The following is a 144,179-nucleotide window of genomic DNA, read 5'->3' on the forward strand; positions in this document are numbered from 1 at the left end:
GAGTTCAGAAGATGGGTCAATCTACGAAAATCTTATATATAATATCTTACATATTATTTTTTATTTTCCTAAAATAATCAACATGCACATGTGTGTTTATCAATCGCCTTACTAACACCAAATTGTATTCAATAAGTATTTAAAGTATTAATAATAATATAATACTATTATAAGTATAATGTAATGATATTAATAATGATGTATTGTATAATTATTCTGGTTTTGGACACAATAAATATTGGGACATGGTAGGGAAAGGGTTAATAGTAACAGGTTTGAAAGTACACTGAAAAAGGATAACCTTGCTCAAATAAAAAAAAAAAATGATGTCCAGATATCACATCTAAAATATTTGACTTCCCAGAATCTAAATTGTGTTACTTCTGATGACCTGATAATTTTATGTTGATGTAAACAATAATACTGCGCTTGACCCAACCTTAATTCTTTGCCTTGATCCAAATGATTTTCTTAACATTTTAGTTATTGAACTAAACTAATTAATTGAAATTGAACCAACCTAATGTTTTCACTTTTAACTAAATCAACATGAATTAATGTTTGCTTTGACACCACATAATTCACTTACATATAACCAAAATATTCTTCACATATTTGTGTTAACTTCAAAGATGAGCTATATTTTCTATCTCATAAACTCTATAGAAAAAGACTAGCAATTAAGCAACAGGAAATTTGCAAGGTAAAATTTAGTAAACTCTCATCCAAGGTTCACCAATGATTTTAATGCACATCAATGCTTTGACAGTATGGACCTCCCTCCAGGCAAACACCCCTTCACTCACGGTACCAACATTTTATCATCTTTGTTAACTCGACACAATTTAACCACAGAACAAGGATGTGAATTAACCCGCAACCGTCTTACACATCATCTTATTCACAAACACATTCACGAACCATAATTATACGAACTACAGCAGAATACCCAAGAGTCTTTGCGCCACAGTCCACAAGGGGTGTTACAAGACACTTGGGCAACAGATTACTTTAAATGTATTTATTCATCTTAAACATATGAACCATATGCAACATATTTAACATTAAAACAAATGAAGGCCGACTGCCTCATCTAAAAGAGGGCAGATATTGTCTGAACCCTGGATTAGAACACTAAAACTTTAAAGGGATAGTTCAACATTTTTGAAAATTGGCCCATTGCCATGATCCCTCTAGTTATAGCAGTAGGTTCATTACCTTTAGATAGATAGATAGATAGAATTACTTTAATGATCCCAGACTTGGAAATTATTTGACTTTAATTGTCGGTCCAAGGAGCCAAATACGGAGGCTAATGGAATTTCTTGGTTTCCCTCATCAAACTCAGAAAATACACAACCAAAAAACTCCAAAACGCTGTGGTGGACAGGTTGTGACCTGCACATTCACCACGCTATGAGATAATAACGGAACGTTACGAGATGGAGTTGTTTTAGAGGTAAAGTCGGACTTTACACTCCAGACATGGCTGCTCGGCCATTTACTGCAGATACTTCCGTCATCAACACTTGTGAAGAAGCGAAGTGTGATCATGGCAGACTTTGTGATGGATAATGAGGACGACTTTTTAATCAACCACAACCCACACCCGTATTTATTTGAGCCAGAACACACAGAAGAAGAGCTGCAGGTTTTGGAAGAAGAGAGAGCGAGAAGAGAGGCTGAGGCTGCTGAACAGCCAGGAGCTGAGGAGAGACTCAGAGCCGGCATGAACTGGTGGTGTAGTTGTGGGGCATGTGAACCTATGCCTACAGCAGAGAGACTGGTGAGTGAAAAACGCAGCAGTCACTTACCACGTCTGCTTTCTCTGTAATACGTCCCGCGATGATAATCCAGTCGAGCCCAGGTAACTACGGCACTGCCTGAGGTGCGCACACTGTGTCGCTCTGACCAGTGGTTTACTGAAGAAAGTAGTTCCGAGTATTTGCTTCACGTCTCGTAACATTCTGTTATTATCTCATAGCGTGGTGAATGTGCAGGCAGGTCACAACTTGTCCACCACAGCGTTTTGGAGTTTTTTGGTTGTGTATTTGCTGAGTTTGATGAGGGAAACCAAGAAATTCCATTAGCCTCTGTAGCGTAGCTGCGCCGCTCGGTACTCGGCTCCGCCGATCTAAATGCAGCTTGGACCGACAACTAAAGGTAACGAACCTACTGCTATGACTAGAGGGTCATGGCAATGGGCCAATTTTCAAAAATGTTGAACTATCCCTTTAATTATCAGCAACTGCTTTGCTACTTAGGTAAACGATATCTGCGATGTCAAATAGTGCATCTTGGCCAGAATGCCGAAAGAGAGCTATGGGACTTGACATGTGCTCTGACTGTGCAGTGTGCAATGTGCATGCGCAATTCACGTTCGACTCAAACTAAAAATACCACCTGCAGGTCATGAAGAAAAAAAAACAAATTGAGAGCAATCAAAAACTTTGTTTTGGGTCCTTTGGACGTATATTTAGTTCAGTATAAACCACACTTGATGTCTCTAAATGCAAAAATAATGAGTTTCACACTCAAATCAATAATTTTATCCTGTTTTAAATGGCAGTTATTAGTTTGAATGAACAACTGCATGTTACACTTTTTTCAGTGTAACAGGTTTGACGAAATACGTTTTTGGCAGCCATTACTAGCCATGTGGTCCACACCATGACACCACATGGTGTGCATTCTAGAGAGGCTAAAATGCTTGTTTATATGTTCATTTTAATTTAAAATGTTTAACTTTTTAATACATGATATTATGGTAACGTGGGTTGACACACTATGATCGTCCCCTTCAGTCAAACTAAACACAACTCAATGAAAATTCATTAAAAGAGAGGAGCATTGACTTATTGGTGGTGATGGTGTCACTTCCTGAAAATTATGTCACTTCTAGGATGCTCATTGTCCCTGAGGGGGGCATGTTTATCCAAAGTAACGCAATTGACGTAAAATGTAGGGACAGTACTAAAATGTTATTTTTTTTCAATATTCCAACAAGGTCAAGAATAAAATACATGTGTCATAGGTTAACTAACAAATGAGGCTTTTCATAAGTTAAAGTTTTTTTCAGATAGTTTAGTTTTAACCTCTTTAAAAGCCTGTTGTGATAGAAAAACATTACAGAGGGACAAGCCATTTTTACCATGTTTAGAAGATATACAATACAAAAATCTTTAAAATAAAAAAAATATATATCAATGTATGAATTTTTAAAATTAAGATGGTTTGTTTACCATATCATACCAACTACATCTTAAAATATTCTGATTTTAATACAGCTTAATGGGGTAGATTTTGTGTCAGGGACACAAAATGGCACGTTTTTCGTAGAATTATCCTGATATGATTTAAGAAATACTGAGGTCAGCTGTCCTCGTCCCCTCTGTTTCCTGGAAGGCACAACAATTTAAGCCTTTAAAATAATTTATTCAGTCAATCTGTCAGTGATTTTGTCTGTATCAATCAGTGTCAACAAGGTCAAAGTCCTCTATACAATGACAGGAAATAAAGAAATCGGGTGGCCTAAAAATTTCCAAAATTCAATATATTCCATTTTTATTATAGTTAGATACAATATCAAATCGAAACTGGTCACCATATGACATGTTCTGCAACTTCAGATATGACTTCATGTTTCTTTGTGTTCAACTGTCAATGTTATGTTGTGACACATAAACCACTGGGTTATGGTTTGGAAAGGAACATGTTTTGGCTCACCTTGTCCTGTTGCCTCAGTCACAGCTGAAAATGGTCCCAGTATGTCCTTAAAAATATCCGGTGCATCAGCGCTGACAAATGTTGAAATACCATCTCATACAGTGGTCTCTCACTTTGCAGCAGTCTGGCCCGAGTTTTACTCCATATAATATGAAATAATATGAAATCAATTTTTAAAAAAAAGGTTTAATACTTGTTATACTATCACAATTGCTGATGAGAATCTATGTACCTTCTGGGCAGGAATGTTGACAGATGAGGTTCTGCTTTAAAGTCTTATACAGAGGCAAAAAAATGTAACGCACCATTTCTTAAAAGTGTATTGAGGACATAACATCAGTGTACTCAGTGACAGATACAGTATGACCTCCAGACTAGATCAAAACATGCCATGTATATTATTTCACATCAGAATCTTCATTCTGGTTAAATAACATTGGGCGTCATGTAGGGACCAGGTTTCAACAATCAAGAATAATGTAAAGAGGAAACCATCTTTTCTAACCATTGTCTTGTTTGTTTGTTAAACTGACCGTCATGAGTCCAATGATGCTTACTTGCTGGAATACTCTTTTACGGGTGTGGATTACCAACTGCGACCCTCCCGGCCAATGAAAGTTCCAGGTTTGCTATTTGGCAGATTGTAGTTAATGTGATTAAATTCTAACATAGCTGGAAATACTGATGGAAAATATTAAAGTTTCAGCAGTACCTGCATCACCACTAGTCTACAGGCTTCACAGTTTAGAGGTGCCACAAGATAAAACCTAGTTTTATGGTCTTTATTATTTCACTTTATACTGTACATATTCCTTACTCTGTGATGCATGAATTAATAAATGTAAAAGAAATATGTTTTTTTAATGTTTGTTATCTACTTATAATATAAGTATTTACTTGTGTAAAGAGCCATTCTTAAATTGCTTTCTACTGTGACTGAAAATACATCTATTCACCACAGTTGACCTCATGCACGGAGGGGTATACTCTGCCTATTGGGCCTAAATTTGGAGAAAAAAACATCTGAAGACTGTTTAATATTGATGTTTAATTAAACTATTTGTGTGGAAATTACATCATAATTATGAATAAAACATACAAAATAAGGTGGAATCACATTAGGCAGAATATAGCCTTTGGCGCAAAACATCCACTAGAGTGGACAGATGAATTTTCCGTCACAGAAAAAAAAAAAAAAACATTTACAGGAAAAATTGTATTGAAATCTGAATAAAATTATTTCTATCACATTTAGTTGATTTGTTTTTCTTTGACTCCCTGTCTGCTTTTTCTAAAAATAAGAGGGAATAAGAATCATTCCAGAATTACTTGTTATGTCTACCCTTTTCCCATTTCCCATTCCAGAGACATGAATATAATACTCAAATGGAAGTATGGATAGAGCTTTGAGGGTCCACCACCTGGTGGCTGGGACAAAGTGTTCCAGAGCTGAAAGTTGTGTATGTACAGGGAGTACAGCAGAGCGTCCAAAACGCAGCCCTTAAGGTGCTCCGGTGTTGAGGTAAAGAGTTGTGTCTACTCACCCTCACCACCCAGGCTCTGGAAGTCAAAGATCCACATGTATGGCAAGGTGTGTAATCGCAGTTATACAACAAGTAGTTCTGACCAGGCAATCTGATTGGTCAACAAGAAATTTAGAATATGCTCAAATCAGCATGACAGCACGCCTGACTCATTACTCAAAATATTACTCCACCAAGTCTGTGGCAACATTGTAACTGTCAGAGCTGGAGTAGGAAACGGCAGAAAAATAGGATACAAAATGGATCGGTTTGTTGTTAATTTTAATTTATCTGGCGGTCTCAATTTGGATTAATGGTTGGAGGAGGATGAGAGGATGATGCCTCCGACTTTGTTAAAACTACCAGGTCCTCCTCAGTGAAATCGCGGCATGATGTTGAGTTTTGTCGCGGCCCGCTCTCCTGAGAGACTTTATGAGTCCACTAAACACATTTGACGATGTGAACTCAGTGTCTTGCATTAGACACCATGCGCGACTGAGAGGAGGTTTGTTGATATAACAGTTGATGCCAGCCCTCAATCTGATGTAGCTACTGATGGAGTAGTGCTGACCTTGGCTGTTCCTTGCTGACTTATAAAATTCACGAAGAATCCTGTTTAGCTCTTCTTTTGTTATAGTTAGAAAATCTACATCCTATTTAGTGCTTTTCAGATACTCCTGAAAACATCTGACGACCCAAGGCGTTCATCGGAGATAAAAATAAGCATTTTCTGTTTATCAGTGTAGTATTGATTTAGTTCGGGAAATTCCGAGACTGCGATAAAACGTTAACGTCAGCTCAGAGTTCACTCATCTGGGACTAGAGAATCCTTTCTGTTGATAGGTCGTTACTAAGGGTTGGATTATTTGCTTTAGTGGTAAACTAAGTTCCATTACACATATGAGTCTACTGACGTGACTGATTTTGTTTCAGTTATTAGTCAGACCCCATGTGTTTCCATAGAAACGCGACGCACACTCGCAAAAACCTTTAAAGTTTGAGAGCACATTGTCCATCAACATGGATATATTTTGATTATACATTTTATTTTTGTTGGTATTAGTTGTATAATCACAATATTACCCTTGGGGGTGTGCTTTAACGTCATTTGAGCACTTCAGTGCTGCTCGCGACCACATAACTGTCATGCTCAAATGACGTTAAAGCACACCCTCGAGTGTAATATTGCTTAATTCCTCGGGCTTTGTGATGAGCCTGGAGGGAACTATGGTGTGAGCTGTAGACAATCAACAACCATCTCACATAGCTCCCTTTCTTGTCTAGTTGGTTCAAGGTTCAAGGTTATCTATTTGTCACATAGACAGAGTGCACATCATAGAGGCTCTCCAGAAAAGAGATACTGTGGTGTGCTATGCTGTCCTCTGTTGATTGGTTTGGACTTAAGGCAAACTGTAAGCGGGTCAACTGCGGATAGGGAGGAGCGGATGTAATCCTTGACCAGCTGTTCAAATCACTTCATCACTACAGAGGTGAGTGCCACTGGATGGTCGTCCTTTAGGCAGGCTGGTCTTGTTTTCTCAGATGCAGGAATGATGATGGACTTCCTGAAGCGTGTGGATATGACACACTGAGCCAAGGGCAGGCTGAATGCGTTATCTCGAACACGGTGGCTCTGGTGTTATGGTTTGTTTGCTCATAACCCAACACTGAGTCAATCCTTTAATCAAACGTCATGCTGTGTCAGAGTACCGGAATACAAATTCTGATATCATGTGATGGTCTAGGAGAGGCTCTCTTGTTTTCACAGTGGGGCTCCCAGATTCTTCTCTCTCAAGCATTCCTTAGATCGTTGTTAGATCATGACATGTTTTTATTTTGTATCATTTTCCTAGAGGAGACTGACAGCTAAAAAAAAGTGTCACACTGTGTGCCAAGAGGTGCACAGAATGATATAAAAGCTTCTTTTTTTAATAAAGAAATTAAGAAATTTCAAAAACATCATGCATAATATCAACACAATATTTCAGCTACTGATAACAATACAACACAGTTGCAATCCACAACATAATTTTGCATAAAATGTGATATTGGTGTTAAAAAAAATACCTTCACATATTACACGCCACTCTCTTCAAACTTTTTTTTTCTTCTATATTTTGTGTCTGAACTTTTCAAACTTTTTCTCATCCCCACTGCAACAAAGCAGACTCCATTTACTGATCATGGCACATCGGTGTTCTCTCATTATATGAAGAAGATGTTATTCTTTGGTGCAAGACTACTGCACCATTCTGACACAAACTTATTAACTTCTCACTACGAATCAAACATTCAGTTTTATGTTGAATTTTATATGTGATCCCCATTTTCCAATATCTTTGTTGAATCTCCTGTGAGTCACTGAATTTATAATACTTATTGACATGAACAGCAGAGCTATAACTCGTTTTCAAGCGGAATTCATTAAAGACAAATAAAACTGTTCAAAAAAATTTGCTTACGAAATATCTCTTGAAGTAAATAGGTGAATAACCAAATCAGCTACATTATCAATGAGTCACAAACTGTGGGGAAGTGCAGGAATATTATGTGCTATGCTGTTTCTTCATTGCAACATGGCCTGGCATATCAACATGTTGAATATTGTTACAGTCCAAACACACAGCAGATTTTAGATGAACATGACGGACTTCATCTTGAGTGTGTACAGTGCATTTTCTGCCTGGTCACCTGATGCCAAGGGTGACTCTCAGAGTGCCCTCATGACATTGTTATATGCCAGGCCTCTGAGCAGGAGGAACCACTGGCTGTCAGATTTCAACATCTGGTTTCTCTGCTCAGATGACTTTGACATGACAAGAAGCAGAAGCTGACCACGGCGTGGCCTCACCGACACAAACAACTCATGACCTGACTGAGATTTTTAAGTGGAAAATGAATTGAAAAACTGATACCTTGTGATGTATTGTTACGTTTTGTTTTAATGGATGATCTGCTGGGTTTAAGAGGTTTTCAAAAATCTAGACATTTAGACATTGATACTGATTAATGGCATTAAATTACAACTAATTTATTACCAATTACATTTGTCATTAATCTGTATTTATGTGTAATGAGTAGAAGTACATTCTTCTCTGGTTCAATGCTCTAATAGAAAATAACAGTCACTGTAGATTGTAGAATATGTTAATTTGCACCGAGAACATTCCGTTGCAGGACTTTCTCTTTTAGATTGTTGACTTTTAGAATTGAATCTGAATCAAACTGAAAATAACATTCTGTAGCACGTTGCTCATTTGGAATAGGATCTATATATTATATCCTATTTCTATGATCTAGGAAAGAACCAATAATAACAAGAAGTAATTTGAGATGAATTACTCCATTTTGAGTTAGAAAAATCTATTGGGGAACATTACTTTCTAGGGTGTTGTTTGGAATAGAATCTAGATGTTCTATTGTAGGTCTGTCCTCTAGAACAGAATGCCCTTTGAGAAACCTGAAATAATTATAGATTCGAATAGACCAGGGTTCGAGTTATAATCTGAGTTTTGTGGGAGTCTTTAAATTAACTAGCCTTGGCCCTAACCAACGTATAAGGCGGAGACAGATAAACAGGCTAACAGCAGAACAGGTGCGTCCTGAGAGGGCAAGACCGTTCCCGTTTGGTTTTACTGTCAATCTCGAGTGATCCGACCGTAAGTGGACAGCTTCGAGCCCGTTAATTCACACTTGACCTTTAAGGCCTCTCGACATGTGTCTTGTGACCACTTAAGATCTGATCTCACTTCCCTGCTCTATATGTAAATATACACCTACATCACCGGGAGACACTGAAACGTTTCTTACACAAAGAAAGAAATGTATTCATGTGAAACGCTTGCTGAATGAACAAATAGGCCCAGATTGTAATGAACGTGGTGTATGCAGGGTTTCACAAAGTTCACACAGTTTCTCCTAACGCAACAAGTCTCACAATTGTTCTTTTTAAAGGAATCTAGTGACTTTCGCCAAAGAAGTAGCATATATTCCAGGAATTGAAGGGTGCGTTGGAAACCGGGGGGACATGAGAGTTCATAGGAATGTCCTCAGTGGAGTACTTGAGACTTGGCAGCGTCAGGAACAACCAGCTGAACCTCTACCAGGGTCGGGTTGTGCGCGCTGAGCCTCCCTAACGATCTCAATCTCCCAGTAGGCGTCGCCGACAACATGGGGTGGTTGCAGAATTGTTTCAGGATTGGGGGTGGAGGAATCAGGGGAGAAGAGGCAAGATAGAGCATCTGGTTTAATATTGCGGAAGGGGGGCACAGGCTGAAAGGCAGTCCGATGGGAGGGTAAAATCGAGGCAGCTGTAGCCACTCCACATAAGAGTTCAGGAGCATCCCGCAACCAGGGCTTTAAAGCCAGCTTCATCTCAAATCTAGCAATGGCAATGTACTCAACCAACGCTTTGTGATGGCGGCCGACCCATCCTACAATCCCACAGTGTCAGTTTTTGATGCGTTGGGAAACCAAGAGCATCACTATCTGACAAGTCAGGAATGACACTCAAAAATCAACATTTCTTAGCAGTATGACCTTTTAGGTGTTTCCAGTTGGTCTTATTTATCTTTTCAATTCAGTTTTCATGTTCATCTATTGCTTTTTGTGTTTTCAGGGATAAGAAATGGAATAATGGATTGATGGAAATGCTTAATAAAATTAATATATTATCCTGTTTCTATGAAAATACTCATTGAGGAGTTTTCTGCATCGCTTTTGGTCACAGTAAACAAACAGCGCCTATGGTAAACATGGTTTATGGTTCGGGGCATTCATTGTCTCACACCTGTGCACCAAATGTGGAGCAGTGTTTGGGAAAGCGTCAGTGTTTGTGTCACTGCTTCTGAAGGTGACAACTCCAACGCCCCCACAAAACAGGCCTGCTGCAACACAGATGGGAGGAAACGCTGTTCAGCCAAACACGTGCGGCCAACCTACACACAGCCTCCAGGTGCGAAGGCAAAGGGAGCTCGCTAATCAAGTGTATTCCAAACCGAAGGTGTGCTGCAGTGATGATTTATTCTTTCAATATCACAATCACATTGTCTCAGGGATCTACAATATGTACAGTGAACGGCAACCTCTGTTCTTAGACCCTTGATGCGAGTGAGGAAACACTTGGCATGTTGAGGAAAGAGAGGGTGGAATCCCTCTCCCAGGACCGACCAGAAATGCAGTAGATGTCGCTTGTACAGAAGAGAACAACACAATCACAGTTTACAAGCTGCATTGACAAAATATCTGATACAAATGATAATATATAGAGATGGAGACAATGACATCTCAGTCAACATCGCCAAGCGATGCCCCAGCCCCCGACCTCCTCTCCACCGTGGTGACCTGGAAGATTAGCAGTAAAACAGAGAAGATCAGAGCGAAGAGGCCTCCCATTTTTACAGGAACACAGATATAAGGAAAAAGGTGAAACAGAGGAGAGCGGTGATCCAGAGGAGCCCATGGTGTGACAATCCATAAGCATCAATGTGTGAGGCAGCAGAAGCCGGGAGAGGAAGATGGTCCCAGGGGCCGGTGGTCCATCAGCAGGGAGCCAGAATGAAAAGAGAGGAGGAGGCAGAGGAGGACGAGGAAGCTATAGAGAGTTAGTGATATGTTAATCAGAATAAGCAGACTGTTTCTCGTCAGCAGGACCACGTGAATTCTAATACAACAGGTCACTCATTGAGACTGAGACCGACCCACTGAAGAAAGTAGCAATCAAACTCAATGACTAATATAAGGCTAAGTCAAAGAGGTAAGTTTTGAGTTTAGATTTAAAGGCGTCAGTAGAGCCAGATTGTCTGATGTCTGCTGGTAGGTTATTCCAGAGGAAGGGGGCAAGATAGGAAAAACTTCCACTAAAGGGGAAGGCCGTGTATGGGGAAAGGCCATGTACGGTTTTATATGTCGTCAGCAGCACCGTAAAGTTTGATCTTATATGCATTGGGACTTAATGCAATGAGGCTAGGATTGGTGTAATATGATCAAATGTTCTCGTACGTGTTAAGCCTCCATCTGAGGATTTTTAGTGCTGTCACGTGGCAGACCTGGCAACTTGGACATTTGTTTATTTGAAGGATCCCCATAGCTGGTGCCATGGCAATCAGCCAATCATACTGCTGTCCCTCATGCATATCACATACAGTACATGACGACCATTGGTTCATTAATATATGTACAATTTCTTTAATACAGGTTTATAAAATAAAATAAAAAAAGTACATAAATGTGACAAATAATACATCCATATACAATTCAAAGCTGCTCAGCAGTGTACATACATTACGGTAGAACACTAAATTCAAAAGTCAGCGTATTGTTGATGTTTTAAAGGAAAGTGGATTTCACATTACATATGACACGCAATTATTGTAAACTCACACAATTATACATCCTTCTACTCTTCAATCCGTTATCTACATGCCAATGAACACCGTTTAATTAGACTGATATTAGAGGGTAACCGTCAGTTTGGCCTTTTGTGGCTCCAGAGGAAGCTGCACGTCATCTCACAAACCGCCTCCAGTGATATCACTCAGTGGCTAAGTTGCATTGTGGGTAATGTGTGTGGCCGGTGTTGAGAAGACAGAGGAATGTGCGGCTTGAAAAGGGTGGTACCTCACGTTCTGCTGTATTGTATTATAGGATTGCAATGCCAGACCACTGCTTCTAAAAACCTGGCGCCGACATTACCCACAAGGCAACTTAACTACTAAATGACATCACCGGAGACAATTGATGAGATTGCATCCTCCTCCCTCTTCCAGTTTGTTATGGCTCTGTTAACAAGAGTTTTCAATCTCACAACCTTTATAAATATGTTTTTTAAATGAATTAAAAAGCTGTGTGTGCGATGATGTCGCATTGTGTTATTGGTGCAGTTGGCAATACAAATATTGTGTTGTACATCCTGTGTCCCTCCCATCAGTGCTGCCATTGTTGTGGGGCATCAGACAGCTGGTCCCTCATGAGGTCAGGGTTGGCCCTCCTTGACTTCAAATGTAGGAATTATCACTTGAGTGGTATTCTGGTGTAACTCCAGGTAAAAGGTCAGAATTGATTAAATTCCAAGTACCACAGCATAAGACTCAGGCTGCGATCCGTAGTCCTTTGTTGCCTCTGAAGGTTCCTAACTGAGTGAAATGACCCGGTAGTATCTAAGTGGCAGCCATGATGAGAGCTGTTTGGATTCTCTAAACGCTAAGAGACGGTGCATCAGTGCTTCCTTTCTTATCCCCTGTAGGACACACGGGAGCATCCTTTATGAAGGGAAAAGAAATGATTCCTTCCTTTAGTGTAAGTGCGATCGGACAGCGCTGCAGCTGTGTTCCTTCACTCCTTTTGAAGCCTCCGTCACATCTCTCCTCTGCCTCGCAACGTTTTCCATCGAGGTCAAGGAAGTGTGCATAGGGAAAAGGCCGCAGCCGAACGCTTAATTACGGAACCAGCCTTGTTTTTCTGCCGTATAGCTGGAAGGTCAAACTACTGATTGAAAATTAAGGGATAGATTTACATTTTGTCAAGTGTACCTTACAATAGTATTGACATGCCCATAACTACATTTATAGGTTATTGGTTGCTGTAATTGATCCTCCTGTCCACACTGGCCGCGGTGAGAGCCCTTCCCATCATGATTGAAATATTAATGAGCGACAGAATACACTGACCTTATAATTCAGGTGAAACATATATGGTTGAGGTAAAGCAAACGTGGTGACTCTTTGTGACCAATCCTCCATGTCAGGCCGGCAAGAAAACACTTTCCAAGGAAGCACAAAGAGGGAATTTCACACTAAAAAGACCATAACTTGATTTGTCTAACTAAAAACTGTGGAAGCATCACTTGACCTGTAAATCAAAAACTTTGATACGGAAACCGCTACAGTACGTCTGCGAATATGAACACACATGTCTTATAATATCATTTTAAGCCTGTCTCTTGGATGGTTCGACTGTAAAGACAGTTCGATTGCTATAAAACTATCTTCTTAAAACATGTGCAACAAGTGCTACACTGTAAAAAAAAAAAAAAAGAAATCTCATGAATAAACAGTATTATTCTGGCAGCAGGGGGGTGCCAATGATACTGTAAAATACCAGAACACAGGTGTCTTGTAAAAAAAAAAAAAAAAAAAAAGAAGCAATTTTTTATAAATAGAATCCATCTTTTTAGTAGAATTTGACATGATTCTCTTGTTTCAGGTGTGCTTAATGTTTAAACAAGGGTATGCATGTATATATGTATATATATACAATGGAAATACTTGTGAATACAATCAAACACTGTTATATTATAAATAACCATGGTTAGAATCACGGAACAGTGCTGATTTGAATTGGATTTTAATAAATAATTTAACATGAATAAGCATGTCATTTGATTACAATAAAGTCTGCTAATAATATTTGTCTGTTATTTGGAATCGCGTTAACGATTGGCTAACTTCGCAGTCATCTGTATCATCCAGCAGAGCACACCGGCATTATAAGAAGCAGTGGAAGTTTGTCAAGGGGACAGGAACTCGACCATTACTTGAATCTAACCTACACGATTAAGAAGAAAGCCTTACAAAAAGCACTGCTATGCAGAAAAGTACAGTCTGTACAATAGCGGAAATGTTATGGTTATTCACAATTACAGATTTGTCCTGTTATGACATTACATTACAAACACTATAGATAAATGCTACATTCACAGTTAATTAAACTTTACTTGTCACCATGCTGCTAATAATGATGAAATGCTTCAAAAACAATTTATTAAGAAACTGTAAAACTTTATAAATACGTGTTGCTACTTTATAATGGACCTCCAAATAATGCATTCGTGTAGTTAACCATTTACACATGATTATAATGATCTGTTCCAACTTGCGATTGTATTTACTTAAGTTTGGTTAACTAAAAATGTATGGATGATATGTGATGATATGTGTGCGGTGCAGCAGCGGACAGCAGGGACCGGTGATTATCCACATGACTTTGGACCAGTCCCTTTAATGCCTCAGCCCACGGACACTTGAGTTGATGGAAGAGAAAAGTGCTCGTCCCATAAGGCTGATCCCTGATCGGCCTCTGAATCAATTAAGAGCAAATATTAGGAGTGGCACAATTTGTGCCCGTTGCAACAAAAGGGCAGAGTGTTCTCGGTCCGCCCGGGAGACTCATAACACTCCAGCAGGATGTCTTCTATCTTAATGACTCGGGACAGGCTGTGCTCGCCCGGCACTTGTCGGGTCGCTTGGTCCACCTCCGTCCCCCATCTCCATCTCCATCTCCATCTCAATCCCTCTTTGCTCCCATCTGATGCTACATAGTTGTTTAATGGCCTCTGAGACGGGCTGTCAGAGTGTCTCCTGGCTGCATTAGTATCAAGATGGTTGGACACACCCACACTAAATACGCACGCTTATTCATTACTGTAAAACATAACGGCTCCGAGGTGGCAACTTTTCCTATCCTTCTTCTTTAAAACAGCCCTGGTGGTGGGAGGCCTCTTAAAACATCTGTCATAAAAAAAAGGGGAAAAAAAAGAAAGAAAGAAAAAAGAAAAGTACGGCATCAGAAAACAAACTCCGCATCATCTGGCGCTTAGCATACAGACGTTTCAGAATACAAATCTCTCAGGAAAAAAAACAACAAAAAAAAACAACAAAAAAAACCAAACGTGCGCTTATTTTGCTTTCGGACGCAGAAAAAAAAAAAAAAATGCGCGGCGCGTTTTCAAATCAAGCGGTCAAGGTGACAGCAAGGGACCGGATGAGGACTAGATTTGCAGAGGTGTGGAGTGTGTGGATGCCACAGTGATCCACTAGACTGACGTCTCTCCGGCAGCGCACACGCGAACACCGCAGCCCCGGTTATTCCACAGACTTCAGCACAGCCAAGCAGTCGACAGTGTCTCCTGCAGAGAGGACGGAGAAGGGGGAATAATAACACAACTTCGGCAGCGACAAAGCTGTAGTCTTTTTTTTTTCTTTCTTTCTTTCGTTCTTTCTCTCTGTGCAGCATGTTACACCTTCGGCAATCTCCGTTTCAACACACTCGCCCAGCAACTGTTTGATTTTTTGCTGGTTGTGTTAGGGCTCTTCTCGTTTTGTGGACGGATTCGTCTTTTCGGCTGATGTAAAAGAAAAAAAGGGAAAACAAAATCGACCCCTCTTACATTGGAATGATGTGGACCTCTCACGATACTGTTGGATTTGTTTTCTTAGCCGGATTTTGCGTGCAATTGGGATTCTCCTTCGAAGGTAAGAACTGCATTTATTTGTTTTTCATATATATTTTTTTATTTTTTTCACAAAGAGTCGTTCTCAGCGCATCGTGTCGGGCTCCGGTGCCCCTGCGCGGCGGAAGGCTGCTCGGTCGGACAAAGTGTTAAAAGTGCGCAGCCTTTTTTTTTTCTGGAAAAAGAGAAGGAGGCTTGTCGGAAGGGGAAAAGATGAGATGTTTAAGTGCATAACGGAGCAAAGGAAGGAAGGAAGCGGGGGGGAGGACAAGCAGGAAAGGCTTGAAAGATGAGGATGGAGAAGGTTGTGTGTTTTTTAACCCCGTGATGACACACACACACACACACACACACAAATGCAACTGGTGATTGTTTAGCGTGCGGGAGGAGAGCGGGCGCTTTTGTTTTTCTCTCTCCTCCGATTTGATTTCACGCCAGAGAATGTAGTGATGTCTGTTAAAAAAGGGAAAATCGAACTTCTTTGGAGAAGTGGCCGAGCGGCTGCGGGGGGCGTTCAGCGCCGCGGACAGCCGCTGCTGCTGCATGCGGCTGTCCGCGGTGCTGAAAACGTTGAGCCTCCCCTGCTTCCATCCTCCATCCTCCATCCGCCTGAGCGCAACACTTTCAAACTGCCTCCTCCTCCTCCTCACGGATGCGTCCCCCCCCCCCCCCAAACCCCCCGAAAATTACTGAGGAACGATCAGTGTGAACACGGCTGTTGTGATGGAAATGATGATCAAAGTTTGAATATTCTCACTCTTTCCTCCTCTACCGTCGCCGCCACTCTCCTCTCCTCTCCTCTCCTCTCGGCTGCCGCCCCCCCCCCCCTTTTTTTTAGCCTCTCTCTCTCAAACCAAACTCATTTATTATTGCGTGTGCTTTCTCCGCGCTTCGCCCTCCTTCTGGCGCAGTCAAGTTTATTTAGTATTTAATCGCGGTCACGAAGAGTCCGAGGAGGGGCCACGGAGCGGCACCAAAACAATGGGGATGAGAGGAAAAGGGGAAAAAAAAAAAAACCAACAACCTGCGATTAAAGATATAGATATAAGTGAATAATGTAGCCCCGGTGCGTTATGTAAATTCCCAATGAAGACGCGTCAGGATCTGTGACGGGGGAGAGACGGAGAGAGGGAAGAGGGGAGGTGGGGGCTCTCTCCTTCAATTAAAAACAAGAACGCACCTTTATCAAGCGCCTGCTCTCACCAACACAGCTGCCGTCCCCACGAGCACACTCCATTCGGAGTGATTAATTCATGGGCATTTCTTTTTGCGTGCAGAAATCACATAACTGTCTCCATCATATCCCTCCCCCCTCCTCCTCCTCCTCCCCCTCCTCCCTCCTTCCACTTCCTCCCCATCTCTCATCTGCAGGTCGCTTCACGGATCTGCCCTCCAACATGACGGTTAAAGAGGGACAAAACATAGAAATGGCGTGCGCGTTCCAGAGCGGAACCGCGTCCGTCTACTTGGAGATCCAGTGGTGGTTCGTGAAAGCGCCGGAACCCACTGACAGCGAGGAGGACGTCGATCCCGAAGAGGTACAAGGGGCCCCTTTTTTCTCCCTTTCATTCTTTCTTTCTTTCTTTTTTTTTTTTTTCCTTCTCTCTTCTCCCCCATCAAAAAAAAGCTGTGGGAGGTATGTCTCTAAGCACAACCCACTCCAACAAGTATCCGCGTTATTACGCACAAGCTCCTTTATGTCGCCGGGCGTCGTGCCCGTGTGGCAGCTCTGGAGACATCACGGGCTCTCACGGTGCAACTTTTCACACTGACCCGGTTTCCTTTCAAGGTGCGATGACCTTCAAAATCTCCAGCTGTTGCCTTGAAGTGATCCCAAAGACGCGCTGCTAGCTGCAGAATCCCCTCATCCATCAGGAAACACCAATAGACGTCCATCCGCAGTGCGGGGGACACACTGTAGTGACAACACATCAACACAGCGTTTAATATCCAACAGATAAATCTAAAAAAGACCTTGCAGAAAATCATCATTTTTACGTTTTACAGTGAACTCAGCGACTAAAGCTCAGGAAATGTAGTTTTCTTTTTATTCTTATTATTCAAAAAAGATATTCTCCGATGTTTTAGACCTCGGTATGAATTAGTTTCTCCATCTGACCATCTGAAGCAAGACACAGCCACTGTTATCACCTGTTGTGGAGTGAACAACAGGTGTAATCCCTTATTGAGTAAATAGAAAATAAAACAGATGAGACAAACAGGACGTTCCTTATAGAAATTCATTTTGTATATAGAACAGCACGAGTAGTTTGGCTATGGAGAGGAAACTGTGTGGGTTGTCTTGGTGAACCACATGGTGGCATGACCGTGTTCACTACGGTGCCCCTGAATGCCCAAACAGGACGTGTGTCGTGTGTGTGTGTGAGCACTGAAAAGCTGATAAAACTCAGTGAGTATATAGAGCACGTGGATTGGAATATCGGTTCACAGGTCGATGTCTTGGAGGGTTCATGAATGGTTTATGAAGCATTTCATTGTAGTGAAGTACTGAAGTCTGAAGGTGCACTGTGGGGTTCTGAGAAAGAAATGAAAATAAACCACCAGGTCCCAAGAACGCTGTTTGGCACGTGAAAGACGGCCACAGCACCTAGATGGTCCGGCCAGTAAGACGATGGGACATTGTGCCGTCCTCTTTGTTCATTTAGTTACATAAAGACCCGTCAAGATTTGATCGATTTTTTTCTCCCCCCCCAAACTACATACTGCACCTTTAATGAACCGTGAAGCCACCTTGAATTTTCGACGGTTATTTGCGAGCGTTAAGTTTTCACAGCGGAATCCTTTTTGATGAGACACTGTCACTGATCCATCACGTCTCTCTGATGTTATCTGTTTCCATATCTGACTCGGTAAGTGTCACTTCAGCGTCCCTGCCTCCCCTCAAACGGTTAAAACGATCCGTCCGCACTCTGAGCAGACAGCAGACACGTCAAGAGAAAATACAAACATTAATCAAGGCCTCCTTGTTGGATAAAAAAAAAAAAAAAAAAACGAAAAAAAAAGAGCGAGCTCGTTCTGGATATTAATTGCATAATAAATGAGGTAAATGAGCCCGACTATTCATGAAAGGATAAAATGTGGCTGAATCAATACAGCCGTATTCTGGTATATTGCCTAATTAAACAGTGCATTGGAAGTGCTGTGGCATTTTGTTATGTATTGCTGTTGCGTTACTGCCGGCTGTGGCAGCTTCCCTCGCCCCGAATAATGACTGGCTTCTTTAGAGGATGAGAGCGTCTGGATGTGTTTACCGCATTCAAATGGAATGAAAATGACTTGCTTACATATTGTATGGCAGGTAGCTGCTCGTCAAGGTTCGGAAGGGTTGGTGTATTGTCATGGCAGACATCAAACGGTGCTCTGTCTATTTCTGTGACAAAGAGGAGGAGACATGAGTGAGTGAGTGTGTGTGTGTGTGTGTGTGTGTGAGTGACAGGGGGTGGCTGGATATCCATGTGGCTTTAATTATTGTTCCATTGTTAACCCGGCTCTCGTCGTGGCGTCGGCCAGGCTTTGATGTGGGTTTGATCCCACGTGACTCTTGGATGTTGGGCTGAAGTGGCCTATTGATGCAGACATCGCATTGTTACCCACATTTCTTATCAGGGAGGGCTGTTTGAAAATGAAAGCCGCTGTGTATGCGTATATGTGTGTGGGTGTGTGTGTGTGTTTGTCCTGCAGTTTGAATGGGAACAGTGTCAAGGCTGTGCGAGACACGCTGCTTGGGAAGCAGCTGGTCTCCTGGAAATTTAGAGGAAATGAGCGCGACGTCTTCGAATGCAAATACGTATGCAAATGCGAGCTGGGTGCGCGAGAAGCGAGAGTCGTCGGATCTTTGAAACGGTGACATGAGAAGAGGGGGAGCGTGGAGAAAACAGACAGCAGTTTCACGTGGAAACGGTGCAGCGGAAGGGAAGGGGCGCCGGATGTGGATGGGTGGGCGGATTCTTCAGCTCCAGACACAACCCCCGGATCACTTTTCAACTTTACAAATGGAATTTTACGTAATGAGACTGTGTTGTTTTGTTGTGACGGTTTTATTGAAAGCTTTTCAGTCACATCACAAAGAAAGAACCCACGTACCTCGATATCGTGTCATTTTTTCTCGACGTCTCGACAGACCCCAACCCGACAGAAGTCAGGGGTCACCGGTGTCGTCTCAGTCGTCCCCGGGGTAGAAAGCAGACCGGACAGTACAAACAGTACTGACCGTGCAGACAAATCTAATATGCACCCATACATTAATACTAAACAGTCTACTCTTCTTCTCATGAAAGAAACATAAACGAGGCCTATTGATCACTCAGGTCTTTTGAAGTTTTGCTCTGGTCCGCTCAAGTAGCTGAGAAGTAGTAGAAAAAAACGTGTTTGATTTTCCCGCTACATCTTGTCTAATCTCTTTTTTTCCACATGCTGTTTGGTTCAGTCACCCAAGGTGTAGTCCTTTTTTTTTAAAAAAAAGGAAAGAAAAGGAGAAATGAATTATTGCTTAGCTCAAACCAACAGGAAGATAGAGTGAGCCCGAGTGTGTATGTGTCTGAAGCACTGAAACGCTGCTTTTTGTAGTCCTAGCCGGGGATCTGACGAGACCGTCAGCTGTACATTTCTGCTAACCGACGCGGACATGTTGAGACTTCATGCTTCTTTGTGTTTGAACTCGACCTTTCTTCTGGTTCAGTTTTCTTTTTTATTTTTTATGTCATGGCAATGGATTGATTATTCTCTGGCTAGGTTGAGGCACAAAACCCAATTGGTTTGGAAAAAAACATCACGTCTTGGCTAAAAAAAATATCTACTTCGGTCGTCAGCAAACCCAGCTGGAAATTGTCCTGATGTCTCCTTGTAATTGTCGAAACACTTGAATGTTGTTCTCTTCATTTGGCGGCAGTCTCACCCATCTGTTGCGCCACTGCGATGAACACAATATGATTTGTGCTGTGCTGATGTGATAAAAATGAAACTCAGTGGATTGAATGGTGGCTTGAAGTGGTTTGCAGAACATGTGAAAACTGGGCTGAAAATATACACGGACAAATACGTTCAGTGTAGAATTTAATGGAACTGTTACACTAAGATGGTTAGATATGGAGCGAAAGTGGGAACACTTTCGCGGAGGACATGACCTGTCAGAGGACATGTCCTCACATTAGCAGTCGCTGGTTACACCAGGAATACACCAGAATCTTGAATCTGATTGAGTTGCATCGTGGGTAATGTAGGTGTTTTTGACCGCTAACCAAAATCCATGGAAATGTAAAGACGATCAGTCTGGTTCTCTGGTTGAAATTTGCAGTCTTGAACTGCGCTCACTGTCTCGGCGAGCCTGTAACTCCGTTGCCGTCCCCTCCACCTCCCGATGCGGAGGCCAGGTGGTGAACGCGATATGACGCGTATTGTAGAAAGCTCAATATGGTCCGAAACCTGTGACAGGTACAAATGTGAACGTATCGGCGGGTCCACAGAATCGCTAATTGCCAACATGTCATCCTGGCAACTGAACCGTGCATAAAGGAGTTTTATCTGATTATAATGAAGCCAGTAAATCACCTTTTATTGAATTTTATTGAATTTACACTTGGCTGATGGACCAGATTCATCTGAAAACAAACCAGGTTTAAACATTTTAAGTCGGGAACATCCATTTTATTGTATTTCTAATATGAGAAAAAAGTGGCCGGCTGGTAAAGTTCATGTGGATGTGGTGGAGATGTTAATATTATATAAATCGTCTGTGGTTACATTCCCTCTTCTCTTTCATTATAAGATAGCCATGAACTTTTAAAGATTTAATTCCTCTATGTTGACGTATGGGTTAAAAAAAATAATCTTTTTCCCGTTCGGCCTGACGGTATCACATACATATTCTGTTGAACAGTCGCAACGACACCAACGCCGACTATCTTCTGGACTGATTCTGAAACATTTACATATTGTATCCATATACACACATATATTTAAACACACGCTCTCACACCTTTATGTCAATCCAGACAGGCACACAGACGCAAATGTACACATCTGAATCTGCTGTATCCATTTGTCTGTTTGAGTTTCAACCACAATTGAGCAAACTGAGATAAAGGCCTTCGTAGATTACATTAGTTGCGTTGCTTCCCGTTATGGAGCAGTGTTGATCTGTAACGTATGGCTGCACCATTTCATCAAAAACAAACTTCATAGGCATCTCGCGCATCATTTTACAAACATTTCATTGAGAAGCCTAACCCTAACCCCACCATAAACAAAGATTAGGGGGCATTTATCTGCCGGTCCGTAAATGTGTCGGCGTTGGAAAGCTGGAAAACTGCAGTCAAATGACACGACAAATGACGACTAATGGAATTACCCTCCAGACAATATGTGTTATCTAAACTGATGCTCCTAAGGGTAAACATGACATCATTTGCAATCACAGAACTCAACGTGTTGAATTCATGTAACGACTTGGTCATGGTTAGTGTAAAAGCGGCTATGGGTTGATAGTAAAAACTATTCTGACTGCCAGAACAAAACAGGGAGCAGAGAAGGGTGGCGTAGTTTTTAGCTAACGTGGCACACGGAGAAAATGTGCATTTCTTAGGGACTGTTTTAAGATGCGCTTTAATCCACATTTGCTGCAGCCAGTGTGGGATTGAGAATTCAATTCAATTCAATTCAGTTCAATTCAATTCAATTCAATAGGCTTTATCGGCATGGCGTTGGCCGAAGCACAATTACAAGGAAATAAGCAAAAAAAAGTGTGAATGACAGTATTAGTTAATAGAATAAACCAGACAATGGAACAGATGATAGGCAAAATGACACACACATATACACACACACACATACAACACTGAAACATGTCGGCTTTTGACGCGATGACAAACATCAGCACACTGTTGATGTTTCAAATTTGTTTTGGGGGAAAATGATGCTGTAGCGTTGACGTTGCAGTGTTTGCGCCCGTTTAATGAAACGCCACGAGACCGGACCGGACACGGATTAGGGAAAAAAGAAAGCAACAAAACAAACATGTCAATAGAGGAAAAGCTGCTGTTTTGGCTCCGGCTCCCACAAGTGGTGAGCGATCCTCCTCTCAGATTATAAATGACACGCTGCCAAGTCATAATTATGCACAAATACAGAGAGGCAGAAAACAAAATATTCACACCTCCATGACAAAGAGAATTCACGCTGCTGACGGGATTTGCTGCACTTGTGATGTTGTTGATTCAAGTCAAAGAGTAAAGATGCACAGAGAGGCGGAGAGTAATGGCGGGGCCCGGGTGTGAGCTAAACATTTGCTGTTACAGAACACGAGCAGATTGCCGCGGCGGCGACGGGTCATCACTCTGTATGGCACTTTTGGCTTCAGACATTTTACAGCAAATTGTGGCAGTGTGGGGCGTGATTACACATGATTGTGTCGAGCTGTTTGATTTATTTATTTTTTTCCTTTTGCAGGCTCAGGGACTGCTTTTGGTAATTTGCGATTGTAATCCACGGAGGCTGAAAAAGCTCTCAAAAGATACAAAGAATATCATTTTGGGAGAGAATAACATGTTGAATTATGAGCAGGGGGAGATAGTTTTTATTTTTTTTTTTGAATATACCACTTCTCTTATTTTAAAAGCACAGCGAGTACCCCTGGTGCTTTTTTTTAATATTAAAAGAGTAAAAGCAAAGCCATCTTTGTTCCATTTTTACATTGCAGGTTTCATTTTTAGATTCAACTGTCCAGGATGACAGTAATGAGATGGATGAGGACTGTAGTCAGACGTGCAGTGTGCCATACTGATCAAGCCTTCTGTCTCTGCTGATCAGCTGGGCAGTCCACTTCTTTCGGATGCTCTAGGTCTTTTGGTAACCTCGCCAACAACAGAGATCTAGGTTCAGTCATGAGCTAAAACCTTCAGTAACTTCATCAGCCTCGTGTCTGAGGTTGTTTCTGCCTTCCCCTGTATGCTCCATTAGTCAAGTCATCCGACCTGCTACTCACAACCCTTTTCCTTTGTGACCCTTTTTAAAGTGAAACAGCGTGTACTGGCGACCCCAATCAAAGAAGTCACAGTTGTAGATGTAGTAGTTGGCGAGTAGGTTGAACTCCATGGAAGCGCTGGAAAATGTTTTTTCAATCAAGCAATGTGCGACACCCTTGTACCGGCTGGGGACGAACCACGAAAAGCGGGTCAGGGTTTGGTTCATGTCCTGGTGTAGCTGGATTGAGAAAAAAAAGATCCAGATTTTGTTCAAATATCGATACAATGAACACTTCCTCTGTTTTATGACGAATTCGATCCCCTACAATATTTCTGTGACCTTACCAAGTGCTGCGAGTGCCTGTATATTATAGTTACACATTAACTGTGCCGTTCTAGGCACTACAAGTGCAGATTTTGGGGGGGAAAACTTGTTGTTATACACCTTTGCAGGTTAGATAATGATGACGGTGATTGTGAGTTATATGTATAACAACAAAGTTTAGGTGGCGTTTGTGTGATTGCGTAATGTTGCTGCTGCACATTCGATGAATGGACTTCGGGTTGGATAAGGGCATTGATAAACTAGCCCGTACTAAAAAAAATATGTATATATATTACTGAGTTATAAATCACCATGGATGCAGTTAGTGAATGAGGAAGTGAGGAATGAGGAAGTGATGCCAAAGTGATGACAAACCGCATCATGACAAAGGTTTTAGGAATTTATGCATTGTATTCATTGGAATCAAAGTCACTTTACGAGATGCAAAGATGATATACATTTCATTTCCAATGACTTGAAGGCGCAAACAAAATTATTTAGGCGACTATTTCGGTCGTCCTTAGTCTCCAGTGTTTGATTGGCTGTCATGTGAGTGTAATCCTGTTTAGCAGCCGGCTTGAAGCCTACAATGACAAACTGACTACAAAGAAATTATGAATCATCTATCGCTGGACATCGTACATCCATAACCCATCCACACATTCAGCTGGTCCTCAGGCCGCCGCCCCATCTAGCCACGTATCTGTCACGTCTGTAGTTACTCTTGTGATGTCATAAATAAAAGTCAGGGGTGAAAGCGCGGTGGAGGTAATAAATACGCCAACACTAAATAACTACACCCTGAGGCTGTGGGCTCCTGCTTTGCTGCTTTGACCTCCATCATGGAGTCAGAAAGCATAGACAGCAGAACACAGCCTCCTGGGTAATGGTATTAGCTGGAGGCTGTGTCACACATGGCGGACAAAGAGCCTCATTTCCATGTATTTCAATTTAAAAATACATTAGCCAATTCCCCTTTTGGTTTCAAACCCCTAAATCCCTCTTATTCTGAAGAGGTGGATTCGATTCTTCTTGGGGTTTGATCTCTCTTTTTTATCCATCTAATCCAGCGGGCTATTGTTTGCTATGAGATCAATTTATTGAGTAAATCTTTACAACCCTGCCCACTGGTAATTCTATTTGGTGTGGGATTAGGTTTGGATATAAGGGAGAAAAAAAAAAAAAAAAAAAAAAAAACAAGGGAGGAAATCTGAGTTCTATCTGTGAAGGTAACTCCTCTGATCCTTTCAGCCAGTGCTCTGTGAGTTTTGCAGTGGCGTATTTATATTCCTACTCAGGTGAGGAATAAATACATGAAAAATAAAAACAGCTTAGAATCAATTTAATGCTGTCTGCGAGGGAGGGGAGGGGGGGGGGATCGCTGCGTATCTGGAATATCAGAAAAGCTACACCTTGGCAGGGTGAATTTTTCGAAGCTGGATCAAGCGAAGGCACAAAGAGTCGGGGGGGATGATGATGCTGCCGGAGACTCGACGCAGATGTGTGCTGTTTAAAAATTCATACCGCATTCCGTTCCTCAAATACCGCTCCGAGTGCATGAGTGGCTAGACTGCTGCTGGATTCAGACCTGGATTTATCTGACCTGGGAAATGTTAAAAGGCGGCATGATGCGTCTGATGTGAGATGAATTAAAAAAAAAAGCAAAAAGGAGAAAAAAAAAAAAAAAAAAAAGGCGAGCGGACATGATGTGAGGCCGCCCTCGCCCAGGCCCGCCAGCGGAAAACAGGGATCAGCTGCGTCCTGCGGTCAGAATACAAATGCCCATTACATAAAACATCCACTGGTGCTCTTTGACCAAAAAAGCACTCGAGCCACAGCGAGCTTTACCTCTCTTAACAAGTGAGTTTATAAATCCAGTGGGTGTAACAGCAAGGAAGCATAAAATCCATCGTCTGCTGTACTCTCTGAGTGACCTTACTGTCTTCCTCCCCGCCCCTCCATCACCGCTTGACTGCAGCCCCCCCCCGACACCCGTGCTGTGATAACTGCACCGGGAGTCAATATGATGCACCAGGCGGAGCCCCGCTAACTGCTCTCATCAGGCCCCGACGCCCGCCTATGCACACACACGTCGGTAATGATCGTAATGGTTTCCAAATGGTACGAGATGAATATGAGTTCTTCGCGGGAGGTTGTGTGTGAGCATGCACCGACACATGAAAGCAGCCCGCTGCTTTTCATTTTCGACCAGTGGACTGTGGACCGCTCGCTGCCAGGCTCCGCCACAGTCATCAGTCATAGGAGGAAGGCTTCTTTTTTTTAAAACTCACTAAAAAGCTGCTGCGTCACTGCATCGTGCCGCTGCATACCTGGCCTTGTGTCGGACTTCACCGGAGTCACGTTCTCCCCATTTTCTGTCCAAAAAATAACACGTCTAACGTTTAAGATTAATGAACGTGAACACGCATTTGTTTCCTTCAGTTTTACGCTTCCAGCCGAGCCAATTAGTACCCTTTGAACTCAGCGATAGAAATGGTTCGTTGGTGCCTACGTTGGTGTTTTTGCCTATTGTCATGTCATTTTTTTTGGAGTATCTTCACATACTTCATATCCCTGGAGTCGGTACAACCTCAGTTAAGAGGTTATTTAACTCACATAACAATAATACATGATAAAGATAATAAGATTATGTCTGAGACTTGAAAAAAAGGCATTTTCCCCATCAAATAGATTGGTACTTTTGCTTGTATTGATGCTACTGTATGACGATCATCAAAGGAACGATATGCTCACAATTGCAAAAAACACTAAAACATAAATGAGATCATATGCAGTACCAATTTATTTATGTATTTATTCACAAGTATTGATTAGATAAGGACGCGTATACTGAATTATTAGCTAAAGATAAATGAAGAGGGGGCGGGATTAGATTAGTTCAAACTTCTTCCTACTCCTTTTGGAACATGTCATTAGAATCGCCTGTTTTCATACGAGCTGTTTTTGTTTTTGTTTCTTTTTGAGAAAAAAAAATGTGGGGAAAAATAAATAAAGATTTCAATCAATCAATCAATCAATCAATCAATCAATCACTTTGTTCAAAACTACAAAATACAAGCTTTGATTGAAAACTGCACATCATCACATTTTTGCATCATTCGCAACATTTTTCCATTGCAAAAACAAAGACTGCTCAAGCTATTAGTTTTCTTTTAGTCTATCTTATTATTTGAGATCAATGGCCTCCAGCAGCCAGGTGAGGGCCCCCACGGGAAGTCCGACTTGATAAATACACCTGTTTGACACTGTAAAAACAGTTTTTATGCAACTGTGGATGATCTTACATCACTCTCCATTTATATTTATATCATCAAAATGGCATGAAGAAAAAACAAAAAACTAAACAGAAATAGCAGAAGCCTCGAGCCCATTTGTTAGTGCTGAAGACATATAAATCCTTAACATCCAACCAAAACCAAATTAGTCTTCAAATGCCATGTCGGAGAGCCTTCTAAATTATTAAGCATTTTTTTATTATTATTTAAGGGAAGAAAAATGCCCTGAAATGGGAGATGAATCAGAAAATGTTCCATTAGCCTACCAACCTCTGAGTAGGCGTACATGTTTGATTAAAGGCTGACAAGGATGTGGAGAGACACTGTAGACAGCAGCACGCTAAAGACAGACAGTGTTTTATTAGCAACAGCGCTGTAGAAGAACACAAAACTGCCCTAACTGGGGAATTATGTATTCAATTTGAAGTAGTTTGACTTTTCTAGGTAATACAACTGACTGGCTAACTAGTCATATAGCCTTAAAACTGAATGGCAGGCTGATAGGTGGCTGACGGAACACAACAAGATGGTGACATGTGTGACTGCGCTACACAAATACAGTTGAAAATAAACTGATTTCACTGTCTACATGACAAAGAAGCGCTTACGTATGAGTAACGAGCAGGATCCAGGTCCATAGAGGGGCACGGCGCATATCATAAAATAAACAGTTCCCCTTTTAGCAGCGAGCACAGGACATGCAGTTTAAGTGGCAGATCTATATGCTGTGGTTTGAGAGCACACAAAGAAAAAGAAAATAACTGGTTAACAAAAAAGAAACAGTTCATATTTAACAAAAGGCTCAGTAGTTTTAGGCAAACAGGAGGAAATAGTGCACTTGCTAGGGACTATTTTCAGCAGCGGATTAAGCCACACTTTGTTCTCTAGTGAGTTTTTCAATTGGACGGCAACATTCCTTGTTGGTTTGTGTCTTTTTAGTCAATAAGTGACGTAAAATATGATGTACGACCAGACTTACACCAGGATGTTAGAATGTGTCGAATAACTGGATTGTTAAAAGCGCATTATTGTCTTTGTGATGTTAACGAACATTCGCATGCAAAAATGTTTTGCTTTTTTTTACTTTGGACGTTTTCACTCAAACGTACATGAATCCGTTGTGAAAATGCTCATTTTGCTTTTGAGTTGTTATCTCACTTTCACACGTTAAAAAGGCAGTTCCCATATGAAAAGGGGGATGAACATTAAAATATTCAATTCCCATGCAAAAATGGACAGTTTCTGTTTAAAATTGGATTCACATGAAGCATCATTTTCTTTACACGTTGCAGGAAAACCCCAAAAGGGGGTTGTGAAAAATGGACAAAGGCAGCGTCGGATAAAGGTTATGCCAACGTTTTCTCCTCAGAGGGCATTTATCCTCTCATCATGTCACTGGATCGAGTGTTTTGGACTGTGATTGACTGTTGCGCTTTCGGAGAGAATGACGCACGGGGCTCCGTCAGACGACTCTGCAATGCTACGCTTCTCCATAATGATGAATCTGATTCAGATGCCTGTCTGCTTTTTCTGTTTCTTTGAAAATCAAAGCGGTGGGATGACTCATCGGACTGTCACGCAACACAAACATAATGCATTTTGAAATTTGAAGGTCACAGAGAAGATTTGTTTTACTCTTTTGAGGATTTTATTGTGGCTTGGATTTGCACATTTTTAATTTGGTCTCCCTTTTATGGTATTAAGACGATCCACTTGCAGCCTTCGCGAGTCCTGTGCCGCCTGGTCCGCAACGCGGCCTGATTTTTACAGGAAGATGTGATTTCCAGTAAAATGCATTTAGAAAAGCACGTCAGTAAATAAGGTTAATAGATAACACTGCTATTTCTGCAAACCAAACCAATCCTTCTCTCTGAACTCTGTCTGTAACCTGCCAAGAAAACCCTGATGTGGAACTTTAAATGGCTCTGTTGTTGGATCCGGGGCAGCCTCAGCTCCATGCGCCGCAGAGGAACGAGATGATGGAGGCAGGGATGAAGGGACAGGCAGATGGAAAAAACATATGGGAGGTGTGATGCAATAAGGATACAGGATGCCTCGGGGGAAATATCTGGAAAAGATTCATACATGCATGCAAAAAACCAATCCTCATTTACTGTCCCACGTGGATCTGCACAGCTCTGTGTACTGGCCAGACTGACTGACAAGAACACAGCAGACTTACAAAGCAGGGACTTTGTTTTGCCGAAGCAAGCTGTCCACACTCCTTATTCCTGATGAGTGACGGGGCAGGAGCTATTTAGTTAGTTAGTCGGTGACTCAATCAGACTAGTATTCAGAGCTCATATGAATGCGCACTAGTCTGTGTACTGGCATTATTCTATAACAGCAGTATAGTCAGAAAGCCCACGGGGCTTTTTATGCCTTGCACAGAGATTAGAGTTATTGGACCATATGATTGTAGTGTTCTTCTGTTTCTGTGTCGAGAACATCCTGTTTCCTCCGTCATTCATTTGAATTCCGATGCATTCGAACACGGAACTCTGCAATAAGAGACGCCGCGGTTTACTGCTCTTTACACTCCAACTGTGAGCACTGAGCTCCCTTTCATCAGCAGTGACTGAACTGTACGTGTTGCGCTCGTTGTCTTGTCCAAATTGACGTTATTAGTCCGCACTTATACCATGATACCTGTCCAAATGCCAAGACTGATTGTACTTTCTGCCACCCTACAGTTTAAGCCGCACTTTTTTTTTTCTTTTTTTCACCTATAAAAGCTTGTCAAAACTTTTGGGTGAGATGAACTGTTCAGAATTAAACCTGTCAGGATCCAGCAGCAGCAGCAGCAGCAGCAGCAGGCAGGTGCAACCCAATCACCAGAATGAATGTTTAGAATGCATGTTTCTGTTCAAACGTTACATTTAATTATACGTTACGTTTCTTTAGGTTTAATTTTCTTTTTTATGTTTTGGCAAGGCTGTGTTTATGTTCTGCTGAGGTTAAGGCACAGAAATCCCTTTCAGTGATTCCTGCAGCATCAGACTTCACGGACCTTGCTGACCTTGTCACCTCAACACCCCCTCCACCTCCAGACACAAAAATCAGGTCATAAACACGTAACGTCATGTTAATATGATACATATTATAGCAATGTGTATGACGCGCACAAATGGTGGTTTTGCAGAAAGGTTATCTGCTAACATTTTATCCGTGTGTGTTTGACACCCACAAAATCAAAGTACATTTTACCCTCAAGTGATTCTGCCCTCGGCCCGGTCTCATGTTGTTCAGTGCCGAGGGACGGATCTACTGTGAGAAGTGTTCCCTAAAGTAAGTCATTAAGTAAGTAAGCACTTTTGAAAACATGGATTACAAAGTTACAGAAAAAATGATCAAAGCATTCGAATGAATAAAAAGATCAAACACAAATCTGGGCGAGAGAGAACGACATCGACCTTTGAAAAGAGTTTGCTGATCAGACTATTCCGTGATCATAGAGTCAGGACAGAAGACGCTCTGTCAACACGAGTCTTGAAATCCGAGAACCAGGAGCACTTATTCTGATGACCTAAGAGACCCGGTGGCCCTGTAAGGGTTTTCTGTTTTGTGTGTGTTGTGCCTTGACAAAAATTAGAAGGAAGGAAGGAAGACACTGTGGACTCTCTCTTATCACGCAGCACAATTTGGAATTAATTGTGACCGTGCTATGGCGTCTTATCTCAAAGAAGAATACAGTGCATTAAAGAGATTAGTCAAGACACAGACAGACAAAACAAACCAATCGCAAGAGATGATTGGTTGGGGCTGTTGGAAAGACAGGAGGGGACAGAGTTTGGCAGTGTTTCTTAACTCAAGTGACTCAATAAACGACTACTTTCTACTGGGAGTCACACGTGACCCCTCGGTTTTTGGAAACCAACTAAATTAAGTGCTGTTAAGAAATTTCAAGCGTTTGGTGCAAAGACCAGAACGTCAATTCCAAGGAAACTGACCTGCTGTCAGCTCACCACATCAAATGTAAACGCAATCAGGAGTGACAAAAGCACCCAGGGCATTTATTTTGCTAATAACCTTAGCCCCACTTAAAAGCAACTGATTACCACGCACGATCAATTCTAACAAATCATACAAAAGCCTATAGAGAGCACATCAATCACTGCCGCTCTCACCCCTCCATATATTGACTGCAGCCGATATATTTACCAGCAGTTTTTCCATAATCCGCCATACTCCTTTTGGTGCTTTAATCAGCTGCAGATAATGACCAGTTGATGGCAGAAAAAGGGCTTATATACATCACAGTGAGGCAGGAAATTAAACATGGATTAGGGAGACGGTTTTATGCTTGCTGTTTGATGGCAGAGGCAGATTAAAATACATGCGTAATGATGGAGGTGTTAAGGTTGGCCGTGACTTTAACGCCATGCAAATCAGCTTACATACACAGACTGTTTTCTTCAGATTGGTCTGAAAGCACGAGCTCCGTTTTATATATTTTATTGCTGATATGGCCATGAGGATCGCATTGAGCACCGGAGCTGCCTGATGTGATGCCTAAACACCGCAAATATCAGCGTTTTACTTTTACAGCGGCCGATGGTTTGTCATAGGTTGTTTCAACCTTCACGTCCGCTCAAAAGCAATCCTTCAACCTCCATTGTGTTCATTATTAGAGACGCGTCTTTAAAATGATTTTTCTTCCTTGCCTCTGGGAAATTTGAACGTGCCAGACAACACGGACTCCAATTGGAAAGGAAGCATGGCATTATGTTTGTTTCTCCTCGTACACAGGCTCTGAGAGTCCACTGTCAAAGATACATGGTCGCAAACAGCAAAGTCGCTTTATTGCTTTTGATGTGAGCCCCGGTAACTGCCGTGCAGCCGATACAGCAGGAAACTAAAGGGGGAGGGGGGGCTGGATTTCATATCTGCCACTGCAGATAATTCAATCAATGGATCCTCCGCCGTCACTGTTCTTCTTGACCCCTCTGTTACACTATCACCGAAAGGAAACTGAATCCATTTGGTGTCACAAAAGCAGTTGTCAGACTAAGAGTAGTACTTTTCAAATTGAATTGAAGAGGCCTCTCCAAATGCCTACAGATGACGCCTTTGATGTCAGCTCTGTTGGAAAACTCCTCCATTGTTGGAAACACGGCCAAGTTGCTGCCATCCACTTGCCCTGGCCCTCAGTGCTGTGCCATGTGACAGGGATGAATTTGTGTGTTTATATGAACAGTCTTTGTTGACGGTGTATTGCTCTCGTACACACATACCTTTATTTGCACACATTTATGGTATTGATTACGAGTGCGTGTAAATACAACTAACATTTTGTGACCTGAAATGTAAATGTATCACTATAAAGTATGTATGTCGGTGTAGACGGAATAATTAGACATAGTATGGTGACAATGTCCTCATTCCTTCAATGTCAAAGGACAACAATGTGTCCTTTAGCATTCCATATTTGACATATGGGTCAATTTGACCCTGAAGAGAAGAGGTTTGTCATCTCTATCAGCATTACCTCATTAGAAAATAAATATATGATATAAATATATACCTGATCTGTAGAAGGTGACGAACACCATTGCACTAAATATTGATTCATTTTCAGAAGGTACGGTGCAAACCATTTTTATTTGGATATTGTGGGCCATTACACATGCGCTCAGTCACCTTGACCTGATGAAAATGTATAGAATGGTCACTTAAAAAAGATGTTGTCGCCCTGAAACATGGATTTTTTGACCAGCTTCAATGCCAAAGGGACGATCAACTAAAAGTCCAATAGATTCTATAAGAATACAGTGTTTTTACGGCTTCATATAGGGTTTGCATTATCGCCTCTTAGTCAATTCAATACATGCATTCATGATCTGACATAAATTTGACATAAATCCTGATTGGACATTATTTAATTATGTTTTAATACTGATTTAGCCTTTTTGAAAAAACCTGTATGGGTGTCAGTGTCCATAAACCAATCATACGTAACTGTCACTGTCACTGTCACCAGTAAGCATGGTTGGTAATATATGAAGTAATGTTTTAGTCTTTTCGTTGTTTTTTTTTGTTTTTTTTTTTTTCCTTCCTTCTTCCTTGGCTCAGAGGGTCAGTGTCATCTATTTAAATTAAATATTGGTAAATAAATCAACTTATGGCATCAATAACTGCCCTGAACTGCAAAGACATCCGGGCAAGTGTGCTTTGTTCATAACATTAGCTGCTAAAGTTAGCCTCGGGTGGCTCTACTGTCAAGCACGACTGCTCCATGTTTTGCAGACTGTGATTGCAACGATACCAGGCAGCATTAAAAGGGTTCAGTCGAACCTTACCCTCTGTGTTGAGATGTTTTTTAGGGAGCAGATTGCTTGAAGAGGGTACTGTGATTGCCGGTCAGGCTGCACCCAGACAGAGAAAAGAAGAATTACTTGGAAAGATTGTTTATGTATTTATTTTTGACAGCCATATGAGTTTTTTTCTCAAATGTCAAACAGAATTCCGGAAGGGTGTATCTGTGCGGGTGTCTGTTTGATCAATTTTCAGGTACCTCACCCACCATCTCCGCGCTTCTTCCTCCAGCTTAAGTTTGAATTATTGTATGATACCTGGTACAGCTTCAATGTAAAATACAAAGAAGCAGAGTTCATCCAACTGCGTCACGTTCAAGTTTTAATTCGGCAAAAAGCAAGCTGTCTGGGACAGCCCCAAAATCAAACTGTATGTGAGCTCTTTTAGTTGAAGTTATTTTGTCTGTTATTCCAGCAATCCATTAATATTCATTTCATTCATTCTTATCTTGAAAGGTCGTCTTTTAGATGTGCGCCTCCATCTTCATTGAATCATATCCATCAGGTCTTGCGGCGCCCTCATTAAGAGCATGATTAATCTTGGTTGCACATGTTGTAGCGGTGATGCTCTTAATTAATATATTGCTTGGAATAAACGAAGATGAGATCACACAATTCGGAGCTGGCATGCTGCACCTCATTCTTTGGAAGGGTACTTGAGGTTGGGTCTGGTTTCTTTCCATACAATTATGTGATGTGACACCCCATAATTGCATGAGTGAGGACAACACTATGAACATGATTGTTAATTGATATACAGGTTTTATCAAACAATATAAGTTCCCCCATGAAGATATATTTACTGTGTACTGTTACAACCGTGATTTACATCATTGCCATTCATCATCTGTTTAATACACCAGCTTCTTATTCTGTATGCTAAACATGTAGATTTACACTGTTGAAAAAGGTAAAAGGTATAAAAGGTTCTTAATGTATATTTGCTTACAACTACATTATAGTGTGTTCGAAAACCAAAAACCAAATTATTACATTTTTATATACAAATGCAAGGCATTATATGATAAGATAATTTTAACATTACATTATTTCTACCTTATGTTGAATGAAATTGAATATCAAAGTACGATTTCCATGGCTGCATGTCAGGACCACACCTTTTCATATATTCTATTGAGTTGCATATTTACAGCATCCGATTGTTTCCAAAAAAATGTTCCTCAATGTCACTTAGGATAACGTTGCGTTTCATTTGGTCACCTGTGGCTACTTTATGGAAAGGGGAGTTGGCAAACGAGACCAAAACGCCAGAATACTTTACTGTAACTTAGCTGCAAACTAGTGAGCAATGGTAGCTACTGAAGTACATTCCCCCTCTGACTCGAGTCAGCAGTCAACATTACAGAACATAAACACGGGTGGAGCTCACCTCTGCTGTAGTCAGGCTGCTAAACAGGAGTGAAGATAAATCCTCTTTTTAATTCCCAACTTTAACAAAGTGATCTCTGAGCTCTCCTCGCGTCTGTAAACATCTTGGGATCAGCAGAATCCACCCCTTGTGGCATAAATCATGTATTGTGTGTTCAGTTTCTCTACGTCCATACTTCCTGTTGCTGTCGGTAAAAACAAGAGCAAACCAAATTTCCCCATGCTTTCACTATTGTCATACATCTTATGGCTGTCTTCTGCATATGAAAATAAATAATTAACAAACCTACCAGACAGGGTACATTTTAACATGATTAGATCTGAGAATGAGGTGCAAATTAAAATAATAACGTGATGAATTTCTTCTGTGTAACACGACAGAGATCGTTTGTTCTTGAGGTTATGAAACTCCAACAGTAAGTTGGAGGGCAGGACGACCTAACTATATATATGGAGGCAGTATTTCTTTTGAGTTTTACTCGAGATCATAATGGTAGCCGGCTATAGCCAGAGAAAGAGTGGAGGATGATTTGTTTCAGCTTACAGGACTCATGGCCCATAATGCTTTCCCTGGGGAGCTTAGATCTAATGTAGTGGACTTTTATTGGCTATGATGATTAATTTCTCTAATTGCTTCCAGTCCCCTTATTCACCTATCTTCTCTGAGATATAGATAATTACATGCCCACTGCCAGATTTTAAATATGTACTGTATTGTTTCCTATTAGCAGGAAGAATTAGTTTTAACCCTTCCCACTCATCCAGCCTGAAATGATAAACTTAAAATGAAATGTTGCCGAGTCACAGCAAATGGAGGCATAAAGCTCAGCAGACAGCTCAATGTTAAAGGTTTCTGGGTTAGGATTTTAAATCTTTGCCCAACCCGAATAAATGTCATAGTCTACATAATCATCCTTAGCTTTGTCAGTTGGAGACACAGTGGAGCCACAGACACAATATCCAGCAATATGTGGAGAGAAACAGTAAGTGGGAGCTCTGTCTTTTTCCACAATGTCTGAATGACACATTGGACTCTTCAGAGAGTCCCTAACGTCAGTGATGAAGTCATCCGAAATCATTACCAGCAGAAGAGCTGCATTAACCCGCTAAGGGAGCTGGGGCAAAGAAATGAAGGGTCAGCTCCTCCTCAGGGTCCAGTTTCTTCTCTCTGTGCATTACGAGTGTAACTGAATACAAGTGCCTTAATCAGATATGAAGACATAATTGACACGATGTTAAAATCAGCACAACTCAACGTCTCCTGTGAATTAAGAATGTGCATTGTCAATCAGGAATACACGTCCATCAGTCTGCTTGGAAAAACAACTCTCAAAACATCTCCGCTGGCAGAGCAGATTTGTCCAAATAAAAAAACACTTTAAAGTCAACAAAAACGATAAAAAGATAATCAATAACAATTTACCTTCACCCACAATCCCATTTTTTGTGCAGAGGAGAACAAAACTTGACCGTTGCACATACATGATATATACCTGATGGTTAGATATTGAAGCCTGGCGGACTGATAAGCTGAATGTTCTGCAAACCATGGATATGTTGCAAGATTCCATTTCTTTAGGTTAAATATTTACCGATTGCATGTTGTGACTACACAGTGCCTGTGATCTGGTTAGGTTTAGGCGGAAAGAAATCGTAGATCGGGGGCTTTAAATACCTGTTTTGTCGCTGAAAACATGCCCGCAGATTATCCAAAGTCTCGTTAAAAAATTAAGTGGGATTGCTCTTACAAATGTTTGAACGCAGTCTTGAACCACAGTCACTGGCTTGGCAGCCTTCTTGCCCGTAACTGCACCACCATCCTTTACTCCTCCTGGTATGGCAGTCAGGTCATAAACATGTGATGTGAATGGGATACGACACATTTAGCAGAAATGTCAATATGATACATATAAAAATGTAGATTTATCAGCTGTTTGCAGAAAAAAAATGTTAAAATTCAACAACAAGAATCCAACATTGTATTCTTGCGACAGGGCTGAAATGTTTGTCAGTCTTACACACTCATACACAGAGACCATGAGTACACACAGAAACATACTGTCGGATGTGGTCAACAACATATATAGACCATCATAATGTCAGTGTGACTCTGTGCAATATTACCGGTGTTAAGCAGGACATGACCGGAGTCCAACGTAGGACTCCTTCCTGTCCAGCAACAGCACTTATACTGTATGTGTGGTAAATCAGGCAGGCTGCAGGACCTGCTGCACTTCATTAAGGCAACATATTGACAGTGAAGCGACAAAATAAAACGCGATGGGACTCTGCAGGAAGTGTGACTTCCTCAGGCAGCGTCCTCATCAGTCAGCCCCTGCCTGTCTACTGGAATTAAGCTTACTAACCGCCATGATGCTGACAGGCTGTTTACACAAAGCAGAGCAGGTGAACGGGGCAAATGTATCTGTTTTGTGTTCCTTTAGACTGAAATTTTACATTAGTTTTCCGTTTTTTTGGTGTGTGCGTATTTGAAATATCTGGTGTTTCATTGAGATATTCACTGTATGTTTATTCAGGGGATGTAGTGGATTTGTAAGGATTTTCCTACATTATTCGTGTAAAATACCTCATAAAATAGATATGACAAAAGATATTAAAGACTCAGTGGAGACTTAGCATGTCAAATGTGGCCGGTTCTATGAGATAATCAGGCGCTGTTGGACCACCGTTGAGCATCTGTGGCTGATTGCTGCTTTCTGCTTTGGCAGTGTGTTTGGCTTTGTGTGTTGGCTGTGGCGGGCCCTTGTCATTGGTTATTTAGGCAACTCTTCATGTTGAATCAGTATCAGAGGCGGTCTGTGAGAGACAGCTGTCCAACTGGCTGCTCAGACGGTGACAGAGCCATAGAGCAAACTTAATAAATGAGAATAGGACAACAAAGAAGGTCGATTTTTTTCCAAGTGATAAGTATGTGCAGTTGTGTTTGCCAGCTCTTCACCAACATCATCCTGTGAGGGAGATCCACACGCTTTGAAAAACCAGTGTCAAGGAGCACTGGAGCTGTTTTCGGAGGCTCGCAGGAACAACATCTTCAAGACAATCTATGTTGGTGATTGGTTTAATTTGTCATCCATCTGTGCAGCCATTCTGTGTCTCTTCTTATTTTTTTGATCTTTCACCAGCACATTCTCAGTTTGTTCCCCATATGCAAAACATTGCCAGTGAAAAGAATATTAAATACAGGATGTCTTATTAATAAGCAGGACAAAATTGCAAAAAGAGACCACATACAAACAAAAGAATCGCCAAATGCAAATGTATGTGGAATAAATATATGAATATAAACTTTATCACACGCCTGAGTCACTTGTTAATGTAAAAATCAAACTCAGCGTCTGTGGACGGTTAGCAAACATGTTTAGTTCAGCATCGGCTATCTAATGTTAGCATTAGCTTGCTACTATGTTTGTAGCTGAGGAGGGTGAACTTGATTCACAGAGCGCTGCTTGGCCATGTACTATAAAACTGGTCGGCAACTTCATCATCCACATTCCGCTGCCACCATAGCATGCTAACGATAAGCCGAGAGAAAGACCACGTTAACGATTAACGTCACACCAGGGGAATCTAACCAACAACCTTCCGATAGCAAGACGATGGCTCTACCCCTGAGCCACATGATAATACAGTACATGCTTTGAATTCTGTAGATTTAGGTTTGGAGTGGACAAGCGATACTGGTTCATTACACTGTATGTCAACAAGAACAAACTACCAAAACATTTCGAAAGATTGTTCATATGTCTGGCAACAAAAGGAGGCAATCCTCACTGATGTATCACAGCCTGTATGGTGAATATGAGCTGTTGGAGTTTGGAGGTTTCCAAGCATATTAGTTTAGAAATGTACTGCCCTCTACAATAAAGCAGTACTGTGGAGCAATATTTAATTTAGCAACATGAAATGCCAGGAATAGACCTGCACTTCAGGGGAAAAAATATGCAATTCTGTTGGAAGAATACTAGGTCGAAAATACTAAAGTTTTTAATTCAAGGTTATCTACGTCTTTGGTTGGTTGGCTTGGCGCATACTTTGCAGAATGTACTTTTGAGAGATTCCTATCACATAATTTTAGGCTTACTATAGCTTTAGTGGCCAGTGGAGCAAAGTATTATGTGTCAAAATGAACAAATGCAGGCAAAAATCATTTACACCTGTGGTGCCTTCGAGGACTGGAAGCACCTGAGCACATTAAAGAGCGCGATTAGATGAAAGTGCTGTCAGTGCTGATGTGCAGCTGACAGTGATGGGGTGGATTTCAGTGGGAAAAGACTGATGCTGACAGACAGGGAGACAGAACGAAGAGAGGCAGGTAATGAAGGGAAAAAAGTAAGAAAATACCAGGAGGATTATTTCAGACTCAAAGACGGTAAGAAGGTTCTTGGGTAAAAAAAAAAAAAAAAAACGAAGGAAAATGGCTGAAAACGTGAAAGGTCGGTGTATTACGCGTGTGATAGTGCGGCGGTGTATCTACTCCACTGCAGATAGTTAGAGACGGATGAGAGAGAATGTGTGTGCCTGTGTGTGTATGTGCGCACCAGGCAACAGGAAGCAAGAGCAGGCGAGAAATGGGACTCCGCTAGGCCTCCTATATCCAGGGATAATAGAGCTGTCACAGTGTTTTGACTCAGGGCATTGATTCTGCCTTTAATTGCTTTAGGCCTCCGCCTGCTGGATAGCAGTCCAAGGATATTAAATGTAATGTATTGTTGCACTAGAACAGTTATGACACTGATCACACACTGATATGTACTCATGTGTTGTCAGTGCCAATAATCCTTTTATCGATTGGGGCCACCTCCAAACAATTACGGCAATTGTTTAGGGGCATAACTCAGACAGAGTCGCGCTTCGTCTCCATCAGGCATGGATATTTTATTGAGCCAAAGTAATGATTTCCTGCAGACCCGTCCTCCTTTGTTTTCAAAATGATTCCCTGACCAAAAAAGATTTCTTAAAGGAAAACGGACTAACATTTATCTTGAATCTTAAGTCACGGTCAAATGCCTGTGGTGCATGAACCCTGGGTCCTTCCCATTTGCCCAAAGAGCCTTTCTATTTTCTTTCATTTCCACTTTTATTTTCTCTGAGTCAGCTCCGCAATGACTCTGTTTACCAAGAAAAACCATTAGTTGGTAGGTGTGCTAAAACCATCTGACTGTCTGGTCATGATTGAAACAAACTAATTCCGTCAATCACGTCTAAACGGTGTAAAAGGTTATAACGTCACAGTGAGGTCTACACTTTTGGATTCACAGTGTTTCACCTGGTTGTACATGTGAAAGGCGATTGGAATTATCTGTAAACAGAATTGAAAAAAAGAGCAACTGTCAGTAGATTGGATTGGTAGAGTGAGTGTAGATTGTCCACTATAGATCATCAATTGTGGATGCTGTCGTTCTTACGGAAGCCCTGGGGACTCTTCTGACAAGAAACCCAGTGAAAACATTTTTTTTTTTTTTCAAGAAGAAAGTAAGGCTAGCATTTAGCATTTGCTTTAACAGGCTGCATACGGTCATTGACAGCAACACAGCGGTGGTACGTTGAAGCCAGATTTTGTAGAAATTAAACATGAGAGCATCATTTTACACTTCACTTCATATCAAGCGTTAATTATAACTCCACAAGGTCATAAACATTGAAACCAGTAGAGTTACTCACGCACTTGCACTTCTGTTGTTTTGTGAGTGTAGTGAAATGTAAAACTTATTCCAGAAGCACCTTTCAGTTGTAAAAATATCAAACAGCTGAAATCTTAAATCAATATTTCCTCAGTCATTGCTGCCTCACCATCACATTCCCATTCCTGGACTGCAGTAGACAGGTCCAGACTGTTTGGTAACAAACTGATCCAGTTATCAAGAAACCCAACATCAAATCAAACAGCATTAAAGAATAAATCTGCACGTATTTCACTGACTGTACGATTTTTGTTTCCATGTAGTTGTTGTGTGTGAAATCACTGCAGTGGACATCGCTGTGCTGTCAGGCTCCAGTTCAGTCTCCACACACACACGCACTCTGCCGTCTCCAGTCAGCTCTCCTGGTACATCCTCACCACCGGAACATATGGACTGCATCATTTATCAAAGCATGTAAATAAAGACAGTGACAGCTCACAGGATCGTTTCACTCCATATCCTCATTGTGAGTCCTGATCCAGGCCGAGCTCACCATAACTAGACAATAAATAAATAGTGTTCACGTATTGAACTTTTATTTTCAGGTGAGGGCACGTGAAGCAGTCAGTGTGATCAGACAGATAGAAATACTTCGGTGACATTCGTTGTGTTTAGAGTGCAGAGCGAAATGAAAACTCCCCGCCTCCTGTGGTCAAAAGGAGTATTGCAAAAGTGAACACTGAAAAAAGACAACTTTTTTTTCTTCACTCGGCTCAACACATGAAAAACATTTTTCCATTGGATGGAGACAGAAATAAAAGTCAAAATTGCTAAAATGGCTCACTAAATATACTCTGCCATCCATCTGGATGGCCCACTCGAGTAAAGGCTATGTGTGGGAAACACTTATCCACTGATTCAGTAAGCATTTTTTCACTTGTACATGTTCACATTTGATCATTCATAATTGATGATAGCCTTGATAGCAGCATCAATAAAAATTATTGTGCAGATTTTTTTTTAAATAAATGTTTCATCTTACTTTACATAATTGAAAAAAAATGGTTTTAGCTAATAGCTAATGAAGAAGACTGAATTATTCCAAAATCTTATTCAAATTTGAGGCACATAACCTTGTAATTAACAATTTCTACATAACTCTGCCTCTCACTTCAGGAGGTTGTGACAGTGGTCTGTGGGATCTTTTGAGACTCATAGTTGAATTTAACTTTAACATGTTGTCTAACTAGCTGGGGTGCTAACTAGATATCAGCGGTTGTCCCAAGAAAAACTACACTAATCAGTCAAACTGTTCAAATGCCTAAATATGACCCAGCTTTATGTGTAACTTAGTAGGACCTTTGGCTATCGTGGGAATTATCAAACAAAACCCTAACAACTGCCAAAGATTAAATTACAGATATCAATAAATATGTGAGGCACAAAAAAAACAGTTGTAGTGATATTTAAAGACATATATATATATATATATTTTTGTTTCTGATGCCGTTTCCCCCTTGCTTTCAGGCTCTGTGCAAAGCTAACTAAACATCTGAGTGCCGGATGCATGATGATGAAAATCATATTGATCTTCCCATCCGACTCTGGGTTAGACGGCAATCAATGAGAATTTCCCCAAATGTCAGCCTGTTTATTTCAAAGCTGCACTAGGCCATGTCTCACTTTAGCAGCCCCAATTGACAGCTGGAGACAGCAGCTGGTGTTTTAAAAATGTGATGGATTTTATTACTCAGAGCTGTGAGGTTATTATATGGCCTCCTCTCACATTGTGCGCAGTGCCAAGACGCAGCATCACAGTTTATTGTACAGAACCGGGGTGGATCAACTGTGTGCTCAGTAGTGGGCTTAGACACTTACTTGTCGCAGGACCACTTTATGATTTGTATTGGTTTCTGTTCTGTCACAGAAATGCAGCCCTGATAGCAACTTCAATGTCTAACAGTTTTAGCTAACAGGCAAGCATAGACATGGCAACACGACCCCATTGGGTCATGAAGCTGTCATGGTTGCATCCACTTGTGCTGAATGTTTTAAAGCCACCGGCCCTTCGCACTCTTGAAAAAGGTTGGTCTTAATGACTAAAATAAATAGGATTATTGTTCCTGCTCCTGCTTTTTATGATAAGTATTGTAATAAAACTTCTAAGAGCAATGACATCATCATCATGAGTATCTGTATTCATTTTTTGAGTTGCCCTTTTCTCACAGCTTCGTCCCCCCCCTTTCCCAACTTACAGGAACATGATGTAATTCGTTCTTTATCATTTAGATTCACATTTTTGGGCAATTAGCAGACTTTCATACAAACATTCATACACTGATGGCGGTGGCTGCCACGCAAGGTGCCGACCAACACATCAGCAGCAGTTTGGGGTTCAGTATACTGCCCAAGGACACTCCGACATGCAGACCAGCAGCATCGAACCAGCGACCTTCCGATAACAAGGCACTGGCTCTACCCCTGATCCACAGCTGTCCTCTGAATGTCATTTTAAAGGGAAATGTTTCATATTTACCAAAAGTTTTAGACGCCACTCAAAGTGTTTTTGTCTCTGACGTTGTCATTCTAAGGGTCCGACAACATTCCACAAACAATAGATGACAACATCCTTTTTGTAACCAGAAACACAATTCTCGTTCAAAGACAAGTCTTGCTCTGAAATCTCACGAGAGGTAAGTTGTTGCAGGAGGAAACAGTGGAAGTTTACCTAGAAGAACTCCAAGCGAGAATTTATATCATTTAAGTCACAGCTTAATATTTAACTGATTTTGACAGTGAAGGGTCAACAGCAGTGTGTGACGATTCACATCTCGCAAGATTTTAGAGCAAGACCTCTCCCTGAATGAGACAAAAAGGATCTTGTTATTTAACAGCCACGTCTCTCTCTGTAGGAATCATTCCCGTAATGTTATCATACACTTGAAAAACAACCTCAGCCTGTCAGTGACAGAAAGACCTTTGGTGGACGTACCTGTGACAGTCCGAGTTGCCCCAAAGGATTTCATAGCAGCTGTGCCGTGGCTGCCAGCTTGGGTGAACTACTGAACCATTGTTTACTGACCAAAAACATGTAATTATAGGGCCCATGTTTAAAAATGCTGGAATTTAATGACCTGTTACAGCTGTTTGTCTGAAACCAAGGTTAGACTGTGTGAACGGAGAGCTCCGCAGTGACTTTAGTTGTGTTTCATTAGCCTTGAACTCATAAAATGTACAAGGACATAGATCTATTCAGCCATCATGTGGATTTTGGCACATAAACACATATACCTATGTGTGGCTGTGTGTGTGTGTGCGTGTGTAATTGTTAAATGTATTAATATCATACCATGATAGGGATTTTTAAAGCAATCATGTTGCATTTTTAATTGCTCAATCCTTTACTTAACTGTCTGGTACTGTTTTCATCACTCCGTAATGGATATTGTGGAGGTCATAATTGCTCCATACTGTTATAGGCTAATTGTTGACTGTAGTTAGCTAAGGTTAATGTAGCCTTCTAAATGAAGCCTTATATCGGTTGTTGCACATTGCTTACAGTGACAGCGCCTTTTTTTAAAACAGGAGGCAGGCGTGAGCTGAGGGAGTTAGCAGTGGAGAACTGTCAAGGCTGAGGTTGAGGATGAGGATATGATTTTTTGGGCTGCAAGAAAGATATTTTGCAAGTGTTTAAATGTGTTTGCATAGCTGTTTCCTGTGTAACCAATGTGGGTAAAACTGAGACAATATTATATAAACAAATCAGCTTGTTTATCATAAAAGGATGCATGACACATTGTTAAGATTTGGCAGGTGTGACCAACGATGTCATTCTTCTCTATAAAGATCCATAGACACATTCATATGCATCTGTAAATAAGCATAATCCTGATATAGACCAGCTTTGGGAACATCTCAGTAAACTCATTAGAAACAGGCCCGAACCTTTGAAATGTTAGCATATGGATTAGGCAGGTTTGAAGTTTCCATCTACCATCACACAGACATTCCTTTATGTTCACTTTTCACTGTCATGTTGTGACAATACCGCTCCAATGGTCTGATTAGGTTTTGGCACTAAAACCACTAGGGAGTTGAAAAAATAATATGAAGTCTTGGCTTACCCGGTCCTGTCGTCACAAACATGGCTGGAAATGATTGCGACATATTGTCCAAAAATAGCCTTTTTAATGTCATTAGCATGTCTGGAAAATACCCTAATGTCTCCAGTATCTAGTGTCATATGTTGTTCTTACAAACAGCCCTTTAAACAGTGCCTTCTCACTTTGGAGCTGTCACTTTGTATTTTCCATATACATGAACATGATATGACACGTATTGCACAGATGTTGATATGATACATATCAAATGACAAATTGCACATGTACAATGTCAACATGTTATTCTGGTGTTGGGCTGAGCCAGGCAGAGCTGAGGCAAACTGCAGCGTGGGGGGACATTTGCCTGATGATGTACTGTATCACAGCCTCTGTACGGTGAGTTGTTACCTTTGTGGGCTTCTTTTGCCAAGAGATCCTTCATACCTTCTAGTATAGCTCTGTTGAACAAAACCTCGTGATATGAGGTGGGTGTCACTCGCACTTCTGTATATTCATATTTATATACTTTATTGTACTTGACTTTAACTGTTGTAATGTCGCGGTTGTTTTTGATGATGCAAACATGGAAAGAATTTCTGAAAGGATAATAAATGAAACTAACAAAGTAATTTGATCCACTTTTAAAATTCAAATATTGATTCATGCCCCTTTAAGTGATTTTAAGCCCATACAAGCACATCATTATGTGTGTGTGAGGGATTACGCCCGGGCTCTCCAGGCCTTATGTCCACCTTATGTTCACTGTTGACTGATTTATATTTGCACTTTTTTTGGAACTGACTCCAAATCCCGTCTGTGCATGTCTGTGCATGACCCTCCACACAGTGTTCATGGGCCACAAACCCCAAACACTCAGCTTAAATTGGCTAAAAGCTGCACAGAGCCGCAGAGTCGGCTGTTATTTCCCAGCGGGTTAGCAGCCGTAGCGGGGTTCTCATATTACAGCCCTTTGATTTAATGTTAATATCAAAAATATACCTTAAAGGGGTTTTAATGTGATGTGAATGAACCCTGACTCGGTGGGTCAAGGTCGCCTCAAACGCTGGCCGACACGCACCTCTTTTTAAACATCGCTGTAGTCATTATGTTTGCTTTTTCCATTCCAGTGAGCCGGGATGAGCTCGTCTAAGTGCTGCCTCATCCTGTGACACTTGCCTCATCACCTGAGTCCTCGCGTCCTCTCCACTCCGCCTCCTCGCGCCTAATTCAAATGACCACTTAAATCTTAACTCATCCTGCCGTTTTTTTGCTTGAATTTCTTTTTCGCGTCTGATTATTTTCATTCTTTCTGCTCTACCTCTGTCTGGAGCAATCACGTTACCATGGCGAATGGAGTGACTGTCGCGGGAAAAAAAAGCAGAGGGAGACAAAACCAAACGGAGAGGATTGCTGTTGGTGTGGAAGGGGAAGAGGAGTTGTCACGCGCTCGCACAACAGTCGCATTAACATTTAGGCAATTTTCCACGGGGTGCTTGAGGTGATGAAGCACCGCCACTCTTGCATTCGGGGCCTGGCATTATTCTCCCAGCGGTGCTTTATTTAAGTATTATCTGTGGTCTCCACTTGCATAACCCCAGATGAGATGCCACATCACTGGCACGTGCGCTGTCAAGGCGCTGCTGTGACGCGGGAATGTGACTGTAAATTATGGTGACCACATGACATTGCTTTCTGTGTCAAGGCAGAGAAAATTGAGGGAATAATTCAACACAGTGAGATAAGATAATACCACCATGTCCTCCAGACCTTGTTTATCTAAACCGCAATTGTGGCGAATGAGTCGGGGCTGGCTTATAGAAATTGAATACTCCCTCACTGCAGGGCACTATCAGTCTCCGGTCAATGATAGTCTGAAGGCCAAAATAAACTTTGAAGGAGGAGAGGAAGAAATTCTTTACATCGCAAAGTGCGTGTGTGTGTGTTTGTGTGTGTGCATCTGTGCGTGTGTGTGGTGTGTTGGGGAGGGGGGGTGCAGGAATGACTGATTCAATATCCTCAGGTGAAAGCAGACAGAAAGCACTTTAGGTGAGTAAAGAAAGTCATTTCAAGCTGTCAATCAAAGAGAATCGCTGACATCTGCTCGAAGATGGAGGCATCAATCACCCAGAGTGCAGTGCGTTTGTACTGGTAATGCGCTGACATTATACCCAAACTGAGGACTGGTTACAGGGGATCGCTCCGTCTGTGAGGGAATTACTATCTGTCTAGCTGTGCAGTCAGCCTCATTGGTTGCATTTAGTAAAGCTGTTCCTGCTCTCTATTATCTATATCATTATCTATATCATCATTTTTGCTCTTGTTTGATTCTACAACATACTGACTGAATATATTCTCATCAAAACATCTTACATGGTATTGTGAGAAACGCTGCATTTGTCTTTGCTCAGACAGTTTGCTCAACAGTCCGGCGCCCGTGCAGCTGCTCCAAACTACAGCAGCCTGTCACGTTTTACCAGAAGATTCATGTTTCAGTGCTTTTACCAGCACCTGACATGATTATTGTTTCTTGAACATCAAACTGCTAGACAGTGGAAACGAGACGTCTGCAGCCGTGCTAACAGCGCGTGTGAGGCTGTAGTAAGAACAGCATTTCTCTCAGTTTAATGCTAAAGTCAGCATGCGAACATAATTTAGCCCAGTCTCATACCACACACGTAATAGCCAATCCATTAGAGCTCAGCAGGTGAGTGTGATGATTTGCCTCATGTTGGTGTGAAAAGTGCACACGTTTATTAAGGCCCATTAGCAGCAGGGGGCAATAATGAGGAGACCAAAGGACAGAAAGACAGACATTTCTGTGACGGGAGGAGGTTGTGGTCGGTAGCGTGGTTCTTCTCTCAGGCAGGCTTTGTTGGAGTTCCTCGTGAAGCCAATAAAGTGTTCATTTCTTAAGGGAGAAGTTATCTGAGGCGAATTCTTTTTTTAAACAAAGTATTGGAAGCATTACATTGCATGTGATTTACTGCTAGCTTGACCATGGAGTGAGACTGTGTTGTTTTACACTGGTTGGCAATGTCAAATGCAACACTGAGTCTAGTACACAGTTTGATGTGATACCAGGTTGCATAATGACATTTGTACTACTGGCTGATGTTGAGCAAGAAAAATGTCGGGCTGGCTGGTATGACCTTAAAATAGTATTGCAATATGCTTAGGCTATATTGTGATACAGAATATATAATGCAATATTTTGAAATCTCTTCAAAAGCACTAAATAAGTGACCAGATTGAGGGACAAAATCAAATATGAATGTACTTAGAAGTTAAACACCAAAGACCTCAATATCGATATGTCACCAATGTTGTAGGGAGGACTGTTGGTACTTTCACAAAATACTAAAAAAGTCAGATTTTGGATAAAAAAATCATCAGTCATGTAGCTATAATGACAAAGTGTGTAAAGACAAGTATTAGAACAGTCTGGTATGTTCAGAAAATGACATCGTTTTGCTGTAAAGCAGCCTTTAAAAAACAGGAAAAGACAACACTTATGGCATGTCACCATACAATAGTATCCGAAATCTAATATATATAGTCTGATATTATGATAAACAATGTAGAAACATTATATTGCCCAGCCCTCGCAAAATGTTTACAACTTCCACCATTTTATTTAAGCATGTTTAAAAGCTAACACATGCTAATTAGCACAAAACACAAACTACAACTGAACCCGGATTGACACATAAAATTATCACCTGATTATAGTGCTTGGCAAAAATCAAAGTGACTTCAATTCATTTATCGGGAAATGCAGATATCTGTAGCATATCTCATGGCAATCTAATGTTGTTCAGAGATTCCAATCAAAACCACAAATATTAACCTGATGGCGGCACCATATAAGAACCACTGATATCTGTACAAAAATGTCATGGCACTCTGTCCAAGAGTTGTGAAGACATTACACTAAAAGTGGCAAATATCACCAGGGCAAACTACTGACCCTGGTGATATGGTAAAGATCAAACGGTAATTAAACTCCCAAAAAGCATTTGACGGGTAGAGAACCTGGGGCTTTTGGCTTGCCTGGGTGGCAATCCAGCCTCATTCCTGGTCTCCTATCAGCGATATAATCCCAAGGCCCTGCTCAGCCTCCATCTTGACTGGCTCCCTGACTGACATGTGTTGTCAGTTGGACTATTACACTGGGCGACATTGCGAGGTGCCAGGTACTTCTCTGGCTCCAGAGTAATTGAGTCAATCTCACGTGCTATCAGTGCCAAAGTGGCAGAAACAAGGGGCATCCATCCCCTATTTCCTTCTTTCTATTACAGTTAGGTTTTAGTAAGGTAGTAAGGTAGGAGACAAGATTTGAAATTAAACTCTTGCATGTGAAAATTAACTGTCTCTAGTGTGCTTAACTGTCCCTGTTATCCTCGTTATCCTCTGTTGGTCTGTGACAAAAACGTCAGATGGTCCAGCTAACAACAAAAGATTCAAGTAAATGCAGCCTGGTGAAATAAAAAAAAACAGCCCGAAAGTTGTGTTCAATTATATAACACAAATATGAGAGCATAAAAGCTCATAAAAACTCTCACGATCAGTGTTATGACATGAATATAATACCTACATACAACTCAGAGCATTTAAAGAATTCCACCAGCACTGTGGTGCCAACAGCCCACAGTTTATATCATTATATTTTTAATACGTTTTCAGCATTTGCTTAATGTTTCCGTACACCGCATCAACAGTTCAATCAGTAACAAACTGTGCTTGTCACTAGGAGAAGTACTGTAATTAGGTGGAAAAATATGTGTTTGCGCTTGAGTAGGCCAAAGAAATGGTCAATACAAATGTAAAAGTTGGATTTTATGATTTCCAAGGTGTCAATGACCAACCTGCTAACAGTCCTTTTTCTGAAAAGCTGTTACTATTGCAGCAAATATAGACATTGCTTTATATTTAGAAAGACACCATCAAAGATTCTATTTTCGGTCCACACTATTTTAAATTGATGTGTTCTTTTTATGCCTGTAAAACCAGAAATAGTATTTTGTAAGGGACAGCCACGTGACAGTCTGAAACGGACAGTGTCTTCAAAATTGAATAGAGCAAAGACAGGCTTCAGCAGGGAAGAATCAAATAAAAAATGTCAAAAGAAAATCAAGCTCGGTTTTATTATGATGGAGTAAACAAACAGGAACAGTTGGGAGATACAAAAGTACACCAAAGTCTTTTTTTTGTTACCTTTTGAAGGGAGTGTTAGCTAATAAGGCTGTTTCCTGTTGATGGACAGTCTTGAGATTAAGGTTCAGTTTTGTTGAGATAAGGGCAGAGCATCAGATGGCTGCTGACAAAATCACTGGGCTGTTTCCCAGGAGCAACAACCACAAGGCAATTCAACGGGGCGTTTTTAGTCCTACAACAAAATTGAATTTTTTTTTTTCTCACACCATGGTCAAACACAGTCTTTTATTATTTTGCCACGTTATCCTAATTTAATCCAGTAGCGGTGAAGAGTACGGAAGGTTATCAGCAACAATGCCCAGGTGGCAGCCAACAATGTTCCATGACAACACCGGGACTTCAGGCTCAGTTTGTCATTGTGGCAGTATAACTAAGCACAGCCAGTGCTATGACAGTTACCGAGTTTCTACATTACAGTAGTGTAAGTTGAATATTTGGCCAGTAATGAAACAGCCTCAGTGTTAAACCTGTCAAAAATGACTTAGTCGAAGGCGCCCTGACGTCCTCTATCGACCAGCCTTCATTGGTCCATCCTCTGGGGTGCGTGAGTGTTAGTTTCATGGCCCTCTTTCCGTTTAGATATAAAGTTTGTTTATGCACAAGATGAAATGTTGAGCCTCATGTTGGCAATGGAGGAAAGAGTCGCCGAAAACACAAGACGGATCGATCACTGCCAACAATTTTATTCTGGCGACTGGGCTGTCAGGCAAGTCCCTGTAGCCATTAAGACTCAGCCTCAAGAGAGCATTGAAATTAAGAGAAAAAATTAAACGGAGGTCTGGCCAGTAGTTATTGAGATGTCTTGCTCTGGACCGAGCCACTAGATGGACAGGCTGCGGCCACATAAAGATTTCTCCCTTGAAAATTCAAAGGTAAGCACACAACTGATTGATACCCTCGCCATCGTATCATTAAAGTTAAACCTTTCCTGCCATAACTTAAAACATCTGCAACACAGTTTATTTTCTAACAATCTATTTCCCTCCATCTGCCTCCCCGACGCCCACGCCTCCAACGTCTCCGCTGACTGCTGCGATCGCTCGCCTCGTAAAATTGATTAAGACACTAATGCCTGCTCGTGAGAGAGTTGAAGAAGTTGTCCAAGGTTGCTCCTCAGATTAAAACACTATCCATTATCCAGCAGCAACATGTAATTAAACTTTACAGATAGATGGCTGTCAGGTTGAAGGGTTCATACCGAAGAGGATCCTCCCCTCCGTTAGCTGAGCTGAGTGAAAGCTTTAATGCCGGCAGTATAAGAGTGCCCGCTTTGATTTATGAAAATGTTTTACAAATAATGTTTTAATGACGTAATGTAATCCGGGGAGTTAATTCTTGCGCGGGAATAAGCGAGCTCAGTTTTAGCAGCTTCGCAATCTTTTTTAACAGAAGGTGACATCTGAGTGCAATTTCTCCCGTTCTACGCTTTCATTTCTGCCTTTTAACTTTGGGAAATTTTGTGATAACTATTTCATTACCTTCTCAAGTCAGGCATCAGAACTTCAAAGCTGATATGGATTCCTGGCAAAGTATTCTGAAGAGACTCGGTGTGTGTGTGTGTGTGTGTGCGCGTGTGTGTGTTTGTGTGTGTGTCTCTCACTGTCTGTCTCTCGCAAACTTTATTTTTTTTTCATCTGCTTAAAAAGGACTGTTGCTTATAGAATCAAAGCACCGCTGGAGCACAGCTTCTCAATAATGCAGCGCACACACCTTTCCCCGGCTACGGTTCGCTGGAGGAAAAAGTGAAAAGGTTCGACTCCAAGCCCCAGAGCATTTGTTAAATAGCATTCGTCTGAAGCAGCTGTGGTATCATTGCGTTCATTTCCATGGCGATGACAACAAAACGCCGCTGTTTTGTTCACACCTCTGACACATCACCTCCATCTCCATAAGATCGAGCTTGTCGAGATATTAATATGTGACCCTAACCCTGTCACCATGTATTAATCCTGAGATAAAATTCACTCTGCTTTGAATCATAATTAAACCTGCGATTGAATAAAGTATCTATTAATACTCCTGACAGGGGAATGACAAGAATGGAGCCCCTGAATGCATGATTGATGTGCCAATTAATTTCCACCAAATAAGATAGAATCTTACACTGTTATTACACTGTGCATAAGTAATAGCTATCTCATAATTATAGCAATTATTCAGCATGGATGTGAAGGAATACAAGACCCTAGACACTACATTAGCGAAGAAGTGCAGGCTAATCTAAGTGTGCTTCTCACATTTCAGAGTCATTTTTAAGATTAAGGCTCAATCCCATTTCCATTTTTAACCCTTACTCCTCAGCACAGAGTTGTATTGGTTACAATCTCCCCCTATGAAATGGGACAAGCCTTCAAGTCCCTTTTGAAGGAGAACCCAGGCCATTTTCATCAAGTTGGGCCTGAAGAAATGTGATATTTCAACATATCAGCCATTTGAGGAAATGTACATTTCTGACATTTACTCAGGAAACTGCGTTGTCCATTGTTGATTTGTTTAGGAAGCGGGATTACATGGGACAGATTAGGGAGACATAATATGTGACAAATAGAATGTCTATCTTTTGTTGCTTGGAATTGAATCGCAAAGGCCGGTATTTTTTATTTTCATTTCAACTTTTTGATCTTCATTTTTGGTGAATATTATTTAGCTGTTGCTGTAAAATACTCTATTATATTGTTACATAGCAAGAGATGGACAGCAGAACATCAGAACATAAGAACAGCAGAACATCCTTCTTTCCATTTCCATTCCAACAGCGCTGACAGCCACAGTTAGCATCACTGATCTAAAGTTAACCCTAGAGCCCAAAATCAGCCTGAAAACCAAATAACAGGACAAGGTTTTCCGAATTACCACATTTGGGACCAATCTGTTGTGTACGCAAATCCAGACTGTGACGCAATCAGCCTCTGAACTACAACCAGTGTCTTTTCTGCAGGATACGTAACACATATCCATCCCAGCATGTACGGAAACAGGTTTAGTATTTTAGCACCATAGGGTTTGACACAATGAAAATGATGAAACACAGGCTCAGTGAGGTACCCTGCGATATTGGATCCTTTATGGCTAATCCATATTCAGTTTCCTGTATTGCATTTTTAATGAAATTGTTCATGTCAGATGAAATCATAGTCATAAAATTTGGCATATGCTAATTTACTCCTAATGAGCTCCGTGAACCTTAGCCTCACTGAGTATTCTAGAAAATCCCAGTCTGTTTTGCTCCAGTAATGCAACCTGCCTGTAGTTATTTTGCACCAGTGTTGTTATTTATTAACATACTGTGTACCTGACACTGCCATGGCAGCACATTAACAATGATGACCACTGTATGTTGACAGGGTCTACACTGCACCTCACTTGTGCTACTCTTGCTCAAAGCCGATCTGTAGTTGGATGCATTAGATGATTCTGCATCGGAAGAGTGTATGTAAGCACTTTATTTTCCTTAACGGTGGTGTGGCAGTGCTGTGGAAGAATTAGTCTGAGATTGCCTCATGGCTGTACAATAAATCACCAACAGTTCTGTCCTTCATTCACACACCAACTGCTCCCCATATACAACTGGATGCATGAATCTCTCTCTGTCATTGGTCTGACCTTTAAATTGGAAAAAACGCAGCAGCTGTACTAAATTTTTCAAATTCTTCTCATCAAAGTCTGTCTTTAAATAAATTGGAGGCTAAAAATAGGTCATGCAGCTGCTGAATCATGCTTGATCAGGCCTGTCAAGGCAAGGCCACTCCAATCAGCCCTGCATAGATGACAATGCATAAAACACTGAAAAGCAATGCTAGGAGTAAATGGAAATGCACTTACAGCACCTGGAAACCATGTCAGATTAACCTCGCTGTGTTTGGCAATCTTTGAAACCGCAGAGAGTCTGGGTACAGCTCGCAAAGACGGGCAAATTAGTCCCAACATTTGAGACCTAATTCAAAACAGACTCCTGTAAATAGAGACAGAGACCTGAACAAAAAGAGCTGTCTGCAATCAGACCTGATCCTGCAGATAATCAGGCCCAATTCAAGGTATTACTGATGAGAAACCATTCAGATGTCTGCAACAAAACAACAGAACCCCAACCAATCGGACTCAACATAATTCGATCCTGGTTTGACACTGCTCCTGGGTTGGGTGGACCATTGAAACACTGCAGAGTTAAAATCTTTAAAAACGCATCCGACTCTCTGTGAATGAGAAGTGATGCCCAGTCACCAAGATACAATGTTTGCAGTTAGAGTATCTGAAAACCACTGATGAAAAAAATTATATTTTCTGAAAATAAACTAGCACATCTCCTTGTGGCAACCAAAAAATGTATGTTCATTCAAAACATGATCTTTTCCTAACCTTTTCCAAGCAGCTTTTGTCCCTAAACCTAACCAGATCATCAGCACAGTGTTGTCACAACATTAAATAAAACTGAACCTAAAGAAATGTGTTGTGATTGAAAAATATATTAAGTTGCATTCAAGTACCATCCCCTTTTTCAGTGGGTGCGCCATTTTATTGGATCCCCCGTATGAAAAGGTTGTGTGTCCTGATGCAGGAGAATCTGCCAAACCACTGGCCACAGTATCCTGTAAAAACTGAACACCCATCAGTGATGCATCACATGAGAAATGGCACACGATAAAACACGAGACCTGGTTTTGTCCACACATACTCACGTTGTTGGAAATGACACCTGCCAGGAAACCCTCCTCAGAGAACAGGAAGGGACACATTTTATGAGCAGAACAGAAAAACCTTGACGTATGAAGCTACCTCAGAGGCAGATATTTTGAAATGATAGATGAATTGCTTCGCTCTCCCTTTCGGTATCTTTTTTGCTATGAAGCGCCACACATCAGCCTGGTTGGTAAACATGAGCTTGCAGAGTGCGGCAGACTGCAGATTTAAGCAATCAATAGCAAAAAAAGTTCACCCATTTTGCGTGTTGAAAGTACATCTCGCAACTTAAACTGTCGATTTGTAAGGCAATAAACCATGTCAGCTTTGTGTGAAAGCTAAAAGAGACAAAAAGACTGTGATGAAAATACGCCAAGCATTTCATCCTCACTTCTCTCCAGTGACTGTCGGATATCAAATGTTGTATCGGGGATGCTGCGATAGGTAAGGCTACAGGGCCCTGGAGGCACACTACTACCACTTCTGTGAATGGTGGCTTTGAAGGGCTGTACGAGGAGTTTTTCTTTTTTTTTTTTTTTTTTTTTTCCGAGACCAAATGGTTTTGTTATACCTTACAAAGTTAACACAGGAAATTAAGTTTGAAGACATCGGGAAATCCTCGCTAACTTTCATTGTCTTATTAAAGTGATGTGCCTAAGCAGCTTTTATAGACGTTAAAGCAACATCAGTTAAGTATTGAACTTAATCAGCTGTGATCTACACTCGATTGTGAAATCAACCACACCGGCCGACACGGAAGCACTCAATGTTTCCCTCTTTAGTCATTTGCCATTTCTTTCTTTCATCTCCTCTGTGTTTTTCTTGACATTTTATCTTTCTATTCTCTTTAGACATCAAATATACCATTCTGCCCTGCTAATGTGATATGAAGTGGTTTTTGCACTGAACTAATTTGGCATATAAAGCGTTTCAATATTTCACAGATTTATAAATGTCAATTATTATGATATACAGGAATAACTTTTTGTGACCATTCCTTATCAGTGAAACTAAAAAAGCTACAGCTCAATTGTGGCACAATTTTTAATGTTATCTTAATGTTCTTTCCAGTCATGGCCATTTCTTCAACTCCAGTCTGACATCCACATACAGTGTCTATTATAAAAACACCCAAAGGTTTTAAAGTCCTATAATTATCATGCTCATTTTCAGGTCTGTAATTTATATTGGGCGTTGACCAAAAAAAAAAAAAAAGATGTACTTTAGTGTTCAAACAACATGATGTTTGTCATACTGCCCACTGCAGCACCTCTAGTCACACTTTTGATGAACATTCCTCCTGAAAATCGAAAGTCTGCTCTGATTGGTCAGCTCTCACAGGCCCGAGTAGGCCCTGCCCGCTATGTTTCCACCTCATCGGCTCAAGGCTGTGCTTTGGGGTGTTGCTAGGGGCGGTATCTGTATAGTTGTGACATCACAACAATACAGGATTTGTCCCAGTGGTTTTGCAGACGAGGTTTCTGAATATAGACTTCTATAGAATATAGATTTCTCCGTGGATTGATTGTTTTGATACATTCACAGTTTTTATATAGCATAAAGACTTGCTTTATGATTTAAAAAAAAACAAAAAAAACATGGAAAACATAGTATCTAGAGTGTGGGACCTTTAAAGGATTAGATGGTAACTCGGCCAATGTTACACTTTAAAGTGTTTTTACCCACTATGCAACTAAACCACTGAGTGACATCACTGCAGGCAATGTATCAAATTACATTCAGCTTCAACTGGAGCCAAAAAAAAAGCTTTTTACTACTTATACACACAGTATTACTGCCTTAGACCTGTAAACACACTTCAATGTGTTTTTCTACCCTTTAGGGAAACTTGTTTGTGTTTTCTGGTTTTGAGATCAGGTATCTCACAGTTTGGGACAGTTTGTCATGTAGCTAACTATCCAGGCAACACATTCTGCACATTATAAAAAGTAGCGACTGCCAAACTTCCTGCCTCTGCGCTGACACATATACCGCTAATCGTCATTCATCCTGATACAACTCGCTTGTGTGGCTGCATTTGTAATTGTGATCTAGTTATTTCAAAGACCTTTTTCATGTGCTGTTCCCATTATAGTACCACCCCTGTGGGTCCTTGTCTTTTCTTTTTTTCTTTTTTAACAGTCTTGCACCATTACTGTACGCAGACTGCAGCCATCTGTAGTGCTTTGAAAAGAGACTATTCTTCGAGCAAAGTCTTGTGGGGTAAGCTTCGTAGTTTTTTTGTGAACTCATTAGGAATCTCTCCTTTGCACCTCAGTGTGTTTGGACCATATTGTGCTAAGATCATCAGTAAGTGGGCCTTTTTTGATCATGTGAGACTGCTGACACACTTTAATGTGTCTAAAGCAAACAGAAGAGCTGATTGGATTCCTCTCCAACAGAGAAGGGCATTAGGAAGTCGCACGACGTAAAGCTGTAACAGGCAAAACATTGACGTCAAAGTGACCTGCCTAAATCACAAAGTGGGCCTGAGCTTCCCAATAATTGAGCTGCTTTTGTCCAAATGAAATACTTTTCTCTGAGTTGTCACTGATGGAAAAGTATGTCGTCAGGAAGTGATAAATCCTCCCTAAATGGTCTAAAGGTTTTCTCCTACATAGCAGTGAGCAATGCAGGGTCCGGATAACAGTCGACAGACCACTGGCAATGTCATCTTTGAGGATTTCTGGACATTTCAGTTTGGGGTTTTTTTTCTTTTTTTTTTCAAACAGTTGTCAGCAGAAGCCGTCAATGTGCAAAATAGCCGGGTTGAGCTTTAAAAACTGGACTAAAGCTGTCACAATTCAGTGTCCCTCTCAAATGTCACCCCTCAGCTCTCATTAGGCATTCCCGTTGCGAGTAGCGAGTACTTTGTCATTCTGCTAGCCGTCGCCTTGAATTGACATTTTACTCAGTGTCCCTCATTTCATTCAGTATTCTTCAGAGACTGCCTTTGCTTCTGTCCCCCCCCATTTCCAGCCATGCCATTTCACCTTTTTGTCTCCCTGGAAATGGATAAGCCGGCCAGGACAAAAAATTAAACTGCCAAATCAATTAAGGCTCGAGAAAAGGTGCAGATTCATTTTCATGCCTGTTCATCATGCCCTTTTCTCTACACCTGTCTGTTTCCATCCTCGGATTATTGGTTGCTCTTTCGCTATGTGCCGACCTACAAAGGTAGACATTTGAAAGGAGACGCTGAATATAAAGTAACTACTCAAGTTAGTCACAACACAGTTTGGCTTTGTAACAAGCAAAAGTAGCTAATTTACAAACCACTCATGAAAAACCATTGTTCCAATTAAATCTTTGTTGTTTCGTACATAAATACAGATGCCTCTGCTCTCCTAATTGGAAAACATTATCACATCTGTGTGTCTTTTACTTTCCCTTCTACTGAGACAAGGATGGAGTGCAACAAAGCATGTGACTTGGATAAGAGGGACCGGTTTTCATTTGCATTGATTTCTCCTGACCATCACAGCGACCTCTACATAACCATGACCAACTTCGGATGCCTAAACCAAAACTTAAAGTTATTATCATGACATTGTTTTGCCATGCAATGGTCCCTCAGTACAGATAATGCTCCAATCCAATCGTCAGCGTAAATATTGGAGCTTATTACTTGTATTACTTTCATTTGCTGTTAAACAGTGACCTCTTGCAACTGTCGTAAATAGTTACAGCAGAAAAGGAGGAGGGGAGGAACAGTTGAAAGAGTGAACAGTTTGCATATGGAGGAGTTCGGGAAAGATTAAACACAATAGTTTAATTGGGAGACCACTGTTCATGTCCGGTGAGTTATTGTGAGTTATTTAAACTAGTTACGTAGAGTAGGTACGTCACTACCATTAGATACTTTTAGTGTAGGTATGTTTGAAATGGAAGTAGTGATTTAACCCAAACCGCAGTGTTGACCTCAAAGTTTTCTTGCCCAAACCTAACCACAGTGCGACTGGCCAAAGAAGCTCTGGTACTGCGCTGTCACACTGAGATGCTCATGACTCTCTGGGAGACGCTGACAATCGACCTATTGAGTAGTTTAGGTGTAAGGATGTTTTGACCACCTGATGTAAAAGTCTGATCGTTAAAAATGTGATCCGAGCTTGATATGACATATTAAATGTAAATTAGTAAAATTTGTGCCATTGTTGGTTTTTTTCATTAGGTCCGTCCCTCCACCACTGGTGTGTGTTCTGCTGAAGATTTTTTCGATTTTGTTTGACTGAGCTGTTCTCGGATCCACCTGGGGCTTCCCCTTTTTATTGCGTCTCTAATAGTGTAGCTGCTTACGACTGCTGCTGTTGCAAAGGCAGAAATATGGTGATGGGTGGGCCTTGTACATAAATCGGTGTCACGAGTATAAATTACACTTCAGGGCCTGCGATAAGCATCGTAGAGGTATGTCCTCCGGTTAAATCATGTGACTATTATGGCTTCATGGTGCAAGACGTCAAGGCTTGGTCTTCAGGGATGCAAGAACGTCATCATTGTGATCTCTCTTTGAAATGGAAGTACTAATATACAGTTCAGAGGACTTGTCAATATAGATGTCGTTTATGTTTTCATCCTATTCATGGTGGAGAACAAGGTTCAGCCTTCTCCTCCGCCTTTCTTATGTCGTGCATGCAAATAGTCAGCTCAGACGGTGCATTGAACAGCAGGAGCTGGTCACCTGGACCGGATCCCTCTTCAGATGCAAATGCATTGGGGACATATGAGACGAGCCGGAGCTCAGCGCGCTGCGAGTGGTTCCCCAGGGAGGCTTCTTCCACTGTTTAGCCTGCTTGACTGCATGGAGTCTGGGAACCGGTTGGCTGGTTTTGCTAGAGAGCTTTCTCAGAGACAGTCCTCTGTAAGCTCGATTCATAAAGAGACCTGCTGTTATCAGCTATGGCTGAGAACAGTGTCCCACAGCAAGAAGATCAAGAAGAACTGAAGGAAAAGGGAGGTTTGAAGGGCAGGACTTTTTCTCTGTGCAGTTAACATGTTCTCAGTGTGTTTGTGTGGGTTTCTTCTGGCTCATCCCCACCGTAAAACAACCTGAGCATTAGGCCATTGCTCCTGTCAGTGCCCGTCCCCGAGGCGCTGGCCTACAGCTGGAGGTGGTCCACTGGCAACGAACAATGGATGCCCACTACACTGCTCCTCTGAGATGACTTAAATGCAGAGTTCATATTTCACTGCGCTGTACTGAGTATGAGTGAATGTTACAAATAGATTATTCTTCTCCATCTCTCCTCCAGCGCCTTCTCCTGCATTCTCTACCTCTTATATTTTTCTTCTTCTCCATCCCCTCGCCCCCCTTTTCCTTCTTCTCTTCTTCTTTTTGCTCCCCCTACTTTTTTTATTTTCTACTTTTTCTATTTTCCAATATTTTTCATATTTTTGCAATACAAAAAATCTTCAATCTATAAAATCTGCAAGCGTTGGAATCAGACAGACAAAAGGATGCGTCTGTCGATTCATTCCCATTCTGGTTGCCCTCTGACTGGCCGATGAATCATTCCTTTTCAGTGCAGGAGAAGTTCTTTTCTGTTTGCTGTGGTTGTTGTGTGGGCACATTTTTCAGACTGTTTTAAAGCAGGACACATTATCGTCGGCGCGTCTCACAAACACGCAGTCTGAAGCTGCTTTGGGCTTAGCTGATTTCGCCGTCGCTACGATTGGAATGTCCGCGGTATCTGGCAACTGTCAATCACGCAAAATGGGAGGAATCAAAACAAAAGCCAATTGCAAAATGCAGCTCTTATCGACTCAGATGCTGATTAAGATTTCAAGCGGGAGACAAAAGACGAACACACACACACACACAAAAAAAAACTCTGCTTGATTACAGGACTGAGTAATTACAGCTGCAGGCAGCAACACAGTGACCAGGGTCCAGTCTTTTACAAGAGGGGTGTGTGTGGATCCTCATGTTGAGTAACACTGTTTTCATGTTAAAGGACAAAAGGATACAGTACTTATTTTTTTGGTTTTTACTGTATGGTAAGTACATGTACAGGTTCGCACTGTCCCGTGACTGTCTGGGCCGCTCGTTGTGATATATACTGAGGTGTCATTCTATATATAAAATTAAAATGTTGTTCCATAACTGAATATTTGATTGACTCCAGATGTCTATGTCCGCTATGTGAGCTTCATGAATATTAATGGGTTATGATAATGCATACTTCAGTTCCTTTCATGTTTTATAAGGAGCTCTGATTTCGAATAGAGAGTCAGCCATTTTGAATTATGATGGCTGCTGGCTTGTGCTTTTGTGCTGTAAGGAGCTAAAATTATGAGTACACATGTTTTCAAACAGGTTATTGTATGCTGTATAACTGGTGGACATATGTGGATTTGATGTTTGACCGGTGTCATCCCTGTGACCATCATTTGTAGAGCATTCGTGATTAAAGATTGTGTGAGTCTGAAGGAGACCATTAGCTATAAACATCACTTGTGGATGTGCATGCAGAGAAGCTTCAGTGTGAGGACCTCTATTATATGTTTTACATGTAAAGGCTGCAAAGTTATAAAACGTGAAGTTATCGTTATTACAATGGCTGATAATTGTGTGCATTTCTTAGAAGTGAATGTTGAAAAAAATTAAAAAGTTAAATAAATTAATCATTAATCAAGATTTTGATTTAAAAAAGTTGGAAAGTCTGCTTTTCTACATTTCTCTTAATTTAAATTCCCACACATTTTTTTTTATTTTTTTTTTGCCAAAATGTAAATGTATAAAGAGATAAAACACTTAAACAGTTGTCACTGGCTTAGAAGCCTTCTGGCATGTGTTGTAACCCCACCACCATTGTCCCCACACCCTCCAATATTATAGGCAGAATCAGAATCTGAATCAGTATTCCTTAATTGTCCCACAAACGTGGACATTTGTTTGCCACAGAAGACAAAGGACAGTAATATTACAAAAAAAACAACAATAGTAAATAATAAACAATATAATTAAAAGGTAAGAAATATAATAGACTATATACACATATAAACACAATATTGTACAACATGTAATGTAAACATGATGTGACACTTTTTCTGTAAATGCCCAAATACAGAAATGTTAACCGCCTACATTTCACCCTTGTGACTGGATTGGAAACGTCCTCTGTTGCACAAATAATTGAAATGTTCAAAAGAGTAGACTTTTAGAGAGGCTGCTCATGCAATTCTGATTCATGCATAAGACAGGAGAATTATTTGTCTAAGTGCAGCAGTTTTGATGAAACTTGAAGAGATGATTGAAGAGTTGAAAGCACTCGAGCAGCCCTTTGGACCCAGGCGACTAATTGTAATTCGTTGAAGCTAACGCCGTGGGATTCTGACGCTCCGACACAAAGACAGTCAAGTGTGTCTGAGGATGTCTGCACATCTATTTGCAAGAAGAGTGGCTGAAAAGAGGACAAACCTCTGATTTTTGACCTCAGTGTGCACAATGGGACTGCTGTGTCCCCATTCCAGCGCTAATGTAGCTGCCAATGCTTGTATGAGTGTCTATCGGTGGGTTGAGATGATACTTGTGATGCAGTGCATGTGACTTCATGGCTTTTAAGTGTCCCTTTATAGGACCATCTTGCACCTTTTGTTTCAGCTGGTGCTTTGGGACCATCTCACAGTTTAATAAGAGCACTACTTTGGTCTTTAATTCCTGTAACATTGGCTTGTCAAAGGATCATTTCCCCCTCACTGGATAAAGTAATGGAGTAATTGTACACAATTCAAGCACTTTCGTGTTTTCTACACGCACAATTGCAGGCTTTACATGTAATTAACATAGCTCTTGTCATAAACCAATGGGCTGTGAAGGGGATTAGTGTTTGCATGTGAATAGGACCCATGTCAGCTGTGGGATGTAATTAGGGTTAACAACTACGCTTAGACCCAAAACATCTTCAAGCACGAGTCAGAGTGTATTGTAATTAGGAGGCACTTCACAGGGTTCACTACTGTGCTTCATGTCCTCCAACTTTACACCCACTATGGCCTCAGTGTGTTCTTAAAGAGGGGGCACGCCGCCACCGAGGGCCTCAGCTGAGGACAGATTGAATCTGAAATGAATCAACATTCATGACTCATTATCAGATATGATTAAGTTGTCCTGGCTGTAATGGATGTGGATGTCGATGGCGATGAATGCCAAACACACCCATCATAATTGGAGATGTGTCACTGGGTATCAATACGCCATCAATTTGTATGTAGTGAACACATGTGGTGTGTGCTCCTCCGTTTAATTTCCCTGGAGGTTAGATGATGTGTGTCACACAATATAGATGATCTCGGATTAAACAAAGCATTGAGTCGGTCATAGGAGTTTAAGGAGTGTCACTGTGGTTTTGAGTTAAGGATAGAGTGCTTCAAATCCAACTTTATACAGCTCACCAGATTTTATACGGAGGATTTCCCAGTTATTTTGAGAAAGTAAGAGATGTTCAGACTTACAATACCAGAACAAGTGTAACAAACTTAAACCTTTACAGATTCATGAGCAGAAATTCTGAGGTTCCATATGGTGTGTATCTGATATGGCATGGCAAAAAAAAAAAGCTGTGGAACAGTTTCCTTGAGTTTTTCAAGGCTATCTTAATACAATAGTCATGCTATATCTTGATCTTGGCTGTGTGAGGTAGAGGTTTGCCATGTCACATCCTTTATGGTCATTCTAGTATGAACCTTACTGCGATACTTCCACATCTGTATGTGTCATATGTAACATATTGCGGTTTCTATGTCATATGACACCTCCAGCCGTGTTTGTGGCCACCAAAACAGGTATTTTAAGCCAAAACTTGGATCTTTTCCTAACCCTAACCATGTGTTTTTTGTACCTAAACCCATTGAGAGATTAGCACAGCTGGTGACAAGAGAAAAAATGGAATCTAAAGAAACGTTAAGTTACAACTTAAAGAAACGGAATGTTTTAACGTACTTGATTTTGCATTAAAGTGCTTTGCAAACTTTCTGTTCTGGTGATTTGGAGTGTGAATCTATAACATACTGACACAGAGTTACAGAGGTTGGAACACAGGTTTTGGTTTCCGTCCAAACACAAGGGTGTTCCTATGTTGGAACGGTGTTCCTTAAAGGTATAATAGAAATAAGAGAAATATTCTATTTTCTTTAGGGTGGCTCAACTACTTCCTTGACCTGGCTTCTGTCTTCTGCAGATGTTTTTCTTTCAAAGCATGAACACCAACAGAAGAGATACAAAAGAAAAAACCTCAACAGATACTCCTACATTTTTAAACAGCGTGAATTTATGATGTATGATGCGCCAGAGGTTGCCTCATCCACCTCGACTTCGGCTTATGGTGTCCTACATCCCTCGCCAACTTCCCTCAGTGAAAGGCCATGAACTCGCTCCTGATCAGAGTGGGCGTACGCACATATAATTGGATCCAAAGTGTGAACACAGTTGTTTGCTGCATTTGTCTTACGCAAAACATATCATCATATTGCCACATCAGATGCTGGTCTATTTTCTGCTGCTGTGGGTGTTTTCTCGGCCTCTTCCGTGATGGATTTCTCCTGGTATCATTAGTGAGCATCAGTGTAAATGGCGGCTCTTCAAAGAAATCCTCGCACTTTGATTATGAGAGACTGACACCAAGACATGGTTTTTCAGATCTCCGAGACATTTTTTCGCTATCAAACCCCATTGATGCTGCACTGGAAATATCCTGACACTGTGTCACATTGTGCATATTTTTGCCAGTCATCTGGTAAGAGGGAGAGATACTCCAGCTAATACAAAAATAAGGCCAGATGCACGGGGACACAGCCAACAGCTGTTTGAAAGGGTGTTAAAGTATTGAGGTGCTTTATTCTTACAAAAGTCGAATAACAGTCTTGAACGTCACTTGATTCTGTTTTGCCTAAAATACCTGTTTTGGATGTGACAACCATGGCTCTAAATGCCCCAGCATACCTGTAAAATGTAAAAACACTGTCTGAAACGGTGAAGGGCTTAGAAGCTGTTCTGCCTAGCTGTATTACCGCCGCCATGTCCTCCATTTCTCAGATTATAAACATGAAATGTATATGTGATACAACACATATTCTGTGTGTCAGCATGGAACGGTAGATATGGCAGCAAAAAATTTGAACATTTTTGTAGTATGAGGAAATGTAAAATTCCAACAGTTTATTGGATAACTTTACACTGAGAAACAAGTGCAGAACATCGGACTGACAGGCTATCCTTCAGATTAACATCAACACTTTGATGTCAAGACTCTGCTTTGTTCGACAAAAATCAGATGCAACATTTAGCTCAGTAAGCACCGACGATTCTCGCTATTGTTTGAGGCAGTTGAACCCTTAATCTTCTGAAAGGAAAATTCTACTGCGTATTTTCATCATGTCAACCCAGCAGTTTGTTTTTGCTCAAGGCTGATAGGAAATAAATATGCTATGTCTGAGGGTTGAGTCTAGACTGAAGGTTTATACCATGTCCACCAAAAAAAACAACTGCATGAATGACAAACCAAGGCCCGCATTTGTCTGTGCGAAAACGGAGTGGCATGTATTAATGAAACGAGGCAAACAAGCAGGTGTTTGCGTCGGTATGAAGAGAGTATCACAAGAACTTGCATGTTGTTGAGCTCATTTAGACTCTGTCAGTGCCTACTCAATTAATCTTCATTAACATAAATCTCTTTTTCTTTGTCACTTAAATTAAGCTTAATGAAAGTTTTATGTTGAAATATCAGCCGTATTTTTGTGTTTCACCTGTAACATTCTAACACTTCACAGAAGTCTGGAAGTCCTTGGCTGTCAACTCTAACTGGCCACAATAACAGTCAATGACAAAATCTGTAAACCCTAGAAAAAAAATGTACAAAAATTGGTAAAAGAATAACATCAATCAATTATCAGGTGCTGGCATTTTGTAAAAGCTGATGAAAGACAGCTGACACTACTGGGTCATCACCACATTTATTCCCGGTTCATGTTATAGGGTTAGGGTTAGGGTTAGAAACTTTTAGCAATAGTTTTAGAAACTTTTGCTAAATTCACAGGGCCTTGCAAAATCCTATAGCTGTACTCCAAATACTTTTTGATTTATGATTATCATATGATATTAAATGATCTATGATATTTCTATATTATCATTTAGAATGCAACAAACCGAACCATTAAGAACTATGACTTGTTGCTATTTCCAGAACCCTATGAAAAAGAAGGCTCAGTAGGTAGAAGTGGGGAAACCTTGAAATCAACACAGCACAAATATCTATTTCTACAAAAGTACGAACAATGATCTAATGAACATCTTTCAATGTAACATCTTTGATACATTTTGTATGGTTATGCAAAGAATATCAACACTTTCACACTATTCAGTTTCAAGGAAATAAAGATAATCCTTCTCTGGAAAATCTACAGACATAAAATGGGCTTTTCAGCTCTGAAGCTATATTCATAAGATCTTTAGCACTCACTTCTTTATCTGATAGATGTACATTAATACTACACAGAACCAACATTTAGTTACAAGGAAGTGCAAACTAGTGGACTTTAGAATTTAAAATATGAAAGCAAATAGATATTTATTTAAATAAAAACATCTCCTGGATGATCAGGACAAATTTGAACCCAATCCAGTGAAAAAAAAAAAAAAGCGATTGGTGAGGTTTTGAATCACAAAAACAAAACAAAAGAAGTCATAAAACCATCACATGACTTGTTTCTAGGAAATCCATGACATGAGCTGGGAGGCTTAGGTGAGCTGGTATGGAATGGCCCAGTTGTTTGTTAACAGAGGATTCTCTTTGAGTGTCCTGCGCCATTAAATGTTTCATCTCATGCTGAAATTAATTCTATAGGTTTTCCTCTGTGTGCACTTTCATTCTCAGTACACAGTACATTTGAATCCATTTGTCTTCGGACTGATCTCGATGCATCTCTCATAACAGATTTGTTTAAAACCATCGCTTCCTGTCACATTTAAAGAACAATTCAGAGGTCTTTTTAATGCATATTTCAATAGCACGGCTAAGCTGGCGTTGTATTATGCACACGCGTAAGATGATAAGCTTTCCGCTGCAGTATGTAATGACATATTTCCTGTGCTACCACAGCTTAAGATTACAGTGTTATATGAAGTCCATGACCTGAGTTTAACCTCCCCTGAGTATTTGTGTTTGTAGAGCCGATGATTGCTGGATAAACTTATTCAGATATTAATGTGCTTTCAATGGTTGTCCATGTCTCTCATGCGGGGGTCAGGGCCGTCTCGCCTGAGATCCCGTCACAGTAAAGAGCTGTGATACAATCACAGCGCCGGAGGGTGGTCCTGTCCACACTTCACTTTAAACGATGACCATTTGTTCCCTCATGTGATGTTAATTTAGTCTCAGCGACTGAATAAAGTTTTTTTTTTTTTTGATGCACAATAATTGCGGAGCACATTTTTACAAGGAGCCAATTTGAGATTTGCATGAAGGATGGTGTGTCATGGTGGAGGGGTTTGGCAATAACGAGACAAGCGATTGAAATTGAGATACTTGCCAGCGGTCGCAGCTTTGGCTCAGAGGGCACTCATGCGGTAGAAATGAAATATAAATGGGGAAATAATGGAGGTTTATTCCGATAGCGTCACCGAAAAACCTTTACATTGCTGTCGCGGGCCGGAAACGTACTTTCATGGAACAGGTACACATTTAGATAAGAAACGAGTTGTTCTTGACGAGTCAAAGCATGTACGAGAGTGATCACTCTGTATTAAAAGGTTTCATACTTAAACATTCTAATCTGTTCTTTTAAGGACACACAGCCGCCTCATTTTAGTGGCAGATTAATGCCTTTTACAGCGGATGATAAATGGCAGTTTTTCTGAATTGATATTGGACATTCATTATGTCACAATTACCTTAATTGCATTTGTACAGCGCCGGGTGACTAATGGGTTCACACTCATAAAATACTGCCTCGCCTTTTTTTTTTATTCCCTGTTTGAGTGCCTGCAAACGCACGGAGTCAATTTAGATAAAACATTTGAAAATGTTTGAAAGGCAGAGGTGAAGCCAGACATGAATTTATTCTCGATATGGGAACAGGGCGAGCTCGGGCAGCTGACCTGGAGCCCACAGAAGAGAGAAGCTGTTCCCAAAAAAACAAAAAAAAAAAAGGATTCATATTTTAGTTCCTTTTATCCCTCCCCCGCTGCACACACACAAACTCGCAGCTGCTGGCTCTGTGAAATATTGTTATTTCTCCATGTGACGGATCTGTGCATGCAGTTCTATAACTCTGATGAATAGTTCTGTTTTCACGAGTTAGCCAGACACCAGAGTAAATGCTGGGAGCTTGTGTTTCTGCAAACCACAGGTACGTTGCAAACTTCGCGTTTCTTTAGGTGGAATTTACAATCTTTTCTCGTGGCGACACCATGCTTATGATCAGGTTGGGTTCAGGCACAAAACCTACTCGGTCAGGGTCTGGAAAAGTTCACGTTTTGGCTTAAAATTACTGTTTTGTTCGCTACATGCATGGCTGGAAATTGTTTGAGGTCTCCTTAAAAGATATCCAGTGGTTTCACACTTACAAATGTCGAAATGCGTTCTGGGAACTGCGGTCACTGGCCTGGCATCCTTCAATCCAACACCATCTGCGTAAGGCAGCTACAGTTTGGCTGAGGAAACTATCCAAGAGACTTAGTTAGGGAGACATTTAATCATTAGAAAAGGTTAGCTCTTACTAGTGTGAGCTGGAGCAGGTTGGACTGAAGGCAGATGTTAATTTACCCATTCATCATGCGGACTCACACACCGTACCCTCCTTCACACTGCTACACCTGAGCACCGGTCCTATGAGTCTGATCTTACAGATTTACTTTGTGTTCAGGAACCCTGCGGCCCAGCACAGATCTCAGTGCTCCCTGCACAATTAGTGGGGGGCTGACAAAGGCATTTTTGGTATTCCTGTGGCCAGGTACCCCTCGGTGCATACTCGGGATGACATCAAACATGATTATCACGTGTTGTATAGTCACTATACGAAATATTTTGAGTGATCCAACCAATCGACAAGGAAGAACAGAGGTTCGGGGGTTATTTCTCAACAGCCTTGTGTATGTACGTGGCCAAAGAACTATAATGGCGCAAAGACTGTGCGTCGCTCCGCGTAGCTGATTTACTGCAGGCCTCTAACTGCTTGTGGTCGACTGATAACATGAAAACTGTGCATTAAAATCGATGGATGAGTTGCAATCAACCAAAGGACCTATAGGGCACAAAGATGGACTGAGAGGAGCTATAATGTACTCAATAAGTGCAAAGTACTGCCACATGATGTCACACAGAACACAAAGAGCAACTACTCTGGATCATATTCTCTGTTTGCATCAACAGGGTTCGCAATGAAAAGAGAAATCAAAGGTGGAGCCAGACGATGTTCAGCACTTCGTAATCTGCGAGTTAAAGAATGTATCACAGCGGGCCTTTGATCAGTCGCAGCGCTGCGGAGCAAAAGGCACGAGGCTGACTTATTTTCAAACTGTATTAAGTGTATTTTCATCCTCAACAACTTTATCAGGCTCACATAGAGGACTGTGAAATAAAGACATTGCAGAAATAAAAAGGGGGGGAAATGCAAAGGGGAGATAACGCAGAAACGAACAGCGAATTAAATAACTACTTTTTAATGAATGGGGAAGTAAATAAATATAGAATTGATACAAAAGGTCCAACATAAATACCAATTAATATTACATTTGTAACTTAATTAAAGTCTGATAGTAGGTTTGTTGGCTTTAATGGTATATTCATTAATTTACCTTACATTACTGAACACGATCCACAGCAGCTTTTAAACATGATGGAGACAGATGACTAAACGCTGCTGAGCTCAGGCCGCCTCAATGAGTTTCCAGAGTTTGTCCCAGTCTAACGGTTGACATGCTGTCTCAAACCCAGAATGGGCTGTGGTAAATAGTTATAAGTTATCCATCACTATTGACTGTAACCTGTACTGTACACATACTGCCACCAGACAGCTTCTCTGCTAAACGCTCCCTCTGCTCCGATCACTTTCTCAAAGTAAAGCAAGTAAAATTAAGTAACATGTCAATACATTTTGTGAACAGTGTGACTCATCAACGTACATCACACTGAAGTAGGGCTATAAAAAAAAAAAAAAACACCCAGATGAAACTGTTGACAGGAGCACTCCTTTGTGCAGTGTTGGTACCATCGAGTAATTCAAGCCTGAAATATCATCTACTTAATTAAGTTTTAATGTGTGTCTATTCATTTATTCACTCATTTACATGGAAATCTTTTTAAACGCTTCTAATATCGGTATGTGTGATTCTTGATGCCCTGTTTTTGTTTTTTTGTTTGTTTTTTTTCTTCTTTTTCATTTGTTTGTTATTTGCTTGTTTGGGCAGAAGGATAAAGCAAAAACTAAAAAAAAAGAACGGATTTCCGCCAAACCGGGAAGGATGATGGGTGTCGACCAGGAACAGACCCCATCAACTTTCGGTGTGGATCTGTATCAAGAGGTTAGGGTTAGGGTTTCATTATTATTTTGTTGAACATTTTTGTTAATTTCTCAGGGAACAAAGCGTTGATCTTTGCGAAAAACAGTCAGCCGTATCTTATCTAGAAGTGAGGACAAAAGGGCACTGTTGGGCCTTGGTGGAAGTATGCACTCTACTGAGAGACATTTTAGGTTGTTTCATTATTTATTTATGATTTGGGTCGTTTCAGTCGTAGGTAGGGTTAGAGTCCAATAACATTCTGCATCCCATAATGTCTTTTCTTCAGACCCCACCTGTCTTGTAAACACCTGACCTGTTTAACTGACCCGCTGACATCATCAGGGTTCTACTCTCTGACTTGATGAAGCTCATCCAGAGCCACAGCTGATTATACAGGCAGAGGTACCATTCAGAGTATGACAGTTGTACAGATGTGTAAACTTTAACTTATTTCAGATGATATTCCTGTTCGCCGATCATTACTAAATGGGAAATTCATAATTAATTCAACTTTAGCTGATGGTAATTTCACTGATAACAAACAATAAAATGCTGGATAAATCGTGGTTATTATAAAGTGTTGCCAAACATGGTGCTATTAGACACCAGGCACTGGGAAATTAAATCCGATCCATTTTAATAACCCCATAGGATTTCCGATAACAAAATGTTTGAGAAGCAATTAAACTGTTTTCCTGCATCTTATTTGTCACCGCGACCATGTTTTCCTGAACGCCGTGTGCAGACTGGACCGGAGCATCGGAGCATCAGTACCTCTGCTGGACCTCTAAGTTTATCCTCCTCAGGTGACATATATAGACTCGCACATCCAGCCCATATAACCGCTGTGAAGTTTGTAAAAAAGAGAAGGCTGAAATTGATGACTTGAAACAGTCCGACGCCAAGACCGGGGGACAATTAATCCTGCCTCGCCGTTAAAGACGTCTCCCTGCTACAATGGAGAATGCCAGGTCCATCTGTGGAGGGGAGATGTAAGAGTCATGCATACATGCAGACAGTGAAAGCTATGGCTCCTAATTCTGCTCATTAATCACCTGTCTGCCGAACACCCTCCAGAGAAAAGTGCACGGTTCCTCCGAGGTAATTACAGCACTTGAAGGAACGCTCTCTGCTGCAAATGCTCATAAGTAGCCATCTTATCCCTACTCCTGCCCTTCTTTTTTGTGTGTGTGTGTGTGTGTGTGTGTGTGTGTATAGATTCCACGTCCTCTGGAGGAACTGCCTTCTCCTCCTCCTCCTCCTCTTGAGTCTTTTTCTGCTGCAGCGCTCTTGCTCCTCTTCAGCTTTGTAGTCAGCAGACTTTTTTTTTTTTTTTTTTCCGGGCACACATCCATTTGGCATCCGATGTGGGATAAATAAATTATAGCCTCTAAAATCAATGCCCAGTCCATGATGTAGGCTGTAGGCTCAGTGCTTTGCCACCGTGCTAGAATTATGTCACCGGGGCTCGGACGAGGGGCATTTTTTGAGCCCCGGAGCTGCTGTTCAGTGTTTTGGGGTTTTGAACTTTCAATTTTTTTTATTTTTTATTTTTTATCTGAAAATCTATTCCAGGCCTTCTGACATTTATTATTTGTCATAAGTTTTCATGGGTAACATTACTTTTTTTTTTTACGGCAGAGACTGATGGAGGTTCTGAGGCACGATTTGTCTCAGAAGGCTGTTAGTTTGTCACACAGTATCCCGGTCCTGAACCGCCTTTTCACCTTGATACGCTGCGACGTCTCGAAGCTGTCTCTAATTTGTCTACAGAGCCACTCACAGAGCCTAAAAATGAATCAAAAACTGTTGCAAAAAAAAAAAAGAGAGACATCTTTGTGCATTTATTTTTTAAAGGCAGAACAGTAGGGACGCAGTCACTCAGTCGGCGAGTAAACCGTGGGTTGATGCCAGAATGAAAGATTCATAACCATCGGCAGATAGATGGTGCTTTTTTTAAAGTTGCTGTAGTAATTTCGTAACTGTTTTTTAAGGGGGGGGGGCTGAGACCAGACGTGCCAAAAATACATCTTTGACTGTATCCTCAGAGCAACTCCGAGAGCTCCAGTGTATCCTGCTCTCACTTTGCTAATGCTTTTCTTTCTCTCTCTGTTGCTTCCTGTCTTCCCAGATGGAGATGATAGCAGAGCCTGATCCTGACGACGAGGGGACAAAAATAAGTGTAAGTTGAAGAACACGCATCCCCTACAGTCACGGTCCCCGGCTTCTCGAATGCTCACCGTCACCCGAGGTTGGCGCCGTTTCATTCAGAGCAAACACAACAGCAGCTGATTTCCCTGAATAATACACCTTCAAGCAGAGAAAGGAGCTAATCAGTGAAATCAGCGGCACTGTATTATTACTGTCAAAGTGGTTCCCTTCCTGCGCTCATGCCCCGGCAAACTGCTCCGCCCCTTTTTATTCTCGCCACAGTGTATGTGCTTTGTGTGTCCGCTGCGCCACGCAATATGTGAACATAATGACCTCACTGGAGTCCTCAGATAATCAGAGAGTCGAGGCAAATGTCACATCATGTAATTTGAAGTGGCAGGCAGGTCCAGGATCAAGGTTACCCATGGCTAGACCTGTTTTTGTATGTATTAGGGTCGTCATTTCTCTGGGTGATGATAACCTGGAGTAACGAGCATCGACTGAGGAACATACGCTTCTTACCCTGTTTCACTTCTTCAGCAATGCAGCTACATTCCGGGTTTTCCCAGAGTAAAGAACATAGTACGTAAAGCAGGGCAAGATTTTCAGGCTGCTTGGCTACATCTCACATCTCACAAAACTACATCTACATTAGCAAAGTGGTCAGTGTTAAGCGGAAGGCACATCTGAGATGAAACGAGCACTTACAAAAAGTAAAATGAATGATAATAACATAGGGTCCGTGTACATGGCAGCCAACAGATTTTCATTTTGAAATGAGAAAACCAAAATTTTAAAAAACGAGCTGTTTCCCTACTGCCCTTTTGAAATAAGAAAACAAAAAAAAAACAACTCATTTTCTATGATGTGCTTATAAACAGGAGTTTAAAAAAATGTGTGTGTAAATCTTCTGCCTCAATTTCTCACAGATTTGTTTGTTGCCACCCGAAAGTAGTGGACGTGTTATTATACAATCTTGCAAAGACAAGCCCCTCCGGAGTATTCAAGCGCTAGGATTGGCCAGGCACCCGTGTGGGGTCATGGGATTATCAAACAAAGCTAGAGACCAGAACTTTAACAATTATGCAACCCAATTTATGATGTTTTTCTAATTTATGGTCAGGTAGCCAAGCTGCTGGACTCTACATGTTATTTTACTGAAACACTCTTGTCAAAATACACACTGCATATAGGTCCAGTAGCATTTCAAACATAGAAAGTCTCCAGGTCATATTTTGGAAAATTAAGTAACATCTAATTGAACATACAAACAACAAAACAAATAAAACTACTGAGGGATTGAAGAAAAGAAAATTAGTGCAAAGAAGAAAAAAAAAAAACTCTTCTTTTCGGTGACATATTCTACAGATACAGACATTAAAACTGTAGCGAAATGCTGCAGTGATGTCCATATGATTGTCTACAGGTCGTTTTCAGCGCTACTTTTGCTGTGAACCACGTGCCTGTCGCGGTGGAAGTAGGCTAGACTGTGAATCTCTACATGAAGCGCTGCTGCAGCCTCGCTCAATGCGCTTGTGAGCCCCGCGACTCACGCAGCCAAGGGTGTCGTAATGCCACGCACAGGTGTCAGTGTGGCCAGCCTGTTAGAATGACTCCACCACAGGCCACAAAACTGTAGTATTATTGTAAAAGTAACCAGTATACCAGTTGTAATAATGGACTTATCTTTAGGACTGAGTGAAGCCATTGTTTTCCTTTAAGAACATCAGCGACCACACGGACGGCAGGTATCCCATTCCCTAAACCAACCACTGAGGTCTCCTAGACAATACACAGACGGGCTGTTACTCTTTGAAATGTTGTGTCCCTGTAACAGAAGAGAAAGGTTTGCAGTTGTAAGGGGTCTACACGAGGCTGCCCTGGGACGCATTTGGCATTGCAGAGCTCCAGACTGTACTGATGTTACTTGCATATGAAACCCTCAGTCCCAAAATGACTCCAAACTTTGCTTAAGCAAACTCTGTATGTTTCGAGAGAGAGACATAACGCCAACAATGTTTTTTATCAGAAACAAGGAAATGTTTCCATTAAAAATCAATCTGCAACATCATCACATCCAACACATCTGCACATTGTTGAAGTTAAAAGAGTCGAAATGTGTCGCGGAGCACAAAACAAGACCATTTTTGCTGTTGTTGTTTCTGTCTACACTTAAGCACATGTGGGACTCGGATGCAAGCCCCGGTCTCCAGTGCCAAACTCCTGTGCTTTGTTTGCCTGCTGCTTACCCCAACCTTCCAATGACCTCTGTGGAGAACAACAATGGAGCTCTCTGTGGACGGGGGGGGGGGGGGGACATCGCCAGTAAACGGGATTCAGTTTATTATGTTTCCGTCAAAGGAATTTGGTTAAAAAAAAAACCCAAAGAAGTTGTGTACGGATGTGAATTCTAGTAGACAGGTTTGGCATATGTCAGCATAGATCTGCCATGTACCACTAAGTATTCACATATTTATCAGCCCCACCAGCACATCCAGTTAAGCTGCCCAGATTAATATGGATAGACAACGAAGAAGGTTGCACTGCTTTCAAGGCTGTACAGGCCAACGTGGGGCTCCCGTAGATGACGTCTTAACACCTCTGCATGAATAAACTAACCTTACCTTCCAAAATGCCAAGATAAGATATCCTTTCATTTGACACTGCCTCGGTTGGGTGATAGGATCATAAGTCAATATAGAAATGTGTCAACTCAGAGCTTTTTCTTTGCTGTATCTCACAAGGTATTAAATGCTCCCTAATGCACTGGGCGATTGTAGGCAACAGAATAAGCAGGACTGCTTTATGGAGATATTGGATTTACAAGACTGGTGCATCTTTGCGATTAAGTACCCTAATGCCTGTTTAAAGACATACATTACCGGCTGGCAGCCTAACGTTTATATCTATAACCATTTTCTCAGTAAGAAACCTACTTCATAATGTAATGTGTGGGTTGAAGTTGCCATATAAACACATGTGTGCGGTGACAGGAGATATTCAGTCCACCTCAAGAAACCAGCAGCACAGTTTTGTGCTCAGGCCAATAAAAAAATAAATCATATTAGCTCCAGTGCTGCTCGTATCCTATTCCCATTCCAGAGGTAGTCCAGAGGCCTCAAGGTTCATGACAGTATTTAAATGTCCTGCAGAGTTTTTGTTATGAAACGGCTTTAATGTAATAGTGCTCCCACTGTATGACCTCCATAAGCAAACAGGACCATCAGCAGGAGGACTGGCTATTTCTGTGTAATTATTATGGCTATTCTTAATGTCTGAAACCAGGTCAGATTCTGACTTATCTGGGTTGTATACGTCATTGAAATTAAAGCAGCGCACTAATGAAGATATATCGAGGTTTGAGTTCAAGAGGTAGAAGAGTGAGGAAAGAAGCTGCAAACAAACAAAGTTGACATTGTTTCACAATAATCTTAAGACTGTTTTTAATTGGTGTGTCCAAACTTTATTATATCACTCATGAATAACAACATATAACATAAAAACACAAGCAGAACAAATGGGCTTGATGATAAAATTTGGATGGCACGACTCACCTCTCACTACAACAATACGTTCAACATGGGTACAGGAAATAAGGTAAATGTAATGTACTGATAAAAACATAAATAAATGAGGACATTTATACAAAATAACAAATTAAAAAGGACAAGTATTCAAGCTTTCTTGTAGCCACCACATTTCAATTTGTATAAATTTGAAGATTGTATTCATTTCTTAGATACTTGGATCCGCAAGGGTTCAAATGATGAGAAATTTCCCTAGTAAAAATAATAAGTTATTAATCTTACATAGCCACAACTTTAAGAAACACTTTTATCTGCTTATCTCTCTCTCTCTCTCTCTCTCTCTCTCGCATATATATATATATATATATATATATATATATATATATATATATATATATATATGTATATATATATAGAGAGAGAGAGAGAGAGAGAGAGAGAGAGAGAGAGAGAGAGAGATAGATATATATACATATATATACATAGATATATATAGATATAGATAGATATATAGATATATAGATATATATATATATATATACATACTATATATGTATATACAGTGTAATAGTCATGCACTGTAGCAGGTTGTAGAATAAAGTGGCATGATGTGTAATGAAGCCCTGTTGTATCCCATCATATCTTCCACTGTTATGACACTGTGGTCTCTTTTAATTACTCTAACAGACTGTGAAGGTCCAGGGCAACGACATCTCACACAAGCTGCAGATCTCCAGAGTCGGCAAGAATGACGAAGGACTGTACGAGTGCCGGGTGACACGAGCTAACTACGGAGAGATTGTAGAGTACAAAGCCCAAGCCTGGCTGAAGGTCAACGCCACAGCAAGGCCACGAAGACCACTGCCGCCGCCCAAGAAAAGCTCCCCACTGCACCTGACAGACAAGAAGCCTAGAAAGTCCAGCTCATCTCTTGGCCAGGATAACATGAGTTCAGACCAGAGGTTGGCCTCCACCTCCACCTCTCACACATCCTCAGACACAGCTAAACACAACCCTGGCTCAGGTAAGGCCCCTGGGGAGGGTTACATAATAAGGGCACTGTGGAACACAAAAAAGACTTGTGTAGCCAGAGTTTTTACTCCCAGGATAAATTCTGGTCTGTAACCTTCCTGATGTGTTTGACGTATTCATGAGTCACTGACTGTGGTTAAAAAAGGTTGTTTGGTTGAGATTCAGAGCAACAAAGTCAAATGTAACATGGCACTTTAATAGAACAGACCTTAGAAGACCTTCTAAACCAAAGGTCTCCATGGTTCCTTGAGGCTCACTATCTACACACTGGATCCAGTGAGAGTGAAACCTTAAGTACGTTTTGGGTCTGAAGAGCTAATAAGACTTGACAAGGACATGACTGTGACAAGTACCTGGTCTCATTCATATACTTATAAAGTGTCACAGAACAAGAATACAAGCAGGCATTCCCTACCTCCTCCATGCTTATTTCTTCCTACCAAGACAATGTTGTTTTAAGGTGGCAACAGATGTGCCTGGGATCTTAGAAACCTAGAATACTGTTAGCTTTTCCTTAACACTGCAGTAAGCTGTCATCTGACTGGTTACACATTGAAAAGATTACAACAAATGTCAGAGGTCAAAAGGTGAATATGATTGACCTTAAGTGCAGCTGTGAGGCATCATATCTCAGCAGCAGGGAAGTCAAAGTCCCATCCATACTTGCACAAGTCTTTCTTGGCAGTAGTGTAGAGTTAACAGGGACATGCCAAGGGCTGTCCAAAATCAGCAAGTCTGTAGGGGTCCTCGAGCTGACTTTTATGCCAACACATCCTCGTACCTAAATGACTGGATGGGTCAATTGCCAGATCCCCAAAACAACATTAATACTGTTTCCAAAACAACATGATCATTGCAGGTGTACAGGTACCTGGTGCGATCACAGTCTGGTTAGGTTTAGGAATACATTGTGGATTGGCTTGAAATTACTGTTACTCACATTATTTACCAACGCATCTAAGTAGCTTCCATGACTTGAGTGACATATTGTCTTTGGCAAATGTGACCATCGATTTTGTTTTTCACAGTGGACAATAGCATTTGTGAGTGAAAAGTTCTGTGCTTGTTTGACCTTACCGTCCATCACGGAGCTCCTTGCACTGCTTACTGTGTTGTACATTGTACCTCTTCACCTGACTTCCTCTTTTGATGCTGTAATCATGACTCACTCATGTGGTCGTTTTTTCTGATAAGGACGAGCTGCTTGAGATACAGACTGTACCATACTTTGCATAGGAAATGATACACATAATAGCAGCCATGGAACTAAGGTCCAAGGTGCGTCATTCCTCACATAACCAGAGCAATCAACACGATGTAAAATAAAAATGAGGACACTACAGACCTGCAGAATATGGAAAAGGTAAATTACTTATGGTTTTGTCTGGTAAAGCTGAAAAGCATCATACCTCTCTGGAAGCTTGTCAGTTGTTTTTTTTTTTTTTTTTACATTTTCAAATGAGACCCCATCTACTTCAGTTACCGAGTGAGTAGGATGATGCAGAGTTGTTTACTGCAGTTTAGGAACATTTCCAAAATGTGTTGTTTTTTTGTCGAGTTACCACAGATATTGGAGAAGTTGGTTGTTATATTCTAGGCTTTTTGGAATGTTTCACTTTCCTTTCTAAAAGTCAATTGCCTGCCTCCAGCAAACCCAAAGTGTTGCTGCCCACCGCTCAACTAATTCCAGGAGATGAGAAGACATTCGGCCTTTCTTGCGTCTCTTCTCTGGCTTCCCTGGAGTTTTGAAATTGATTTTAAGCCTTTAATGTTAATGTTTAAAGAGCTACTACATGGCCATGCTCCCGGCTATATTTTAGAAATGTCCTTCCCCCATGAGAGGCTCGTTGGATCCTTAGGCAGGATGTGGTGCTTCTCAAACCTCACCTTATTACCGAGGGTCTTCTTGCTGCAGGCTCCTCAGCTCTGGGACTTCCTGTCTGAGAAGACTAGTCCAAATTACTAGCATTTATATATGTTTCTCTTTTTTTTTTTTTTTTACAATTATCTTGTTCAAATCTCACTGCTTCTTCATTCATGTCCATATTTACCTAGTTGTGACTATAATTCGAACATATCTTAATGTGTGCCCTTAAGATGTCTATAAATATCACCACGGGACAGTGACAATAAAGAGCTGAAAGCAAACGCCTCATTTTCCAAAAAATGCCCCTCTCTCTACACAGAACAACACAATTAGAATGACAGATCCTTTATTACACAGAAACACTACATGTGCTGACTTCAAGTCGTTATTGTATTTATTGAACTTTAACAAATGTTATTTATGCTGGTCACTCCAGTACGTCTCTATTCTAACACCCAGTCTGCAATTACACTCTACAAGATTGCAAAAGCATATCAATGTAACGCAGTCCTTTCAAAGATGTGTGCAGTCTAATACCGATTGAGTTGTCCTGGCGAGAGCAAACATCACAAGCCTTGGCAAGAAATGGAAAAACGTGCAGACCGAGCCTGCGGAGGATGATTTAACCCGCTCATTACCGTTGATGACGGCAGAGTTCCTCCTGGATTGAACAAAATTCCCCTTTTTTCCAAGGAGTAGGAGATCATACGCAGCAACCAATCTGACCGATACAGTCATCCTTCTCTTTTAATACGTTCAGTGTCTCATAGAATACATGATAATTAAGATACAGTCATTTCTACAATAGGATTTACAGAACAGAAATGTATTTGTGACCTTGACTGAAGGGGAAGACAGGATGAGGTCATTTTATAATGATTCAAAACAAATAACCTTTGGTAGATAGATAAACTTGACATGACAGTTACTTTAGTTTAAAGGACTTGCAATACACTTCCTATTAGAATTATCTAATTAAGTCAACACAGTCTTTCAGTGGCTTTCAACTGAAGCTTTCAATGAGAGGAGGTGGTGATATGCTGCCTTCCTGCCTGTTGTTAAGTTATTCTTCTCTGTTATCTATAACGACTTTTTCATTGATCATTTAAGGGTGTTTGTTAGCCTGTATGGAAAGGTGCAGACCATATGGATTCAACCAGTGTTTTTTCTGTTTATGTACAACCATGCAAGACTTCATTCCTTTATTTGTTTATCGTTAACCTTAATAAACAACCCTCACGATCATTGTCTGATCTGGTGATGCTAAATGTGGTCAATCAGTGACTATCCGAGACACACAGGAAAATCCTGAGCACCAATGCTAACCTGAACCGTTTGGACTACCCTGTGATGATAGTTGGGCTGAAACCGACAATGATTGAGCTGAATTATATTATCACAGGATAAGAAGTCAAAGCTTTTATATCAACGTACTCCTAATAAGTATTAATGGATAGAGAATAAGGCCTTCATAAGTCCCTATGCACTCTTGTTAATGCAATTAAGCATCTTATAAGTCTTAATAATTGCATAATAAATGATTATAGGACATTTATAAACACTTAAATAAGACATTTGTCAACATCTTATAAACTGCTTGTGAATGTTAATAAAACAGTTAAGATTTTCGTATAATTGTTTATATAATAGCATTACATATTGGGAGGGTTAAACTTACCTATAGTGTCATTGCTTTACATTCACAAAGCTTATTTCACGACTTAATTTAGATTAATGTGTACTTTATTATGTATTTATTAACAGTTAAGTTTTCTTAAACTATATATATATATATATATATATATATATATATATATATATATATATATATATATATATATATATATATCATATATATGACACTTCTAACAGATATAGACTCCTTTTTAACCTTAATAACAATTTGCTAGCTTTAAAAAGTTTAAGAAAACTTAACTATATACGTATATATATATATATATATATATATATATATACGTATATAGTTAAGTTTGTGAATATATATATATATATATATATATATATATACATACACACACATATATATATATATATATTGCGCTTTACCTCACACCTTTTCTCAAATCCACTCACTTCAGCTGACAGAGGAAATAAGCTTTGTATCTTCACAGTGTTCCACTTGTTTAAACAACATTGTAGGAGCCTAAGCAGCAATGTAATTCTTTCCCTTTGGAGGCCCAATTTGAATTTTCTCTCATTAACTCTGCATTATTTTTAATTCTCTGACTGTCAAATGAGGTTGTAATTGCGCGACTCCTCCTCATCTGTAAATGCCAAGTCATTTGCTACCTGGTCACGCGGTCCAAACGCAAGTCGGCCTTGCTCTGGGCTCAGATAGCCCTCTGCGCCCAGAAGCAAACATAGAAAGATATTACTTGCCACTGAAAAGAGGTAAAAGTTGAATAATCCCCGGGGCTGCAGAGTCGGAGATTATGAGGCAGCCAAATTATGCTGACAACTGTGTTGCAGTGAGTCCTCTGTGCGGTGTGTCTGACACTGATAAATGCCTCTCCGTGGCTGCTCAGGCAGCCTTAGCCACCTTCTCTGAGCGGCAGAGAGGTGTTACGGCTGAGGGCAACAGAGTTCTATTACTGCCGCGCTCAGGTTGGAGGCAGATGAGCTACAATAGGTAAATGGCCTGAGATGAAATTAAACCTGGGAGAGTGCAGATATTTTTCCTTTTCCGCATTGCTGCATCTGTAAACAATGAGGCACCTTCCAGATGGCTGAATGTGACTGTGGTTTCTGGTAGAGCGGCAGCAGCAGCAGCAGCAGCAGCAGCAGAGTGGTTTGTTCACAGCTACTCCCCACCAGTGTGTCAGCTGTTATTAGATCACGGCTCGGCCTCCATCGTTCCTGGCAGTGTTGTTCACTCAAAGCGCAAAGGTGACCACCACTGAATGCGGGGGAAAAAAAGCAAAGAAGGGTGTCCCCTAAGCCAGACCTGTACCCCCCCACCACCCCTGAGACCAGCCTGGTTCCCGCATGAAAGAAAAACAAATATGGACTCAGCTTGATTGCATAAGCATTCATCCAAAACGAAAAATCAATGACCTTGTTTTTAAGAAGCACCATATTTTTTTTTAAACTGCCTCGACTGCATATGTCTAAGGAAAGAACACAATGAGTCATCGCTCTAGTAGGGGCTTTGGAAGCCGCAAGACTGCCGTTCATGGCTGCATTCATATTGCTCAAGCGGTCACACGCAATGTCAGTGTGTCGTTTCAGGTTCGTGCGGAGGCCGTTGAGGGTCCTCACACTCTCTTCTTTTGGGTCCATGTAAACGTCTGTGAGTGCTCTGTGAGGGAAAAGCCCACTTCCAACATCCACATGGCAGTAGATGTGACTAAACGTCTTCATGTCAGATGAGACTGAAACAGCAGCAGGCAGTGTCCTACTGACTCAGGCATCACTGCGCCTGTTACTGTACAAAGAAGACAACACAGGAGCGGGCCTTAATGTCGAGTCACAGAGTAGAACCAACCTTTTTCTATCAGGAACACTGTACGTGTCCAACACTGACCTGAAAAACTCTTAATTGACTGACCACGGATCACTTTTATCTGATTCAACACGGTGTGGTACCATTTAGACCTCTTAGAAACGAGCACAGAAACACTTCATGTGCGAGAGACCATTTTAGATGACCCGTTTCCAGCTCATAAAACTTCAGTCATCAAAATACTGAGGAGCACCAGAGGTTTCAGGGATTTTTCTTTATTAATTTTTCATTAATCATGTGCATTATTTAATCATTCGTTCTCTGCTGTGCCATGAGCGGGGCTAGAAAATCTCACTACTCAGACAAGAGTACAGTTACAATTCTGAGATATTACTCAATTCCAAGTTAATATACTGGTATTAGAAAAATACTTAGGTAAAAGTACAATAGATTCTCAAACAATACTCTATTTATAATTACCGTTAGTGTTAATGTATTATCAATCGATCAGTTTCTCCAAATCTTCAGTCTAAATGAGCTCCGACTCTGTTCAGCAGCACAGGCTATTTTTATGCTGTCTGTATGTCAGGGTTTCCATTGGTCCGTTTGTGAGCGGACAGCCTAATTGGTGACAAAAATGCAGATGAAAGGTTGAGGTATTAATTTAAATTTTACTTAATTATCATTTTTAAAGTAACTAAATGACATGGTGTAGTGCATACTTAAGTATGAGTGAAATTACAGACTTGAAAAATGTACAAGTAACCAAAGAAATAACTTTTCTAACCAAAGTAAATGTAATAAGTTACTTACCATCAAGTAAACACTTAAAGGGTAACTCCACCGAGACTGGTTGGACTGCACATACAAAAGTTAGTATTTACCCCCAATTTCCACTGGATATGTGTCCGCTGCGTTGCAGCTCCGATCCGGTTTTGCTCCGCCGTCCGGCAATCCCCACCGGTTGCGGTTTGAGTCCGCTGCGGCGCAGTACGGTAGACAGCTGGCTCACGAGGCAGAGGAGTTCCCACGATAATCACATGATCACTCACGACCGCAGTTATAGGCATGTGTTATTAAAAACAATAACACAAAGTGTTCCCGACCGAGGGATTAGCAGAAGAGCTTGTGGTGGTCTCTTTTTTGAGATTTGTGTGCTGGTGTCAACACCGAGTGTTTTATTTTGAAAGGTGACCGGATGCTGTTTGTTATTTTAGCCCTTGACTTCCTGTCTGCTCGGTGCTAAATTCAGCTGAATTGCTGCGTCGTGCTCCCGCATCCGCTAGATATAGAAGTCCTGCGTATCTGTGCCGGAGAGCTCCGGACTGCCGGAGCTGGGACGGAGCGGATACGCAGCGCAGCGGACCTGGTGGGGATTGACACATTGACTAAAGTGAAACGTATTTGCTCCGCTGGCGTGGCGGAGACGCAACGCAGCGGAGACGTATCCAGTGGAAATTGGGGGTTAGTCTTCTGTGGCTCCAGAGAAAGCTGCATGCAATCTGATAAATCACGTCCAATGATGTCACTCAGTTGCTTTGTTGCTTTGTGGGTAAAAAGCTGTCCACTGGATTAGACTCAAAATTGAAACAGCAGAAGCAGAGATGCTACCTTTTAATTCAAACTGATCAAATCCCCACATTCTCACTTTTTTTTACCCTTGTGTAGCCGGGGACCATTTTGTTTCTTTCACCTCTTCCCTGCACGCAGAGTTTTGAAAATAAACTGTTTCCTTCCAAGTCATAATGGTAATAAACTGTCCTTTAAATCTAGATTACGCACATTTATAAAGTTTTAAGCTGAAAAAATAAAGAAAAACTTCCTGGCTTTTCAAACTGTAAAAAGGGTAAATTTAAACCACAACGTAACAGAAAGGAAAGCAAAGCATCAGATTTGATCAACTTAATGTCTGTTTCGCTCACAAAGTTTTAAACTTTTAAACTAAAGGAACCAGATCTCAACCGGCCCCAGTGTTCTGGGCGTGTTTGTGTTTTGTTCTGTGTTGCACATGATCCTGTTGGAATCATTGTAAAACGAAAACCACAACAGCTGGAGCATTCATACGTATTGCAGCAGAGAGCTAAAGCTTCTGTTTTCCTCCATATCACATCGGAAGCACATCGTCATTATGTCATATGATGTGCGACGCAAAATGGGAAAACAATGTGCGATGGAGAAGCAGGTTCATAAGAAAAGATACCAGTGTAGGTGCTGGCAGGCCATTTCTGTTTATTAACTGGAAACTAAAACTGTCAGTGGTGTCAGAAGCACAAATCCCTCAATGTAGTGGAGTACAATAGTTATTGCCAAGTAAAGCTATACCTTAAGTTTTTGAGCATTACATTTCACCACTGTAATTTCCCATGGCAAAAAGTCCAAAGATTCACAGAATTGTTCTGTTTTTCTTCTTCTTTTTTTTCTTTCTTTTTTTTTTAGGAAAGAAACAGTGATACTGAGAGAAGAAAAGTTAAATAAAACTGTCCCGTGGTGGGCTCAAGTGTGAAGCACTAATCAGCCGCATGTCCCTCATGTCAGATATGGCTTTACGGCTGCAGTGATGTCGGACGAAGACACACATAACTGTGGGCGCGCTCCCTTGAAATGTAGCGGATGATACATTTGGAGCATTACACGCCGGACTGTGTTATCGCATTTGCCCTCATGCACAGATGAACGGTGAAGCTGCGAGGTAATGACACCCAGTTGTGTTTAACCAGTCAGTCAGCTGACGATCCAGCCGTGGCTCAGGCAGCCGCACTGTCAGTTAGAGAGTGTATCAGTCGACAAGCAAATCAGACAGCCAGTTTTATAACAGAGCCACTGGGCAAGTAGGCAAGCGAGTCAAAGAGACAGTCAGCTAGCCAGTCAGCCGGCCAGGGATCAGCAGGAATAGATGGAACTGGCACTAAGCCAGTTTGAGCTCCCTGTGGAGGTGCTGTGGTGATTCACCTCCCTGCCTCGCTGAACCTGACTGCCTCGCTGGCCTGGAATTGATATTCCACATCGCCGTCTCACCGAGCCAAAAACATTTTGGCAAAAACGTGGAGTGTTGTGTTAGGTTAAGTAGGACAAAATGGAGAGTATTCATTGTGGGTCTATTCTATCCCAGCATGCACCGAGAAAAGCCTGAAAACGTCTCTACTAGCCCAGACAGATACTCTTACTCATTATGCCTGGAGATAAGTCAGTCTGCACTCCCTCGTAATGTGGAGGAAAGCCAGGAGAATACATGCAAACTCACGGAGGCAGTTGTAAACCCTGAGACAGCGTAGAAACGTCTGACACCTCCGAATCGTGGCGCCTTTTCACCTATAGCCTTCAGTTGTCTCCAAGCTGAATAACCGCAGAAGAAATAAGCAGCGAATTAATCCAAGATGACTCGTAAAGACATCCATGATGTGGCTTTGTCAAGGAAACTGGCAGGATGTCTGTGGAGATGCTTTTTAGACAGTGATGGGATAAATGAAATGATACACCCATGGTCCATATAAGGTATTTTTTTAGGGTGTGTATTCAGTTCTGCTGCTTGACTTTTTTTGTAGTTGTTTTTTTTTTACTTTGCTCAGCAATTAAAATGCATGGTCGTGTACAAAAAACCACAATAATTCACAAATGTTCCTCCTTTGTTGTGTTCTAAAAATAGCACAGGAGCACAGCAGGTACCTTTACCTTTATTGTGCTCGCTGGCAAGGTTAGTTTCAAAGTGGAAAACAGCCCAGACAAAAAAAATAATAATTCAATAGCTGTACGTATGTGATTTATATATGAGGAGAATAGCTTTGCACACAGTTCTTAGAATATAATGAATAACAGATGCAAGCTCAAAAGTAGCGCGATGCAAACAGTCTCACTCAATATGGCTGGCATTGAGGGAAAGACTCCTAATGACTCCTGTAGGAGACAGCCCACATTTATTACAACTTCGGCATGAGGCATGAGATATAGGCGGAGATATAGAAACCACCACAGTGTGCGTTGGCCAGAACATGTGTCAGCAGTGTACATCTCTGCATATGTTCAAAATTAATGTTTCTTAATTTTGTAGCATTACGTTTCTTTTTGTAAAAGATCATGTTTTGGCTTGAAATATCTGGTTTTGTTGCGACAAGCAGACCTAAAACTGTCCTCAGGTCATCTTGAAAAAAGTCTGTCTCTGTCACTGGCTTGGCAGCCTTCTCAACTTGATCTTCCACCATCCACCTCCTCATATAGAAGTCAGGTTATAAATATGTAAACTGAACATGATAAGACACGTATAATGATAATAATAATAATAATAATAATAATAATGACACATTTATTTTATATAGCACTTTTCAGGGTACACAAACACACTCTACAGGTTAAAAAGACACAAGTTACACATTAAAGCAGTTTTAAAAAGGTGAGTTTTGGTCAGTGTTTGAGGGTATTGAGGTCTGTGCAGATCTCTGGGGAGGGAGTTTCAGAAGGAGTGGGCAGCTACTGAGAGGGCTCTGTCGCCCCAGGTTCGGTGCGTGCCCCTGTGTAATGGGCCAAGCACTGGGTTCTGATTTCCGTAAGGCAGTTGGTGAGTGTGGAGTGAGTGGCAGTTGGTGATGGATTTGGTAAAGATGTAGATTTGGATGTTGTCAGCGTAGCGGTGGAATCAGGAACCATGGCGGCGTATGGTGTCGCCAAGGGGAAGCATGCAGAGAAGGGTAATGTACCAAGCATCAAACCCTGGTGGACGCCTTGGGACAGTGGAGCAGTGGAGGAGGTGCAGTTGTTGATAAGGATGAGCTGCTGTCTGTCTGGGAGATCTGGGAGATGTCGAGGGCGGATTCAAGGTGGAAGAGATGATGTCAAAAGAGGTGACTTTAAGGAGGGCTGTTTCTGTGCTGTGTTGAGAGCGTATTGTAGAAAAGTCAGTTTGTCACTTTTCATGACAAACAAATGTGAACGTGTCAGTATCAACATTTTATCCTGCCAACTGGGTTGCACAGGAAAGCAGTGGGGGTAGTGACAGAGACAGATATGTTGTGCGAGATAAAGGTAGAAGTGCACACAAGTTTTATTAAAAAGCAACGGTAGGTTATTGTAGTTTTACTCACTCGCAAACACGGTCAACAGTCGAAGCAGCAGCCGTTGCTGTGACACACAGCTCATGGAAGCAATTAAAGTACTTGAAAACACTTAGCGTCTCATTGGCACAGTTTGTAGCAACAATTGTGCTCCTTGTCTGAATTACACTGAGTTTTAGAGGCATTATACAGTTTTTTTCAAAGTGACTGACAGTGATATCATTATTTCGGAAGTGCAACACAAATAATGGCCCATAAATTGCATCATAAATAACTGACGCTGATCATAACTTTTTCTTCTTTTTTTTTTGTTTTTTTAATTCAGTGACTGCTGTCTGCACATGTGTAACTGCTAACTTATTCAGCACATTTGTAATGGTGTCAATTTGCCCAAAAATGCAAACACATATAGGAGCACTGTTGTCTCACTCGTGCAGACTCAAAAGCCGTGACAGTGATAGACTGCTAATGGGACCCGGTGTTGCGGCTGAGCAGAGATTTTGAAGGCACTCAGCAGTTCTACAGTGGAAAATCCCAAACTCTGCAGCTACAAGCTACAGGCAGAGTTCGAAACATTTCAAAGGTGGAGGATCGCTCCAGAATTCCACGGGTTGCACGTATGTTGCTGAACTTCTCCGCTGCGGTTTTGCCCCGTGCTCCGTCAAAAACACCCACCCAGTCCGTTTGTAAGTGTAGCCTGGCGCGACGCAGCGCTGCCTGACAGCCGGAGGGGCCAGACCGAGGAATTCCTGCATGTATGATATAAAAACAACAACAAACAGACAAAAGGTTAGGATTGGATGAAAGGGGGACTTTCTTGGATTTGTCTTGAGTGTTTTTATTCTAAAAATTAACCGGATGTTATGTTGTTTTTGTGGTGTCTGACATCCTGTCTGCCCTAAGCTGAATTTGTCTGAATTAATAGAAGCCCTGCGTATCTGCTATGGAAGGGTCCGGACTGCCGGAGCTGCAACAGGGTAGATACCTAATGCAGCAGAGCACAGTGGAAGTACACACATAGACTAGAGTGAACACTATCAGCTCCACTGATGTGGCAGACCCAATTGGGATCCGTCAGAATCTGGGGGTCAGTTCTCCTCCTGCCCGACTCATTACTCTTGGTCATAAAAATGTAATTTACCTTGCGTATTTACCACTGACTTGCTGGAGAAAAAAAAAATGAAGGTGCACAGTAAAAATATAAACCATTAATAACAGGTCACATAGAATTCCTGCTTCAACTCACCTAATATACTTATATATAGTATATATACTTATATATATTATATATTATATATATATAGTTTACACATACATAGTTTCATACAGTTACTGTACGAACAGTTTAAGGGAAATGTGGAATTCTCAAGCCTGATGTTACTTTCAAATTGTGGTTCCAAACCTCCTCACAGGGAGAAAAGTAGCAGACTATAAAATATTTCTCTTACACAAAATTATATTCAATTTTCTCTAACATCACTCATAGACATATTATTAATATCATATCTATGCAGCCTGCAAACCAATCTTATTTTGCTCTCAGATCTTTGCTATTACTTTGGCTGAGATTCTCCATTATGTTTGTTGACAGCAATCTAATATCTTAAAAAGAAAGATAAGAAAATAACTTAGCAGACTTTGTCAGAGATTGAACGATTAAGTCTTGGCTTTGTCATCGTTGTCCCTGGTGTATTCGCCATCCGGCATCCAAGAGCCAAACAGGCAGTCCACATCTGAAACAAAATGAAGTTTTATAACTAGGTTCGGGAACAAAGACCACGCCTCGAACTCATCTCATTTCCGCCCGAAATATATTTAAGCACCTCACCCGTCCTTCCTAAACCCCCTCATCCCTCGACCCTCGACCCCTTCCCCCATCCCTCGAACCCTACCCCATCATCCCTTCATCCTTCCATCCCTCGACCCTTTCCTTCCCAGCATCTAACATGTGTCATTACGTGTAATAAATTCCTGTTTTCATTCCATACAGCTTTTGGCGTGGTCTTTGTTAGTGAATATTAAAGAGTATAGGCTTTAACCTTTGCCCTGAAGGTACAGATGGTTTCATCACACTTTTAATAAGTAACATATGTTGTTGTAAAGGATAGACATGATGGCCTCCTTGTTTACTAAATAAGATGCCGTTTTGCTTAACACACAGTGAACAACCATATTTAACCTTTTTTTGATGAAGTCTAAAATGTTTTCCCCAGTGCAGTGTCAATATTTATGATATCAATCAAATCTGGTTTTGATTATCCATATTAGTTTGGGGTATTGTGTCGTGTATTATAAGTTAGAAATTCCAAGATTGTCTTAATGCTACCACAGACACCATGAATAGATTGGGGGTTCTGACTGTATTGTTTCTTTACCTGATAAAATCATATCTACATTCACCTTCTTCCGCCGTTTGTGTTTTCTCAGACAACCAAACTAAAAAAATTGCTTTCCAAAGCAATAGAAACCACTGCAACAGCAAATCAATAATGTATGAATAACAATATCCCTGCTGTTCTGTACAAGTGTGGCTTGATCACCAAATTCTAGAGGGAGTGCAGACTATTTAGAGTTGCTCCGGCAGATTTTAAAAGTACATCTGGGAGATGTCAGAACTGACACCAAAGAAATGACCCAGCACAGCTGTGCCTCATGCGGCGTGTGACCCATCACACTTGGTTTTACTCAGAAGGAGGCCATTATGAGCCATTGCTTGTAGCTCTGTCTCTTTGAACGGCTGCTGTAATAAGCTGCATCTCCAGAAAAAACAAGTGGCTGATGATTTGTTTTTCTTTCAATTCATTTTAAGTGAGATCGACTCAAAATGTTTGAGGATGTGTTTCAGGTCCAGAAGTTGTGCTGCACTACTCAGAGCCCTGGAATCGATGTAGGTCCAGCTGGTCCTCCTGCCATCACGTTGCAGTGTCCTTTAGCAGGACACAGAACCCGGACAATGTTGGGGCTGTTGTGAAAGTTGTGAAAATTTTTGCCTACCCCCATACATCTCACCCCCACCCCACCCCTAGATGACGTGATTTTCGCTTACTCCGATGAAAGAGTAAGAAACTGGGAAGGGGATAGAGAGGGAGAGAGAAAGGAAAAAGAGAGTGCACAGGAAATAAACTACCCCTCACCTGTTGGGTGTGTTCTCTTCATGTCTGTGGCATATTCTACACATACAGACATTAAAACTGTTGTTAAACGCTGGTATGATGTCTGTATGACTGTCTACAGGTTGTTTTCAGGACGATTTTGATAAGAACCACACAGGTGTCGTGATAGAAATAGGCGAGACTCTGAATCACGCATCCTGTGTGTCCAGCCTGTTACTGTCGGCTCTGCTGTTGCAAAGACAGTGTTAGCAACATGGCTCCCTCTAGCAGCCTGGCTACTGTCCAAAACAAAGAACCCCAATTTGACCTCAAATTAATGTCTTTTAATGTAATTTGTATGCTCCTGTAAAGCACTTTGAGTTGCCTTGTGTCTGAATTGTGCTATATAAATAAACTTGCCTTGCCTCAAAACCCTCATTTTGTTACTTACTGTTCTAGTAGAAAGAATGTTGGTTCTGAACCGCCTCAAGTCCCAGTGGTAAGTGGAAACACACCAATGGGGGAACAGACTTTGACACAGCACCGGTGCACTCTCCATCCAGTGAATGTCCATTCATTCACTCTTGTTTAACCTCGGTTTTCTGTCACTCTCCCTCTTTACCTTCTTTGCCTCCTCCATCTTGTTCTTTTGCAGCATAGAGTTTCCACAGTTAATACAGTTGTACCACCGTGACCTGGAGATAGTGACCGAGAAAAACAATGCCTCTTCCTGTTTAGGTTACCCAACGACAGATTTGGTTTTGCTTCCTTTGCACGGTCAGTCTTCCTTCTTTCTTTGAGGGAAAAATCCAGCCAAATGGCAAACCGAAGAGCAGAGTTTTTTTTAGGGAATAAATGAATATATTGATAGTGCATTTTTCTATAACCATCACATTGTGCAATCAGTATTTACTGCAGGTTGACACATTAAAGCACAATAGTCTTCTCTTGCCAGTTTAACGTAATTTTGATTATAAACCAGTTTTCAACCCGCAGATAAAAGAAGTTCTACCTAATATTTGAACATCAAGATGTCAACTCACATTTATTTATTATTTATTGAATATTGTCACAGAAGGCTAGCATCATTCCATTTAAGCAAATCCCTGAAAGACACCAAATCCAATCTATTATACAACTAACCTACTCTGTCTGTGTCCCTAAGTTCAAGCCCTTTGCTTCCTACCGAAGATTTGCATTCATTAGAACAAGAAAAAAACATGCTATGAGACTATCTTCTTCATCTGCAGATGAATCCACTTTTGTCATTCTATAAAGTAATGAAGTTGGGACGTTGTGTAAAATGTGAATAAGAACAGAACAGAATATGATGATTTGCAAATATTCACTCATTTTGAATTTGATGCCTGCAACACGTTCCAAAAGACCTGGGACAGTGGCATGTTTACCACTGTGTTACATCACCTTTCCTTTTAACAACACTCAGCAAGCATTTAGGAACTGGGGACACTAATTTTTGAAGCTTTTTAAGTGGAATTCTTTCCCATTCTTGCTTGATATACGACTGATGTGCCACACATTTTCAATGGGAGACAGTCAGTCTGGTACCTGCACCCTTTTAATACGAAGCCACGCTGTTGTAACATATGCAGAATGTGGCTTGGCATTGTCTCGCTGAAAAGATCAGGGACATCCGTGAAAAAGACGCTGCTTGGATGGCAGCATATGTTGCTCCGAAACCTGTATGTACCTTTCAGCATTTATGGTGCCTTCACAGATGTGCAAGTTACCAATGCCATGAGCACTAACACACCCCCATACCATCACAGATGCTGGCTATTGAACTTTGCGCTGGTAACAATCAGGATGGTCCTTTTCCTCTTTGGCCCAGAGCACACAACTTCCACGATTTCCAAAAACTATTTGAAATGTGGACTCGTCAGACCACAACACACTTTTCCACTTTGCATCAGTCCATCTCAGATGAGCTTGGGCCCAGAGAAGCCGGCAACATTTCTGGATGTTGTTGATATAGGGCTTTCGCTTTGCATGGTAGAGTTTTAACCTGCACTTGTAGATGTAGCAACGAAATGTGTTAACTGACAGTGGTTTTCTGAAGCGTTCCTGAGCCCATGTGGTAATATCCTTGACAGAATGATGTCGGTTTTTAATGCAGTGCCGCCTGAGGGATCGAAGGTCATTCAATGTTGGTTTTCGGCCTTGCCGCTTGTGTGCAGAGATTTCTCCAGATTCTCTGAATATTTTGATGATATTATGGACTGCAGATGATGAAATCCCTAAATTTCTTGCAACTGTACGTTGAGAAATGTTGTTCTTAAACTGTGAGACTATTTGCTCAAACAGTTGTTCACAAAGTGGTGAACCCGATCACCCCATCCTTACTTGTGAACAGCTGCGCCTTTCGGGGATGCTCCTTTTATACCCAATCATGGCACTCACCTGTTTCAAATTAACCCGTTCACCTGTGGAATGTTCCAAACAGGTGTTTTTTAAGCATTCCTAAACTTTCCCAGTCTTTTGTTGCCGCTGTCTTAGCTATTTTTGAACGTGTTGCAGGCATCAAATTTAAAATTAGTGAATATTTGCAAAAAAACAAAGAAGTTTATCAGTTTGAACATTAAATATCTTGTCTTTGTAGTGTATTCAATTGAATTTAAGTTGAAAAGGATTTGCAAATCATTGTATTCTGTTTTTATTTACGTTTTATACAACGTCCCAACTTCATTGGAATTGGGGTTTGTATTTGAAGTATCAGGACATTGTATATGGGACTGAGTCAGAATAAACTACAGTGTGTGTGTTCCTGCTAACTAAGGGGCATGTTACCCAGTGCAACAGTTTGTCTCAGTGATGTGTTTGAATGGTTTTTGGACAACAATGGAGCTCTGTGGCACAGAGGAAGACCATAGCAGGCTCTGGATACTCACACAGTACTTTTTAGATACTTTCATTGTTGCTTTCTTGGTAAAGGTTAGAAAATTTTGACCATGAATATAATAAAATGTATTGTACAACAACAATTTCACAACATAACAATATCCTACTCTGAAGCATGGTGTCAGTATGGCTCCCATTATCTTTCATGCATTGCAATTCCCAGTACAGTACATAAAAAAGAGTAGAGCTGGAAGTGCTACATATATTGCATCAATTAAACCTGATGCTACCAAGAGCCGTTCTTACAACCCAGCTGTGCAGGTGTTGCAGGTTTCTGGCATCTCACCAGATGGCCATGAGTGTACATTAACCATCCACCTGAACACAGTGTTGGACTGAACTGCTTAAATCATGAATCATGTTCAACAAACTGGAGAGAACATATTATGAATATTCTGCAATGCAATAAAAACACACAACAGACTCAGAGGAAACATTTGCTCATCCGCAGTTTAGTAAGTAAATGATGTGATGAAATCCACTGTGGTTCTCAAACACAGCTATGTGCAGGGATGTGTTTTTGCCTCCAGTCCATAAGAAGGCTGGTCTGATGCAATCTACTAACAAGTGACCCAGACAGTAACTCAATGACTGTAGCTGGAGCACAACAAAGCAATAACATGTTTAAATACATTCCCTGATTGGCTCATAGCAATGTATTTTGCCTGTAGTACAACAACACTGTTGTCCTTACAAGTTCAATATCAAAAGATATTCATTTAATACAAATTTCATTTGTTTGGTCACAATGTCACAATCTAGCAGTAGACTCAGGCCTTGTTTTCACATAGCTCTGTGTTTATATGTGAGTCAACCTAAACTGTATTCACTCCAGTGGGAACTCTCTGTGATCTCTGATGTAGTTGAGAAACTCCTCCCTGTTTTATTTATTTTAGTGTTTTCCCAGTGCCGACTATGCCTCAAGTATGTCGAAAGTGGTAAACTTTTGCACCCTTTTTTTTGATAATTGTGTGCCCTGCCTGCCACAGGAAGTTAGTACAAAAACAAATTAGCTAACTGATCAATGAATGCAATACAGCTCTATGTATTATATTTTTCAAAGAGAAAAATTCCACTACATGTCTAGCTCATACATGCACAGAGTCTAATGGATACTAAAACACAACACCTACTCAGCCACAGTCTGTTCACCCTGCTGCCGTCTGACAAAAGATACAGAAGTATCTGCTGCCGTACCACCAGACTATACAGCAGCTTCACTCCTCAGGCTGGTCTCATAGCCTGAGGAATGAAGCTGCTCTGAAGTCTGGCGGTCCTGAAGTCATCATCAACACTCTGCCATAATTAGTTTGGATAGGGTTTTTGATGTTTCTCTTCAACTGAATCACAACACAGTATTGTATTGGATAATGAATGATTGCTGTGTAAAACGTGAAACATAGAACACTGTGTGTTATCATAACATTTGTGGTCCATATGTCATGGTTTAACACATGACAGGCCAACGTCCTCACTGACCCCTGAATTCCACCAGACCTGTGTTCAATCTAACACGGCAATGGAGCAGATAGGTTTCACTCTAGTCTATGTGTTTACTTCCACTGGCTCCGCTGTGTTGCGTATCTACTCAGTTGCAACTCTAGCAGTCTGGACCCTTCCATATTGGATGCCAGAGAACGGCGCATCAATTCAACTGAATTCTGCACAGAGCAGACACCAAAACAGCAACACAACATCCGGTTAATTTCCAGAATAAAACACTCCAACCGTACAAACATCTTAAAAAAGAGACAGATCCAAACACTTCTTCTAATCCTTCGGTTGGAACACTAACCTTTTCAGTATTCCTTTATTATACTTTTTGTCTGTTTGTTGTTGTGTTCATAACACAGAGTTGTGATTCTAAAATTATCTGAATGTCACTGCCTGGTAGTGCTGCGCCATGCTACACTCAAAGCGCAGCTGGTGGGGGTTGATGGATGATGGAGCACTGAGCAAAACCATAGCTGAGCCATTCTGCAACGTACATGCAGAAAGTGGAATTCCTGGGTTACTCTTTTTAAGAAGGAATGCCCAGGTTAAACAGAGCAAATTGATAACCGCCATCATAGCCATCAATAATAAATGACACATTTATAGTAAAAAAGTAAATTAAATGACAATTAAGTGCTTTATTTATTGAGAAATTGTAAAGATTTATAAACATCATGTGCAATTTTGTTCATGTAAGACCATTCATATAATGTTGACTGACGAATTGCATGATATTAATTTACCATATCTGAAGTATTATCAACATCAGCTGCAACTTTAGAATGGATGTGTTTACTTTGAATATAAACTGTGGTTCAACTGTCACGGAGTAGATTATTGTATAAAGCTGGGTATTAGAGAATTAGTGCATGTATTTCCCATGTACATTTGTATGTCTCTCTGCGCCTGTGTCTTGCTCAGTCTCCTAGCTGGAGGCTGATTAATTATTCTCTGTGTGAAGGGTGTTTTGGCCCAGAGTGATTGCTGCTCCTCTGTGGCACTCCTGTTCTCTAGATCACCTCAAGCCACCACCATTCCTTCCCTTCATCCCCCAATCCCCCAGCAGCCTAGACAATTCAGAGCTGAGCCGCAAGGAACAAAGTGTCCCCCTGGAAGATTTCCTTGTTAGAACTGGTTGTCTGACAGAAGAATACAGTCAATGTCAACAGGATTTAGTGAAAATTGTATTTCTATTTCCGAAGTCCGCCCTTGTTTCACAGAATTAAAATTTTGTACTTCCTGCATTACTCACTTCTCCCTCCTTTAAAGCCCCGACCTTCTCACAGCCTTTCGTTCTCTGTTTCTGTTTTTGGACACAGAATTCTGCTGCAACGGATTGTATAGGTGTCATCTGTTACTCTCATCAGTTCAGATTCAGTGTTCCTGATACTCATGCGAATCTGTTCTAGTTTGCAGTAATTAGTCATGTCAGACGCTCAGTAAACAGGCCGAGCTGCCTGCAGTGGTGAAGGCAGTTTGTCAGGGCTAAGAGGACGGCAGCTGCCCATGTAAATCCTTTTTATAACAGTTCAGACTCTGTTTCCTTTAAAAAAAAAAAAAAAAAAGAAGTGTAGGTTTCCCTGTCCATCAAGTTTGTCAAACAAGGTGGAGACTAAATATGTACGTTCATTTTCATAGACAAAAGGTCAGTCTTAGACCTCAACAGTTTTGTATGAATGCTGCACCAGTTTCTATCACATTCTGCAAATATGCTGAGCAGCCTTGACATGATGTCTGACCAGACGAATATGTTATTTAAGTTGAAGCATCACGTTCCTTCATCAAGATTCACCTCTTAATGTGTGTACACAACTTTTGATACAAATAAGAACCTAACAATATTAACAATTTTTGGTTTTGTGACACCAAAAAACCCCAAAACCTGTTGAGTCACAGGGAGTATGACTGTGAATGGTGAATGTTTGACATCCCAGTCACAGAGTAAGTGCTAGAAATGTACATTTCTGCAAACCAGAGACATGCTGACCCGTTATATTGCTTTATGTAGCAACCTCAAGTTTCTGTAAGTTCATTTGTCCATTTAATGTTGAGCCAACATTGTGTTTATGACCTGGTTAGATTTAAGCACCAAAACAACTTGGTGAGTGTTACGCCGAGATCATTTTTTGGTCAACTGTTTTGGTCACCACAAAGCACAGCTGCAGATGTCCCGAGGTGTCCTTGCAAATAACCTGCATTGTCATGCTTAACATCTTTTAAATTTTATGATTTGTGTCAACATAAATTTCATGACTCCCACAAACATAATAACTGAGATTGACAGGCTTTACAGGTGACTCCAAGGAATACAAAACAAACCAAGAAACATCTTAGACACATTTTTTAACAAACTCATGAACTATTGTGCATTTAATATTATGAGGTGGAGAGTGGAAAAAAGAACACATGTTGTTTATCTAATTCCTGCAGAGCTACAACACATCACTGTTTCCTGATCTGAGCTTACTATCAGCAGGATGACCCCATGTGTCCATGCCTTCAAAATCTGTTACAAATCCCTGTTGGACAGTTAATCCACTGTATAATTAGAGGAGCTAAAATCAACTTAACCATTTTGTAGTTGCCATGCCTGGATATAATATACCTAGTTGTGAATGGGCAACATGGATATATTCTTGTACATCATATATTGTATATGTAATTCCACACACAGTATTTCTTTTTATTCTATCTTTGCTGGTTGTCTGGATTTATACTGCCCTCATGTGATTTGCTTGAAATGGCTATTTTGAATTTGTATTTGAATGTATTTGAATGTACATGTTCCATCTAATTCCTCTATACTACTTAAATGTAGAGGCTCCCATTTAATACAACTTGTTCTAATACGTTGAATCCATGTGCATGAATTAAAGCAGTAGTTATCAACGTTATCATGTTGCAACCTCCCAGAACAATTTGGTTGGTGTTCATAACCCGCACTACCCAACACAGGGTCTGTTAAACGCAGTGTGTCCAGTCAGAACTTATTAACACCCTCAATGTAATATATTTTAGGCAAATTATAGCAATGGTACAGACTTTGATGGTACACCATTTGATACAGACTTTGATGGTACACCATCAAGGTTTATGTATAAATCTGCATGAATGTTATCTAACCAGTCCAGTTATTTGATTTATTCACACAGACTCAACATGATGGAAAAACAGGGAAAGCTCTGTTTTTCACACATTTCATTTATTTTTTAACCGGATTGTGACAACCTCGATTAAATAATATACAGTTGTATAACATCATCTGACTACATATTGACATATTGTCATAGACCTTTAAATAACACCTCAGAACATCTGTGTAGTGGTTACATCAGAAATGTATGGTTCACTATATATCTCTTAACCCTTTAGGCGCCGGGTTTTATTTTAAAAAATACTAGATTTTGACATCTAAATTTCAGAAGGCTCTGGCTTGAATGTAGTTTGAGATAGAGACAAAGTGTAAATGAGACAAATATTGAGAATGACCTAAAGTTTATGAAGGGAGTAATTTTTCCCATCTAATTTGCATATTATGACGTCATATGGTGGCGGCCATATTGGATTATGTAATTTCCATGAAATAACTGGTATTTTGAAAGAGAGTTGAACTTATTTCATCAGATTCATCCCCTCCATCCATTTGTTATGTTGTCCACACATCAAATGAACAGGGAAAAAGTAAATTGTAAGCCAACAGTCGTAAACTAGAACTATTAGTACACCACAAAACTCATGTAAACAGTATGCGGTTTTTTTTTACCCACCATCCCCCCCATTGGAGGACACTTTTTTTCTTCCCTTTTTCTTGTTTTCTCTTCTCTTCTTTATTATTATTATTATTATTATTATTATTATATGATAATAATAACAGTAGGCGTCTTTTAGCTGCAGAGGCCTTATCTGTGCCTATCTATCCAGATAAAAGTTTGTGATATTTGTAGAGTGTGGAGCCTCTCATTGCAAGGCATAGAGACAATAAGAACTAATTATATATATATATATATATATATATATATATATATATATATATATATATATATATATATATATTTACATTTACATCATACCATTCATGAAACCGTGAACTTGGAATTAGTTCATGTCAGCCTAAATACTGATGAGGATTGTCTCCATTGTTATAAGATACCAGAAATCATCAGTCAGAAAGAGGGACAAAAAAACTATAGACCTTGAATCATTGCTTAGCTTTCTGTCACCACGATATCCAATTTGCTCATCAAAGGGCTTTATCCATATACTTCATCTCTCAAGTAAGCCCAGCCACCATTACCATTATCATCATCATCATTTCCAGCCCTGTTCTGCCTTCCCCTGTTGCCCCTACGACACCCATCAGCCTTTCTACGAACACTTCGCCCACGACTCCCCCTGCTATCTCCTCTAGTGTTGTGAGAAGATCTGGACTCGTGTGTGCTTTGTGAACACTGCTGCGTCGCATAGCTGCACCGCTACCGCGGATGGAGGCTACGTGACCGTCGCGGTGGAAAGAGTGAACACTAACGCTGACACCCAGCGCTATTCTCACCACCACCGCTACTTCTACCACATCCATTCGCTTCCCTACTGATACTACGAGTTCGTGTATCATTTCCATTCCCACCTATTGGGCAAAGGATCGTGTGTTAGTGCTTGTGCGTTTTCCTCGCTCTGCGCGGCACCACCATTGCTATGCAAAGACGCACCGCGACTAGCAAGCTCACTAATCAACCGACCGTCATCTCCCAAAGCTAGATTTTCCACTTCAGAAACAGAATCACCGAATAGGAGCTCAATCACTTCAACTTTTTGCATGCCATTGTCGTTTATTTCGTCTCAATAACTTCTGAATCCAGCAGTACCCCTTCAGCAAAATGGCTTCCTGGCGCACTGTCTCCGCTCTCTCACCCCACAGTTTGCATGGGACTTCCTCGAACATTTTGCATTGAAGCAAGACGTTTTTATGAGCTAAGGTCTAAGTATAGGATGTCTGCCAACTAGTGGTGGGGAGTATGAACGACATGTAACACTCTATTGGGAGAAAACAGCTGTTTAGTTCAGTACCGCGGTGTGTCGCAAATTTGCGACTCTGGCGCCTAAAGGGTTAACCCTCTGTTTCTTCTCTTCGCAGGTACAAGAATATCCTCCAGCTATGGACTGGCTGTCCTCCTTCTGGCGTGCGCTTTGGTGAGGGATGCCTTGTTATAATTTGAAGAACTGATATGGTTTGCGCCCCCATCTCGCTCTCTCCGTTCGCTCTCAAAGCGTACGAGAAAATTGCCTGATTTTATTTCCCCCCCCTCCCTCACCATGCGGACTGCACAGTTACCCAGCACATTGTTATTAGCCACTGTAAACACCAGTCACCTTTAAACCAGTTGGATTACCTTTTGTACAGCTGTCGCCACCATCCGAGGTGCAACACTCCGGTGGGAAAAAACGGACTCTGTATCTTGTTGGATAACCCTCATGGAAGAATGACTTTCTTATGGTTTTTGCTGTTCCTATTCATGTGTTCATTGCTCAAAAGTGAACAAGAAAAAACAGAGAATCTACATTTGTGTAATATATATGATTCTAAATATATATCTGTTTTATTTGAAACACCTAGAATTACTGTATGTGCTGTATACATAGCGCTCCATATTGGCCATGGAACTTCATTTTGAAGAGGCTCTCTGGCCCTCTCAAAGAAGCAAGAGAAAGTCAAGTACACGTTAATTTAGACTGTTAACATCAACCATCAGGTTAAAAAAAGGCTACATTTCTCATTTTCCTTCAGCAGTATTAGCCATCCAAATTATCTGATGTGCATAATTTTACATCTTGTTAGTGATACATATACAGGTGTGCATGCTTATTAGTCTGAAGGCTTAAAAGAAGGGAGCAAACGTTATTTGAGCTGCGTAAAGTCGACACTTTGAGTTCAGTGTTAAAGTATGTCGAAGGTAGCTTTATTTTTAATGTGCTAGCTTTGGTGTGAAAAAAAAATGTCATTTTAATTTGTATTGCATCCTCAGTAGGAATAAAAAAAAAGGATGTGACAATATATGACTCATTCAAAACCCTGATATGTGACAATTGGATGATTAATTTTAATTGACCTGCACCATTTTTAAATGGCATGCTTCAGTTGCTGTGCACCTCCCTGCTCTGTCTTATTACAAAGAGGTAAATGAGTATTCACCCGCTCTGGATCATGACTATTGCTTGTTTTATATTATGTTGATGCCAGCATACACAAGCAAATGCACACACAAACACACACGCAATCGACGTTTCAATGGCTGGAAGGTGACATGAGCCCGCAGTGCAACATTTGCTTATCTATCATCAACATTGTATATGACCCATGGTTGGGAGAAATAAGTTAGTTTTGTTGAAATCTTCTCTCTGAGATCTCACAGTAATATATTTTTAGTTTTATTTTCAGATGATATATTGTAGAGATTTTTATCCACACAGAGCATTTATAAGCAAAACGCTTTGACAATCTGACACAAACACAGACAAAGGTGTTTTTGGTTTCGTAGGGCAACAATTTTAGATCATTACCATGACATGGTTTAACCAGGAAAAAAAATAAATGGGATTCTGTTGTTGTTGTTAACTTTTGAGCTGAAAAGGAAAATGTGCACCATCCATCAGAAATGCAGATGTTCCGACTCAACCTGAAATATTTATGAATAATAGAGTAGTTGATTTGTGTCTCAAGAATCATCCTGTACATGAATATCATCCACCATGAGTATCATGCAGCCACAGTGCAGCAATTGCCCTGCAATGAGATCGACATTTTTATATTTGGTAGACATTTGCCTCCAAGCACATTCTGTGTTTTTGCTCAGTTGATGCCCAGAATTTAAATCAACTTAAAGGTCCCATATTCCGCTCATTTCAGGATCATGCCTTTATTCTGGGTGTCTTCTAGACAACTTTTATATGCTTTAGTGTTCAGTAATACATTACATTGCTCCGTTTAAGTGACTGCTCCGTTTAAGTGACTTTAAGTGACTGTCTCCTTAAGCCCCCCCCCCCCGAAATACCCAATTTGTTCCGATTGGTCACCTCTCACATGCCTGAACAGACACCGCCCTCCATCCCATCTCTGCCGGTGTTTTAGCAACAGCAGCCGTACTTGGGGGTGTGCCTGAGGGCTGCGGCTGCGCTGTCGTGACATCACCACCTGAGCTTGTTTGAAGGCACAGTTTCTGAACACAGGCTGTGTCAGTTTTTCTGTGAGCTGAGAGATTTGATACTTTCACAGTATTTATAGAACCTAGACCTGCTTTATACTCCAAAAAACACATGGAAATCTAAATATGGGACCTTTAAGCTAACACGAAGCATGATTATGTAGTTCCTCATGTTCTGTATGGTATAATCTAACATTCATACATAACGTACAGGTGTAATTGCCAACGATAACTGTGCTGTGTTTTTTCTCAAAAGCAAAATGCTCACCTCCCTTCAAGCTTTTATTCCGCTTTGCAGACAAAGCAAAAATGCCCCCTTGTATAGTCATACTGCATTCCCAAAGAACTGTGGAAGGAAACTTGTTGATTCAGCACCGAAGTTTTAAAGGCTGACAGTGTGTCATGCTGTGGGATCAGACCAGAGACATCGCGTGATCAGCAGCTTCGAGCCCGGGTAAAGGATGTGTGGGAGACAGAGGGCAGCCCTGTCCAATCCCTTGAGTTCCAAATAGCTTCAGGATGTATTCGGACAGTTAACCTAGCATCACTGTCTTATATATTTCACTCTGCTGTGACTGGGAATCAATTGCTGTGTTTTTGAATTGAGACATGTTATATAATATGGTTCAGAATGTTTAGTTTTCAGAAAAAAGTACAGCTTATTTTAATGTATGGAGAATGGGATTTGGGTGTGGATACTGTTGGAAATGTGCCGCAGCACTTTGGAGAGAGTGTGCACAGTCTTGAGCGGACAGTTTGTCCAACCCTCATGTAAAAAGTTAAAGATCTGTACAACTTGTAAATGAAAATAATCAGCATGTTAACATTTTTTAAAAAAATCCATTTAAAAAGGCAGAGGCCAGTGATGTTCTGTACTTGTAACAATGGTGTCATGTACTCATATTCAAGTGTTAACAAGTCCAAAGTGGGTTTTCATCTCTTCAAAATGAACTTGGATAAAAATGTATTTGACAAAAAAAAAATATATATATATATCTATATATTAGAAACATCTCCTTTATAAAGCTTTCACCTTAATCTATGGGACTCGCTTGATTGTGGGTCCTTGCAACACATTGAATAACAAAGGAGGAGAGATTGGAGCGATGATTGATTAGAAACTGTGATCGGAGTGGTGAAAAATGACGCTTGTTTTGGTCGTGATGGAGGCTGAATTGCTTCACAAGCGACAAGGCCTCCGTTGCCAAAGAAGAGAACAGTTCACGATGACGGCTGGAGCAGCGGTTCCTTCATCCAGGGATGCTATTTCAGAAACATCACACAACCATTTTTTTGTTCTGTTTTATATGCCACGCTACTCATTCACTCTAGATGTATTTGTTTCTTCTAATGTATTTCATTTCGATGCGGTCCTGTCTGTTTGTTGAGCTGTCAAAAATTCTGATGAATTATAGTTCTCTTTTCTTTGGTATTGTGTGAGGCTTCTGTACTGGAACATTGCAACAGTTTGTATTATAATGACGATATCAGAATAATATTTAAATAAACCATTTTCACAGATTAAATTCAAACACTGAGGGGTTCCATCTGTGTGGCTGGTACCATACTGAGCTTTATAGCTGAACAAAGTGCTGACAATGCCAAAAAGTGGCCCAGTTTCCAACTCAGAGGAGAGTTTCTCTCTTTCTTTTTTTTTTATGTGTGGGCTAAATCACTTTTAATTTGATAGTACTGTTAAATGTTATTCAAAATCAATCTGCCCTTCACTTGTGACTGTGAGAAATGGAATAGAGCAGAACGGGATGGCCGTGTTGTAAAACTAGAGAAGCATTCCCTGAGGTATAGAGGCTGTGGTAAGAATGGAAGCTTTAAAACACTTTGATGCACTAACGGTAAGACTTTGCAAGGAAAAGCATTTTTTAAATTTGAATGGACGTTGTGGTGCTGACGTTGAAAATACATTGACTGTTAGGGCCTCCAAAGCGTTTTTATATAGTATTTAACTCACTTTTAGTCCTGATTGTAAATATCATCATGATCAAAATTTGTACATTAATTGTCAAATACAAAGCCACATATTAACAGTGCTGTAGAGTGCTGTATTACAAAAAATATTAGAATGAATGGGCTTTGTTCTACACCCTTGTTTATGCTTTCATTTTTAGAAGAAAGAAGGTTTAAGTAGAAGTAGCAGATAAAAGATTTTCTTTACACACTCTACAATGAGCAGTTTGATCTTAAAAAGTACTTTTATTATGGACCAAACTCAGGACATCACATGACAAGTGTTACAGATGTGTCATTTTTTGGGACACAGGTATCCCCCAAAGAAATAGAAAAGGGTTGATGAGGTTGTTGGTCCTCTCCTCCTCCGTGGCTGGTTATCGGCAAAGTGAGCGATTCAGAGCATCACAAACACGCAACATGTCTGGTGGGTGGGCAGTATGTACAGACACACAGTGTCTTAGTGCATTCAAGCTGGCAGTGTGTTGGCCGTAGCTTATGCCTACCATAACATATCTGTTCGAACTGCTCGCCGACACATTGCATGCATGCCGTCTGCCATCTGTCTAGTACAGTGCAAAGCAGGATTGATCCGTGCAGAGTACTGTTCTCCAAAGTTCCAGATGACACTGAAGGTGAGCATTCAAGTCGTTTCCAACAACGAGCTGCTGTCAGGCCAGGACCCTGGTGAGGATGAGGAGCTTGCAGACGAGCCTCCCTGAGACACATTCTGACACCTTGTGCACGCAGTCTTTAGACTGCAAACCAACAGTTGCATCAGCCGTCTGAGTGGCTGGTCTCAGTCAATCATGCGGGCGAAGCTGGATGTGGAAGTCCCCTGCTGATCTTCCAGCCCGTTCTCACTCCTTTCACTTGCATCCCACGTGGGACCAAATGTCATGAGTCATTAGTTTCTTATTTATATTACATATGCTCCCAACATAAGTTACGAGACATCATTATGAACATCATTATTTAACCTAAAGTGTGATCTTTTCCTAAACATAACCAAAGGCATCCGTTTGACCTTAATGTCCAAAAGTCTGTAATGGACTGTTCATCAGCAAGCATTATTTTGAAAGTCTAAGCAGATATTGTATATACCATATTATTGCTAACTTGACTGTAGCCCCTCATGTGCAAAACTGAAACTGGAGGGTAGGTAGCGTGACATTTATTGAAGCTTAAGGCCACTGATGAGGCTGCTATATTTTTAATGTATTGGGAGTGAGAATGTGAGGTCTTTCAATTCAATTCAAACACTTAATTTGTCTCAGGGGGGCAATTAAAGGAAAGAAGAAGAAAACCCCAATTGGGGGAGATGCCTCGCCGCACCTGTCCTAAGGGAACACCCTGAGGCCTGGAGAAAAGGTCTGCGGGTTTCCCAAGGCCCAGTTCTGTAGGCGCCTGTTTTCGAAAACTGGGTTCTGCAGGTGTGAGGCCACATTCTTTAAAACGAGACTGGTGATGGCTTACAGTGATGAAAAATTCCCTGGCAACAGCTCTCGTACCTGTGGATAGGTAAAATGATCTTGTGCAGGTGATCACACCGTAATAGCGAGCCATTAGAAATTTGAATGTTTGCACACTGGCTGTGATATAAACAAAATAGATCTGTATTGCATAATAATAACAACTCATGCGTTACAAAATCAATTAATCTGGAAGGTCAAAGCACCTGCGCACAAAGAACTTTTCACAATTGACACAATTTGACATATGTGTCAAAACTGTAGGAGAAGGTAGACACTGCATAAAATGACTGGTTTGTTGATATATGAACATACAAATACAGGTGAGCAAAGAAAATATATACATGAAAAAACAGGCAGAAAAGCTGGCAGTGCAAAATGACTGCCGTTTTACGTCAATAGTTTCCAAAGCAGTCCAAAGCCCTCACAAATGATTCCACTGATGTTTGACTCGAGGGGATAGAAAAGTAGCATTTTGCAGGTGAATCTGCAAATTGGTTTTACTGCAGGTCTCTTGGCTTTGGCAGTCAGCCTTCATCAGTGCAAACCTCAGGAAACAGGAAACTACCTCTCTGTTGGTAGGGACGGGGCCTGTCAAATCTCATCATCCATTCATCTGTTTGAAAGACAAGCTAGAGGAATGGAAAATGAAGAGAGGGGGAAAAGATCCTCTTTGGAATTGAGGAGTGAATTTGGCAGCGGAGGCTCAGCTAATCAGGTTTACTTAATCAGTGGATTCAGAATGCAAAGCAGGCCGATGGAGCAAAAGAGGGCGAGGGCGAGCGAGATGGATGAGCAACAATACGAAATTAACCCTATGCCCGTGTTTGTTAATTCAGCGAGCAATGACACAGTTATTCATGTGGAGGCAAAGAGAAGGCAAATCACCAGCCTGCCTCTGGCGCTCTAATCAGGCCACTGGTCCTATTGCAGCACAGATAAAGAGGGATGGTGGAAATGATTGTATCGTATGACTAAGTCTGTCTAAATGTTGCATATTAAAATATGTTTTGTTGTGGCGGCACTGATGAATCACAGATGGCCACGATCTGTTTGTCTTTTTTATGTGCTTCAACGAGAGAACAAAATAACACAGCAAGATTTCTGAAGTTTACATTTCCAAACGCTCATGAAATATGCATGCGTACATTGTAGGGACAGAATCCATGCTGAGTGGAGGAGCCACTGTGACTCCAGCCTTAATGCAAAGCACCCCACTGGTAGCACCGCATGAGGCAGGCAATGTGTTCTCAACTGCTTCCCCGCACCTCCAGGATGACATCATGCATCAGATAAAACCGGGAAGATCTAACCATAACAACAATGTGGGGATGCAGTGGCCTGAAGGTGAGAGGAATGGATGTGACTGCGAGTATCATGGCAAGAAGGGTACGGAACAAAAAGTGCTGTCTCTCTGAACAACTCTACAAAAGGTGCTGTTGAGCAACAGCTTTATCTGCCTTAAAGTCCGAAGCCTTACAAGACACCCATAGGGGCTTATTATGCCCCCTTGTTCTCACTAACAAGCGGGCTCAAGTTTGTGTCGATGGAACTTTTTACTTGAGGAAGTTGATTTATAATTGCCATGAGCAAATGTCAAGGTAACCAGCCTATTGTGATTTAAAGTGTGTTAAGTCTGAGTGTTAATTTGAGGTAAGGGATACCAAAATGTCACCTCACAAGTTTTCCAACCTCAAGGACAAAGCTAATCATCTGGCATTGATTTCCAGAGGAGCAATCAGACAGAATAAAAAGTTGGCGGTTAGCATTCATGCAGTCCACTGATACGTTCACACTTGGACATTTCAGAGATAGATTATTGATATTTCTACAAAGCATGTCACATCACATGTTTATGAACATATTTTCATATCATGTGGTGGACAGGAAGGTGGTGGATTTACAGGTGAGAAGGCCACCACGCCAGTTCAAGACTGTGTTTCGACATTTGTCAATGTGAAACCAACGGAGATGTTCAAGGAGACCTTTTTGTGGTGACCAAATATAAAGCCAAAACATGATCTTATCCTTACCCTCGCCAAGTGGTGTTGGGGCCTGAACCTGATCAGATCACAAGCACAGTGCTGGCTCAACATCAGAAAGAACATTCAACCTCAAGAAATGTAAAGCTTTAACAAAAATACATGTTATGTTAACATATTCATGATTTACAAAGGAAAAATACGACCCACATCCATTGTTGCATTGGTTTGAAGCCATTTTTTTTAATTGAAAAGTAAAAATGATCAATCAATAAGACCGTTCCCCCCCTAATACATAAACATGAAGTCATATATCAACAACACCAAAGCTTAACATACAGAGGAGGTTAGGGTTGGTGGAGGGAATTGTGGGAGCAAATGGTGTCGGCATAGTACTGTGTCAGCCTGAAACAGCCATGCACATGATCAGACCAGTCATCAGTTAGCTGGTGCAGTAGCCAAGCAGATGATGAAAGGGCCGGTGATTGTGAATGTGATCATGAATAACCAACTAATGCCATTCAGCCAATACAACCATGTATTCAGTGCTTTGCATGGACTAAAAACTTCACAGATAGATGGGCCTTCATTTTTTAGATATTGATTATGACAATGAATGGAAGGTCAATGGAATTTCCATTTACAATGAATTATTTTAAATATCTACACGTTTTAAATGCATACGACAAATATTGGTATGCTTGATTAATAACACATTATTATGATGATTATTAACATCACAAAGTATGCTATTAATTAGATTTTTCTTTTTATTGCTTGACAGCCCTAGTTTGAATGTGTTTCTCCTTATTATTATGTGGCACATGTTTCTTAAGATGCGACAGCAAACCTACTCAGTAAACCTTACCCCCTAACAACTTGGTTTAACAAAACCTATGATCTGCCCTTAGCACTGCATGAAAAGTCGTACTAATCTTGCTAAATCGGACATTCCAGCAAAGAATACAAATCTTGTGCATGCTTTCACAAATGCTGAACGGTACGTCTGCCTTAATGGGATGAAGAGTCCTCTGACAACGTTGTATTAGTGCTACTGGGATCTGTCAGATGGCAGGGCCCTAACAAGCAATTCTACTCAAAGACAATTTAAGAAAGGCAAAGCAATTGAAGGGCATAAACTTTACTAAAGTTTCTGTTGCTTCCCAGTGTGTGTGTGCATGCATGTGAGTGAGTATGTGTGTGTGAACGATCCTGCATTATTTATTTGCACTCATTAAAAGTAATCAATTGAAACTGGCATTGATGTAAGGGTCTTTATTGGGCTTTCAGGGATCCGTCACTGTAATGTACCCTGTGACTTTCTAACCCCGCTTGATTGTTTTGTTCCACAAAACGCCCAAAGGGAATGGAAATGTGTTTGTGCCGACCCATCAATGCTAAGCATCACTCAATGAGGTGGGATTTAGGAGGCCCAAAGGTTTTTGTAAGAAAAATCATATCGGCGTATCACCCCAGAAATGTACGGCGGCGTGGCTTAGGATGGCTGCGAATGACTGAATACCGCAACAATGGCCATGTCAGCTTAAAGTGTGTGAATACAAAGCTCTGAGTTTAACCCAACATTAGAGACAGATGAGGCAGTATGAAGGCTGTTATGGAAATGTGCTGCCTGCTATAAGTGAGCGAGTGGGTGTGTTGATTAAAAGAGAGAGCCCAGGAGAATTGAGTGTTGAACGTGTGTTGACAGAATGTTAAGCCGGCCTCATTAAACTATAGAACTCGGTACGAAAAACCCTCTGTTCTCCTCACATGTCAACAAACACATTAGTTTCAATTCACTATCAGTCAGGACAGTTAGAAGGTGGGTGGGTGGGCTGGTTGGTCGGGTCGGTTCAGCATTCAGAGGCGATGCCATGCCGCGGTTCCAGATCTAAGTGCCATGCAAAATGGAAGACCCCTCCAGCAAAATCCTCCTACTCTCCTTCAAATCCTCACAGGCTGCCACGGGGGCACGGGTGAAGGAAGTGAACTGCGTACACAGAGGACGTGAAAGTGACACCCCGCTGTCAAATCAATTCAAGGTTGTTCTGGGGCATCTCAGGTACTGAAAATAAATCAGTGTCATGACTGTGGAAGTAGAAGACAGGTGCCTTACCCCTCTCGCCGTGTGGTTGCTTAGTGAACCTAAACACGCTGTTACACTCAAGTGACTACAATGACTTTAAGATTTCATGACAGACGCGCACCTTTGTCATTCGATATGCCACATCATTTACTGGTTTGTCGGGAAAAAAACTTTTTTCAGAGCAGAGGTCCATCAAACATCAAACATAAAAGATGTTTAGCCTAGTTTAGCACAAAGAGTGGAAGCAGGGGGAGGCCTATAATCTTCAAAAAAACTGACAGTGCTTCTCCTGTAAGTAAGTACCTTTATGAGTGTTGGGGCACATCAATTGTCATTGAAACAGACCAAATAACCAATGTACCACCAATGACAGACAACTAATTACTTCATGCTTTTACCTTGTCTAGTCAAAGCATGGCAAAGCCTTTCCACAAAATGCAGCTAGACCAGCAACAGGTCAGAGATCTAAATGTGTTACGCCATGACAGTTCAGTTGTCAGAGTGAAATGTTAGCAGTTTCAGCAAACCACTGATACATTCACATTTGTCAGGATCATAGTCTATGTACCACACTGACATTTCTACAATACAAAGTTCACATTACATGTTTTAAGGCCTGACTTTCAGATCAGGAGGTGGACAGGATGATTATAGAGATACGAGCAAAAATGCTGCCAAGGCCACTGCAGTTTGAGACTGTGTTCCACAGTGGTGTGCACAGACTTTTTGAAGGGCAGGGGCGAAAAGAAAAAAAAGGGCACTTACAGCGCATTCTCGACACTGAAGAGGGCACTAAGTTCCGTGTGTTGCCGAGAGCGCTTTAGACATGTTTATATGTTATACAAATGGCACATTATATAGCCTTAAAACAGACTAACTAGACAGACTCAAGTTAATTTGTAGTTAGGATCAGCATCCACGAGAACTGTGTAGATTCAACATTGGACTGTGAAGAACACACAGAGACATGGATGTATGAAGGAAATAAAACCCTAGGGGGTCTGGGGGTCCTCCCCCAGAACATTTTCAATTAAGTAGATGCCATTTCCTGTATTCTAGCGCATTTTAACACCAAATTAGCACCAGAGAATCCAAACTGGTTCTGTGAGATATAGTTCTGGCTCAATATAGATCAAAAAGGGGCCCAACATAAAAGTAATTGCAATAGTAATGTTTCATAGTATTTCTTGATCTTAATAGTCTTCTGGAGTTTGGTATATTTTCTTCACCCAATAGGGCTCTATGATAAAAACACAGGGAACAATACACATTTAAAATATTTATTTGACACCTCAAAAGAAACAAACTATGATGAAGCATGGACATACAGTGGCTTGCAAAAGTATTCACCCCCCTTGAACTTTTACACATTTTGTCATGTTACAACCACAAATGTAAATGTATTTTAATGGGGTTTTATGTGATAGACCAACACAAAGTGGTGCATACTTGTGAAGTGGAAGGAAAATGATACATGGTTTTAAAACATTTTTAAAAATAAAAAAAAAACAGAAAAGTGTGGTGTGCAAAACTATTCACCCCCCTGAGTCAATACTTTGTAGAACCACCTTTCCCTGCAATGCCAGCTGCAAGTCTTTCGGGTAAGTCTCTACCAGCGATGCACATATAGAGACTGAAATATTTGCCCATTCCTTCTTGCAAAATAGCTCAAGTTTAGTCTGATTGGATGGAGAGTATCTGTGAACAGCAATTTTCAAGTCTTGCCAAAGATTCTCACTTGGATTGAGGTCTGGACTTTGACTGGGCCATTCTAACACATGAATATTCTTTGATCTAAACCATTCCATTGTAGCTCTGGCTGTATGTTTAGGCTTGTTGTCCTGCTGGAGGGTAAATCTCCGCCCCAGTCTCAAGTTTTTTGCAGACTCTAACAGGTTTTCTTCCAAGATTGTCCTGTATTTTGCTCCATCCATCTTCCCATCCCATGGACTGAACAGTGCTCTGTGAGATGCTCAAAGCTTGGGATATTTTTTCATATCCTTACCATGCTTTAAACTTCTCCACAACTTTATCCCTGACCTGTCCGGTGTGTTCCTTGGGCTTCATGATGCTGTTTGTTCAACAATGTTCTCTAGCAAAGCTCTGAGGCCTTCACAGATCAGATGTATTTACACTGAGATTAGATTACACACAGGTGGCCTCCATTTACTAATTAGGTGACTTCTGAAGGCAATTGGTTGCACTGGATTTTATTTAAGTGTATCAGAGTAAAGTGGGGTGAATACTCTTGCACACCACACTTTTCAGTTTTCTATTTTTAACAAATGCTTGAAAACCTTGGATCATTTTCCTTCCACTTCAAGCATTTTTGAAAATTAAAATAGAATAAAAAATCCCAAATGCTTAGCCTGGTGGGGGGTCAACTTAAACCTGGCGGAAACCCTGATATGCAATGCTAACCCCACTTTTAATTTTACTGGCTGGCTTTAAAAAGCTATTCCCACAAGACTTAGCTAGGCTAGCTCCTCAGCCTAGGCTTAAACATGTGATAGGCATCTCTACCTAATAATAGCACTTCCATGCTACATACACTAGTATTTAGTAATGCAAAATTGGTAACTTAATAGACAGCTTGCTATATTAGCTATCTACCTCACACAGCAGTAGGATGCCGGGTTGCACCTCAGTCAGTATTAAGTCCCCACTGACATGTGACCATTTAGAAAGAGTGTGTCTAAAACTGAATACTTAAATGGATGGAATGGACTTATTTTAACAACGGGAATGTGTTCTTAAAACTTAAGTTACCATCTATCTAGCTGCTATCAATTTATTCCATCATTTACTAAATATAATGAATCTAACTGACCTAGCCTAAATTGTAAATTGAAAATAAAATCTAGAAAGTTTATTAGCCCATCAGTTGTTTGCAAACAAATAAATAAATAAATAAATAAAAATAAAAACAGTAAATATGGGCTAATGGCCATACAAAGTGTATTGAACATAAACAGGATTTAACTTGTTGAGACCATAAAATGACTCTGGGAAAGCTTGCATGCCTTAATTGGAATCAATATTCTCCATCCAATGGCAGCAGTTTAGTGTGTTTTTCCACCCAAGAGAGCACTTGTGTTTTACCAACCACGAGGGCACTTAAGCACGCGTTTATACCACCCAAGACTAGAGGGCAGGTTATCATGTTTTTTCCAACCGGGAGTGCGCTTAAACTTGTTTTAACCACCCAAGAGAGCAATTAACTGTTTTATTTTCACCTAAGAGGGCAGTTTAGTGTGTTTTGCCAATGAGGAGGGCACTTAAAGACACCCTTTTGACACCCAAGTGGACAGTTTATCATGTTTTAACCAGCCAAGAGGGCAGTTTAGTGTTTGTTCCACCCAAGAGGGCAGTTTAGTGTGTTTTGCCAACCAGGAGGGCACTTTAGCACGCGTTTTTGCCTCCCAAGAGGGCACTTTAGCATGCGTTTTTGCCACCCAAGAAGGCACTTTAGCACACGTTTTGCCTCCCAAGAGGGCACTTTAGCATACATTTTTGCCTCCCACGAGGGCACATTAGCACGCGTTTTTGCCACCTAAGAGGGCAGCTGTATTTTCCCAACCAGGTGGGCACTTTAGCACGTGTTTTTGCCTCCCAAGAGGGCACTTTAGCGCACGTTTTTGCCACCCAAGAGGGCAGTTTATCATGTTTTAACCAGCAAAGTGGGCAGTTTAGTGTGTTTTTTCCACCCAAGAGGGCAGTTTAGCATGCGTTTTGGCTCCCAAGAGGGTTTTTCAACAACTGGGCCACTGACCGCCCCCCCTGTCCCCCCCCGTGCACATCACTGGTGTTCCAACATTTCTCAGTATGAAACCACTGGATATTTTAACAGAGTCCTCATTTTCCAGCCATGTTTGTTAAATCAAAGAACTGATATTTTTTGGACAGGAAGTCGAGACAGCTCCAGCCAGTTTTTGGCAACCAAAAAATGAGTATTTTAAACTGAAACATGATCTTTCCCTAGCCCTAAACAAGTAGTTTTTGTGCCTTTCAGTTTCATCATATCTGTGATTTGCAGGAATGCACATTGCCAACCATTAATTCTGGGCGACTGGGTTGGGCCCGGCTGACACAGACTCAAGTTACATCAAATAAGAACACATTTCCCACTGGAACCACAAGAGGCGTTATACAACCTTTTCTCACAGATGCAGTCGTACTCTCCAACGCCTGTAAACAGACTGATGTTTGAAATCTGCGGAAAACCTGAAATCAAGGACAATTCTAAAAAGTGTCAGAAAATGGTCTGTTTTTAAGAGCATTTAGGGTAGAACCAAGCGGGAGTGCTGACTTTGAAGCCCAAATAATAAGCCTCCTTTGATTTCAAATACTTCTCCTCAGAACTGAGAGAAGTGGCGATCCCACTGACGATCAACAAGCCATTCTGCAGCCTCTTGCAGCTCTCAGTTGACTCAATGATGAGAGTGCATGGAGTAATAAGAGAATCGAATATCTATGTCTTTCATCAAACCAGCTCTAAAAAACGATATGTTGAGAGAGTGCATAACCTCTGTTTCAGCCCTCATTGCGTCCGCTTCTTCAATAATCCAGAATTGATTTTTAAGATGTTACTCATCCCGAGCACATCTTATTTTCCATTAACTCGTCTTATGCCCTTTTGTCAGTCAGCCAGCCTCATTTCGGCGCCCAAAATCCCTCTCGTGCATCGTCTGAAGCAACGTCCGTTCCTGATGAGGGATGCAAAGTCGGATCATCTGCCAGTGGACATTACCTGCCCTGAAGTCACTATTAGTCCGTGCATATACTTCCTTCGAATTATCTGTTTCATCAGCGGTTTCCCAGAGATCCAGCACATGAACACAAATCTTAACAACTATTACAGATCGATTAAACCATAATGCAGTTTGTCAGTAAGTATATTTCACATGCTCACACAGTTTATCTATTATACTCACTCCAGACACCAGCCATTCATCAACACTACTTACATACTTTCCAATCGGAGCTCATTAAAGTGTTATTGACTTTTGTTGGTGCAGCTTATTGCTGCAGGATAAGATGATAATAAAACTCATAATATATCTATAAATGTGTGGAATTTCTATGTTTGTGCCGCCATTTCCTTCCTGTAATATAATTTATTTTTAGCTTGCACATTTATCATTTCTGATCTCAGGTATGATGCCCTGTAAGGTAGAAATAATTGAATGACCATCGTCAAAAAAAAAAAAAAAAAAGTGGTGATTATAGCCGACACACTGCAGTTACAGCCCTGTGATTAATCAGCTGGCGCCTGATGATAAGAAATGACAGCAAAATCAAATGTGTTTATTGCTAAAGGAGCAGCCATGTCTGAGCAATGGGAACGGATAATGCTCTGTAGTCTGCAGGCTTATTAGTTTGTTATACAGGTGAACTCCTGTTATGATAAACGGTTAGAACAAAAATAGCCTAAAATGAAAATCAAACTACAGCCCAGTGCCAAGAGTAATTTATCACAGATTGTAAGTCTGCGCCTGCCTGTGAGCCAAGATTCACGTCGAAGGCAGAACAAGAGATAAGAGAATGAAAAGAGGCTTTTTAGTAAAGAAACATTGGGAGAGGTTGAAAAGATTCACAGCTGCATTTAGCACTGATCCAGTCAATTTAATTAGATGAAGAAGAATATAGAAAATAGAATGATTCCACCTGACTTGGTGCTGCTGTCTATTTGTCCAGGCCGGCAGTTTGACTTGACTGCTGTGTTGTTCTGCTGCAGTTTAGTTGCAGCCTTGATGTGTTGGATCAGCTGTAGCATCCGATATCAAGGTTCCACCGAGAGGATGGAACGTTTCCAGCTCCGTGTGCATGTGCAGCTCCAACCAAAGTCCAAGCATCCCTACGGGAACCTCCGATGTGTTTGTGAAACTGTCTTTTTTTCAGGAATATTCTGTGAGGACGTTGAAAATTTGTGTGCATGATGTAAGAGATTCATCTTTTGATAAAATAATTCACAAAACTGGCCATTATTGGTACTGTTTTGTCTCAATAATGCTCCCTGTGCATATAACAACAGAGAAACATTACATTTCTCCCATGTTAGATTGGTTCAACAATCTATTCATAAAGAAATGTAGTTCCTTCCGCTGAACACTAGGGGAGTACATCTGTAATTACAGCCCTGAGTAAAAAGGAGGTGGAAGTGTCAAACAGCATTAATCCCCATTGGCTAGTAAAATGTATTCTCATCTTAATGAAAGCAGTCTTCAAATTCCCCGCTTCACTGATTTGAAATCTCATGTCAGCATTGATCGAGCGAGCTACAGGGTGAACAAAGATAGCGGGCGGCAGTATCACATATAAAAACGGCAATTCGAGAAATAAAACATTATTTTCTGATCATGTCACAGCGGTTACGTTCTTTAAAAAAAATGTTGTTGAACACCGCCTGGAGGATACTTTTAGTCCAAATACAAATTAAAGGTAAAATAAATAAATTTCAAAAGATTCTGACTGTACTGCACAACAAAGAATAATCAAGTGATAAATAAACCAAACCATAAACCCACATTAAAATGTTAAATATATGAATGTAAAATAAAGTACCAATTAAAATGCAAATGCTGACATGGAAATGCTCAATCTGGAAGCATGTGCAAAGATGAAAATGTTACCGGGGGTAAGACAAAGGGACACCTGAAATGTGATGCTCAGCATGGGAAATGGACATCTGTTAAATAAATCAAAGAGTAATAATCAGTAGATCTCAGCCATACATATCTATAGACGTGTGTATTTAATAACCAAACTCATTCCTCATTCATATGGTAAACTCTACCACAGACCACCCCGGTAATAAATGGACACGTTTTCACACCTTAACCAGACACGGTCCAGCCATGTACCCGGTTTCGACTTAGTAATATTGAATTTTCTTCCATCATTCAGCTGATACAGATAATTGGCTCAGGGTAAAAAATAAAAAAAATGAATGAAGGTTTGAAATTGATTGAAAGGGCCATGCTAGCCAAAAAAAAAAGAAAGAAAGAAAGAAACTGTGACCTATATATTTCCCACCACTCAACCTCAGATTGTTGACTGTTCCTCTGCCGGTTCTGTCTGTCCATCATGCTAACCTCTTTGTTGGGGCTTGAAGGAATAACGTGGTCTCATGTGCGTCACAGCTAAACGTCCAAACCACTTAAAGCCACAGGTTACCAATAGGTGATGAAATTGTGTGCACATTATTGCACACCTCCTGCTGCCCTACTGACAGCAATATGAAAGAATTTCTGTAGCTATGATTTGTTGTCAGCTACATTCTTGGACTCCTTTTAATAAGCCAATTCAGAGAAGAAATACAGTAACTTAGCCTATAGTGGAAGCTGTAGGAAAGTCATTTCCTTCTGTCAGGCACTACAGGTAAAAATGATTCTTTTGTTTTCTTAACTGTATAAAACATACAAACTGCTCTTTGTTTCTGAACCCCACTACTATTATAAGTAATAGTAATATTTACATTTACATTCATATTTACATTTACATTTAGAGCATTTAGGAGACACTTTTGTCCAAAGCGACTTACAATGAGTACATTTGTCACAAGAAAGAAACCACAACATATCACCGTTGATAAAGTAAGAATGAAAAAATTGAAAGTGATTGATCGTGTATTCAGCTGGATGTAAATATAGACATATATATATATATATATTTATACCATGGTCTGGGGGAATACTCGATTCTGATTGGCTGCAGGGTGTCCATTAGTCCCTGATATATGGACACCTACTAAGTAGTTCCAGTCAAATTGACTGTTCACCGCTGTAAATTAATGCGCTAGCTGGTGTATCAAATCTGAATATTTTATTTCCAGTAGTGAGTGCAGTCCGTCAGTCCTTCAGTGTCTTATCCTCTGAATACCACAGGGTGGCGACTGTAACACACAAGCTGCAGAAAGTACAATTCCCCTCTAAATTTACTGATACGCGAATAATCTCACATCCCGTTCGCTCTTCAACTCTCTGCCTCAGGCTGCGGCCACAGTAGCGTTACACACGGCCGGTCATTTGTTCGTGAAAATCTTGCTATTGATTTGGGGACAATGACATGACTGGTTTGCTAGCTAATCATATTAGCTAGCTGCTGTCAAATTATATTTACTGTTTGTCAACCGTACGCAATGTTATTGACTTTGAATCTTGCTAGCATAGCGTTAGCTTTCTGGCTCATGGCTGAGCGGACTAGAATATCTCCCGTTGCCAAGTCGTATCTATGATCCGTCCTATTTACTGGAGGAGTGAACAACGTCTCCGTTGCATAAGAATCTGACGGGAGAGTAATGACTGTTCCAGGTATTAGTCAAACCCTCAGGCGTTACCAGGAAAACGTAGTTATGGCTTGTGAAAAACTTTGAAAAGTAGTTGTAAAACGCATGAAAATGTAAATTAATGGTCCGAATTTCTTTTCTTTGGCAAGTGACCATGGTATAAGCGGGATAATGCCCTTCGAGGTGTCCATAAAGCTGCGCGTCGGACGGTTCTTAGGCCTCCGCGTCGTCCATTAACTCCTGTTTATGGACACCTCGTCGGGCATTATCCCTTACATATATATATATATATATATATATATATATGTATATGTATATGTATATATATATATATATATATGTCCTATATATATTTTCTTCTTTGGGGTCAGAAATGTCTAAAGCACAGATGGTCCTTACAGTGGTGACAGCGATCTCAATGACCTCTCGTACAAAGAAGCTTTACCATAACAATTACCTGCACCATATCTGTGATCAATCTAAAATCAAATGTGATCCATTCCTCAATCTGATTCAGAGAAAGCTAAATATTGAAAAGGCTAAATTTGGATAACAAGATGCTGGCTCAGGGGTAGAGCCAGCATCTTGTTATCCAAAGGTCACTGGTTCGATTCCCCTAGTGTGTATTTTGAAGTGTCCTAGGGCAAGATACCAAACCCCAAAACTGCTTCTGATGTGTTGGTCGGAACTTTGCATGGCAGCCATCGCCATCAGTGTATAAATGTATTGTATTCCATGAGGCCCCAGTCTCAGCCACTACGCTCTAATGTCATTCTTGTTTTTTATTTATTTGATTTGAATTTTGCCTCTAAAACTCTAAAAAACCATTAAGAATGACTTCAAAACAACATATGTAATAAAAACTTGATGTAAACTGTACTGTACTTACGGCAGCATTTAAATAGCTTTTATTTGAATGCATTGCTATTCTAGTGAGCACATCAGCTGAATCAGCTCCACCTCCACCTGCTGCACCTGAGCTGCTGGGCCTACCCGCTTAGCAGAAGTCACAGTCTGGGAGCTTAGTGTGCAATCATCTGCTTCCTCTGCAAATCAGAGCTGATACACTGCCCACCGCAACCCCAGTTTGATTTGAAAAGACCTTATTTTCTACTTGTGATGTCGAGCTCGTGCACCCACTTTAGACGGGGAGCATGCTAACACTTTTAGCTTTCCGGCTATAGGGTGAAGATTTCTGTTGCAAAAAAGGTGTAAACAACGTCTTTTCAAATCAATTTGGGATCTTGGGGCTTCTGGAGACTTGAATTACAGAGCAGGAGCTGTATAGAGGCATTCAATATATATATATTTTTTTCATTCTTTTTTTCCATTATGATACCGAGTTGCTTCAGTTGTTCGGGCGAATGCTGTGATGCTGTTTTGCCGTGAAGCTCCAGTAATGTTTTGTGGACTACGAAACTTCACATGACCATCCATCGGCACCAAACTGAGTAGACACTGACTAAAATGTCCTTTTTAGGGTGAACGGTTACTTTAAGTGTGACCATTCAGAAAAGGTTGAACGATTTGCCTCCTAAAAATATCGGGAAGACATTGTTTAACCTGTTTCGAACCTGTCCGGCTCAGGAGTCTGGATTGAAAAAAGACAAAAGTGAAAGACTGTCAAATGGAATTAAGGGCTGTGTCGTGATTACAAGGTTGACGCAGATGAGAAGCAGACTTTACAGATGAATCCAGCAGTGCTTGTGAGAGCTGTTCAAGATGTATTATTTTGTTTGTAATTCTTAATTACAACAGTTTGAGCCGGGTTAATTTCCAACCCCCTGCCTTGCTCAGCAGCCTCCTCACACTCGCAGGCTGCTAAGATATAATTGGGGCCGCCGTTTTCGTGGCTGCGCAGCAAATGGCTACTTGAACAACTCCCTCTCACTCTCCGGCCGCCCGCCGAGTGCGGCTTATTGCACTCGGTCTTTATTCCTTTTAATCATTCACTTCATTTCAGAGATAGGAAAGCTGACATTGGGAGAACCTTTTCATTGCCATTCTGCGAATCTCATTGACTAGCATTGTAATAGATGTCATATGCCAGGATGGAGGACAGGCTGAATAGCTGCGGCTGAAAAGGACAGTAATATGTTTCCGTTCCTGTGCAGACGCTGAGTTATAGTGTGTATTATGAAGCCATTTAGCCCGACACACATTTGCCGTCCGTGACTGTAATGGAGCAGTTTCAACTCTAAAAAGAGACAGTTTCACCACATCCAGCAAATTAATGAGAATTTATATTTAGTATTGAGTATCCGTGCGAGCGTGAGCGGGTGTGTGTCTCACAGTGATTGACTGTTTTGATATAAAGTATGGATAGTTCCAGGGACACAAGGCAGCCTGGTAATTTAGCAAAACAGAAGGTTGATACCATGGGAACATAATTAAGGATAATTCCAGTGTGATTTGAGTGTTTGCTCATCTTTTTAATTTTGCATCCATTTAGTTCCAGCATGTGCCACAATCAAACATGCTGCGTTAAAAAAAAAGTGCTTTTCTATTATGAATTCAGTCTGTACCAGTTTTAAAGCGTACAAAAAACTCTCAGGATGTCAAGTTATAATGCCATGTTTCTTTCCGACTGAACTTCAACTAATATTCTTGCTCTGAATAGAAACCTTGTATTTGAATCCATGCGGTAGGTATCCCTTGTGGTTTTAGGAAATGTTGAGTGCAGCTGTAAAGGGCATATGACGATCGGTTCCCAGTCACATACTTTGCTATGCGTTTTTCTTGCTATAATCTTCCAACGTTGACGTGGACACACAATACATTTCTTGTTACAATGTATTTGAAAGTTTGTGTGAAACTTACAGAATATTCCTTATCTATGTGTTACTGGGAATTTTTGTTGAGGAAATCTAAATCTTGCTTAGATAAACCTATAATCGTGTACATTTTGTAGATGGCTTTGGAATATGGAGGGATTTAACAGCCAGTGTCACCAGCAGGAATCATTATTAAACAATTAAACCCAATTTCCAGAACTAATGTTATGTTTAAGGGAACCGCAGATACGTTGAAACTTTTAGTTTCATTAGATTCAGTTCTCAATTTTATGTCGCACCACACTGTGTGAAATTTTCTCAGAGACAGTGTGATTGATGTGTTTAATGTGTATGTGTCAGTCATAAGTGCATAATCATTTCAAGCTCATAAAGTTGTTAAAAGGTTGATACAAAATGTGTCTAAAAGGCACTTAAACGTGTTTGTTTAAAAACATATTGCTCTTTATGTAAGGGAAATGTGATGTCGTATGGTGAGGTCATGTCAGAAGCATTGTGGGTAAGAACAGCATGGCTGCGGATGAAGAACGCACACAACTCCAGAGTATCGATATTCTACATGTGGTCCAAGAGGCGCACATGGTAAGTTTCTTTATATGTTTATTGTTTATATTTAATGTTGTTAACGTATCTTTGTATGCACATAAATGATGGATTTTACTTTACCTCAGAAAATTTTTGTTCATGCTAATGTGTCACGAGGCTGGTATTATTATGTTTAGTTGAGTGGCAGCACTTTAAACAAAGTTAGTAAAAGACGGCAATCATAGTTCTACCATTTAAAACATTCACAGCTGATCTTAATTATAAGAGCAGCTGTGTATATTGGTGGCTGCGGCTCAGGGGTAGAGCAAGCGTTTTGTTATCTGAAGGTTGCTGGTTCGATTCCCCTGGTCTGCATATCGAAATGTCCTTGGGCAAGATACCGCAAACTGCTCCTGATGTGCTGGTCGGCACTATGCATGGCAGCCACCGCCATCAGTGTATGAATGTGTGTATGAATTACTGTAAGTCACTTTGGACAAAAGCCCTAGAATGTACATGTAAGATGAGACATTAACCCAGGCCTGTCGGTCATGAAATGTCACTTTACTTCCTGCAAACACAAAAATGTAAACTGCTCCTACATTGTAGTTGGATCATTAGTTAAGCTATTTTGCAGATCCATTTTGACCCACCACGGTTTATCAGAGCTGTGGGTGAAGCATCTTAACAATACAACGGACAGTTATCACATATTTGTTTAATTTGGGACAATGTGAACATTACTATTTATGAAAACACAACACCTTGCAAGCCAGTCCAACATCAAACTACGGGGGCAATAAAAATTCTCTTCATGTGAAAAGCTTTTCCCTTAATTACAGCGAGCCGCACATTCCCATGGTTCTGTTCAACTGCTGCGCCTCAAATCTCAGATGTGAGAGGACTTCAAAGTGGCTTCCCCGCTGCTTCATGGTATTTGTGGTGTCCAAGGGAGGTTAGATGGAGTGACCTGAAAAAAAGAGCACCGAGACTCTGGGTATGGCTACAGGGATATTCTAATTAACATTTTAATTAACACAAAATATTGTTAACTCCGGGCCATCCTTAGAGCCATGTCTGGGACACGCTCATTACATTCGACGTTAGCCTCTCTGCTGCTGCCCTCAGACGTGCTACCTGCGGAAATGTCATCCTCCAAGAGAAAGAAGAGATAGTGATGGATTCAGTTCTTTGTTTTTGAACTGAAACATGTTGGAGAGTGACAGTCAAAAACAGCTTTGAGTTTTTCCAAAACTGAACAAAGTGGATTTACATGTTTTAAAATAGGGACATGGTGTTTATCCAAGTCACATACAGCAAACACATGAACTGAGACATGAAGTCTTTGCAGTATCCTTGTTGCATGTATATCAGTGTTTGATATATGGTGCTTAATCTTTAAATCCCTTACACGTGATGTAATAATCAGGGAAAGGCAAAGTTCACCCTCCAACACAATATAACTAATTTTCTTTCCACCCGTCCTTCGAGATTGGCGATGTTGTGGATTACTGAGGCTTTGAGACATTTGCTCAGCATGATGCTATAAAATCCATTCCTAAACATAAACTAAACAACCTTGCAAAGAAACAGACTTAATCTGTTTGCAAATTCTCACTAATGACTTTGTTATTAATGGTTAATGAAATGTTCATTGCAGCCTCAGACGGATAATCAATCCACACCTGCCTATCCTGTGACCGGTCACCAGTCTGTCACCAGGTTAACACATTTGAACAGACACCCACTCACACTTACATCAATGCCTACAGGCAGTTCCCTCTACGTCTGACCTGCGTGTCTTTGTACTGACACTACCAACACAAGACACAAGGAGGACATGTATGCTCCACTCAGAATGGATAATGATTCAATCCTGGGATCTTGTTGCTGTGATATTACACTAATCTTCAGTGTGCCTTTGTTTAGCACCTTTTACCAAGTTTGCTAACTCGTTGTTTGGACGCCTGTTAGCTAAAGAGCATATTCTTTCTTCCTCATGAACCACAGAAACAAATGGTTTACAGTGGTGACAGATTCCCAATGGTGCGTAAACAGAACAGTAGAGAGACAGAACAGATATATCTACTAGTGCTATACAGTGTGAAGCCCTGAAATGCATCAGCATTTTTGCACTTTTGGTGCCTTCGTCTCAAAGTCAGTGGGACAAGTGTTTATACCATAGTGTAGTAAAACACAAAGAGGTGGCGATATCAAAGTCATGTTCATGTTGTTTCTGGTGATTGAGGTCATGCTTCAGAAATGATGTCATAAATCAAGTGGTGTTTATCTGTGAAGATTATCCTGCTAAGCAAAACATTTAAGTATCATAAACTTGTGTTTGCCACAGAGAATATTTATCCAATAATCTGATCTCCAACTGAAAAATCATATTTGTTGAGGTAACCGGGTTGATGCTAACTAACAGGTTTGCCTACAAAAACACATCATCCCTGCTGCTCTCTGCTGTGGCTGAATAGTGCTAGCATAGCAGCTGTCAAGTTAGCATTTAGCTTGCCAACAGCGGCAGTTCACCAAATAGCCTGTAAATATAGTCTCTGTGTCACCAAGACTTTTTACACTTGGTGGTGCCATGGTTTGTAATGTTACTGTGAGTTTTCTCTGGGTACTTTGGCTTCCCGCACCATCAAAAACATGTATATTGGCTTAATTCTCCAACCACTGCCATTGACCAAGGCACCATCTGGTGATGGTCTGCAGGTGCTGCACATTGATTGATTGCACTTTAATAATCCCCAAGGGGAAATTCATTTGCCACCAAGCCACCACACACACAACAACACACATCAACAGACAGTTGATACTGAAGACAGAGCACAGTACACCACACACTACAACAAATAATGGGTTTGCACCATACATAGGCACTGGAAGGACACAACAATCACAGCAATATCACCAGCATAAGTTACAACAACCAACATCATAAGTCATAAACAAGGGCATAATTCACAACAACAGCATAAGTTACAACATATCAACAGCTCTTGTTAAAGATTCTGATTGCTGTGGGAACAAAGGACCTCCTAAATCTCCCAGTGGAGCATCTGGGTAGGAGAAGCCTTTGGCTCCTGCCACTCTCACTGAAGATGTTGTACAAGGGGTGGTCATCCCTTGACAACACACTCCTCATCTTCCTCATTACCCTCTTTTCCAATATTTCCTCCACAGAATTTGGGCATGAACCAATGACGGAGCCTGCTTTCCTTATCATCTTGTTAAACCTGTTCCTGTCGTCAAGTGTTATGCAACTGCCCCAACACACAACAGCATAAAAAAGGACACTTTCCAGTATCCCATGATAAAATATGTTTAAAAAGACCTACCCATATTCTTAGTTTCCTAAAAAAAAACAATCTAGACTGGGCCTTCTTGAAGGTAACTCTGCTGTTCTCCTTCCAATCTAGTTTATTATCTAAGTGAACACCAAGGTATCTGCATGAAGGAACTACCTCTACTGGCTGACCTCTAATAAGAACAGGGGCTACCTCAGTTTTTTTCCTTTTTAAAATCAAATATTAACTCTTTAGTTTTGTCTATGTTTAGAATGAGATGGGCATCATCACACCAACTGACAAAGCTATCCACCTCATTCTGATACACTGCATGGTCGTTGTTGGTTATGTAGCCTACTAATGCAGAGTCATCAGAAAACTTCTGTAAGTGACAAGAGGCACTACTATGTCTGCAGTCAGAAGTATAAAGTGTAAATAAAAAGGGAGATACAACTGTACCCTGTGGTGCCCCTATATTAGTGGTGATAATCTCAGACTTGGTGTCATGAACCCTCACATATTGAGGTCTGCTTGTGAGGTAGTCTGTGATCCATGCAACAGTAGATTTATGAGGATTAAAAACCAAAAAGCTTTTTAGCTAAAATGTTTGGCTGTAAAGTATTAAAAGCACTTGAAAAATCAAATAACATGATTCCTCACAGATGCAGCAGTCAGCTCTAGATGACTGTGCACCCTGTCCAACAAGTAAAGTAGTGCATCATCTGTGCCTATGCCCCCCCTATACGCAAACTGAAGTGGGTCCTGAAAGGCACTAACCTGTGCCCTTAGGTGTCCCAACACAGGTCTGAGGTCCTTTAATGCCTTAGCATTAGGTTTTTTTGGCACTGGCACAATACAAGATGTTTTCCAGATTGCTGGGATTTTGGACACAGACAGAGACAAGGTATACATATAATGTAACACCCCACACAGCTGATCAGCACATACTTTAAGAATGCGTGGCATGATCCCATCTGGGCCAGGGGCCTTATTAACCTTAAGCCGCCTAAGCTAAGAACTTACCTCCTCAACAGTGATAGCTATTGGGGGGCAGGGGAAATGACCCCTCCCATCTTCCTCTACAGACGTAATGGACTGTGTAGGTGAGTTTGCAACTGAGTTGACAGTAGAGTCAAATCTGGCATAGAATTGGTTAGCCTCATCAGGTGTAAAAGTACCTTCTTTCAGACTACTAATTACCTGGCCATATCCCGTTATTGACTTCAAACCCTTCCATAGACCTTTAGTGTCACACTCCTGAAGTTTGACCTCAACCTTATCTCTGTAATTATTTTTCCCTTGCCTTATGGCAGCCTTTAGATTCTTTTGTGCAACCCTAACCCTATAATTATCTTTACTCATGAAGGCAGCTTTCTTTTCATTTATTGCATTCTTTATTTCTTTTGAGACCCACGGCTTATTGTTTTAAAAAACTTTGATAGTTTTATAAGGGATGATCAAGTCAGTACAGAAATTAACATAGTCAGTAAAATGATCAGCCACAACATCAGCCCCATTGGGATCTTCCTAATAAAACACAGACCAGTCCGTACACTCCTGTAGATCCTCGCATGCCTCCTTAGACCATACATGCACTGACTTTGTTGATATAGGCTGTTTGCGGACCAGAGTGGTGTATTTAGATGAAAGGAGTACCAGGTTATGGTCCGACCTACCGAGTGGAGGAAGGGCAGTGGACTTGTAACTGTCTTTAATATTGGCAGAAAATAAGTCAATAGTCTTGCCACATCTCGTGGGGCAGTTGACAAACTGCCTGAACGATGGAAGTGAAGCGGAGAGAGTACAATGGTTAAAATCGCCACCGATCATCGCGAGAGCGTCCGGAGTGTGGCTTTGCAGTCGTGAGCTACTCTGGCTATCACGTCAGTCGCCAGTTTGGCATTGGCAGATGGTGGAATATACACTAGAATGACAATGACATTGGAGAATTCACGAGGGAGATAACAATTCAATGTTTTGGTCACACACTCTCTGCTTTTTCGGTGATGTGTCCAGGGTGACACCATTGTTTGTTCACGTACAGACAAACACCTCCCCCCGATTTCTTGCCTGAATTCACCGGGTCTCTGTCCTGTCGGATCACGGTGAAGCCATCCATTTCTATGTATGCCGTCGTAACGCTGTCCATAAGCCCCGACTCCGTAAAACAGAGAAGGCTGCACTGTCGGTACAGCCGATCATACTTCACAAGCGCTGCAAGTTCATCAACTTTGTTGACTACGGAGCGCACGTTTCGCATAATCACAGATGGTAGGACAGGCTTGTGCTTCCTGAGCCTGTTCCTCACCCTAATGCCGCTCCGTCTGCCTCTTTTCCTTCGCTTTAACTCTGGAGGTAAATCCAAGCGTGGATGGCCACAGTTTGCCATTGTATCCCGAATGCTGTATAGTTCACCCATGCTGTAGGAGACGGCTGCAGTCAGACACTCCAAGGCCTTGTACCTTCATGCGGATAAATCCACTCCATATAACTAACCACATAAGTCCAAACGTGTGCACTTTAAATCCCGACATATTGCGTGTGATTCTTGCGTTCAAAGAGTGACACGACGGTAAAAGAAGACACGATCAAACACGGACAAAAACTTTAACACTGCTGGTAGCGAGTCGCCGACAGGGCAGGCGCCATCTTCGAATCAGCTTTACTAGGAAACCCACTACTCCTCAGTTTCACTCTGTTGCAAATTTAATAATTGTTTTAAAATAAAAGAGCGTATTCTTCTTCTTCTAGATATTTTCCAAATGACACGTGGATAAATATGGCTTTCTGTTGCAACCAAGCCTTTAGCCTGGTGACCCTGCCACAAAACAGCACACAAGAGGGAAGTACTGCAGTCATCAGGCGAAAAAAATAAAGATACTCAACAGGAATGAGTCAGTGCTGCTCACACAACAGCTGCTCACCTTTGTGCATTTGTAAAACTCAACTCTCAAGCCTAACATGCCAAATTCAACTGATGTGTTGTCTTGTGTAATGTCTTATCATACACATGCTGAAGCCTGCAGTGTATTTCTATTTCTATGTCTATATCTTACATTTACAATCATAAAGATTGTTGCATCTTGAAATCTCTGCACACAAAATGGCACCACCATTACAGAGTGCTGCACAAACCAACACAGGGCAAACATAAACAGCAGGAAATGGACGATAAGAGTGAAAAAAGCACATCAAAGAAAGGAATTGTGGCATACTATTTCCTGAAAAAGCTATAGAAGAGAGGCCACAGCGCTTGCCCATTACATTCTTTATATATCTTCATAATAACCCAGAGTTTTTGACTCAGGCAAGTCCTTTCCTTTTTTTTCTGTATTCTTTTTGATACCATTCATTATGACAAAGGCACATGACTCGTTCCCATCATAATGGTGATGGTAACAGAAAGCTTTTGTGATGAATAAAAACCCTCAGCGAGCAGTGTGGAGAATCCTAAAGAGAGGCTTATATTAAACATGACTACATGATGTCTCCCCAAGTTAATTTTGTAACACCCAAGTTGAAGATGGCAAATTGAGTTCCAACTAAAACGTTCACTTTTCATTATTGATTAACCCACTGATTGACATTCAGTTTATCAATTACCTTCATTAAAAGCAATATATGTATTACGTTACAATATTACTGTCTGCATAGAGTAATACATTAGTTATTATACTACTTTTTGGTTTCTTTCAACAGAATGCCCAATTTACCTCTTGAAGACCCTTCACCTTTCAACTGAGAAACAAAACAACCTCTTCATAAGCGAATGGCACCACAAATGAGGGCCAACTCCTCAGGTCAAGACTCTGCTGTCCATTTACATTTGAAGGAGAGAAAAAAATCCTTTTAAAACAACATCTTGGCCAGAGAAGACATATAGTGTAAAGAAGAGTAAAGGAATCCATATATGTCAAACAGGATCAACAGTCTTTGAACAGAAAAGGTGACCTACGACACTGCTTATCACCCACCTACAACACAGTTCTGAATTCCCTCCTCATACAGCTTAACAAGCATTCACACCTGGGCTCACCTAGCCCTAACAGCGCACATGAAGGCTGATTGGGTCAATGACCCACAAGTGATCCTAATGTCTCTGAAAGTGCTCAGTGCTAACATATGTCCTTAACCACTCTGTAAGGACACTCCCACACAGAGTTTAAAAGCCTGCAACTCTCTCTCCCCCCCTCTGTAATGGTTAGTTAGAACTGAGAAAGCATCTAAGATGAAAGGTGAAACTTCTTATAGAAAGTGAAACAAGTCCAGTTGCTTACACTACAGAACCTAGAATAACCATTGCCAGGATGACTGAGAACCTTCATCTACACGTACACCTAGATTCTATTTATTCATTCTATTTTTTCTCAAGTAGTTTTTTCATATTCTAATCATTTAATCATGATATCTTACCCTTTATTACATGTGATGCTGTGTTTTTTCTTCTCAATGTATGCTCTATTATGTCCCTTAACCTGCTTTGTGTACTTAAAACTCATAAATAAATGATGTGCACCTGATACTCTTGACCTGTTTAAAATGGCAGGAACTGTCACAATCAATGATTAAGGACTGCCTGTTGGTCTTCTTCTTCATTACAAAAAACAAAAGAATAGAAAAAACTAGAGACAATATTTATTTCAAAATCCTTTTTGATTCTGCCTCCATATAAAGGGGTAACATAGTGACTAGTTCCTCAGACCTTCCACCTAAACAGCTTCTGGCAGTATAATTTAATATTAGATCAACATATTGTCCTTGAAAATAAGTGGACCAAAACATTTAAAAACAAGTAGACCAACTAAAATAACAATAGTCCGGTTCAGAGGGCATTCTGTTCTTCTGTTATAAATAATTAAGCTGATATTCAATGAAATGAACAACAACTAGAAATATGCTCTAAGTGTCCCAGCAGTGTCCAATACTGAGAAGATGTTATCACTGAAGGTCACTGTTGGAGTCTCAGACGACATATGTGGGTAAATACAGTGCTTCCCTCTGTGGAAACATCATCAGCACTGGTGGAAATGTCATTTCTGTGGATATAGAATCTGATAAAAATGTCACTGCCATGGTTAGAAACATGAACTGCGCCCATCACCAACACTATTTGCTCAGGTCAGTCTCAACAGTTGAGCTGAAAAGATGAACCCTTGAGTGTCCCACCAGCGCTGGGCTTTCTGCAGCAGTCAGGCAGCACAGTGATGGTCTGAGGGCTGAACAATTTCTGATTTTGGCTTTGGATCAAACAGGGACCAGTCGTACTTGCTTAGACAGCACATCTGAGAGCAAATAAAGGACTAGTAGATAACACAGAACAAACACTGAGAATAGAGACCTCTTCTAGAGACCTTGAGGACAGTGCAAAGGAGTAAATGCACAATCTGATATTGCTGTGTTGGTGTTACTTGAAGATCATAATTGGTGTTGCTCCAGGACCACAATTATTACGATTTTGTATTTTGGGGAAAAGACTGGAAAAACAAACACATTTGATGTTTAAAAAGGTTGGGCAGGTTTGGTTATTAGCAATTAATAATTACTGATAGGAAATATTAAAGTAAATAATGAAAAATATTAATAGAAATTGGAACCAGGGACCCATAACCAGACGGAAAAACAGTCACAAGAGAAGACTGTTCACTTTAAAATGTAAATATTTGTATACTATTTCAAATTAGATGGAAAGGAAGGTGAAAAGAAGGTTGGTTGGAGGAAAGTAGACTTGTATTTGTAATTGTAAATGCTTTGCTAAGACTACATGTCAGATGTATCTAAAGATAATGCACAGCAGTGGTAGTAGCAGATCTAAAGGATTACTCAACAGGGGCAAAGGGTACCATATGGAATCATACTGTTCAGGCTGTAAACCTAGGAGCTAAGTTCCCTAATGAGGTCCAGCATACAATCTCTAGCTTCTTGCACCTAAGGTACATCTTCTCAAAACTACTGACAGGGTCTCTAAGGCATCCAAAAGGGTCTATCATGCTAGGAAGGGGAAATAGTGTTTGTAGGTGCATGCTGATTGGTTGAGTTGGCATACGACTATCCTCCTGTCATTACTGGTGGTTGCCAAAGAGAATGCCAGCTGGTGCTGATAAGCTTGGGTGGCCATTGTGGTCCAAAAACTGTTGATTACATCCACACTCAAGAACAAATTGAAGGAAAGAACCTTTAGTGGTCAAAAGAGTTCTGTCTCCCAACCTTGGTTAGAGCCCTCTGGACTCCTGGATGAACCTGTCTGTGACGTGTCTGTCTGGGACTAGTAGACTGTAAAAAAAATCAGGATGGTTACACACACCCCTAGCACTGCTTAGCGTGTGTGTGTGACAGGTACTGAACTTGAAGAGAAGTAGGCGGTCAAGAGGGTTAGAAGAGAAGGAGGCTTGAGTCAGGAGTCGTGGTGTCATGGATGGTCTTGGCCTCCACTTACTCTCTTTCCCAGCCTGCAAAGTAAACTTTGCCGGTGCAAGACAAGCGTACCCTGCCAGTTCAGGCTCAGGGGTCAAACAGCACAGATGAGGGACCATGGGACTCCATGTCAAATGACTCCTGGTCCAACAGGTCTGGGGCCATACGTACCTGGCTGACCTGTGTTCCATCCATCCAGGCCTCTGCCTGTTTAACTCTTCCTGTATATGGGAGGTCTCTTTCCCTGACGTGGACTTTATGCCACAGGCGGAAGTTGTCATGATGTGTGGCTAGATAGCTGCTTGGCAGCTTGGTAAGCCGTTGCTGGTTTCCTGTGGCTTGAAGCTGGGCTTTGTGCTGATATCGTGGCTATTAGCTATTTGACCAAGCACCTCTGTAACCATTCCAATCTGGTCATTAACATAGCTTATTAGCTCATTTAATTTTTAATTGCAGGTGCTAACATTACAGATATTTAGGTGGCCTCTATCCTCTATGGACAGGCTGAGGAGACCAGTGACTGCATCCTGCAGGTCTGGGCCATCTCACTCCTACTGCGCACCAGGGCATTTGCTACTCATTTCAGAATTGAATATAAAGCCAGACAACCGGCAATCAACATGAGCTGCAGACTCTTGATTATGCTCTGTCTCTGCATCAATGCAGAATCTTTCATGTCTGCATCGCGACGCATCTTATAATCAGGAAATTTCCACACCTCCAGTGGTTATTTAATGCAATCAATAAGGAAGTTATTAGCTGTAATGTTTGAACCTTGTACATGTTACTCTACAATGTTGATTTCTAAGTAGTTGCTTTGATTCTGCCCCCTAATACAAACTGAGAAACTCAAATTGGATCAGCATTGACAAATGATGAACTCTCCTTCAAGTGGTGTTATTTAGTTGCATATGTGAAGCCATTAAATGTGTTTTGAGGAAAAGACGTTGTGCTGTGTGCAGTCATAGCTGTTGATGGTCTTTAGATACCTCGAAGAAGTAAACTTTCTCTTCCTAAACCATGTTGTCTACTCAGGATGTTGCAGCTTGAGTTGTAAGATGTAATCCTTGATAGAGCTGGGATGAGTCATAAAATTAATGAGAACATTTTAATGGACAAACAGCTGTTGTGTGCACCTCCGCCATTATTGTGTGTGTGTAGTGTGCTGGGACAGCTTCATGCAGATCGCTACAGTGCTCTGAGAGATTTTAAGTTTTCCTGAAAGTTCAGATTTATTGACCCGAGTGTCACTGACCTCTGTGGGTCTTGCCAGTCATTGTTGAACCTGCTTGAAATGAAAGGTTTCCAGCGGGATGTGAACCATGACATTGTGGCTCACGGTTGCTGCCCCACATCGACACTAAACCAACCCAATCAAGAACTGGTATCATCGGTGTTGTAGGTCAATCAGTTAGCCGTAGCAGATAATATAAGAAATTTAAAGGTGCTTTATGTAAGAACGCCATACTAACCCTAGCAAGAGAGTGGGAAGAAATTGCAGGTCTGACATTATGTCCAAGATGCCTGTTTACTATTTTGCAGAGATGTCCACTGCTAAGCAGCCATGAATAGGCCGTCTCTTTTGTAATAAGTCCTCCTGGCATGAGGGGCGATAGTGAGTCATTGTAGCCTCTAGTGTACCACAGGAGGGGATGAAGAAGTCCAGCTGGCCGGGGGAAACTACTTCAGAGAAGTAAGTTATTCAGTAAATACAAAGATGCAGAAGCTCAAAAAAAACATTTAAAACCTTTATCATCATCTTAGACAACAGCTCCTGAAAGGAAACCATGTTCAGCGGCAGAGAAAAGAAGTGACGTAAAAAGAAGCTAAGCTGCAGTACATTTCGTTGGCTTTCTTACACTGGAGACAGCCGGGGACAAGTACACTGAACAAAAATATAAACAACACTTTTGTTTTTGCTCCGATTTTTCATGTGGTGAACTCAATGATCTAAAACTTTTCCTATATACACAAAAGATCCATATCTCTCAAATATTGTTCACAAATCTGTCTAAATCTGTGTTAGTGAGCTCTTCTCCTTTGCAGAGATAATCCATCCCACTTCACAGGTGTGGCATATCAAGATGCTGATTAGACGGCATGAATATTGCACAGGTGTGCATTAGGTGGGCCACAATAAAAGGCCACTCTGAAATGTGCAGTTTTGCTTTATTGGGGGGGTCAAAAAAACAGCCAGTATCTGGTATGACCACCATTTCCTTCTTTCACATCTCCTTCATATAGAGTTGATCAGGTTGTTGATTGTGGCCTGTGTAATGTTGGTCCACTCCTCTTCAATGACGTATCATATACGTGTCGTATCCAGCGTATCCCAAACATGCTCAAATCGGTGACATGTCCGGTGAGTATGCTGGCCATGCAAGAACTGGCCAAAATAAAAGGGCACTCTGAAATGTTCAGTGTTATCACACAGCACAAAGCCACAGATGTCGCAAGTTTTGAGGGAGCATGCAATTGGCATGCTGACTGCAGGAATGTCCACCAGAGCTGTTGCCCGTGAATTAAATGTTCATTTCTCTATCATAAGCCGTCTCCAAAGGCGTTTCCGAGTTGTAACCGACTTGAGTGGGCAAATGCTCACATTCGATGGCGTCTGGCAAGTTGGAGAGTTGTTCTCTTCACGGATAAATCCCGGGTTTTCACTGTTCAGGGCAGATGGCAGACAGCATGTGTGGCGTCGTGTGGGTGAGCGGTTTGTTGATGACAACGTTGTGGATCGAGTGGCCCATGGTGGCGGTGGGGTTATGGTATGGGCAGGCGTATGTTATGGACAACGAACACAGGTGCATTTTATTGATGGCATTTTGAATGAACAGAGATACCCTGAAAAGATCCCGAGGCCCATTGTTGTGTCATTCATCCACAACCATCACCTCAAAACATCCCAGTTCTTGCATGGCCAGCATACTCACCGGACATGTCACCCATTGAGCATGTTTGGGATGCTCTGGATACGATGCGTATACGATACGTATACGACAGCATGTTCCAGTTCCTGCCAATATCCAGCAACTTCGCACAGCCATTGAAGAGGAGTGGACCAACATTCCACAGGCCACAATCAACAACCTGATCAACTTTATGAGAAGGCTAATGGTGGCCACTCCCGATACTGACTGGTTTTCTGACCCCCCCAGACCCCCCACTAAAGCAAAACTGCACATTTCGGAGTGGCCTTTTATTGTGGCCAGATTAAGGCACACCTGTGCAATATTCATGCTGTCTAATCAGCATCTTGATATGCCACACCTGTTAGGTGGGATTGGTTATCTCAGCAAAGGAGAAGTGCTCACTAACACAGATTTAGAGAGATTTGTGAACAATATTTGAGAGAAATTGATCTTTTGTGTATATAGAAAAAAGTATTAGAACGTTCACCAGACACCAGAGAAGATCATAAGACACCAGTGTTATTTTGAACAGCTGTCTGAGGTTCAGCAGTTTGGTTGAGTTATGTGTATTCTTGCTCTGCTGTCAGTTATTGTTACTTTTTTTTTTGTTATTTTGAAAATATTATTACACAAAAAACTTGAATTGACACAACAGAGCCCCATCCATCCAGTGAATGTCCGTCCGTTCACTCTAGTTTTGACTCGGTTTTCATCATTCTCCCTCTTCGCCTTATTGCCTCCTCCAACAGCGGGGTTTCTTCTGTTTCCACTGTTTTTCCAGTTGTTGCACGGTTACTGTCAGGCAGAGACTAGAAGGAGGACTCAGAAGCAGAGGGGCGAACGGTTCAGACAAGCTTTATTTCGGGACTAACTGTCCCCTCGTCAAAATGAGCGACAAATCAAACAGGCTTTTAAACACTTCCTGAATCTATGGGAGGAAAACAAGAACAAAAGAAAATAACAAAAATTCACTCTCACGAGGAAAACTAGGACTACTGTCTACACTGATCTAAATAGCAAAACTTCGTATGAAACATTAACAACAAAAATTCACTCACCATGAGGAGAAACAAAAGGCTATCAAAATTAACTGCACTGCACTAAGGTTGAAAAGGATGTAAAGAAAAGGCACTCCAACGGAGGCAAGCAAGGCAACAACACAAATCTAGCTCAAAAGGCTGACCAAAAAATTACAAACAAAAAATCACTCTTTCTCAGAGGCGAACAGAAAATCAGGCACAAACTTGAAACTTGGCGTGGCACTGGCAAGACTTGGAGCGAAGGCTGGAGGTACACGAACAGTGACGAACGAAATACTCTGGCGACGAGGACAGGGAAGACAAAGACTATATACACATGAGGTGGGATGACACAGGTGGAAACAATCAGGGATCAGGGGAGACGCCAGACTGGTGACACAGGAGGAAGGGCAAGTGACCTGAAACGAGAGGAGAGTTACTTTTCAAAATAAAACTGGAAATTCACAGGACAAAACCCAAAGACAGGACATCCCTCACCGCGGTGTGACAGTACCCCTCCCTCTAGGGCCGACACCTGACGGCCCAGGCAGTTCAGGATGGTCCCTGTAAAAGTCATCAATAAGGGTGGGATCAACAATGTGTCGAGATGGAACCCACTGTCTCTCCTCCGGCCCGTAACCTTCCCAGTCCACGAGGAACTGTCTGCCCCGGCCCCTGTTGCGTACAGCCAACAACCTCTTTACTTTGTAGACCGGACCTCCTTCGACCACCTCGGGCGGTGGTGGGGACGTGGTGGCTGGAACCATCAGACTCTCCTTGACCGGTTTAATCTGGCTTACATGGAACGTTGGGTGTACACGAAGGGACCGAGGCAGACGAAGACGGACAGCTGCGGGTCCGACCATCCTGGTGACGGGGAACGGGCCCACAAATCGTGGCGCCAGCTTTTTGGATGGGACCTTAAGATGCAAGTCTTTAGCTGACAACCACACTCTCTGTCCTGGCTGATAGTCGGGGGCCGGTCTTCTCCTACGGTCGGCCGCCTTTTTAACCCGGTCCCCTTGTCGGATCAGAACCTGGCGGGCGGCCATCCAGATGCGTCTGCAACGTCGGATCAGGGCATGGGCAGAGGGGACCGACACTTCTGGCTCGTTATCTGGAAAGACTGGTGGTTGATAACCGTAAACACATTTAAAGGGCGATAAACCTGTGGCAGATGTAGGTAAGGAGTTATGCGCATACTCAACCCAGACCAGGTGCTTGCTCCATGTGGAGGGGTTCTGGTACACCACGCACCGGAGGCCGGTTTCCAGTTGTTGATTCAGGCGTTCAGTCTGGCCGTTGGCTTCCGGGTGGTAACCTGAGGTCAGGCTGGCCTTGGCTCCGATGAGTCGGCAGAACTCCCTCCAGAACCGGGACACAAATTGGGGCCCCCGGTCAGAGACAATGTCCTTGGGGAAGCCATGAACCTTGAAAACGTTGGTCATCATGACTTCTGCCGTCTCCTTGGCAGACGGCAGCTTTGGCAGAGCAATGAACCGAACCATTTTAGAGAACCGGTCAACCACCGTGAGGACGGTGGTGTTGCCTTGAGAGACCGGGAGCCCCGTGACGAAGTCGAGAGAGATGTCAGACCACGGTCTGGAGGGGATGGGGAGCGGTTGCAAGAGGCCCATACGAGCCCCGGAAGACATCTTATTCCTGGCGCAGACTGAACATGCCTCTACGTACTCCCGGACCTCCGTCTCCATTGATGGCCACCAGAACCGCCGGGAGATGACGAACATCGTCCGTTTGACTCCCGGATGACATGAAAGCTGCGTGGTGTGAGCCCAATGGATCACCTGTGGGCGTAGCTCGGTAGGAACAAACAAACGGTTAGCAGGACACCCACTAGGTGACGGAGCACCACCAATAGCTCGCTTTACCTCTGTTTCTATGGGCCAAGTGACCGCTCCAACCACATGGGTTAGTGGGAGGATAGTCTCTGGTTCTTTGGCCTCAGGCTCGGGGTCGAACAGTCGGGAGAGAACGTCTGGCTTGACATTCCGGGACCCCGGCCTATAGGAAAGGGAGAAGGAAAAGCGGTTAAAAAAGAGCGCCCACCTGGCCTGGCGAGAGTTGAGGCGCTTAGCTTTTCTAATGTACTCAAGGTTTTTGTGGTCTGTCCAGACTATGAATGGATGGTCGGCCCCCTCTAGCCAGTGCCTCCACTCTTCCAAGGCGAGCTTAACAGCTAGCAGCTCCCGGTTACCAACATCGTAGTTACGCTCCGCTCTGGACAGTCGCCTTGACAGGAAGGCGCAGGGGTGCATCTTGCCGTCCCGTTCTGAGCGTTGCGACAGCACGGCTCCGATTCCCTCGTTGGATGCGTCCACTTCCACCACAAATTGGCGCGTAGGGTCTGGCAAGGTGAGGATGGGAGCAGAGGTGAATCGATGCTTGAGTGTTTTGAACGCCTTCTCTGCTTCTGGGGACCAATGGAACTGCACCTGTGTAGACGTGAGAGCATGAAGAGGAGCTGCTATTGCGCTGAAGCCTCTGACAAACCGCCTGTAAAACTTAGCAAATCCTAAGAACTGCTGAACCTTTTTGCGGCTATCAGGTGTGGGCCACTCGGCCACAGCGCTAACTTTAGCCGGGTCCATCTGCACACTTCCAGGGGCTACGATGAAGCCCAGGAAGGAGACAGTGTCGGCATGAAACACACTTTTCTCAGCTTTAACGTACAGGTGATTAGCCAGTAGTCTCTTAAGCACCTGGTTCACATGATCGCGGTGAGTATCTAGGTCAGGGGAGTAAATGAGAATATCATCGAGGTAAACATAGACAAAATGATCAAGAAAATCTCTTAACACATCGTTAATCATGGCCTGAAACACGGCGGGTGCGTTAGTGAGTCCGAAAGGCATGACTCGATACTCGTAGTGGCCACTGGGGGTGTTGAACCCAGTCTTCCACTCGTCCCCCTCTCTGATACGGATCAAATGATAGGCATTACGAAGGTCTAATTTGGTGAAGACTTTAGCCTGTTGGAGCTGATCGAAGACAGAGGACATGAGGGGAAGGGGGTAACGATTCTTTATTGTGATGTCATTCAATGGGCTGTAGTCGATGCAGGGTCTTAGTGAGCCATCCTTTTTTCCCACAAAGAAAAAACCAGCGCCTGCTGGAGATGAAGAGGGACGGATCAGGCCTGCCTTTAGTGACGCTGTGATGTACTCCTTTATCGCTTCCTTCTCCGGTCCAGAGACGGAGTACAGGCGGCCCTTGGGGATGGTGGATCCTGGAATCAGGTCAATGGCGCAGTCGTAAGGGCGGTGTGGGGGCAGTGACAGGGCTTTAGTTTTACTAAAGACCTGCCTGAGGTGGTGATAGCAGGTTGGCACAGAGTTCAGGTCCGGGAATTCGGCGTCTGTGGCGGGGTGAGTAGAAAACAGGTTAATTTCTGTGACTTCATCTTTCTGGTAGGGGGGTTCAAGGCATGTTTTGGTGCAGCTGTCCCCCCATCCTCTGATCTCTCCCGTTCTCCAGTCAATGTGAGGGTTATGAGTCAGCAACCATGACTGCCCCAGTATCAGAGAATGGGAGGAGGATTTGAACAGGTAAAAGCGTATCACCTCCTTATGATTATTGATTTGTAGAGGAACTGGTTCACTGACGTGAGTAATAGAAAAGAGTTCCAAACCATTAAGGGATCTGGCTCTGACGGGTCTTTCTAGCAGTTCGACATCGAGCCCCAATTTTCTGGCTAATCCCCAGTCCATCAGACTCTCATCTGCCCCTGAGTCAATGAGGGCTTCGAGTTCAGTGTCGGTGTGATGCTTTACCTGGACCTTGGTGAGCGTGCGTGGTGGGGAGGTCGATGCCGAGACGAGACTCACCACCAGGGACTTCTTAGTAGGGCAGGCGGCGACGAGGTGACCGGTCTCTCCACAATAAAAGCACCGCCCCTCCAGTTGGCGTTTTCTCCGCTCCTCCGGAGTCAGTCGAGCTCTCCCCAGCTGCATGGGTTCCTCCTCCCTCTCCGCAGAAGGTGGATGACGCTGCTCCTGCGGTGAGTGGTGACGAGCAGAGCCCGCTGGAGCTTGAGTACGCAGGTGACTCTCTGCCGTCGCTGGTCCCCTGCCTCGTTGTCGCTGAAGCTGAGTGAGCCTGTTGTCCGTCCGGATCGCGAGGGCGATGAGGGAATCCACGTCCGTTGGCAAGTCCAAGGGAACGAGCAGATCTTGTATGTGGGTTGATAGTCCCTTCAAAAAAATGTCATAAAGAGCGGTAGCATTCCACCCACTTTCCACCGCTAACGTGCGAAAGCGGATGGCGTAATCACACACAGAGCTGCTACCTTGCTTTAAGCTACTCAGCTCTTGCGCCTTCTCCCAGCTCGTGGTTACTGGATCAAAGGTTCTGGTGAGCGCTGCTTGAAAATCAGTGAGAGAGAGACATGTGGATGAACCTCTCCCCCATTCTGCTGACGCCCAAGCCTTAGCTCTGCCAGCCAGGTGCGTTATCATAAACGCTATCTTTGACCGGTCTGTGGGAAAAGCAAGAGGGTTCAGTTCAAAATGTATAGAACAGTCGATTAGGAAAGTCTTGCACTGCCCTGGCTCTCCGGTGTATTGAGCTGGGGGAGCCAACTTACTGCCCGCCCCGAAAGGCGGCATGGTGGGTGTCGGTGTCGCTTCTGGTGCCGGGAGCGGTGCAGGGGCGGTCTGTCGGGCGAGCTGGCCAAGGAGATCCTGCAGTTGAGTCGAGATATGCCCCATTTGCGAAGCCATCGCCGTCTGGAATTCTTCCTGGCGGTTGAGACGGGCTTCTTGGGTGCGCAGGACATCTGACACGCGTTCCACCTCTGCTGGGTCCATGTCTGGCCAGAGTATTCTGTCAGGCAGAGACTAGAAGGAGGACTCAGAAGCAGAGGGGCGAACGGTTCAGACAAGCTTTATTTCGGGACTAACTGTCCCCTCGTCAAAATGAGCGACAAATCAAACAGGCTTTTAAACACTTCCTGAATCTATGGGAGGAAAACAAGAACAAAAGAAAATAACAAAAATTCACTCTCACGAGGAAAACTAGGACTACTGTCTACACTGATCTAAATAGCAAAACTTCGTATGAAACATTAACAACAAAAATTCACTCACCATGAGGAGAAACAAAAGGCTATCAAAATTAACTGCACTGCACTAAGGTTGAAAAGGATGTAAAGAAAAGGCACTCCAACGGAGGCAAGCAAGGCAACAACACAAATCTAGCTCAAAAGGCTGACCAAAAAATTACAAACAAAAAATCACTCTTTCTCAGAGGCGAACAGAAAATCAGGCACAAACTTGAAACTTGGCGTGGCACTGGCAAGACTTGGAGCGAAGGCTGGAGGTACACGAACAGTGACGAACGAAATACTCTGGCGACGAGGACAGGGAAGACAAAGACTATATACACATGAGGTGGGATGACACAGGTGGAAACAATCAGGGATCAGGGGAGACGCCAGACTGGTGACACAGGAGGAAGGGCAAGTGACCTGAAACGAGAGGAGAGTTACTTTTCAAAATAAAACTGGAAATTCACAGGACAAAACCCAAAGACAGGACATCCCTCACCGCGGTGTGACAGTTACCTGGAGATAGTGACCGGGGAAAACAGTGCTTCAAACTGTTTTGGTTGTGCAATGGCAGACTTGCTTCCTTTTGTGTGGTAATACAACCTTCTTTTTTGCGGGATAAACCCCACCCAGTGACAGACTGAATGGAAAGCGAGGCCTGTAGAGAACCAATGTATACGTGAATTCAACGTCATTCTCCCACAGCCACCACACTGTGACAGTATCAGTATTTACTTGAAGATGATGAGTTAGAGCCAATAAGTTGTTTATTGGCGGTTTAAATGCACTTGTGACTTACCAGTCATGAGTTGTGTTTCTTGCTACTTGCTACTTTTATTTGCTAATTGAGAAATGAACTAACTGCATGGCCACCCTGCGGTCTCTGAAAAGGAAGCACCATATAAGATTAAAAGCAGTGTGCCGCAACTGACTGCACAGTTTGAAGTCACAGTTTTTCTTTTGTGATTTGAATAAATAGAAATACTTCCTCATATCACCACTGCCTTCTGCTGGGGTGATTATTTCAAAAATAAGTTGCAAGATGTAATTATTTGTCTCTCTCCACTCTCACACTATTTCAGATGTGACTTTCAGATGTTCACGCTTAAGGGCCACAGTGAAAAGTGATGATGATACGGTTCCTAAAACAACTCCTCTGACTCCAGCCGCCTCTTCTGACACTCACAATGAGCGGATCACCTCCTCGCGCCAAGAAAAAGAATGTAATCCACCCAATAAAGATGTGTTTACAATGGCAGAGTGAGACAACATGCTATTTTCTCTGCTTCATATGCCTCTTATTCATTCTGTCCTACATTCTTTAACTGTGACGAGAAGTGCTGAAAACAAGCTGGTGTCATTTCCCCATACCGCTCGCCCGAGGCACTGACGTCAGGGACGCTTTGCAGCGACTATTATGTGCAAAATTTGGAGCACGTATTATAACTGCTCATTAGTATTCTCTCCAGTTGTTGGAGAGTTCAGCACTTAACTGTTCATTTCCTTTGGTTAATAGACAAAACTTGAAAAGGCTTCGGCTGATACCTAATCGTCAAAAGTAAGTATTGCATCTCATGCTTTTTATATTCCAATTTATTTATATTTTTTCTCTCTGCAGCATGGTTCGGCTGTTTTTTGTTTTTTTTTCTTCCTCTACAAAATAGATTTAGTTATATAAAAGGAGAAGGTCTCAGAGGAAAAAAAGAAGAGGGCACAGACCAACTATGAACCGCATTAAAAAGCCTCACAAAGGCCTCCATCCGTATGCACTGGGATCCCAGGGGGGCGGTGGCAGCCATGCCACTAGGGAAGTGTCCTGTACTCTGTTCCAGTTATGAAACAGAAATAAAGAAAGCACTTAGAGCCATGGAGACTCAGTGGATATTTTATCCAGAATGTAATATGTATTCAAACAGCAAAAACCACAACATATCCTCCAGGCAGGAGAGGCATGGTTGGCTAAAAGCTGCTGAAGCACTCTGCTGCTCATTTATAGTCATTGTGTTTGTTCCTATTGCAGATGTATTGAGGCTTGTAAAGAATCAACAATATACTGTCTACCCACCATGTGTTCATATGAGCACACACACATTGAAGAAGGCCTGTATGACATTCCATCCGTCGGCATGAATAAAGAAGCAATTGATAGAGTATATAATCTTTAAAAATGTAACACTGAGATTAATTCATCCGAGCGGGTTAAAAACAACAGACTCATCTGAATTAAATTAATTATAGACTGTTGCAGCATGCAGCTTGAAATCCACTCTCAGCCATTCCCTCGCCCATTCTCCATCTTTCCCTCGCCTCTGCTCGGATGACAACTCGTGGACTTGTGGGTACGAACTAATATTGCGCAGACGTTCTATATTGATAGCTTGCACTTGCAAGTAAAGCAGCCATTTCTTTTAAGTCTCTGCGCTCCCAAGCCAAAATCTCAGGCCTGCAATGGTTCATTTTACTCTATTTTTACTTCAGTTGCAGTGTGTATGTATGTATGTGTGTGTGTGTGTGTGTGTGTGTGTGTGTGTGTGTGTGTGTGAGAAAGAGAGAGAGAGAGAAAGTGGGCTCATTAGTTTTGGAATAGCTAAAAAAAGGTTGAATCCTGATTTGTTTACATTTTTTTTATTTAGGGTTAGGGTTATTTACATTTTAAGTGATTTTAAAGGGTCAATCCAAAGACAGACGTTATGCAATTTGTACATGAATCAGAAGATAAGAACTTGATTCATGTCCAGTGTGTAGGATTCAATGGCAGATATGGAATACAAAACTCACAATTATGGTAGTTTGAGTGTGCAATCACCTTAAATCAGTACCCCTCACCCCTAACATCAGGCTTTTGCCTTCAATGTAAATGTATACAATTGACATTAATGCAGTAGTCGCAGGTGTTTATTGGCTCCAGCTTCAATCAGCTGTGATGAGAACACGGCATTCAGGCAAACGCGCAAATTTTCCGGCACAATGCCATGACACACACTGATTCACACATTCTCGATGTTGCCATGTAACTGAGTCTAAAATATATATTTTTAAATGTAAACAGCATATTGTCACTGGCTTCCATGTCAGTACTCGATCACTACTGCACATGTTGCACTGCCATTTTTCTATAGCAGCCCAGATTGGACAAACCGACTGCCATACAACAGGATGAGAAAATGGGTTTTCTGCTCTGTATCACATGTTGATCACAGATGTTACAACGATCTATTGAATGATTGTCTATGGAAGTCATGTGGATTCACTGCCAAGACATTATAATTGATCTTCTAGGCCTTTACTGAAACAAATCCCCAAATTACGTCAATCCATTCAATTTCAGCCTGTCCGTTGCTGCGATCCCCAGAACTGTGCAGCACCTGAAGAAAATATTTAAAACCATAGCAGCAGTGGTCGAGATATTCTGACTTCAACATTCCCTTTGCCCCTGCCACTCCATTAGTAGGGTAGGGTGGTAGTGGGTTGTGGGGTGTAAAGGTGCATTCATGCCCTTCATATACGCATACCGATATAGGCGGAGCCTGCACTGCATCTTTTCTGAAAGCTTATGGATGCAGACAAACGGAGCAGTACCACCGGTGGTTGCGGGGGGCAGTGTAGCTAGCTGACTCATTAGCTAACCAGCTAACTTTACCTTACTAGATTTATACATGAAAGTCCCACGTTGTTACGTATTTCAATGTTACGTTTCCTACTTTGATGGCATATGACGCCCGAGATTTTAGTCCAGCAGTGCAGCTGTTGCATTTGGTACCGCTCCTCTAATATCAGTGCAGGCTGGCCGGGTTGGAGCACGGGTTGCTCGTGTTAGCCTATAAAGCGCTGCTAAGATGTGTGGGCATGTAATGAAGCATATATGTTAAATGACTTTGTGATAATACCAGGATTGCCACATACGAGAAATCACCACAACTGAAGACACCGATATTTAAAATGTCACGTCTGCTTACATACATGAAATCAATGACCACTGATGACATTTGAGGGTCTTGATGGGATGTTCCATTTCATAAGGGACTTAACATAAAGGGAGGGAGACTTAACTACTAGCCTTTGCAAGTCTGTTGAAGGGCTTACTTGTAAACCAGTAGCAGGGATAAACATGGAAATGGGACTAAGCTTACTCTCTACCTTTCCCATAATGCAACTTGACAGGGACCTTCTTCATACATGCGACATGTGTCTTTCAAATCACCTGTTTGAGCTGACAATGCCTCTCCAGGAGTACAGAAAACACTTCAGATCTGTGTCTGAGTTGCTGAGTGTGAATGTAAGTAATAAGGATGCTTAAAATATGTGGAGTTCCCCTTTAAGACAGTCAAAAGTGGGATGCTACAAGTACTGTTTGTATATAACATTCTGTTTGCCTTGTGCTGTGCTGTTTTCTTCTGCAAGTAACCCAACCATCAGTCGGGACTATCCGTATTTACTGCTACATATTTAAACTGGCGCTGCTAGACAGTCAATTCATGGCTCCAATTCACAGTCATCCTCACAGATTTTATGGGTGACTCTGGCAGGCTCCAACTAGAATTTTCAAGTTCTCCAGAGGACTGCTTTCAAAATTGCTTTCTGTTTATGACATCCCTCATCGAAACCTTTTATCGTTACCTGTGAACAGGAATCAGAGAGATGAATGTGCTAAATTATAGGAGGAACTTTTGTGATTGGT

The 144,179-nt window shown here is 41.4% G+C and overlaps 1 protein-coding gene across 1 annotated transcript; it reads left to right on the forward strand.

Annotated features, from left to right (window-relative positions):
• Positions 1 to 14,720: 14,720 nt before the first annotated feature.
• vstm2a (V-set and transmembrane domain containing 2A) lies at positions 14,721 to 103,221 on the forward strand. Its single transcript, XM_030398688.1, has 5 exons — positions 14,721 to 15,499; positions 16,849 to 17,015; positions 72,038 to 72,088; positions 76,272 to 76,608; positions 99,625 to 103,221. The coding sequence occupies exons 1-5, from the start codon at positions 15,421 to 15,423 to the stop codon at positions 99,699 to 99,701; spliced, it is 711 nt and encodes a 236-aa protein (XP_030254548.1). The 5' UTR covers positions 14,721 to 15,420; the 3' UTR covers positions 99,702 to 103,221.
• Positions 103,222 to 144,179: the final 40,958 nt, after the last annotated feature.

Source organism: Sparus aurata, chromosome 19 (genome assembly GCF_900880675.1).
Source record: "Sparus aurata chromosome 19, fSpaAur1.1, whole genome shotgun sequence".
NCBI classification, from domain to species: Eukaryota; Metazoa; Chordata; class Actinopteri; order Spariformes; family Sparidae; genus Sparus; species Sparus aurata.

What these genes read in the sequence shown, in the direction of transcription:
- vstm2a (XM_030398688.1), top strand. Translation starts at nt 15,421, where the DNA reads ATGATGTGGACCTCTCACGATACTGTTGGATTTGTTTTCTTAGCCGGA. An exon ending in ACGAGGGGACAAAAATAAGT is followed by an intron (nt 72,089 to 76,271) that starts GTAAGTTGAAGA and finishes TTACTCTAACAG; the next exon opens with ACTGTGAAGGTCCAGGGCAA. An exon ending in TAAACACAACCCTGGCTCAG is followed by an intron (nt 76,609 to 99,624) that starts GTAAGGCCCCTG and finishes TTCTCTTCGCAG; the next exon opens with GTACAAGAATATCCTCCAGC.